The sequence below is a fragment of the Phaseolus vulgaris genome, chromosome 2 (assembly GCF_051622355.1).
Source record: "Phaseolus vulgaris cultivar YP4 chromosome 2, ASM5162235v1, whole genome shotgun sequence".
Lineage (NCBI taxonomy): Eukaryota > Viridiplantae > Streptophyta > Magnoliopsida > Fabales > Fabaceae > Phaseolus > Phaseolus vulgaris.
This window is the reverse complement of record NC_143499.1, coordinates 37,214,145-37,346,622: the sequence shown is the minus strand read 5'-3', so window position 1 is coordinate 37,346,622 and position 132,478 is coordinate 37,214,145. Positions and strand designations below refer to the sequence as shown.

The 132,478-nt window shown below is 35.0% G+C and overlaps 10 protein-coding genes and 2 pseudogenes across 12 annotated transcripts; 8 read left to right on the top strand and 4 right to left on the bottom strand.

Moving 5' to 3' along the window:
- Nucleotides 1-6,760: 6,760 nt before the first annotated feature.
- On the top strand, nt 6,761-11,155 carry LOC137811784 (putative WRKY transcription factor 14). The gene is made up of 3 exons (XM_068613615.2): nt 6,761-7,756; nt 8,426-8,566; nt 9,765-11,155. The coding sequence occupies exons 1-3, from the start codon at nt 7,137-7,139 to the stop codon at nt 10,309-10,311; spliced, it is 1,308 nt and encodes a 435-aa protein (XP_068469716.1). The 5' UTR covers nt 6,761-7,136; the 3' UTR covers nt 10,312-11,155.
- Nucleotides 11,156-21,800: 10,645 nt separating this feature from the next.
- On the bottom strand, nt 21,801-23,650 carry LOC150029148 (uncharacterized; annotated as a pseudogene).
- A 2,325-nt stretch (nt 23,651-25,975) lies between these two features.
- Nucleotides 25,976-27,256, top strand: LOC137811783 (polygalacturonase inhibitor 1). Its single transcript, XM_068613614.2, has one exon. It carries the CDS (start codon nt 26,104-26,106, stop codon nt 27,130-27,132), a length of 1,029 nt encoding a protein of 342 aa, XP_068469715.1. The 5' UTR covers nt 25,976-26,103; the 3' UTR covers nt 27,133-27,256.
- Nucleotides 27,257-43,902: 16,646 nt separating this feature from the next.
- LOC137811782 (polygalacturonase inhibitor 2) lies at nt 43,903-45,354 on the top strand. The gene has a single exon (XM_068613613.2). The coding sequence runs from the start codon at nt 44,125-44,127 to the stop codon at nt 45,124-45,126; it is 1,002 nt and encodes a 333-aa protein (XP_068469714.1). The 5' UTR covers nt 43,903-44,124; the 3' UTR covers nt 45,127-45,354.
- A 16,565-nt stretch (nt 45,355-61,919) lies between these two features.
- Nucleotides 61,920-63,210, top strand: LOC137811781 (polygalacturonase inhibitor 1). Its single transcript, XM_068613612.2, has one exon. The coding sequence runs from the start codon at nt 62,048-62,050 to the stop codon at nt 63,059-63,061; it is 1,014 nt and encodes a 337-aa protein (XP_068469713.1). The 5' UTR covers nt 61,920-62,047; the 3' UTR covers nt 63,062-63,210.
- A 7,616-nt stretch (nt 63,211-70,826) lies between these two features.
- Nucleotides 70,827-72,229, top strand: LOC137811780 (polygalacturonase inhibitor 1). Its single transcript, XM_068613611.1, has one exon. It carries the CDS (start codon nt 71,073-71,075, stop codon nt 72,078-72,080), a length of 1,008 nt encoding a protein of 335 aa, XP_068469712.1. The 5' UTR covers nt 70,827-71,072; the 3' UTR covers nt 72,081-72,229.
- A 2,485-nt stretch (nt 72,230-74,714) lies between these two features.
- On the bottom strand, nt 74,715-84,460 carry LOC137811779 (alpha amino-terminal protein methyltransferase). Of its 3 annotated transcripts, none has more exons than XR_016518690.1 (8): nt 84,083-84,439; nt 83,800-83,944; nt 82,982-83,517; nt 78,740-78,856; nt 77,761-77,862; nt 76,886-76,940; nt 75,340-75,437; nt 74,715-75,079 (listed from the first exon to the last, which is right to left on the bottom strand). XR_016518690.1 is itself a non-coding variant. In XM_068613610.2 (8 exons), the coding sequence occupies exons 1-8, from the start codon at nt 84,335-84,337 to the stop codon at nt 74,954-74,956; spliced, it is 957 nt and encodes a 318-aa protein (XP_068469711.1). In that variant the 5' UTR covers nt 84,338-84,460; the 3' UTR covers nt 74,715-74,953. The 3 variants fall into 3 exon arrangements, 1 of the variants encoding a protein (XP_068469711.1); XM_068613610.2 differs by having other exon boundaries at nt 83,459-83,517; nt 84,083-84,460; XR_016518691.1 differs by lacking the exons at nt 74,715-75,079; nt 75,340-75,437; nt 76,886-76,940; nt 77,761-77,862; nt 78,740-78,856 and adding an exon at nt 80,068-81,601.
- Nucleotides 84,461-100,154: 15,694 nt separating this feature from the next.
- LOC137809443 (Leucine-rich repeat protein kinase family protein) lies at nt 100,155-101,851 on the bottom strand. The gene is made up of 2 exons (XM_068610552.1): nt 100,609-101,851; nt 100,155-100,498 (listed from the first exon to the last, which is right to left on the bottom strand). Exons 1-2 carry the CDS (start codon nt 101,849-101,851, stop codon nt 100,155-100,157), a joined length of 1,587 nt encoding a protein of 528 aa, XP_068466653.1.
- Nucleotides 101,852-104,284: 2,433 nt separating this feature from the next.
- Nucleotides 104,285-105,338, bottom strand: LOC137809442 (tetrahydroberberine oxidase pseudogene; annotated as a pseudogene).
- A 1,182-nt stretch (nt 105,339-106,520) lies between these two features.
- On the top strand, nt 106,521-107,199 carry LOC137811778 (uncharacterized). Its single transcript, XM_090298715.1, has 2 exons — nt 106,521-106,753; nt 106,888-107,199. The coding sequence occupies exons 1-2, from the start codon at nt 106,591-106,593 to the stop codon at nt 107,079-107,081; spliced, it is 357 nt and encodes a 118-aa protein (XP_090154841.1). The 5' UTR covers nt 106,521-106,590; the 3' UTR covers nt 107,082-107,199.
- Nucleotides 107,200-109,494: 2,295 nt separating this feature from the next.
- LOC137811776 (uncharacterized) lies at nt 109,495-110,290 on the top strand. The gene is made up of 2 exons (XM_068613609.1): nt 109,495-109,731; nt 109,825-110,290. The coding sequence occupies exons 1-2, from the start codon at nt 109,569-109,571 to the stop codon at nt 110,016-110,018; spliced, it is 357 nt and encodes a 118-aa protein (XP_068469710.1). The 5' UTR covers nt 109,495-109,568; the 3' UTR covers nt 110,019-110,290.
- A 7,658-nt stretch (nt 110,291-117,948) lies between these two features.
- LOC137811775 (E3 ubiquitin-protein ligase SINA-like 7) lies at nt 117,949-119,838 on the top strand. Its single transcript, XM_068613608.2, has 2 exons — nt 117,949-118,396; nt 118,942-119,838. The coding sequence occupies exons 1-2, from the start codon at nt 118,091-118,093 to the stop codon at nt 119,584-119,586; spliced, it is 951 nt and encodes a 316-aa protein (XP_068469709.1). The 5' UTR covers nt 117,949-118,090; the 3' UTR covers nt 119,587-119,838.
- Nucleotides 119,839-132,478: the final 12,640 nt, after the last annotated feature.

The following is a 132,478-nucleotide window of genomic DNA, read 5'->3' as shown; positions in this document are numbered from 1 at the left end:
ATAAAAATATGTAGGTTGGTGATTCCATTGGTCCTTGTAGAAAATTAAACGTGAACCCAATTGAAGTATGAAGCATATGGAGAAGAAAACGTTTCAAAGCTTCATTCTAAAAAGTAAGAATCGTGGCTCTCAAATCCTCCATGTCTTCTCATGCATGTGTCAATTATTAACACATGATATTTCAGTAGTAGTTTAAAATTTTTATTCAAGTTTAATTTCTATTTATAAACAGTCACACATCATGATCCACATCACGAGTAGTTAGTGGAAGTTGTGCACGTTGTAGTAGTATTTATTAATGACTCGTTATTAATCAGGTTAGAAGTTTAATTATCCATAAACGTTTAAAAGCCAATCTTAAGCATTTCAAGCGTTCTTTGGCTCCTTCTCCTAATAAACCTGTCTAGTTAGATCTTTCATACTTGATAGTTGTGAACATGACCTCTGAAAATGATGAAAATAATGGCTGATTCCGAATTAAAGTGGCTTCTGAAATAGTTGATTTGCGTAGAAAGAACTTATGAACCACAAGAAAGAGCATTTGTCGGATGTGGGTTGTAGGTTTCAATTTGATTTTCAACGGAGTAAGTGGACTTGAATATTCCCAACCACGTACTCTTCTCTTGGATAATACAAATAAAAATTCGATAGTTTATCTCGATTAATATTTCTTTCATCATAATCATTAATGGAGGTATATACTTGTCGTTACAATATTGGTTCAGAAACCGTCATTCTTATACATAGTACACATAAGATAAGATAAGATAAGAGAGGAGTTGAGTTAAGTTCAGCTAAACAGATTTTCTAATAATTTAATTAGAATGACAGAGTTAAATTGATATGAGTTTTTATGGTTTTGCTATCAAACTAATTCGATTATAAATTTTTTATAATGATTTTTATGATTAAATTTTAAAGGCCCCAATGTCAATGTGTAATGTGATTACGAGTCTGCGCAGAAATTTTTTATGTGATTGTTGTTACTTGAAGTGTCTCTATAGCTGAGATATCAAATTGCATAGTGATGTCGAAAACGAAAGCTTTATATATATAAAAAAAAAATGAGAGGGTCCTTGTGCAAATCAAAGAGTGAGGGAGGGTTAGGATTTAAGGATATTAATGTTGATCAAGAGTAATCATGTGCTTTGAAGAATCCAAATCTAAGGTGTTTGATGAAAGGTTGGTGTTGTTGCAAGATCTGGGTAGATTAAAGTGTAATCCACTCTTTTGTTGAATCTAAAACTGATGTGAATTGAAACTTTTTTGAAAATAGATGTTTTTCCAATAAAGTGAAAAACGACCTGTTATTTTGTCGAATCAACCAGTTGTTTTGTTTTTAGAGGTTATTACGAAAGTGGACTTTAAGCCTAACTCAACCCCATAAAACCGGCTCAATGGGGTGAGGTTTGCACCCACTTATATACTATGAAAGGTTCTCATCTTTAGTCGATGTGGGATCTCCAACACACCCCCAGGCCCAACACAAACACTCGCTAGGATAGGCTCGAAATGGCTCTGATACCATATTACGAAAGTGGACTTTAAGCCTAACTCAACCCCATAAAACCGGCTCAATGGGGTGAGGTTTGCACCCACTTATATACTATGAAAGGCTTTCATCTCTAGTCGATGTGGGATCTCCAATAGAGGTTTTTAAAAAAGGTTGAAAACTGTTTGACTTGGTTGACTTAACTATCAAATGAAATCAATCGTTGTTTTGTGTTTTCAACTGATTGTTTCTTTGAAAATCCTAACAGAATTCAGTTTTGTTTGGTGAATCTGTCTTAAATGATTTCTAACTGAATAACACCTTCGTTAAATGTTTTTAACCAATCTTTGGAAGTATATATAGTTTGTTATATGTTTATGAAGAATAAGAAACCGTTTTGAGAAATTTAGTTTGACAAGTTTAATCTCAAGTTTTCAAGATTTACATCAAGCTTTGAATTTTCAAGTAAGAGTAAAATAGGATTGCAATTGTATTCTTTTGAGTTGTACTTTGATTGGATACGATTGGATACGGGTATGAGTTTGTGTACATGTAAAGAACAACGACAACCAGGTTTTACATACTATGAGTGGTGTATGGAATCTTTTACATGTTTAAAATTAGTAAAATGAAAATGACGAGTAAATAGATGGGTTCTAGTGACTTGGAGAGTTATGTGGGGGTAAACATTGCGCAAAACATGGTTTTGTTGAGGGTACTCTCTTTTGTGTTGTGGGTAAGATATGAGTGGGGAAGGCTTGTGTTGTGTGTTTTGTATGAATCTGGCTAAGGCAGATGAGGGTTCTATAATAGAGGTTTCTTTATGAAGACTTGGTGTAGAGGAAGGCTAGTCGACTGGAAGGTCCTAGCCAAGGATTGGTTGCAACAGTTCAGTTTGAGTAGCCTTAGCCAGTAGATATATGGAGGGGTTTGAAGTACACTCACGTAGGAGAGGAGAGCAAATGTGTAGTCACTCTGGTTTTGGATGGCAATGAATCATACGTGTGGAACCCAATGCACCAGATGGGTTGTGTTCAACTTGTTTACTCTGATATTTTGCGTATTGTTCTTTATAGCCTACACATTGTTTAAAGACATGGAGCTTTGGATTTGTTTAGTCCAGTGATATAAACAAGAGAAAGACTGAAGAAATCTTGGAGCTGGTTTAGGGAGGTTTTTACCTGTTCTCGCTGGAGAATGTCTCCTTCAATATTAAACTTTAACTGTCTATTTCTATCTAAGGGACATGCTTCTGTTTCTATGGATCATTCTCGGCTTCTCAACATTTTTTTACATTCATATTTTTCAACTATACCTGCTCTACTCCTACTTACTCTGTTCAAAAGGTTATTCTTTTAGAAAATACAATTCAGTTTATGGAACTAATTTTAAATTTTTGGAGTACTTTTATTTTTTTAGTTGCTTAAATAATTTAAATAGAAAATTATTGATTCTTTCTATTTCACATAATTGTCACATTTTTAAGGTTTTTTTTACCATGGGATTATTTTTTTTTGTTTTTACCAAAATGGGGTCCGTTTAAAAAAAATTACAAATTTAGGCAAGTCGTGCTAATTCGGCACGACTTCATATGCAGAAGTCGTCCCAATTAGGCACGACTTCTGCCATGTCATACTGAAGTCGTGTCAACTTGGCACGATTTCTGTCCTGTCACTTCATTCTCCACACCATCAGATTCCTTACACGTATAACTTTTTACCTTCTCCTTCAGGTGCTTTTTCCACTCCACCAAATATATTTGGAATTTCGGCATTCACCCCTCTTTCTGCATATAATCCAACATCATCCAAGCACTATCGACCGACAATGCCCTTACCAGCATTTCATAATGAAGCCAATAACAACGATGATGAACATGTCGTTGATGATCCTCTTCCACGAAGACCTCGACGACAAATACGAAGACCACATTGTGTCACGTCTTCCCATAAATAATTTACTTTTAGTTCAACTTAATAGTTTTATTTTATATCTTGTAATGAATCTTACTAATTTGTTTAGTTCTAATTAATCTCTTCTCATTATTACGTGTTCTGTAAAATCATTACTTCTCAAGCTATTTATTTTACAAATTCACAACAATAATTCTCTATTTATTTTCCAAATACAATAAATTTTCATTTATGCATTTATTTCCAAATTCAATAACAATTTTCTTCATTTTTTAATTAATCAAATAATTTTATTGTATTACATTACCGTCAAACATGATCCATACACGATTATCCAATTTTTTGTTCCTTAAAACTAACACTCTTAGAAAATTATGTATCAAATTAATTTTTAACATTACATAACTTACTACCCAATATATAAACAATAAAATTAAAAAAAAATTATGATGTAGCAGAAGTCGTGCCAAGTTGGCACGACTTCTGCCCTGACACAACTTCAATATGACGGGGCAGAAGTCGTGCCAAGTTGGCACGACTTCAGTATGACAGGATTGAAGTCGTGCCAAGTTAGCAGGACTTTAGTATGACATGGCAGAAGTCGTGCCTAATTTGGATGACTTCTGCATATGAAGTCGTACCGAATTGGCACGACTTGCTTAAATTTATAATTTTTTTAAACGGACCCCATTTTAATAAAAAAAAAAAAAACCTCATCATGATTAGAAAACCCATTTTTAACTTTCATATGAACTGAAAAATATATTTTATAAACATAATTATGGGAATCAAACGTCAATCTTAAATATATAAATTGTTTATCTGCAAAATTTAGGGAGTTCAAAGTGTCATATTTTTTAAAACAACTTAGTATAATAATAGCGGATTAGAATGAAAATATAATTATGTAAATAATGATATTCGGACCCATTATTGTTTCTTATTAAATTGATTTTCAGCGTCGAAATTATCACATTTTAAAAATGATTTATTTTTACAAATTTAAACCAAGATTATAATATTAAATATAGATGTTGCGACAATCAATATATTCTGTGGTACAAGATTTATGATGGTACTTACAACTATTTTATATTGATAATTATAACATTACTAATAATTATGACTTTGATTATGAATAGTATCTTTCATTGAGAGCGAAACACTTGTAGTTATAGATTAGTTAATTGTGGTATTGATAATAGACATGTTTCGTAATTTCATTTGGATGACTTCTGTTAAAAAAATCATAAAATAAAAATTAAATTTAGAGATAAAAGATAATTAGTTACTATATTTATTAAATTAGATATTAATTTAAAGATTAAAAAATTATTAATATTTAATATGGTTTCTATTATTAATAAAATATTATAAAATAGTTTCTAAATTGATATTTAAATTAGTTATCAAAGTTTTAGTTATTAATATTTTATATTCTAAACTAATCATTAATAAAGACTAATTTTGAACATAAATAATTAGTAGTTCTAATAGTTCTATATTTACTTGGCAATGATTATACAAATTTGATCAATATTCCTTGCAAGCAAACCATCCTCATAGTAGCTAATAATAAATTCAACATAGTAAATTAATCAGAAAACATGCATACATCCATTTAAGTTTTAACAAACAAAATAATTTTTAAAAAAATCAAAACCAGCAAAAAGAAAGTTATAAAATAAAAGGCAAAGTTTTAAAGAAAACACACAAATTTTGAATTGAGATGAACATGAGGAGAACACCAACACAAAATTCGAATGACTCAATTTAGCACCCAAACATACTCTCTTTTGCCTTCTACATAAAAAAAAATTGTCACTAACATTACCATATAATAAAAATTAAGAAATTTTGTTCTTTACATTTTCAATTCATAATATTAAGATAGAAAAACATCAATCATAAATTTTCATAACCACTTGAATATTGTACTTTTTTCACACACATAAAAAAATTAAGAAAAGAGGTGTGAATTCAAAATATATTAAAAACCTAAATTATTATTTAATGGATCTCATTTGATTCACTAAAGACTTTTTAACTTTTCACGTATTTTAATAATGTGAGCTAATCTCTTCATTGTAATAAGTATAGTCCATAAGAAAAGTAAGTAAATATTAGGATATTCTAAGTGTAAGTTATGAATTTTTATGTTCTGTAACATTCTACACTTTTCATTCTTAAATTAAATTATATTTTTGGTGAACTTGAACATCTTTATGTGGAGTGTAATCTTATGTAGAAAATATATTAAGTAAACTATTCTATTTAATAATGCATACATATACATATTAATAGGTGTTCAAATAAAAAACGGGGAGTCAAATTGAATGGTGCCAAACGTTTCTCCGATAAATGCGGCTACTTGTCGCCTCTTTTATTGTTTTGGAGAGAAAAATAGAAAGAAAGGAAAACTTAATTAATTATACTAACAAAACAGAATCCCACATTTTTTAACCTTTGATGACGGTGTTAGATAAATTATACTGCCATTGGTTCATCTAAGATTACACAACTTTTATCGATAATTAATGATAAATAAATTGTTAATTAATAATATATTGAATATGACATTTATTTAATTTAAAGAAATATTTTGTTAAGTAGTCGCTCCATTTATTTTATCTTTGGCAATTAAAAAATCGTTTTACTTGTCTTTTATAAATTTAATAATATATTTCCTATTTTTTATTATACTTTTATATGTTTTTGTCGGCAAAAAAATTATATTATATTTACAAAAGGTATACAATACCTTATAGAATTACATCAGTCTAATAACATCCATTTCTAACAAAACAGACATTAGTTTCAAGATTAATACCTAGCAAAATTTGCCAGATTACTTGAATGCTTGCAAAACATCACAGCCAGTGTGTGTGTGTCTATATATATATATACTAGTGATCACATTTTTCAGAATAAGACCCAGACCATCCTACCCTAACCCAAAATATATGCAGTATCCATATATATATTCGATAAAAAATATTTATCATATATATATAGAGAGAGAGACTAGATACTCTTATTCCTTACAATACCTTTTAAATAATTTATACATCCGTTTATTATTTTAGATAGAGAGAATTGGATAAAATAGAATAAAAGCTGTACAATTATTTTATTATAATTAAGAAAATTGATTGTATTTTTTCATTCTTGAACACGTATATAGAAAGGAAATGCAAGAGTAATAAATACAGAATTAATTAATTTGTGATAAGCGTGTGAAAAGTACAGCATAACCTAACTAAGTAACATGTATGGAAGAAATAATTTTTGTTATATCCCACCTCAACAGCATTCATTTTAATAGTCCTACAATTTGTTTTCTTCTTATTTAATTAAATAGTTGCGTATGAATGGGAGCGCTTGGAGAAGTTGTGTTAAAAGTCAGCTTCATCTGTGTTTTTCAATTCTCTTCTGTGTGTATTTGGAGAAAGGAACAGTCAGTTTTCAACCACTGAAACCTGTTCATTTGCTTTTTCTTGCCCCTCAGTAGCCAGAATAAATCCCATTACTCATCACACAGTTTTCACTCTCATTAGTCATAACCTCTTGATCCAAAAAACCTACAACCCCCACACTCACACAACACAATTCCTAGATTTGCATATATCTATTTGTAAACTCTTCAAACTAGAGGCTACAATCAATCCATGTTCCAAAACATGGCACTGCTAATTTCCTCCTACTTGGAGCCTTTTCACTAAGGAAAAAGCATGTGCAACATCCTTGGTCCAATTATGGACAACTATCAAGGTGATTTAAGCGACATAATTCGTGCTAGTGGTGCATCATATGGCAGTTGCAGCATGGGAACTTCATCATCTAAAGCTTGTGCTCCGTTTTCTCTCGATCACTTCTCTTCTGTTTTGGAAGGGTTTAATAGCAACTTTGGTGATCCGTTCTCAAACACGAGAGATCCCTTTCTACATGAGCTTGAATTGCCTGCAGCCTCTGCTGCCTACTTTAACAGCACAACAAGTTCTGCAGAAATTAGCAGTTCTGGGGCATTGGAAGAAGCAACTTGTTTCCGTGATGGGGTTGCTGGTAATAGTAATAGTTGTGTTTTGAAAGAAACGATTCTTGAGGATGATGACATGAGAAGGCCTTGTAATAGCATATTGGCAAACATGATTCAGATCTCTCCCCCCAATGATAAGTTACCCATCTTGTCAGTGGTGGATGCTTTGTCACGGACACTCAAGCCTTCTGGTGTGGGTTTAGGTGATAACATGACTAATGTGAAGAAGACCTTGGAAGATGATTGCTTGGTGGGCAACAGCAACAAAAAAGAAATGCAGATCTCATCTCCACAGAATCCAGGTCTTAAGAGAAGGTGAGCAATTGATCAGTTAAATAATAAATTACAATACTGTATTAAATGGAGATCTGGTTCCAAGAATTGAGTTTAATTACATTTGTCCATTACTTTTATGTTGGCATCTTAAATTTTCCAAACGGAATTAATCACAGTCATTTTTGGGAACTTAAATTTCAGTGAAACCATAGTGAGGTAATAAAGTAGGGTTTGGCATGAGTGAGGTAACTCTTTCTTTTGTCTTATTTTCCAAATATGTTTGGTTGACTGCATCTGACCATAAAACTAAGAGGATTATAATTAGTTTCATGTTGGAAACAGTTGATTGTGATTAAGACTAAACATGGTGCATGGATGCCTTTTACAGGGTTAATCCACCTGAAAAGTAGAGCTAGCTAGATAGGTGTCACCATAGCAGTCACATACTGAGCTTTCAAGAAAGCTTATCATAAACTACTTTTCTTCACACTTGAAATGTTCTGTTCCTTTGATCATCGGATAAAAATCATATCCCTTTTCTTGGCCTCAAATTTTCCACTATTTCAGTGGAATTAGCTCTAAATCATAAAGTTTAAAAATAGTTATACAATATATTACAAAAATGTTGTAAGTCTATGAAATAAGGTTTTTAAGTTGATGTTTAAGGAGAATGATGTAATTGATAATATGATAGTGCTGTATAATCAGGAAGAGCCCAGCAAAAAAGTCTATTTGTGTTCCTGCACCAGCTGCACCAAACAGCAGACAAAGTGGCGAGGTAGTCCCTTCTGATCTGTGGGCTTGGAGAAAATATGGTCAGAAACCCATTAAAGGCTCTCCATATCCAAGGTAAGTTGGAATAGTGTAATCTTTCTCGGAAAGAGAGATAAGGTATTTTATGCAAGATTTTGCCTAACTTCTTTAAACAAAGAAAGCACGTAAAGTGACCAAACTTTAGTACACAATTTAAGGTTTTGTATGCTTTGTTAATTAAAATTGGAGTTTTATTTTGTTAATCTGCCCAGTAAAGAAACACTGGTAAAGCTTTCATTTTTATTAATAAAAAATACTGTATAATAATTACTTAAAGTACCACACTTAAGTTTGTCCCATAATATTTTGTTTACTCTTATATTAAACTATTTGGTAAATTTAAACCCACATAATTTAAATTAATAAATGTAATTGTATTTCTTTCACTTCATATATTTTTTTTACTTTTAGAACTATTATGTTCAGAGAAAAAAATATACACAACCATTTAATCACAAACAAGATAGAAACTATTATGATAAGATATTATTGTTTTTAATAATTACATTCAAAGTATGATTGATTTTTTATTGGAAAGTATGATTTGTTACTGAACTGACATGGTCATCAATGCTTGATGATTAAATAATATATTTATAAGAGTAAAAAATTTATGTTATCAGTCTAATCTATTTTCAATAGTTTACTAATTAATAATTGTGGTATATATACTTTCAATATAATTATTATAAGTTCAATTGTATATGTTGAATGAATGACTACTTAAAAATGTTATTACATTTAATTAAATTCTCTATAAAATTAGCAAAATTATTTAACAAAACCATGGTAACCCCCACAAACAAATAGTAATGTTGCAGTAAGATCTAAAAATCAGGTGTTAATTTCTTTTTTATTTTACCTTTCCTACACCTCCAAAAGAAAAGTGACACTTCAACAGATAAAACTAACCTTATTCTTCAATCACTTGCCATATTAAGGAAGCAAAGGTGGTATAGTATCTCTTAATGTGTTTATTTTTTCAGTATTCTTACATAGTGTTTTGGTCAACGTTTTAAGTTTAAAAAACTAGGTAAAGTTATATCTCCCATTTCAAAAGTTTTCTTTGGCAAATATTTTATACTGGAAGAAATTTACTGTACTCACCTCAGGCAATTTATTTTTATGGTACGTAACAGTATGTGATTGGTGCAGGTGCAGTAATTCTTGGTTTTTTTCAATATCATTTGTGTTCTTATGTTTGTATCTCTCTCTCTCTTGTTACCACGTGTAGGGGTTACTATAGATGCAGCAGCTCAAAGGGTTGCCCTGCCAGAAAGCAAGTTGAGAGGAGCAGAACAGATCCAAACCTGTTGGTCATTACTTACACGTCAGAGCACAACCATCCATGGCCAACTCACAGAAATGCTCTCGCTGGTTCTTCTCGATCCCAACCTTCATCCAAGGGCAACAACATTGGTGCTTCAAAGAATTCAGAAACCAGCCACCAAAACGAGGAAGAGCAGCATGAGGACAGCAACAGTGACAGCAATAATGTAAATAATAGTGCATGTGTTCAGGAAGAGAAGCAGTTTGAGACGGATGATGGAGAATTCAGTGATATTGGACTCCCTTACAAGGCAATATCTAATGTGAAGAGCTACGAACAACTTGATCAGGGTTTGTTTGCAGAATTGGGAAAAATACAAAAAGCTCACTCACTAAACCTAATCTCTCCACCACAAGGTTTTGATGATCAGCAAAGGGAATCCAACGCTTTAGATTCATTCCATAGCTTTGACTGGAGCGGTGATAACAGCACCAAGTTCCACCTTATTTGAAGAATCTAATTGGAGAAGGTCATATATATATATAATATGTATATATACAAGACCTTGAATGGGAAGCATGCACCACCTTCCTCACAAAAACCTTTTAATAGGTGCAGATCATCATCGGATTTCAATTATGTCATGTGGGGGAGATTTGAGATCACAAAACCACTTTTCTCTTTTCTAGTTTTTTTTCCTTTTCTCTTTCTCTTTTTTCTCTGCCTGTCATTTCGCATAACAGTCAGGGAGGTAAATTAGTGGAAGAAAAATGGGATTCTATATGTGGGAGTGCTGCTCGATGGGAAGCACACAGAACGAGTCCCACGTTCCTTTTGGAATATTGGTGGATGGGACAGAAAGCTGAGCAACAGAAGATTTTAACAGTTAAAACAATTTCTAGAGACTTTATTCATCAAAATATCACTGAGTAGATTAATGATTAAAGGATGAGAGGCTAGTCCTTTCATCTTTTGCAAGTGGGAAAAATTATTTTAGGCCTCATCTTGGTCATGTGGGTTGTTCTTGAACTGATGACACGTAAAACTAAAATGGGTTTGGAGATTTGATCTTAACTTTCCTCTCAGAAATGAAAATTGATGTTAGCTAGAAAAGATTAACAAGGTAGAAAAAGTGGCCACCCTGCTACCCTTTCTCTCTTTAGAAGTATAGCACTAGGTGTCCATTTGAACAAAGTACATAGGACATGCATGAGGAGGTACATGCAAGCTTTGGTTCCTCAGTTTTCTGTTTACTATCCACACACTTGCTATTTTTCTTCTTCTTTTTTCTGAATGATTGCTTTTTAAGTTACTATTCAATAGTTTTAAAGTTTACTGCTATTGTTTTCCACAAAGATGATTCTATTGTGTTTTTATCTGTTTGTACTAGTAGTTTCTATGGCATACACCATTTTGCATGTGCATGCTCGTCAACTTGTCCTTGCAGCTTTACATTCATTAGTCCTGTGTGAATTGAATGCTATATTATATAAAACCATATTTTGAAGGAAGGAAAATATCAAGAGCTGAAATTAATATTTTGTAACACTTTTCAACAATTTTTGGCTTCTTTACATTATATGAATATGAGTTATGATAAAGGTTGAGTCTAGCATGAGTAGAGAAGAAAAAAAGGATAAAAAGAAGTGGAAAAAAAACTGATACCTATGATAACTGATTTTATCAAGTTGGTTAGGATTAAAGTGAGGATAGAAATTATCTGTGTCATTTTAGGAGTGATGACATAATTCATTACTCTCCACTCTTCTAATAGATATTTATCTTAAATAAGAAAAAAGTGGGGTATGATTGAAAACGAAAAGAGAGATAAAAGAAACGAAACAGATAAGACAGTAAGTGTAAGTGAATAATATTTCTGCTGCTTTGCAGGTTGCAACACTATATTCAAACAGTTACTTCCAACAATCTATGGTAAATAAACACCCACACACAATACTTTGAAATCTAGCCATCACTTAGCTCTAAATCCTTCCAAAGGCCCAATGAGTAAATGGGCTTATGTCCATAGCCTACTTGCCTTAGGTAACTTGGATGCTTGTATAATGCTCAATGTATAATTAATTTAAACATATTTTTAATCCTTGTATAATTTTAATCTCTAATTGGTTTGTCCAGGTTTAGTTATTTAATAATATATCCTAGCAAAGCAAATATTATTAATTTGAAACTACGGTTAGTACAAGGTTTAAATATTGGTTGAGTGGGACAAAGCAATAGGTAGCAAAAAAAAAACAACCAAACATATCACCAGTACAACATTGATCCAGCCCTACGTGCATCAACCTAATTTAGGTAAATTATCCTACAACTTGTATTCTTTTTAATTCCAATAATATTTTTCTAAATATAGTAAAGAGTGTAGTATTTTTTTTTTTCATTTTTAAGTGATAGTAGTTTTGCTTGTGAGTGAGTGGTGAAGGTTGTTGGTTGAGATAGGTTTTGTAGTGTTTTTATTAGTGACTATGCTTTTGTTCATTTATTTTTTTTTTCATTTTTTTAGAAGTCAAAAAATTCGAAAAAAAAATCAACGAGGTGCAACAATGAAGTACAAAACTTAAAAAAAATATATATTCACATTAGGAACGTCGAATACAATGAATCTTCTCATCAACCCTCTCACACGCTCAAATGGAACTGCTATTTCAAATTGCGGCAACAAAGGAATGGAGATGTTGCGACTGGAACGGAGGTATGCGGCTAGAAGGGAGATATGGGAGATGGATATGTAACTAAGGTTATTTAAAAAGGTGAGGTTATCACTGGTGCATAAATATTAAAAGACGATGACTATTTTTTATTTAAAACAGCGACTTTATAGTCACATTTGTTGTACACGTATTCGTAAATACAAGATATAAGAAGGCAACTATTTAGCCGCATTCTTAAATGTCATTTATAAATGCGGCTATGGTAAATAGCCATATTATTTAAACTTTAAAAAAAAATTAAAACTCTAAACCCTAAACCATAAGACAGCAACCACGGAGGCAGCAGTGGCGAAGCAGTGGTGACTTCGCCAATACAAGAAAACAAACAAATTTAATAAGATAAACAAAACAAATATATAAACCAATGGTGAAAAAGAAAGAGAGCTCGAAATGAACTTACAATGGCACGAGGAAGACAATGAAGGGTTGTAGAAGACGAGAGGAAGCACGAGAGCAAAAACCTAAGAGAAAACGAAGCGCCAGAGAACCCTTCATGCAAGAAAACAAACAAATAAATGAAACGAAAAAAAATTTATAAACCATTGGTGAAGAAAAAGAGAGTTAATCAAAAACGAATTTACAATAGCACGAAAACACAATGATAGGAACACCAGAGCAGACACAAAGAGAAAACGTGAAGTGTAAAAAAGAAAGAAACTATGAAAACGTAAGTGGCGTGCTTCAGAATTAGAGGGTAAAAAAATGATTTAAGAATGTGAGTATTACAAATAATCGTCTTCTTAAATCAAGTTAATTTAAAAAATGTCACCGCGTTTTGAAAAACTGCGTCTAACCTTAAAACCGCATTAAATAATGAGTCGTTGTTTTAAATTTTTATACTAGTGTATACTTCATTTAGGGTTATTTAAAAATTTTAAAAAATTAAAATCGACTTTTCACATTAATCGACTTTTCACAATTTAAACTTTTGTAAGTATCTTGTAAATATATTTTAGTAAAAAACATTCAATAAAAAAGTAACATTAACTTTTGTTAGTAACATATTTTTCAATAATTGAGACATTGTAAAACGTTACTAATATAAATGGTTTGTAATATTTACATACATTACAAAACTGTTTAGTTTAAAATAGGGTTAATTATCTTTTTCGTCCCTATATTTATAGCCAATAGTCAATTTGGTACATTGGTTTTTAAAAACTTCAATTTGGTTCCTAAGTTTTTTAAAATGTATTCAAAATGGTCCTTTCTATTAAATATCACCAAACGGGGTTAAGTGGTGCTTATGTGACAGACACGTGTAAGTTACGTGGATGGTGCTTACATTACTTTAGTGAATCCTGAATTAGGGTTTAGGTTATTCAAATTGGGGATTTCGAATTTCTGATTTAGGGTTTCTAATACGAGGATTGCTCCCCTGGTTGGATTCTGTGGTGCGCTTCCCTACTTCGATGGGACTTACTAATGTCTGGCTTGAATGTGATTCTGCCTTGGTTTGTTCTGCGTGTACTGCTAGGACTAATGTTCCGTGGATGCTTCAGAATCGATGTAATACTTGTCTTAATTTTTGTGGGACAATCAGGTTTAGGGTAACTCATATTTTTCGTGAAGGGAATGCGTGTGCTGATAAGTTGGCTAATTTAGGATTTATTCATAGAGAATCTTTTCATTGGTATAATAGACTCCCAGCTAGTCTGTTCTTAGAATTCTTTATGAATAGGTATAATCTACATATGTATCGTTTGTGTTAACATATGGGTTTTGGTCTAGTCCCCCCATATTTTTGTATTTTTTTTTTTTTTTTAATAATATTTTTTCATGTGATGGCAGATGATTGTTGTTACTTGAGGTGTCAGCTTAGTTGAGATGTCAAGTTGCATAGTGATGTCTAACATGAAAACTTTATAAAAAAAAAAGTCATAAAAAATATTAAAATAAGTCTTGTTCAACTTTTATGAAATAACTAAATAAATAAATCTATTAAAGATAATTAAATTAATATTTTTAAATTGTTGTAATTGAAGACAACCTAAATAAAACTTATAACATTTAGAATTGTAATTAAATGTGCAACTACTGTAACGTATATCTGAAAACATAATTATACAATTAAAAACATTAAAAATATAGTTTGATGTTGCCTAAAATTAAAAAAAAAAATATTACAAATTTTAACTAACAAAAGTATTTAATTTACTTCTACGTTTTATTAATTCTCTTCTCCAAATTATCTTCAACTTCATCTCGTGAACAGACAAAAGCAAAAAAAATATCAAGTGAAGACAATATGTATTATTTAGTTTCAATTTTAATATCTATATGATACTTGAGACTTTAAATAAAAAGAAATTTCATTTTCTTTCATTTAATTCAACTCAGGAAAGAACTTCAATTATGATGTTGGTATGTACAATTCAACTCATGAAACACCTTTTGAATTATGATGTTGGTATGTACAAGGTTAAAATGGTCATCGGAGTATGCACAATTGTGATGTTGGAATATTATCTAATTTTAAATGATTTAGTTATTTCTACAAATTCTAAAATTTTAATTTTGTTTTGATTTGTATCTAAATAATATATTTGATCATAAAATATTTTAATTTTTTTTTATAAATATAAATTATTCTCTTAAAATTTCCAATAAAAAAATTCTAAAATTATTGAAAAATATAGTAATATTGATACCAATGATAAAATAATATTTTTATTCACATCGAAAATAAACAAACACAGAAGGCATGAACTGAAAAATCTAGTTTATATATCTTCCAAAAATTATTTTTCCTTCGTTAACCGAGATAACTTTTATTTGAGCAAGAAATAACATTATTTAAAAAAATAGTTCTTATCAACATCCCTACAAAAACTCCAATTTCACATTAAATAAAGAGTAGTATACTCAATCATGTCTTAATTATAGTACTCCCAATCATGTCTTAATTATAGTACTCCCAATCATGTCTCAATACTAATTAATCATGTCTCAATACTAATTAAGTGTACAACATTTCAACCAAGGAAAAAGATATAAATAAAAAATAAAAGTTTTGATTTTTTTTAAGTGGAATGCGAAATTATTTAATTTTAAATAATTTATTTAATTTTATAAAATTTTAATTTTTTTCAAATTTTTTGTCCAGATAATATATATTTTATCATAATTTTTTTAAAAAAAAAATTATAAAAGTAACACTACAAAAAAATTATGTGTTAGAAAGTGGACTTTAAGCCTAACTTAACCCCATAAAACTGGTTTGCACCCACTTATATACGAAGTGGACTTTAAACCTAACTCAATCCCATAAAACCGACTCAATGGGGTGAGGTTTGCATCCACTTATATACAATGAAAGGCTCTAATCTCTAGTCGATGTGGGATCTCCAACATTATGAAATAGAAACCAATTTTTAGAGATCAAAATAATGAGTTGCAATAGTAACTAAATTAGAGACCATTTTAGAAACTAAAAAAAAGTTTGGTTTTCTAAATTAGTTTATATTATTGTTAAATAATTTTTAAATTAGTATCTAATGGTTTTAACTACCAATTATAATGTATTCTCTTAAAATTTTGTATTTTCTGATATTATTTGGATTCGGAAGTGAAATTGAAAAAGTTGATTTGAGATGATGGGAAGAAAAAATATAATAAAAAGTTAAATTTGATTGAAGTAAACTTTTCTAAATATTAAAATGTACAAGTAGTATTTTTAAATATTTTTTATAATTATAATTATTTTTTATATTCAAAATAATATTCATAATTTTTTTACTTGATTTTTTTTTAAAAATATTGTAAAGTAGTATTTTTAAATATTCTTCATACTTTTAATTATTTTATAAATTCAAAATAATATTATAAAAAAAATTACTTATCTTTTCGAAAACAAATTCGATACTATATGTGTTGACTTTTCCACATATTAAAACGTACAAGTAATATTTTTAAATCTTTAACTATTTTTTATAGTTATAATTATTTTTTAAATATTAAAACGTACAACTAGTATTTATTATACGTATCAACGTCAGTTTTACAAATTAAATTTAAATTGTTCTCAAACTAGTTTGAAGACTGGGAGAACTATTGTCTTCGAATGTCGCTCGGTCACTCCTCCTCCTATCTTTCTCGTGGAACGGCTCCTCAGGCTGGTGGGGTACCTGCAGATGGCACTCCAACGCTCAAGTCAGTGGGATATCGTATTCGGCTGGTTAGAATACTGTAGATAATGACGTACTTTCTTCCTTGGAATGCGTGATATTTATATTACCTTGATGAGCCCTTGCTGTTGGGTCGGATTAGGAGGTTGTTTAGCGATTAGGGTTGGATTAGGTTGTTTCCTAACCAAGGGTTAGCCTTTGCTAACCTGGTCAACCTTTGACTTGAGCACCTTATATCGGTCGGCCACATATGTCACGTGGTCGACCTCGTACCTTAAAGTAGGGTCTTGTTGCGTGGGTTGACCGGGTCTATGGACCGGTCGGTCATCCGTGTACAGTTGCCCCCCAAGCTCGAGAGGTGGTACAACCGAAGAGTCTGAAGAATGGGCCCCGGGCGGATTATGTAATGATGGGTGAAGTGATGTTTTGGGGGCGCCTGAGCGATTGACGTGACGCGCATTTATGAGGGGTTTTTCTGCGCGCCTAATGACGTGAACTGTTGGATCAAGCAAATCCAACGGTTGAGATTTTTGCGACGGTTGGAATTCTAAGGTCCTCCCGGGCTATTAATAGGGGCTAGGAACAGTGGTGCTTCACGTGTTATCTTTGTTTGAGCTTCGATACTCTGAAACGATCCGACCGATCCCCCGTTGCCTTCCTCGTTCGTCTAAAGGTTAGTCATGTCTACTCATTCACGTCCGGCTTCCTCCTCTAAATCTCCCCCTTCTTGTTCGTCGTCGTCGTCGTCCTCTTCCTCTTCTTCTTCTTCTTTGGTGAGGGTTGACACTAGCAACATGTCGGACCGGCCGCGTCTTCACGTAGGCCCCGACTGGGTTGATCCCCGAGTGTGTGAGGTGTCGTCTTCTTTCTACACCGACACCTCCGTTGCTGATTTCTTGAACGAGGTTCCTGTTTTGAAGGCTTCGGTCGAGGAATCTTTGTTGGCGTTCGGTCCCTGTTCTTTGGAAGACCGTGTGTATAGGGAGCGGTCATCTACCGAGCCCCCTTTCTTTTTTATGTATAGTTGCCTTTTTGAGGACCTTCATGTGTCCCTTCCCTTTGATGCCTTTACGGCCGGGGTCCTTAAGGAGCTTAACGTGGCTCCAACTCAGCTTCATCCCAACTCGTGGACGTCCATGCAAGCATTTCGCATTGTTTGTCGGACGTTCGGGTTGCGTCCTCTTCCTTCTTACTTTCTCCACTTCTATTCGTCGTACCCAGCTAAACTTATCAACCAAGGGTTCGGTCGGGTTGTGGCGATATGTTAATTTATAAAATCAACCAAGTCACTATGACGAACTTGATCGAATTAAAATGAAACAAGCCGTGTGACGAGTTCGACTCGAACAAGACCAACCGTCGCCTAAGTTTAACTAAGGCCGGTCGGTATTGTTTTAACTGTTTGTTGTTGAAGTCATGTGCCACTTAATTTAATTGAAGTAAAGACCCAGTGTGTGGGAGTGTGCCGGTTGGGGCTACGTTTTTGCCAAACCGTGTGTGCTTCGGGAGGGTATGCCGGTTAGGGCTACATCCTGGCCGAGCTAGATACGGGTTTCAGGAGGGTATACCGGTTAAGGCTACATCCTGACCGAACCGTGTGGGTTGCGGGAGGGTATGCCGGTTAGGGCTACATTCTGACTGAACCGTGTGTGTCATTCGTTGTATACACCATGTATGAAACGCCTCGTTAAAACCTCTTCGACCGATGGATAGGTCGGGCGAGGAAAGAGTGCATGTATTTTATTCATGCTTAGCTGAAATAAAACTTTAGGTGCGTGGCATTCCACATCCTAGGTACAATTTTTCCCGATAGATGCTCCAAGTGATAAGCCCCCCCTCTCCTACTTCTCGGATTCGGAATGGTCCTTCCCAGTTTGATGAGAACTTGTCGTCCGACTTCCTAGCGTTGTTGCGCATTCTCCAGACGAGGTCGCCTTGGTGGAAGCTTCTAAGCTGGACTTTCGAGTTGTACCTTCTTGACGCTCGAAGCTTGGATGCTGCCTCTCGTATTTTGCTTTTGTCTCGAAGCTCGTTCAAGAGGTCGAGGCCGACCGCCAGACTTTCCTTGTTGAGGGATATTTCGAAGAATTGGCGTCGGATGGATGGCTCCCCGACCTCCACCGGTATCATGGCCTCGGTACCGTATGTGAGGCTGTAGGGGGTTTCTTGTGTGGTGGATTGCGGGGTGCAACGGTATGCCCATAGGACCTCGGGCAGCTCCTCTGTCCATCTTCCCTTTGCAGTGCCGAGCCTCTTTCTTAGTTCGTTTAATAAGACCTTGTTGGCTGCTTCGACGGAGCTTGTGAGGGATTTGATATCGAGGTCGTTGTAGAAAGTCATGAGGCCTTGGTCGATGAACTGTCGGCCGTTATTGGAGACTATCGAGTGTGGTATGCCGAATCGGCACACTATGTTCTTCCACACGAAATTTTGGACATTTCGAGCAGTGATGGTGGCTAGGGGTTCGGCCTCTATCCACTTGGTGAAGTAGTCTACCGCGACTAGCAAGTGCTTCGTTTGGCCTTTGCCTGGTGAGAATGGGCCGATGATGTCCATCCCTCACATGGCGAACGACCAAGGTGATGTCATGCTATGCAGTTCTTCTGGTTTTCGATGGTGGAGGGGGCCAAACTCTTGGCATTTTTGGCATTTCTTGACATAGTCGGCGCTATCTCCATGAACGATCGGCCAATAGTACCCCGCACGGATGACCTTGGCCGCCATCGTTCGGGCCCCGAAGTGGCTCCCGCACACTCCCTCGTGGATTTCCTGTAGCACGTATTGTGATTGTTCTTTGGTGAGGCATTTTAGGAGTGGTGTTGAGTACCCTCTACGGTATAGGTCTTGGCCGATCATGGTATATCGTGCGCACTTCCGTCGGGTGCTTTTTTCTTCCCTCGGTTGGCATGTTCCGTGTTGTAGGTATTGGGTGATCGAAGTCCTCCATGTGTGAGTCTCGGTGACCGTCATGTATTCGGCATCACCGACGCTCGGTTGTGTTAATCGCATTTGGACGACCGATCGGTGATGGCCTTGTTTTTTAGAGGATGCCAGGCGTGAGAGTGCATCGGCACGCTCGTTTTCCTGTCGTGGTATGTGCTCGACCACGACCGTGTCGAACTTTGCTATCGCGTTGCAAACCGTGTGATAGTATCGCTGAAGGAGGGGCTCCTTGACTTCAAATTCTCCTTTAATTTGGCCGACGACCAGCTAGGAGTCGCTCTTACATGTGACCTCTCGCGCGCATAGGTCGTTTGCTAAGTTGAGGCCGGCCAGTATTGCCTCGTACTCTGCCTGATTGTTCGTTGCTTTGAAGGAGAACTGGAGGGCTTGCTTAATCAATAAGTCCCCAGGCCCCTCGAGGACGACCCTGGTGCCACAAGCTGTTTTATTAGATGAGCCGTCCACGTAGAGGACCCACTTGGCCGAGGTTTCTGGGTTTTTGGGGAGCTCGGCGACAAAATCCGCCAAGCATTGGGATTTGATGGCACCTCTTGGTTCGTACTTGATGTCAAACTCTGAAAGCTCGACCGACCAGCCTATCATCTGTCCTGCAAGGTTGGGTTTAGATAAAATTTTGTATATAGGATAGTTGGTCCTTACCCTGATTTCATGGTTCTGGAAGTATGGGCGCATCCTCCTTGCGGTCAGCACCAAGGCTAGTGCTACTTTCTCTATCATTTGGTACCTGGTTTCGGCTGCGTGAAGCGTCCGGTTGACAAAGTATACCGGGTATTCTTCGTGATCCACTTCTTGGACAAGGGCGGCGTTGACCACTTCCTCTGATATGGCCAAGTAGACTATGATGGGTAGGTCCAGACGTGGCTTTTTGATGACGGTCGGCGACGACAGGAATGTTTTGAGCTGGCCGAAGATTTGTTCACATTCCTCGTTCCAACTGAATTTTGAAGTTTTGCGGAGCATTGTGGCTATTGGCCTGATCTGCTCAGCGAGGCGGGGGACGAATCTGGAAAGTGCTGTTAGCCGGCCGAGTAGCTGCTGAATTTCTTTCAAGTTTTTCGGGCTTCTCATTTCCGTTATGGCCTTGCATTTGTCAGGGTTCGCTTTGATCCCTCTGTGGGTGAGCATGAAGCCAATGAATTTCCCACCTTCTACGCCGAACGCACACTTCTCAGGGTTGAGGCGCATGTTGATTCTTCTCAAAGCGTCAAAGACTTCTTATAGGTCTTTTATGTGTTGGCTGCACGAGTCGGATTTTACCACGATGTCATCTACGTACACCTCAACGCTTTTGCCGATCATCCCTTTGAAGATCTTGTCCATGAGCCTCTGGTAGGTGGCTCCGGCGTTCTTTAGGCCGAACGGCATTACCTTGTAGAAGTAGTTGGCGCCGTCCGTCGTAAAAGCTGTTTTGCCTCTATCACTATGGTGCATGCTTATCTAGTTGTAGCCAGAGTAGGCGTCCAGAAAGCTCAGTATCTTGTGACCGGCCGCTCCATTCACCAGCTGGTCGATGTTGGGAAGGGGGTATAAGTCTTTGTGGCACGCTTTGTTGAGGTCTTTATAGTCTACACACATCCGCCATTTGCCGCTTGACTTTTTGACCATCACAACGTTGGCCAGCCAAGTGGAGTATCGTGCTTCGGCGATAAAGCCGACTTTTAGGAGCTTCTCAGCCTCGCTTCTGGCCGCCAGTCGCTTGTCCTCTCCGTAGTTTCTTTTCTTTTGTGCTACCGAGCGCGCTTCTTTATACATTGAAAGGCGATGGGTGATGATGTCCGGGTGGACTCCCGGTATGTCGGCCGTTGTCCAGGCAAAGAGATCTACATTCCTCTTGAGGGTTCGGTGAATGAAATCCGCATCAGCGACGGCCATTGCCGTGCCGATGCTCGTGTATCGGTCCTCCCCATCGAGTTCGGCCCGGCGCAGCTCGTCCTTGGCTTCGAGTCCTTGCTCAAATTCTCTTGGATCCAGATCTGCCATGGTGATGGCTTTCTTTGGTTGCGGTGAGTACCGGTGGGGGCTTCTTCCACGGCCGACAATCTTTCGTCTGGTGAGCGGCTGCTGCTGGACTTCTGTTGTGTAGGTTCAACTCGTATGCTTTCGGCGTAGCATTCTCGGGCGACTTTTTGGTCTACGTGGATCGTCAAGATGTCGCCTGAGAGGGAAGGGAATTTCATTGCTCAGTGGGGCGTGGAGACGATCGCTCCGAGCTTGTTGAGGGATGACCTGCCGAGGAGGATGTTATAGGACGGGTTGGCGTTTATGACCAAGTATCTGATCTTGAGGGTTTTGCTAGCCCCTTCAAGGCCGAACGTTGTGTATAGCTCTATGTAACCCTTCGTTCATACGCGTTCCCCAGAAAAACCGACCACGTGGTCGTTGTAGGGCATCATTTCCTCCTCCGGGATTCTCATGGCTTTGAAGGTCTTCCAGTATAATATATCGACCGAACTTCCTTGGTCTACAAGGGTTTTCTTGATCGTGAAGTTGTCGATATTGACCGATATCACCATTGGGTCGTCCTGTGTTGGGTTTATCCCCTTGAAATCTTCATCTGTGAACGTAATCGGTGGCATCCTCGGCCGGGCGGAGACGAAGTTTACTTGGTGGACGGCCCGTAGGTGCTTCTTGCGTGCGTTGTTGGAACTGCCTCCGCCAGCGAACCCTCCTGCTATGGTGTTGATTACCTCTCGGCCCCTACGAGTGTCGGATTGCGGGGCGTCGTCCCTTCGGTCTCCGCGCCTATCACCCTCTCGTGGACCTGGGGGGGTTCAGTCTCTTCTCCTAAGCGTTTGCTCTTTGAATGGGGAGCGGCGCGCTTCTCGGGTTCCACGCACAAAGCGTCTGAGGTGCCCGACCTGAATGAGCTCTTCTATTTTGTCTTTCAGGGCTTGGCATTCTTTGGTGGAGTGGCCGGTATTCTTGTGGTACCGACACCTTTTGCTGCGGTCGGCATTTTCTGGACTCAAGGCCTTTCGGGGTGGTGGTATCAACTCGGCACTTAGGACCTCTTGCAAAATTTTGCTCCTATCCGCGTTCAGAGGCGTGTAGCGGGAGAAGCGGGCTCCTCGGTTGTCCCTTTTTGGTCTCGGCCAGTCCGTGACCTTCCTTGTCGTTCCCTGTCCTCCTTCTTTTCTCCACTTGCCTAGGCCCGGGCGTTGTTCCTGAATTCGCGAAGTTCCTCTAGCTGCATGAATTTCGGCGCTCGGCATCTGAGGTCATCGAGGTTGGTTGTAGGCTGCATACACAGGTTGTCGGCAAACGGGCCGGGTCTAAGGGAGGTCAGCATGTGGTGCATTGCCACCTCAAGGTTGAGGTTGCGAATGCTCATAGCGGTCTTCCTGAATCGATCGATGAACGTTCTGAGGGACTCTCTCTTCTCTTGGCAAATGCCGACCAGCGCTATGGATGTTAGATGGTGGGGGCGGCTTGTTGCAAACTGGACATCGAATTTTGCTATCAGGGTCTCGAAGCAATCTATCGAGTTCGCAGGGAGTTTGGTGAACCAACTCAGAGCGCCTCCCTTTAGGGAGGTGGGGAAGACTCGGCAAAAGACCGTGTCGTCCGTGGTGTACAGGCTCATGTGTGTTGTGTATGCGTCCACGTGCTTGTCGGGGTCGTTCGTCCCATCGTACCGGTCCCTGTTGAAGCCTTTCCATTTGTCCAGTAGGGGGGTATCCATGACGCGGTCAGTAAAGGGATGACGCCGGTCCGGGTCCGCCGTGCCAGTAGTGTTGGTTGTTTTGCTAGGATGGGACTCCCCATCCATCTCCAGAGTAAAGTCATTTTTCGTTTCTTTTTCAGCCTGGAGGCCGGCGCCGGTGGCATAGGACTTGCCGACCTGGTTGGTCATGGCGAGGGACGGCACCCCTTCGACCAGCTTCTTCATTCGTTTTTTTTCTTTTTGGAGGTTTTTGATTTCCTCCTCGTTCTTCTTAGCGGCCTCCTCATGCGCCTTCTTCATCTCTGCTAACTCCTTATGAAGGGCCATCATCATTGCCGTTTGGTCCGCCTCGGTCATGCTTGCCATGCTGCGGGTTGATACCATCTACTGCTGTGGTTTCTTCTGGCTCTCCTCGGCCCCACGGTGGGCGCCAATTGTTCTCGAACTAGTTTGGGGACTGGCAGAACTATTGTCTTCGGATGTCGCTCGGTCAGTCGTGTCTCACTCCTCCTCCTATCTTCCTCGCCGAACGACTCCTCAGGCTGGTGGGGTACCTGCAGATGGCACTCCAACGCTCAAGTCAGTGGGGTATCGTATTCGGCTGGTTAGAATACTGTAGATAATGACGTACCTTCTTCCTTGAAATGCGTGATATTTATATTACCTTGATGGGCCCTTGCTGTTGGGCCGGATTAGGGGGTTGTTTAACGATTAGGGTTGGATTAGGTTGTTTCCTAACCAAGGGTTAGCCTTTGCTAACCGCATCAACCTTTGACTTGAGCACCTTATATCGGTCGGCCACATATGTCACGTGGTCGACCTCGTACCTTAAAGTAGGGTCTTGTTGCGTGGGTTGACCGGGTCTATGGACCGGTCGGTCATCCCAGTACATAAATAAATTTTAATATCATAATAAACTCTACTTAGTATTATTATTTTAAAAATATTTATGTTTTTAAACGTAATTATCATTAAAATCATTATGCCATTAGATTGTGTCAAATAATATACTTATTCAACGAAAATAAATTACCTAATTATTATTATATATTTTTTATATATATAAAAATAAAAAATAAATAATTATTCATTCCGCCAAACCAAAAACAAATTGTATATATACATAAATCAAATCACAACACAAATAAAAATGAAAAACAAAATAAATAATTATTAAAAATGGAAGGATAATTGATTTTGCTGGGTGATAATCGATTATCCTTCATAATAAATGTGTAAAACTGCTTTTTCTTTATTCAAACATTGATTCTCCATAAATCTTAAGTGTTTCTCACATCACAACATCAATTCTGAATTTTCGTTTGTGTTTCTGAGTGAACCAGTTCACCGCATCCACGATCACCGACACCACTGACCAACGACGACCACCAACTGCATACCACACCGAGTCATACCCATTGACCACCACAAACGGACCACCACCGGGAGAGTCACACACCACCACGACCAACTTGCACCACACACTATCAACCTACAAGGACCTTTCACCAAGTCCAAACTCTTCCGAGCACATTCAGCTCCTTCCTCAACTCAATGCATTTAGAACACAGACCTTCCCTCACTCTCCTCCCACTATTTATTATTCCATTCATTCATATCAACCACCACTTTTATGATAGTCAAAGAGTTAGGAAATCTCTACTGTATGAGAATCTTCCTGTGCATGGAATATTAATATTGGTGAATGACATGTTTTATTTGAAAAAACAAATAATAAGATGGGAAAACCACTTTTTAGTTGTGATTTTATCTGCAAATCACTTCACAGCAAAACCAAATTGGCTATATTTGTACCTTTCTTCCCCACCTATTTCTCATGAATTGTAGAATACAAACACAAACATCATTTCTTTTTCTTTTTCTCATGAATTGTAGAATACAAACACAAACATCATTTATTTTTCTTTTTGTCAAATACTGGATAAAAAAAAGTAAGTAAAAAATTAGGATGGCAAAGTGGACATGCAAATTAACTCGCGACCCGTTAGTAAAAAACGCGAAGTGGACTCAGCTTTTCAACCTGCTGACCCGCTTTAACCCGTTCCGCATAACTCAGTCCGTTTTAGCCCGTTTTAAATTTAACAATTTTTAAAGAGGAAAAAATAAAAAACATTTTCATTGATTTTTTTAAAAAAAAAATGAATACAGACCCGTGCACAGACCTGCGAACAGAAAATCTAACCCACGTTGATTATGCAAGCGGCAAGCCTCGCTCGCTTTGCCATCCTACTTAATTTCACCAGTTTTCCCAAGTTTCACCTTGTCTGATGCACGCTGCATTCATTTCAGCTTCTATCATTACGTAACATTGGAGATGCTATCATTGACGCATGCAATAAGTCAATCTGTTCATTGAATAGGCATAAATATGTTCATTTCTTAGTTTTCATCTATACTATCTTTTGAATTCATTATATTTTCAAACGCTTTTAATTTAATTTCTCTTTACTTCTTCCAATTAACTACAAAATATGTCAACTTAGAAACATAAGAGTCAAACTTAGTTAAGATTAACTTATTTTTAAAACTAATTGTTTGCTTTTATTAATTTATTAAAAAGGATTTTGAAAAATAAATAAGTACTTTCTATTTGATTAATTATGCCGACACTTTATATATCAAAATTGTTCCTTCCTTGTTTTGGGTGGCGAAAATTGGTATAAAGTGTTATATTAGGAAAAGAAAAACCTCAATCCAATGACCTTCCTGAACACTTGCACTGGCTGAATTGACTCCTATAAGTCAAATATAGCAGCTTGAAGGATGTAATATAACATCTCACATTATCATCCATTTTTATGACTCAATTCAATATCCCAGTAACCATGTCTTCAAGCTTAAGCATAATTTTGGTCATTCTTGTATCTTTGAGAACTGCACTCTCAGAGCTATGCAACCCACAAGATAAGCAAGCCCTTCTCCAAATCAAGAAAGACCTTGGCAACCCAACCACTCTCTCTTCATGGCTTCCAACCACCGACTGTTGTAACAGAACCTGGCTAGGTGTTTTATGCGACACCGACACCCAAACATATCGCGTCAACAACCTCGACCTCTCCGGCCATAACCTCCCAAAACCCTACCCTATCCCTTCCTCCCTCGCCAACCTCCCCTACCTCAATTTTCTATACATTGGCGGCATCAATAACCTCGTCGGTCCAATCCCCCCCGCCATCGCTAAACTCACCCAACTCCACTATCTCTATATCACTCACACCAATGTCTCCGGCGCAATACCCGATTTCTTGTCACAGATCAAAACCCTCGTCACCCTCGACTTCTCCTACAACGCCCTCTCCGGCACCCTCCCTCCCTCCATCTCTTCTCTCCCCAACCTCGGAGGAATCACATTCGACGGCAACCGAATCTCCGGCGCCATCCCCGACTCCTACGGCTCGTTTTCGAAGCTGTTTACGGCGATGACCATCTCCCGCAACCGCCTCACCGGGAAGATTCCACCGACGTTTGCGAATCTGAACCTGGCGTTCGTTGACTTGTCTCGGAACATGCTGGAGGGTGACGCGTCGGTGTTGTTCGGGTCAGATAAGAACACGAAGAAGATACATCTGGCGAAGAACTCTCTTGCTTTTGATTTGGGGAAAGTGGGGTTGTCAAAGAACTTGAACGGGTTGGATCTGAGGAACAACCGTATCTATGGGACGCTACCTCAGGGACTAACGCAGCTAAAGTTTCTGCAAAGTTTAAATGTGAGCTTCAACAATCTGTGCGGTGAGATTCCTCAAGGTGGGAACTTGAAAAGGTTTGACGTTTCTTCTTATGCCAACAACAAGTGCTTGTGTGGTTCTCCTCTTCCTTCCTGCACTTAACCATTTCCAGATTCGGTAATTATGGATGCATCATGTTTGCCTTTCTATGAACATCAATAATGATACAAGTGTAAAAATAAAAATAAATTTATGATATAATAAACGTCTTGTATCATTATTTTTATCCTAAAGTGAATTATAATATTTGCTGATAAAAAAAAGCTCTCTCTCATAGGTAAGTATATTTTTTAATACATTTGTACTGAAATAACATATTCTCTGTATGTACGTCGTACTTATTTTATGCATTCATTTAATTATACTAAAATAGTTTTAAAAACAATTATTTAGTGAAAACAACTTAAAAAATTAACCTTGCGTTATGAGATAAATTAAAAATATCAAAACTTCATATAATTTGTAACAGGATTTTTAGAAAGTTTTCTCTCGCTCCAATAAATGTATGAAAAATGTTTTTCTTAACTTCCTTTATGCCACAAACACATACTTATACCGTTTTCGTGATATTAATTGACGCAGCAAACATGACATTTGGTGAGGATGTAACACTGACTTTATATTATAATATATGATCTGTAAAATTGGTTATCCGTGTGTCTTTAAGTAGTTACTTATGTGAGACACGCAAAACTGGTTACCCCTGTGTGTAAGTGGTTACTTATGTGACGCTTATGACCACCGACTCTTCATGAAAAAAATTCAATTTTTTTAATAAGAAGCATATATTACATCGGCTAGATGGCTTAACCGGTGTAATAACCCCTACCAGAACTGGTTACCTAGTCACAGGTTCCTCCACATATACTGACACACGCAAAACTGGTTACTCGGGTGTCTGTAAGTGGTTACTTATGTGACGTTTATGGCCACCCAGTATTCATGAAAAAAAATCATTTTTTTTAATAAAAATCATATACTACATCGATTAGATGACTTAACCAATGTAAAAATCATATATTACATCGGTTAGATGACTTAACCAATGTAAAAATCATATATTACATCAGTTAGATGACTTAACCGATGTAATAACTTTACTAGAACTGGCTACCCAGCCACAAGTTCCTCCACATATACTGGCACACGCAAAACTGGTTACCCGTGTGCTTCTAAGTGGTTACCTATGTGACGTTTATGACTTACCCACTCTTTATGAAAAAAATCATTTTTTTAATATGAGCCATATATTACATCAGTTAGATGACTTAACCAATGTAATATGGGTCATTTTGAGTAAAATAAAATAAAATAAAATATATATATATATATATATATATATATATTACACCGGTTGTTACTAAGAACCGATGTAGTATATTCTTTTTTTACTCTATTTTGAAGCTCGCGTTGCTCATTCGCACACAATCTCACTCTGTCACGTCATTGCCACGTTTGCAGCGTCAAATGTGTGTTACTGTCATGTATTGCACCGAACATTTTATTTTTAATATATTTGTAGATAAGAAAATAAAAACTCATAAAATAAATATTTATTTTATAGACAATGAATATATTTATATTATATATAATATTTAAATAATCACAATATCAAAGTACATATTTCATAGCAGAGGCAAACATTCCACTGATATCACTACGAGAAAAACATAAAATAGAAACCAATTTTAGAAAGAAAAAAAAATAGTTGATACACTAACTAAATTAGAAACCATTTTAGAAACTAAAAACAAAAATTGGTTTCTATTATTGTTAAATGATTTCTAAATTGGTATCTAATTAGCAACTAATGTTTTAAATACCAATTATTTAGTTTCTAAATTTGGTAGCAAAAACCTTAGTTGTTAATTAGATACCAATTTAGAAACCATTTAACAATAATAGAAACTAATTTAGAAACCAAAATTTTTTTAGTCTCTAAAATGGTCTATAATTTAGTCATTATAGCAACTAATTATTTTTTGTCACTAAAAATTAGTTTTTATTTCATGATTTTCTTGTAATTTATATACTCTAAATCTTATCTAGTTCTCTCACTCTCTTCTCCATGCATTCATTATTTATCTTATCTAACTCAAACAAATCTCATTTGAATCATATAACAAATTAAGATTTGAATTATATTAAGATTTGATGACTATTCAGACCAAATAGAATTATAGATCAAAATCTATATCTACAAATAATACAATATCTATTTCTATAAATAATACAAGGTTTTTTTGTCAAAAAATTAAAATATTTAATACCCAAAATAATAAAATGTGCACCAATCAACACATTACCTGTGGACCAATGAAAACATGCCACGTAACACTTTTTAAAGTTCCTATTCACTAAAAGAAAATCATGAAATAGAAACTAATTTTAGAGACAAAAAATACTTAGTTGCTATAGTGACTAAATTAGAAACCATTTTAAAGACTAAAAAAAATTTTGGTTTCTAAATTAGTTTTTATTATTGTTAAATGGTTTCTAAAATTAGTTTATATTTCATGATTTTCTTGTAGTAATTAGTTTAAAATTAGTTTATATTTTATTATTGTTTTGTTTATATTGATTTTGCATTAACCACTAGACCAGCCAAATTCTTTGGTCATATTATCATTTTTATTATACTTATTATTAATATAATTTATACATATTAATATAATTATTATTAATAATAATAAAATAAATTATACTCATATTATTAAATTATTATTAACATTATTATTAAATTATTATTAACATTATTATTAAATTATTATTAACATTATTATTAATATTATTATTAACATTATTATTAATATTACTAGCGGGAACACAGGCACTCATGTGCCTGTGTATCCGCATTTTTTATTTTTATATAATTATGTTTAATAGTAAAATTGAATAAACAATATTATTATTTACACATCACACTTATATTATTAGTAAAAGTGAAAAAAAAAATACAAAACAATATTAGTGTATAGTACTTGCTCTTATACCTTGAGAGCAAACATCATTTACCTTTCTCACTCTCTTTCCTTTAACATTACTTTGTTAATTTTATTACTTCCATTCTCATTGCTAACATGAATCAAAGTTTTATAATGGAGTTCCCTTAAACCAAAAGTTTAGTCTTCTCACATTCCCCATGTTTTCCAATGGAAAGATGCACACTCATCACCAGGTGATTACAAAATAATAATCTCAAAATATGTAGGAACACACAATTCTCCAAAGGAGACCAAAGGCATAACCCCTTTAATGATAAAAGAAATGCCCAAAAGAATCATGTTGATGCTTTGTTGAGTTTCTTTACACCACAGACTCCTAAAAGTATCGATCTTTTTGACCGTGTAACTCTTGCACCATGTGAAGGCAAATTGTGACGGTCCATTTTCAATGGCATCAATGACCCCAATTACCTTAATTAGAAGTTTTTTTGTCCTGACACCCGACCACCATGAAAAAACATAGTAATTGCTCTTTTTTGCTCTTCTTTTCTGCAAAATGGGAGCACTTCAATTCTGAAAACACAAACGTCCTCTTGTGGAGTAAAGTGTAACCATTCATTGGTTTATGGTTTTTCCACATTCCCATGAGTCTTTGACCTTGGTCTTTGTAACATGGATAGGAAAAGTTGACTATGAATTTTCAATTTCAGTTGGATGAATGACTTACCTTCTTTTGCATTTAGATGCTTCAGTGTCGTGCAAATCTTGTGCTTGTTCGTTTACTTTGTTTGATAGTTTGAGTTCTTTGACATTTTTATGAGGGATATGTTGGGAACATGAAATGATGGGATGAGGGTTTTTATGAACACGGGGTAGAAAAGTTTGAAAATCTCTTTCAATTCATTAAGCACGTTTTGGAAATTTATGAAAATCACAAAGTAAGTCATCTTGTTTAGCACAAAAACCTTGAGAAAGAATGAGATTTGGGTTGTTCATAGTGGTGGCTGGTGCAATGGTGCATCCCACAATAGCTTGCAAATCTCAAGCCATAACGCGGGCAAGTTCTTCATGCAAGTTCTTCCAATTGCAAATCGCATATATATAATAAAATTAAAAGAGATTAAGGAAGAAGAAAGATACAAAGAATAGAGAGAAAAGATAATGAGACCAAAAGATCAATTTGAGAGAGTTTCGATGAAACAAAAAATGGAGAATCGTTGTTAATGGAATGGATTTAGCAATTATTATAAGAAACAAAAAACAATAATTATACACATACTTACGAATTTGCGAGCGCCAACACTGTAGAAGCCATTGAAAAACATGGTTAATTTGATTTCGTAGTTCTTGAAATGAAACGACTTATGATATTTTGAATATGAAAATAGAAAAAAAAAAAGGTTTGATTGGTTTATAAACCCTTCAATTATTTAGTTTTAAATTTAAAAACATTTGAAAATTTTGAAATTTCAAAATTTGAAACTTTAAAGAAATTTTCAAATTTCAAAATTTTTGAAAATTTAAAATTTAAAATTTTGAAAATTTAAAATTTGAAGTGTTTCGGAAAAAGCTTTAGGTTCAAAAATTTTAAAATTTTTGAAAATTTAAAATTTAAAAGTTTTTAAAATTTAATTTTTTTTAAAATTTAAAAATTTAAGAATTTTAAACATTTAAAATTTTTGAAGTGTTTAAAAAAGATTTTAGGGTTTGAAAATTTTGAAAATTTAAAATTTAAAAATTTAAAAAGTTTAAAAAAAAAAGAAATGACGCAATGTAAATATTAATGAAATAAAATAAATATTAATATAAGAATAAAATAGAAAAAAAAATTGAAAGTTAAAGAGTCCCATTTATATATAGAAGATATAGATATATAAAGAAATTTTTCTCCTTAAATGTTTTTAAGTATATGTAATTTTTTTTCCTAATTTACTCTCATATCAATATTTTATTTTGTTTTTTTTTTAGTTAATAGAGTAGTTATTAGTTTCTTAAGATTTTAATAAAATATTTATAAAAAATAATTGATAGAGTAGTTACATAACAATTTTTTTGAATTCAAATAAACTAATTGATAGGGTAGTTACAAAATAACTTTTTCGAATTTAAACAAAATAATTAAAAAATACAGTTAATAAATAATTATGAAACATTTTTTAAAATTTAAATAAAATAATTAAGAGTAGTTGATGGAGGAGTTGAGAGATAAAACAATTTTTTGAATCAGGATTGATTTTATAACTTTTTTTTTTATTTTTTGATTTTATCTTTATATTAATAGTATTTCATTTTATTTAAATTTTAAAATTTAAATTTAAAATTTAAAATTCTGAATTTAAAATTTAAAATTTTATATTTCAAATTTCAAATATCAAATTTTAAATTTCAAAAATTCAATTTTCAAATTTCACAATTTTAAATTTTAGTATAGATGAAAAAAAAGCGTATATAAAAAATATCTTTTGAAAATATTTTGAAAATGTGAAAATAAATATATAAAATATCATAATATTTTTTTAAAAATTTTTTATCTAGAGGACAAAAAAATTAAAATATCTTTCTATCAAAGACTTGAATAAAATCAGAATTAAAAGCATAATTAGATAAAATAAAATAAACAGAAACAGAGAAAATGGAAAGAGAGAAACGAAAACTAACATTTTGTATTCAAATAAGAAGAATAACAATGGAGTTTTTCAGTGTTCAGTATATCCTGTTGGGAAAAAACGGGTAATTTTTCCACTAAAACAAAACCCTAACAGAGCTACCCGACAAATAATATTGAATAAATAAAGCGGAATAATAAAAGAGATAAAGAGGAAAAAAAATTGTTAACGGAGTTCGGCCTATTTAGCCTAATCTCCGAGCACAGCAAAAACAACTCACTTTTATTATTATGAGAGAAGATATTACAAATTGGGATATTTAACAGTGAAGGAGGAGAGTTTAATTTATAACCCTCAAACCTCCTCCCAAACAATGAACTCACCGATGTGGGACTTGGGATTAAGCCAAAATCAACAAATCTCCACCTTGGCTTAATTTCAAGTTCCACCTAATACAAATCTTCTCAAAACATAACAAAACAAACTTTGCAGTGCTTCAGATTTGCGCCTCCGGGCGCCAACTTCAAATGTGCAAAATATTAACCAAGTCTAAACAATGTTCAAACTTGGCTCTTGTAACCACCTTGCCTTGTAGCGAACATCTTTATTAGAAAATTCTTCTTTCTTTGCAAATACCCATTTGCACCCAATTGCCTTCTTACCTTTTGGTAATTGTGTCAACTTCCACGTCTTGTTCTTCTTCAAAGACTGCATCTCCTCTTCCATCGCACCTGCCCAATTACCACTCTCTGAACTCAGAATGACTTCTGGGTAAGTGGATGGAATGTCATCAACAACTGGAAGTGCATAGGCAACCATATCCATGAAACGAGCAGGCTTCTGAATATCTCGTCTCTGTCTTCTAACTGCAATTGGCGTTGATTGTTGTTGAGATTCTTGGGTAGGAACCTCTTCCTCATCTGACTCTTCTTCTGCCATAGGAGAGTCACTTGTGGTATTTCGTGTTGGGATCACCACTGTCGGCTCAAACTCCACCTGCTTCCGGACACACTCCACCTGTTGTGGAGTACTATCAGCTCCTTCTGGATTTACCTTCTTTAACATGGCAGATTCATGAAAGGTAACATCCCTCCTGATAATCGTCTTCTTTTTCTCTAGACACCACAAACGGTATCCCTTCACTCCAGGACTAAAGCCCATGAAAAGAGCCTTCTTTGCCCGTGGATCTAACTTTGATTCAATCACATGATAATATGCAATAGAACCAAAAACATGCAAAGAATCATAATCAGTTGCAGGTTTTCCAGACCATACCTCTAACAGGGTTTTGCCATCTATAGCAGATGATGACAAACGATTGACGAGATGTTGAGCGTATGTCACAGCCTCAGCCCAAAACTCTCTGCCTAACTCAGCATTAGACAACATACAACAAACTTTCTCCACAAGTGTCTTGTTCATACGCTCTGACACCCCATTCTGTTGTGGTGTTTTTCTAACAGTGAAGTGCCGAACTATGCCACAATCTTGGCATACATTCAGGAACAGATCACTCTTGTATTCTCCTCCATTGTCTATTTGGAGAACCTTAATCTTCCTTCCTGTCTGGTTTTCAACTTCAGCTTTCCACTTAAGGAAAATTTCAAACACATCATTTTTGTTCTTCATAGTAAACACCCAAACTCTCCTGGAAAAATCATCCACAAAAGTGACAAAATAATGTCTACCTCCGATTGACGGAGTCTTGGCAGGTCCCCACACATCTGAATGCACATAATCCAGAATACCCTTGGTATTGTGAATTGCAGTGCCAAACTTCACTCTTCGTTGTTTTCCCAGAACACAATGCTCACAAAATTCAAGTTTGCAAGCCTTCGTACCTTTCAACAATCCCTGCTTGGTAAGAATTTGCAAGGATTTTTCTCCAGCATGTCCCAACCTCATATGCCACAACTTCGCTGCCTCAGCATCCTTCTTAGAGCTAGAAGTTGCTGTCGCTACTGTCCCCACCACTGTACTACCTTGATAGTAATACAAATTGTTCTTCATCACGCCTTTCAACATCACTAGTGCTCCTAAAGTTGCTTTAAGAATTCCATCTCACATTGTCACGACTAGGCCTTTAGATTCTAAAGCCCCCAATGAGATGAGATTCTTCTTCAACTTTGGCACGTACCGTACATCCCGCAAAATTCTGGTGGATCCATCATGATTCCGCAGCTTGATTGAACCTATTCCGACTGTCTTACATGGATTATCATTACCCATGTAAACAACTCCGCCATCGAGTTCTTGAAATTCAAAGAACCAATCTCGAACGGGACACATATGATAAGTACAACCTGAATCCAATATCCACTCATCTGGATACGATGATGCTGAAAGCGAGACAATTAAAGAGATATCTGATTCCACATCACTTTTGCATTCTGCAACATTTACATCTTGCGGAACCTTCTCTTCCTTCTGCAGTTTTGGACAGTCTTTCTTCCAGTGTCCTTTCTCATGACAGAAAGCACACTCATCTTTGGCAACGACTCAACCTTTAGACTTAGACATCCCTCTTCTCTCCTTTGTTTGGCTTTGCTGACGACCTCTTATCACCAATGCTTCTTCTGATGTCGTTGATTTGGTTCTCATCTTATCCTGCTTTCTTAATTCATGACTATATAAAGCAGAACAAACAGCATCTAATGACACATTCTCCTTCCCGTGAAGGAGCGTAGTCTCCAAATGTTCAAATTCATCAGAAAGAGATGATAACAACATCAAAGCCAAATCCTCATCCTCAAACTTCACATCTAAATTCAACAGGTATGCTACTAATTGATTAAACATAGTGATGTGTGCATTCATAGTAGTACCTTGTTGGTAGTCAAATTGGAACAACCTTTTTTTCATCAAGAGCTTGTTCTGACCACTCTTCTTCAGAAACTTGTCCTCCAATGCCTTCCACAGTTTGTGTGCAGAAGTCTCGTTTTTTACAGCGTACTTCTGCTCTCTGGACAGGTAGGATCGAATAGTTCCGCATGCTAACCGGTTGATGATACTCCAGTCTTTCTCCTCTACCTCTTTTGGTTTCTCTCCTTCAATAGCAAAATCAAGACCCTGCTGAAAAAGAGAGTCCAAGACCTCTCCTTGCCACATGCTAAAATGTCCAGTGCCATCAAATATTTCCACCGCCAATTTCAAAGTGGACACTGGGAACCTCGACCATGATGACGAGGAGCCTGACACTCTGGATACATTCTTCGCTTCTTCTTCTTGATTTGCCATTACAAACTCAAAATATAATATTCAATATTACAAATAATTTCAAACAACCCAAGGCGAACCTTCGGCTCTTGATACCACTTGTTGGAAAAAACGGGTAATTTTCCCACTAAAACAAAACCCTAACAGAGCTACCCGACAAATAATATTGAATAAATAAAGCGGAATAATAAAAGAGATAAAGAGGAAAAAACACACCCGAAAATTGTTAACGGAGTTCGGCCTGTTTAGCCTAATCTCTGAGCACAGCAAAAACAACTCACTTTTATTATTATGAGAGAAGATATTACAAATTTGGATATTTAACAGTGAAGGAGAAGAGTTTAATTTATAACCCTCAAACCTCCTCCCAAACAATGAACTCACCGATGTGGGACTTGGGATTAAGCCAAAATCAACATATCCATCTCCCGAAACTTTCTAATGCGCATCCCCTTTTCTTCCTAATCCTTCCTTTCTCATATACTAACCCTTTTCACTTCCACATACGTAGTTTTATCGGGTACGTTTTTTTTTATCTTTCAATTTTTTATTCAATGAACAAAATCCTACGATTTTTATTTGTTTGTTTTTCTTTAATAGTTCTATTTGTTTGTGTTTTGTGTGAGCACAATAATTACAATATTGTCATCATACAATGCCAAAGACATGCATAAATGAATAAAAAATAAAAGTAAAATCAGACATTGCATTTTCATCTTCTACTTTATATTTGAAAACCATACTTACGGAATGGTTTCGTGGTTCTGGAACGGAAGTGCGACTTCTTCTAGTAATTTGAATATGAAAATAGAAAGTTTGATGGGATAAAAGTGAAAATGATATGGAGAAAGTTTGATGTGATAAAAGTGAAGATGAACAGAAGAAAAAGATGCAATTGGACAATGCTCCTGAACAAATCTCACTTTACAAATATTTAGTTTTAAATTTAAACTCTTTGAGATATAAAATTTAAACTCTTCACAAAATAACAAATAAGATAAGATATAAAGATAAAAATAAAATTTAAATAAAATAATATGGTAGTTAAGAGGGGAATCTCCTTTATATATAGGTATAGATTATTAATATTATTATTAACATTATTATTAATATTATTATTAACATTATAATTAATATTATAATTAAAATTATAATTAATATTATAATTAACATTATAATTAACATTATTATTAACATTATTATTAACATTATAAGTAACATTATTATTAATATTATTATTAATATTATTAATATTATTATACATATTATTAATATTATTAGTATTAATATAATATTTAATAAATTTAATATTATTATCATCAATTTAATAAATTTAATTTAACTAATTTATATCATAATTTCAAAAATAAAATAGTTATGACAATATATAAATAAAATAAATTTAAAATAAATAATATTTAAAATAAACAAATATTTTATATAACATTTAAATATATATTTTATTTTACTCAATTAATTTTAAATCAAACGCTTATTTAATTTAATAAATCTAATTTAATTAATTTATATTTAAAAGTGATAAATTAAATAATTTATTATAACAGTAAAGAAATAATTCTAAAATAAATATAATAAAGAATTAAATATTAAAATATTTATTATACATTAAAAATATTTAAATTTTAAAATTCTAAACATGCGTGGGCTATAGCGGACGCATATGCGTGGGTTCTGTGGGCAACGCAAAACGGGCGCATATGCGTGGGCCGCGGTCGACGCAAAACCGACGCCTATGCGTGGCCGCGGCCAACGCAAAAAAAAATTAAAAAAAAAAATTAAATCAATATATGCGTCCGTTTTGCGTCTAATGTAAATCTTGCGTGGACTTTTACTCATTTTGGCCGATGAGAGTAGCGTCCGCAAATGGCCCACGCAAAAATTTGGAAGCTAAATCAAACTTTTCTTGTAGTGATTTAATGTGTTTTTTATTCCTCATTATTTTGCTTATATTGATTATGCCTCGTGTTGTGCTCGGGTAAGGATTAGTACAGTACATATTAGAATTTTGGAAAAAACTTGAAGTCATTCTCGATGTTACTTCATTTCTATCTCAAACAATATTTGTTTTTTTTTTATCAGTAAAGAATGAATAAAATAAAATGAGACATTTTAGGGATGTTCAACCTTATAAAAAAATACCCAAAACAAGTTTCCTATCACCCGGATCCAACAAACATTAGATTACAAACCAACCATAATAAATTTGTTCTAGGTATAGGAACCCAACAAATACTATTAAATTGCGCCAACTATTATGTCATAAGTTTTGAATAAATGAATTGGCTAACTCTTCTTTCTTGTAGCACCTTTCATTGGTCATTTCATTGTTATTGGCTCCTTGAGTGTGAACTTGACTCCTTTACTTCCATATTAATTATTGTACCGTACTAATTAGAGCCATTGCATCATCATTTCGGAATTACAGATTGCTTCTTTCATCATCATTACATATGACTAATTTTAGTAGCATTAATAATGGAAATCTTAGAAGGTTGTAAAGTTCTTGAAAAATTTAAGGAATGTGAGACCATGCGAAAACAAGATAACAATGCCGGAAGTACTGGTTTCCATGGTTAAAGCTTGCAATATGTTATAAACATGAAAGGATAATAAGAATAAGTTGTAAAATGAAATAGAAAATGAATTGAGACTCACCAATGCATAAGAACATGTTTTCTTTGTCATGAATTTCAACGTATAAGTGCAAAAAGTTCATCAGTGTTTAGAAGTTCTTCAAGATAAAAATGAAGTTAAGAGTATAAAACTCTTATAAGACTCTTAAAGTTGAACATACAAGAAAAATTTCATATTCAATTTTCAAAAGTGATTTTAGAAAAGAGAGTGACTCTGTTATCATGTGTTTTAGAATCCTAAGTTTACTTATAAATCATATGGTTAACACTCTTAATCACGCCTTTAAGCACATGGGTTGTTTCTTGATTTAAGGAAGAGAGAAAACAAATTCGTTAGAGACATTCTTAAAACTATGAGTTATGTATGTGAAACTCTTTATGTGTGAGCATCTCAAATGTCTATTGTAAAATACTTTAAGAGAATCAAGAAATATTATATAATTATAAAACTAATTTCTCTATTACTTTTTCTAATCTTCCTAGCATTCTTTGGGAATCTCCCTTATAATATATTTCTTTATTCTTTTCTTTTGTACTTTGATCTATTATTGAAGTTTCTTTTTTCCTTCTATTATATTTTCTTCAATCATATTTACATTGCTTATTGATCTATTGAGTCATGGTCCTCCACATAACATCTTAAAATAAGTATGATTCTAGTTTTAAATAAAATATTAATTATACTTTTTTGTTCATAACCTATTTTAATAATATTAATGAAAGACTACAAAAAATTATGAATAAATTAATAATAAGGTTAATTTCATAAACTTGTTATATTTTTTTACTGGTATTTCTTAACTTAGAAAAAAAATATTATAAAAAGAGTAAAACTATGTTTTTTTAAATATTTTTACTTGACAGGTTGCATAATAATGTCTAAATGAAAGTTTTTATAATAAAAATATATTTAAAAAAATATTATAGACGAAATTGTTTTTTTATTATTATTATTGATTGAGAATTGTAAGTATGAATATAATATGATTAAAAAAAAGGAAAAGTATCGATCACTAAACTAATATGGTTAAAATAAATTTATCTGATTAGTACAGTAAAGATTATTTTTATTTTAAAAAATAACATAGAAATCTAATATATTATGTCAACGTCTTTACTTGGATTTTTGACAAATCCAAGATTTAAATGATAACTATTTATCCTTTTTTTTATCTTGTTTTACTAGGTTCTTGGAGTCTATTTTATACTATATAAGTTCCTTTTCAACTAGTAAACATCCTCCCCTCTCCTGTCATTTTGAAACTCTTTAAATATCTCTACATAAATTTCTTCCTCAAGTTTTTTTACATATAAATGATAAATTTTATATCCTTCATATGAGAGTAAGGTATTCAACATTGTAATTATATCAAAACGTTAAATTGGAGTAAAACTTTTTTTTTATATAAAAGTTTGTATGTTAGGCATCACTATGCAACTTGACATCTCAGCTAGGCTGACACCTTAAGTAACAACAATCATCTGCCATTACAGGGAAAAAAAATTATTAAAAAAAAGAAAAAAAAAAGAAAATACAAAAATATGGGGGGACTAGACCAAAACCCACATGTTAACAAAAACGATACATAGGTAGACTATACCTATTCATAAAGAATTTTGAGAACAGACTAGATGAAAGTCTATTATACCAATGAAATGATTCTCTATGAATGAACCCTAAATTAGTCAACTTATAAGCACATGCATTCCCCTCACGAAAAATATGAGTAACCCTAAACTTGATTGTCTCACAGAAATTAAGACAAGTATTTCATCGATTACGAAGCATCCACGGAACATTAGTCCTAATAGTAAACACAGCACAAACCAAGGCAGAATCACATTCAAGCCAAACATTAGTAAGTCTCATCTTTTGAGCTTCCTTCATAGCATGTATAATTCCATAAAACTCAACAACCAAAGTAGTCTGAACTTCAAGAAACGTTGAAAAAGCACCAATAAATTCTCCCATACTCCCACGAAAAATACCTCCACAAGTAAGAAGACCAGGATACCCCCTAGCAGCCTCATCAGTGTTAATTTTAACCCTGCCTGATGAAGAAAATTTACATCTAACAGGAAGAGGACGAAAAACTTTCCCACTATGAGTCTTAATACCAAAAAACTTAATCACGTTGAAATCCAACATATCATTCTTCATTGAAGCTTTAGACGAATTTCCCACTAGACAAGTTAAATCTTTAATTATCAAAATAGCCTTAGAAACCTCAATCTTATCCTGAAATCTAGCATAATTTCTCATATGCCATATCATCCATATAGAAAAGATTGTCAGAACAAGCTTAATCAATTTAACCAAAGGACTACCGTCACTCTTAATAAAAGAAAGAAGATCATCCTTACTAGAGAAATGAGAAATAAAAAAAATCTGTCGAACCTAATGGAGTAAATACTTTTTAAAAATACACAGGATATCTTTTTGCATCCTTGTATTTATTTATAGAATTGTGTAAATTAAGTTTGTTCTATGACTCATTTAACTCCTATAAGTTTCTTCTATTATAAGGTATCTGCACTAGTTTTCATGTGATATTTTTTTTTTCAATCATCTTTAGCTCTTCCTTTAGAGCATTTATCCACTTGTCATCTTTCTTACTTTATTCAAATTATGTGGGTTTTTTGAAAATTGCTTGCTTATGGGTTTCTCCCAACTTCATTGTTAATTTTTCATGAATTTTACATTTTTTTCACTAGAATTTTTCATTTTATGGTTGAAAATTTTTCTAAGCTTTGAAAGTGTTGTCGTGTCCAATTAAAACTTTAGGTTCAATCTTCTTGTCAAGTTTTTCCCTTTTAACCTTTGAAACATAACATAAATAAACATAACAAATTTTGTAAATTTAATCTATACCCAACTTCAAATGAAGTTTTTTTTCGAACCTGATTGACAACCAATTCAACAACAAAAGTACAATAATGCTCCATAACTTGTTTCACAAATCTTTCTCATATAGCATACACCTTTCATGATACTTCTATTTTTTTTTTCTCTCACCATTTTGTTGTAGACTGAAAATCATCGTAAGTTAATGTTTGGTTTCAACTTCTTTCCAAAATTTATCAAAAACATCATTTGTGTATTTCTTTTCACTCTTAGATCTTATTATTTACAACTTGTAACTACTTTGAGTCTCCACCAATGTTTTATCTTTCCAAAAATATACTAACAACCACAATATTTGATTTAAATAAATAAATCCGACAATATCTTGTATATTTGATTGTTGTCATTTTCATAATAAAAATAAAATGATTTTAATGTAGACTATCTTACATAGTGTTAGATGGTCTAACACTAAAGAGATGATAGTATGAATGAGGTCAGATGATCCCAAATCATCTCTCAACGAATCTAATAGTAAATCCAGTCAATCAATATTCAAAACTTATTTTGCAATCAATAAAGCTTAGAAATAATAGTAAAGATAGAAGAAGGTTGAGATCATTATATATGAAGTCAATCAATATATGATTTTAAAACAGTAAAGAAGGTAGGTTAACTCTCAAGATCATTCATTTGTGAATTCATTATTGATTATCTTAAGATTTTAGTTCTTTCAATTCTCAGACAAATGTCGAACTTAATCAAATAAGCGTTAATCAAATTTAATATAATCTTATCAATAGAACAAATGTTTACTAAGTTGTTCAGTATCTCACTCGTCTCCAAGTATTTACTCGTGAAATGTTTATCTTCTACCTCTTGAATTAAGCAAACAAGAGATTGATTATAATTTAGAAAACTAACCAAGAAATTCAATTAAAGAAAAAAATTTGAACTCTTAAGAAGCATTTAAAACAATTTCTTAACAAAACCAAAATTCAAAAATATCATATTTTTTAACACAAATCGCTACAGAGAATTTAAGAATAAAACTTTATTAAAAAAAACCTTAGATTTTTTTGCAAATCACAAAAGAATCAATCCAAAGGAGTTTAATCTTCCATGCGGAGGTGAAACGAAAAGATTACAAATAAGAAAATAAAAAACTAATAAAACACTAATGCTTTGTTTCTCAAACGGATGATATCTCATTGAAGCTTGCATCTTTTTATAGGTATCTCCAAGGATATTGAAATAATTTTTCGGTTCATATATTGTTAAAAGTTTCTCAATTTTCAACTCATCAGAATTCTTGGATTTTGTTTCCAATTTTATCTCAAACTCAGTTTCTTCATATTTTTGCAGAAGAGTTGCTTCCAAATTTGTTTTTAAAATATTATAGATTTTATTCTCTAATTCTTCTACTCAAATTTCATTTCTTGTTTTGATTTAGATAAACAACTTGAACTTTCGCTTGATTAGACCCACTCCTAGCGGCAAACATTTCCTTCAAATCGTCTACCAAAATGTTTACTCTAACTAAAACACATGAGTGGGATAAATAATAGTTAAAATCCAAATAAATCTAGTTACATGAATCCTATTTAAAACAATGAATTTATACATGATTTTAATCCAAGACAAATATGATTAAATGTTACAAGAGAGAGTAAAATTATGCTCATCAAATATTCTCACACTTATCATTTTGCACTCTTGGACAAAACACTTTATAAACTAACCATGGATAAAAAATACAATGCAAACGACAGAAAAATAAAATTACAGCTGATACTAAGAACGCTTAATAAAAATTATGATATAATTTCAAAAAATCAAAAGAATAAAAAAATTGTGAGTCGAAATTTCTATATTTTAACACAAGTAAGTAAAATCAAAGAGGAAATAAAAAATGACAAACTCTCTCCCCAACTCGTTTACGTTGGTATTTACACCTAAACGGCATTTCAACCAAATTTCACCTTGCCTGATGCACGCTGCATTCATTTCAGTTTCTATCATTACTTATTGTGTCATCTCAGACCTAACATTGGAGATGTTATCATTGACGCTCACAATGACGCATTCAATAAGTCAATCTGTTGACATTTAGAATTAAAATTAACAAGATGAAATGAATATTAATTAAATACATTGAATATACATAAATATTTCTATTTCTTAGTTTTCATCTATATTATGTTTTGAATTCATTATATTTTCAAACGCTATTAATTTCACTTTACTTCTTCGAATTAACTACAAAATATGTCTAAGTTAGAAACATAAGAGTTAAACTTAGTTAACATTAACTTAATTTTAAAAATAATTGTTTGCTTTTATTAATTTATTAAAAAGGATTTTGAAAAATAAATATGTACTTTCTATTTGGTTAATTATGCCGACACTTTATATATCAAGATTGGTCCTTCCTTGTTTAGGGTGACGAAAATTGTTATATTAGGAAAAAAAAGTAATTGGATAAATAAAAAAATTTATAAAATCATATAACCACCCCCAACTTCCAATTATTTTAATATTTTTTATATTATTTAATTAAAATTCACATTTTATTATATATATTTATTTTTAAATCCATCGGTATAAAAAGCTTTTGTATACAAATAGATTTTGTATACAAGGAGTTTTCAACCTATCAATTTAAAGAAAAAAACCTCAATCCAATGGTGCGTACATGCGTGAGCGTGACCTTCCTGAACACTTGCACTGGCTTTATTGACTCCTATAAGTCAAATATAGCAGCTTGAAGGATATAACATCTCACATTATCATCCATTTTTATCACTCAATTCAATATCCCAGCAACCATGTCCTCAAGCTTAAGCATAATTTTGGTCATTCTTGTATCTTTGAGCACTGCACACTCAGAGCTATGCAACCCACAAGACAAGCAAGCCCTTCTCCAAATCAAGAAAGACCTTGGCAACCCAACCACTCTCTCCTCATGGCTTCCAACCACCGACTGTTGCAACAGAACCTGGCTAGGTGTTTTATGCGACACCGACACCCAAACATATCGCGTCAACAACCTCGACCTCTCCGGCCTTAACCTCCCAAAACCCTACCCTATCCCTTCCTCCCTCGCCAACCTCCCCTACCTCAATTTTCTATACATTGGTGGCATCAATAACCTCGTCGGTCCAATCCCCCCCGCCATCGCTAAACTCACCCAACTCCACTATCTCTATATCACCCACACCAATGTCTCCGGCGCAATACCCGATTTCTTGTCACAGATCAAAACCCTCGTCACCCTCGACTTCTCCTACAACGCCCTCTCCGGCACCCTACCTCCCTCCATCTCTTCTCTCCCCAACCTCGTCGGAATCACATTCGACGGCAACCGAATCTCCGGCGCCATCCCCGACTCCTACGGCTCATTTTCGAAGCTGTTCACGTCGATGACCATCTCCCGCAACCGCCTCACCGGGAAGATTCCGCCGACGTTTGCGAATCTGAACCTGGCGTTCGTTGACTTGTCTCGAAACATGCTGGAGGGTGACGCGTCGGTGTTGTTCGGATCAGATAAGAACACGCAGAAGATACATCTGGCGAAGAACTCTCTTGCCTTTGATTTGGGGAAAGTGGGGTTGTCAAAGAACTTGAACGGGTTGGATCTGAGGAACAACCGTATCTATGGGACGCTACCGCAGGGACTGACGCAGCTAAAGTTTCTGCACAGTTTAAATGTGAGCTTCAACAATCTGTGCGGTGAGATTCCTCAAGGTGGGAACTTGCAAAGATTTGACGTTTCTGCTTATGCCAACAACAAGTGCTTGTGTGGTTCTCCTCTTCCTGCCTGCACTTAATCATTTCCAGATTCGGTAATTATGGATGCATCATGTTTGCCTTTCTATGAACATCAATAATGATACAAGTTTAAATAAAAATAAATTTATGAAATAATAAACGTCTTGTATCATTATTATTATCCTAAAGTGAATTATAATATTTGCTGATAAGAAAAAAAAAAGCTCTCTCTCATAGGTATGTATAATTTTTAATACATTTGTACTAAAATAACATATTCTCTGTAAGTACGTCGTACTTATTTTATGCATTCGTTTAATTATACTAAAATGGTTTTAAAAACAATTATTTAGTGAAAACAACTTAAAAAATTAACCTTGCGTTATGAGATAAATTAAAAATACCAAAACTTCATATAATTTGTAACAGGGTTTTTAGAAAGTTTTCTCTCGCTCCAATAAATGTATTGCACCGAACATTTTATTTTTAATATATTTGTAGATAAGAAAAAAACTCATAAAATAAATATTTATTTTTTAGACAATGAATATATTTATACTATATAATATTTAAATAAATACAAGATTAAAGTACAAATTTCATAGCAGAGTCAAACATTCCACCTATATATCACTCTCTTCTCCAAGCATTCATTATTTATCTTATGTACTCAAACAAATCTCATTTGAATCATATAAAAAATTAAGATTTGATGACTTTTCAGACCAAATAGAATTATAGATAAAAATCTATATCTATAAATAATACAAGTTTTTTTTTTCAAAAAAATTCAAATGTTTAATATCCAAATTAGCAAAATGTGCACCAATCAACACACAACACGTGGACCAATGAAAACATGTCACATAATAATGCTTTTTAAAGTTTTCATTTTTCTCTTTCACTCCGCTTTCCCCTCTCTTTGAAACTCACACTCTCAAACCCTAATACTCATGATTTTAATCAAAGAAAAATATGATTAAATGTTACAAGTGAGTAAAATTATGCTCATCAAATACCCTCACACTTGTCCTTTTGCACTCTTGGACAAAACACTCTATAGACTAACAATCGATCAAAGGAATACAGTGTTGTTGGAGATCCCACATCGACTAGAGATTAGAGTCTTTCATTGTATATAAGTAGGTGCAAACCTCAACCTCATGAGCCAGTTTTATTGGGTTGAATTAAGTTTAAAGTCCACTTCGTAATATGGTATCAAAACCATTTTGAGCCTATCCTAGCGAGTATTTGTTGGACTTATCCAGCCACCCGCTATCGAGCCGCTATCGGACCACCCATAATATATAGTCTCACGCACGAGTTGGCAGTCTCGACGTGAGGGGGGGGGTGTTGGAGATCCCACATCGACTAGAGATTAGAGTCTTTCATTGTATATAAGTGGGTGCAAACCTCAACCTCATGAGACGATTTTATGGGGTTGAGTTAGACTTAAAGTCCACTTCGTAATAAGTGCAAACAAAAAAAAAGAAAATTACAACATATTCTAAGAACGCATAATAACAATTATGATATAATTTCAAGAATTCAAAGAATCAAGAAAAATATGAATGGAAATTCCTATATTTTAACACAAACAGGTAACTAAAATCAAAGAGTGAATAAAAAATGACAAAACTTTCACTAGACACTCTCCAACTCTCAAGTGTTTAGGTTGGTATTTACACTAAGCAAACACTACCATATTAGCATGACTCCACTATTTACAACAATTGAAAAACATGCAATGAGATATCAAAATGAGTTCATAAGGGATGTAATGGGATCAAGATAAAGGTAGGTAAAATGGGAAAAAGAGACTTAAAACCATAGAAAAACAAAGAAAATAAATCCAAAAAATAAGTGTAAGCAATTTTACAATTCAACTTCTCTTTTTTATTTCAAGACATATTCTTTTATTGTTTTTTCATGGAGAAGACAGTCTACGCTTTTGTTATTTTCTTTTATTTTTGTTATTTTATTTCTTTCTTTTTCTATTATTCTTTAGTAATGAGTTGATATATGAGGAGCTAAGGTAAGAAAAATGAAGTACACCCCGCACACATATTCAAGAACCTATTCCCAAAATAATTTCAAATCTATTTTATCTTCTAAGGTATGAACAAACATGAATTTTCTATTTTAGAAGCACGGTGGCTGGTGTGGTGGAAGAAGTTGGTTGGTGCGGCACGCGAAGGAGGCTGGTGGCGAATGTGGAAGTTGAACGAATCTGCTTCGTATTGGCCATGGTGGCTGGTGTGGCGGAGGAGACTAACGGAGCAAGGAAGGGTCGTTGCGGGAGCTGGAACGGAGCTCGTGGTCGCGGTGGGACCTGCGACAGAGCTCGTGATCGCAGCAGAAGCTGTGGTCTGGAGGAGCGGAGACTGCTCGTGGCAGCGCGGTGGGAGGAGGTGTCGCAGCTAAGGGTGACTGTGGGTGAGGAGTGTGAGTGCAAATGAGTGAGGAGAGAATGTTGTGCGAAAATGAGAGAGTGAAAATGAGTGAGGGAAAGAGAAAGGTGTGCACGCGGGCTTTATTTTTTTTTTTTCTTGAACAACTAATCAACGATGATTCTGTACAAAACCGTCTTTATTTCCACACTATTCCACAATTAACGACAGTTCTTGCCTGAACCGTTGTTAAAAACACTGAAATTTGAAAAAAATTATGAAAATTGTCATCGCCTCTCTTATTACGGCTATTCTTTAAGAACACTTTATAGGGAGTAGTAAATTGCGTATTTTCTACTAATGAGGATCAAAAGGGTAACAAGTGGATTATCATGAGGGTTAACAAAGAATGTCTCAATCATATCAATTTATGTACGTAAAACACAATTGCAAAACAAAGAATCAAACTAAGTTCTGAAGTATAAGCAAACATGAGTGAAAATACAATAAAGAAAGTGTTCTCGAACTAGGTTGGGGATTGGGAGAACTATTGTCTTTGGATGTCACTCGGTCGGTCGTGCTTCACTTCCTCCTTCGGTCCTTCACGCTGAATGACTCCTCAAGCGAGTGGGGTACCTGCAAATGGCACTCCAACGCTCAAGTAAGTGGGGTATCGTATTCGGCTGGTTAGAATACTGTAGATAATGACGTACCTTAATCCTTGGAATGCGTGATATTTATATTACCTTGATGGGCCCTCGCTGTTGGGCCGGATTAGGGGGTTGTTTAGCGATTAGGGTTGGATTAAGTCGTTCCCTAACCGTGGGTTGACCTTTGCTAATTGGGTCAACGGTTTGACTAGAGCGCCTTATGTCGGTCGGCCACGTATGACACGTGGTCGACCTCGTACCTTAAAGTATGGTCTTGACGCATGGGTTGACCGGGTCAATAAACCGGTCGGTCATCCCGGTACAGTTGCCTCCCAGGCTCGAGAGGTGGTACAGCCGAAGAGTCTGAAGAGTCTGAAGAGTGGGTCTCGGGCGGACTGTGTAATGATGAATGAAGTGATGTTTGGGGGCGCCTGAGCGATTGACGTGACGCGCATTAATGAGGGGTTTTTCTGGGTGCGAAGCGATGCGAACCGTTGGATCAAACGAATCCAATGGTTGAGGTTCTTGCGACGTTTGGGATTCCGAGGTCCTCTCGGGCTATAAATAGGGGCTGGGAATAGTAGAGTTCCACGCGTTATCTTTGTTTGAGCTCCGACACCTCGAATCAATCCGACCGATCTCTGTTGCCTTCTTCGTCCGTCTCAAGGTTAGTTATGTCTGCTCTTTCCGAGTCCCCCCCTGCTTGCTCGTCGTTTTCTTCGTCTTCTTCGTCTTCTTCTTCTTCGTCTTCTTCTTCTTCTTCTTCTTCTTCGTCCGGTCAGGCTTCCCCGGTCGGGGACGTGGATTGTGTCCATTCCCCGACATTGGTGAGAGAAGACGTTGGTAACGCGTCGGACCAATCGGCCCCCTTCGAGGGGCCGGCCTGGGTTGATCCCCGGTTGTGTGAGGTGTCGTCTGCCTTTTACACCGATGTCTCCGTTGCTGAGTTTCTGGACGGGGTTTCTGTCTTGAAGGCTTCGGCTGAGGAATCCTTGTTGGCGTTCGGTCCTTGTTCTTTGGAGGATCGTGTGTACAGGGAGCGATCATCTACCGAGCCTCCCTTTTTCTTCATGTATGGTTGTCTTTTTGCGGACCTGCATGTGTCTCTCCCCTTTGATGCCTTTACGGCCGGGGTTTTGAAGGAGCTCAACGTGGCTCCGACTCAGCTTCATCCCAATTCGTGGGCGTCTATGCAAGCGTTCCACATTGTTTGCCGGACGTTTGGGTTGCGCCCTCTTCCCTCCTGTTTTCTTCACTTCTATTCGTCGTACCCGGCCAAGCTTGCCAGTTGGCAATCGCTGGTCAGCCGGGCGGGTAGCGTGTTGTTCAAGCCCTTCACAGCCTCTTATAAGAACTTCAAAGAGAAGTTCTTTAAAGTGTACGTGGAGCCGGCCGGAACACGTTATTTTTTTGAGGAAGTCGGCCAGTCTCGTTTCCCTCTTTTTTGGTCGAGGAGTCCGACGAAGATAACGGATTGGCCGAGGCCGGCACATCCGAGCGAGCATGAGCGGCTCGTTTTTGCTTTATTTGATAGTCTCCCCAGGAAGCTCCCCGCCCGACCGCTCATGTCGTTGTACAATGCGATCGATCGCGCGGAGGCTTTCGAGGGTATGCTCTTTTCATGCACTTAGTTTATTACATTTTGCGCTTTGCTCTGACCGACCATTTCTTGTTTGGTTTGTAGAAATCGCGAAGAGAGAAATCCCCCAAGCTGTTGGGATGTTGCACTCGTTCAAGAACAAGCTGAACGAGAAGAGGGGGGCCACCAGTGCCAAGCCCCGGGCGGAAGAGGGTGCTCGGGCGGGCCCTTCCAAGAAACGTGGCCGCGAGGGCGGCAATATCGCCCGAACCGTTCGGGCGGCGGGGCAGATGCCAACTCCTCCTCTAGCGCGGTCAGCTAGGCTAACTTCCCCCTACTGACGAGTTCAACCGTCCTATTCCTACGGGGGTGGCGGTGCCCTTGGCCTCTTCGGGCGGATCAACGCTTGCGTTGGTCGGAGACGACCCGTCATTCTCACGGGCTGTGAGCTTCAAGCTGCCCTCCAACATCGAGTGGGAGATCCGGTCGGTCCCCGATGACGACCTTCTTGACGGCAGCATCGAGATGATTTGTCGGGGTCTATTTTTGGCCCGTCGGGGGGCCGACGCTCGGAGAAGCCGGGTCGAGGACATATCGCGCCTCGAGCACGTTCTCCAGGAGGCCGGGCACAACCTAAAGTAGGCTGTGGAGGCCAACACGACTTATGAAAAGAAGTTGTGTGCGCAAGCGGCCGAGCTGGAGAAGGCCGACGCCAACAAAGTCGCGGAGGTTATTCTCCTTCGCAAGGCATTGGAGGCGGCCGACCGTCGGGCTACCTTGATGGAAGAGGAAGCTGCGGCCGAGCGCGAGGCCAAGAGGGCGGCGGAGGCTGAAGTTTTGAAGACCATGGAGGACACCATGGTGCTTATTGGTCAGAGCTTCGATCTTGCCGTTCGACAGGCCGAGGTGCTCTACGGCGGTCCACCTCCTTCTGGTCCATTTGACCAAGACATGGAAGTTGTGGATGGTCGTTTGGTCCCTGCAGCGGCCGGCCCTCCTGGTGAAGAAGTTGAAGCTGATCCCTCTAATGAGGTTTTGAATATTGTAGACTAGGCGGTCAGCTTTTAATTTTGGACCCCTGGGGCCGGGGTGGCCCCCACTTATTTTCAATTAATATAAGTTTTTTCTTTCAATTGTTTCTGCATTTTCTGGACGAACGAGCCTTTGCGAGTCGAGTGGGCTGGAATAATTAACCTTAAATTGCGGTAAAGTTAACTAAATAAAAAGGACTAAGTGACCGGTGGGTAGATGAAATCAAGTGAGTGACTTGTTCTAATTAAAATCAATCAAGTGAATGTAACGGACTTCGATCAGTCGGTCATTCTTTGGCGAATTCGATTTAGACGAGTTTTGCTGTTTAGGCGAGTTTTGGTTCTTGCCGAACGTTAGGTGTGTGCCCGGAGGGTATGCTGGTTAAGGCTGCATCCTGGCCGAAATGTGTACGGGTTCGGGAGGGTATGCCGGTTGAGGCTACATCCTGGCCAAACCGTGTGTGTTACGGGAGGGTATGCGGGTTAGGGCTACATCCTGGCCGAATCGTGTAGGTTTCGGAAGGGTATGCCGGTTAGGGCTACAGCCTGACTGAGATGGGTACGGGTTTCGGGAGGGTATGCCGGTTAAGACTACATCCTGGCCGAACCGTGTGGGTTTCGGGAGGGTATGCCGGTTAGGGCTACATCCTGGCCGAGCCGTTCATGTCATTTGTTATACACACTTATGTACGGAACGCCTCGTTAAAACCTCTCCGACCGATGGATCGGCCGGTCGAGGAAAGAGTGCGTATATTTTATTCATGTTTAGCTGAAATAAAATTTTAGGTGCGTGGCATTCCACGTCCTAGGTACAATTTTTCCCGATAGATGTTCCAAGTGATAAGCTCCCCCTTTTCCTACTTCTCGGATTCAGAATGGTCCTTCCCAATTTGATGAGAACTTGCCGTCCGACTTCCTAGCGTTGCTGCGCATTCTCCAGACGAGGTCGCCTTGTTGAAAGCTTCTAGGCTGGACCTTTGAGTTGTATCTCCTTGCCGCTCGGAGCTTGCATGCCGCTTCGCGTATCTTGCTTTTATCCCGGAGCTCGTTCAAGAGGTCGAGGCTGACCGCCAGACTTTCCTTGTTGAGGGATACGTCGAAGAGTTGGCGTCGGATGGATGGTTCCCCGACCTCTACTGGTATCATGGCCTCGGTGCCGTACGTGAGGCTATAGGGGGTTTCTTGTGTGGTGGATTGCGGAGTGCAGCGGTATGCCCACAAGACCTCGGGCAGCTCCTCCGTCCATCTTCCCTTGGCAGTGTCGAGCCTCTTCCTTAGTTCGTTCAATAAAACCTTGTTGGCCGCTTCGGCTTGTCCGTTCGTCTGTGGGTGCTCAACGGAGCTTGTGAGGGATTTGATACCGAAGTCGTTCTAGAAAGTCAGAAGGCCTTGGTCGATGAATTGTCGGCCGTTATCGGAGACTGTCGAGTGTGGTATGCCGAATCGGCACACTATGTTTTTTCACACGAAATTTTGGACGTTTCGGGCGGTGATTGTGGCTAGTGGTTCGGCCTCGATCCATTTGGTGAAGTAGTCTACCACGACAAGCAGGTGTTTCGTTTTGCCTTTGCCTGGTGAGAACGGGCCGATGATGTCCATCCCCCAAATGGCGAACGGCCAGGGTGATGTCATGCTGTGCAGTTCTTCTAGTTTTCGGTGGTGGAGGGGGCCAAACTCTTGGCATTTTTGGCATTTCTTAACGTAATCAGCGCTATCTCCATGGACGGTCGGCCAGTAGTATCCTGCGCGGACTATCTTGGCCGCCATCGTTCGTGCTCCGGAGTGGCTCCCGCACGCCCCTTCGTGGATTTCTTGTAGCACGTATTGGGATTGTTCCTTGGTGAGGCACTTTAGGAGTGGCGTTGAGTACCCCCTTCGATACAGGTCCTGGCCGATCATGGTGTACCGGGCGCACTACCGTCTGATGTTCTTCTCTTCCCCCAGTTGGCATGTTCCGTGCTCCAAGTACTGGGTGATCGGGGTCATCCATGTGTGGGTCTCGGTGATTGTCATGCATTCGGCGTCACCTACGCTCGGCTGTGCTAGTCGCACCTGGACGACCGATCTGTGGTGGCTTTGTTTTTTCGAAGATGCCAGGCGTGAGAGTGCATCGGCACACTCGTTTTCCTCCCGTGGTATGTGCTGGACCGCCACCGTGTCGAATTTGGCCATGACGTTACGGAAGGTGTGGTAATATCGTTGGAGGAGGGGCTCCTTGACCTCGAATTCTCCTTTGATTTGACCTTGACCAGTTGGGAATCGTTCTTGCATGCGACCTCCCACGCGCCCAGGTCATTTGCTAGGTTGAGGCCGGCCAGTATGGCCTCGTATTCCGCCTGGTTGTTCGTTACTTTGAAAGAGAACTGGAGGGCTTGTTCGATCAGTACGTCCCCAGGCCCCTCGAGGACGACCCCGGCTCCACAAACCGTTTTGTTGGACGAGCCGTCCACGTAGAGGACCCACCTGGCCGAGGTTTCTGTGTTTCTGGGGAGCTCGGCTGCGAAATCTGCCAAGCATTGGGATTTAATGGCACCCCTTGGTTCGTACTTGATGTCGAACTCTGAAAGTTCGACCGACCACCCTATCATCCGTCCTGCAAGGTCGGGTTTAGATAAAATTTTGTATATAGGATAATTGGTCCTTACCCTGATTTCGTGGTTCTGGAAGTACGGGTGCATTCTCCTCGCTGTCAGCACCAAGGCTAGTGCCACTTTCTCTATCATTTGGTACCTGGTCTCGGCTGCATGGAGCGTCCGGCTGACAAAGTACACCGGGTGCTCTTCGCGGTCCACTTCTTGGACGAGGGCGGCGCTGACCGCTTCCTCTAACACCGCTAGGTAGACCACTATAGGTAGGTCTAGACGGGGCTTTTTGATGACGACCGGGGAAGACAGGAATTCTTTGAGCTGGCCGAAGATTTGTTCGCACTCCTCGTTCCAACTGAACTTCGAGGTTTTGCGGAGCATGGTGGCTATCGGCCTGATCCGTTCAGCGAGGCGGGGTATGAATCTGGAAAGTGCTGTCAGCCGGCCGAGCAGCTGTTGAATTTCTTTCAAGTTTTTCGGGCTTCTCATTTTTGTTATGGCCTTGCACTTGTCGGGGTTCGCCTCGATCCCTCTGTGGGTCAGCATAAAGCCGAGGAACTTGCCACCTTCAACGCCGAACGCACACTTCTCGGGGTTAAGGCGCATGTTGACCCTTCTAAGGGCGTCGAAAACTTCTTGTAGGTCTTTGATGTGCTGGCCGCACGAGTCGGACTTCACCACAATGTCGTCCACGTACACCTCTACGCTTCTGCCGATCATCCCTTTGAAAATCTTGTCCATGAGCCTCTAGTAGGTAGCCCCGGCGTTCTTTAGGCCGAACGACATTACCTTGTAAAAGTAGTTTGCGACGTCCGTCGTGAAAGCCGTTTTACCTCTATCGCTATGATGCATGCTGATCTGGTTGTAACCGGAGTAGGCGTCTAAGAAACTCAATATTTTGTGACCGGTCGCTCCGTCTACGAGCCGATCAATGTTAGGAAGGGGATATGAGTCCTTGGGGCATGCCTTGTTGAGATCTTTATAATCTACGCACATCCGCCATTTGCCGCTTGACTTTTTGACCATCACGACGTTGGCCAGCCAAGTGGAGTATCGTGCCTCGGCTATAAAGCCGGCTTTTAGGAGCTTCTCGGCCTCACTTCGTGCGGCCAGTCGCTTTTCCTCCCCACGGTTTCTTTTCTTTTGTGCTACCGGGCGGACTTCTTTATACACCGAAAGGCGATGGGTGATGATGTCCGGATGGACGCCCGGTACGTCGGCAGTCGTCCAGGCAAAGAGGTCTATGTTCCTCTTGAGAGTTTGGTGAACGAAGTCCGCATCGGCGGTGGCCATTGTCGTGCCTATGCTCGTATACCGGTTCTCCCCGTCAAGTTCGGCTTGGCGTAGCTCGTCCTTGGCTTCGAGTCTTGGCTCGATTTCCCTGGGGTCCAGGTCTGCCATGGTGATGCCCTTCTTTGGTTGGGGTGAGTGCCGGCGGGGACTTCTCCCCCGGCCGGCGATCTTGCGCTTGGGTGAACGGCTGCCGCTGGGCCTCTGTTGTGTAGGCTCGACTCGTAGGCTTTCGGCGTAGCACTCTCGGTCGACCTTTTGATCTACGTGGATGGTCAGGATGTTGCCTGAGAGAGAAGGGAATTTCATTGCTAGGTGGGGCGTGGAGACGATCGCTCCCAGCTTGTTGAGGGACGACCTTCCAAGGAGGATGTTGTAGGACGTGTTGGCGTTTATAACCAGATATCTGATCTTGAGGGTTTTGCTGGCCCCTTCCATGTCGAACGTTGTGTACAACTCTATGTAGCCCCTCGTTCCTACGCGTTCCCCCGAGAAGCCGACCACGTGGTCGTTGTAGGGCATCATTTCCTCCTCCGGTATTCTCATAGCTTTGAAGGTCTTCCAGTATAATATGTCGATCGAGCTCCCTTGATCCACAAGGGTCTTTTTGATCGTAAATTTATCGATGTCGACCGATATCACCATGGGGTCGTCCTGGGTTGGGTCTATCCCCTTCAAATCTTCGTCTGTGAACGTGATTGGTGGCATCCTTGGCCGGGCGGAGACGAGGTTTACCTGGTACTGCCTCCGCCACCGAACCCTCCGGCTATGGTGTTAATCACCTCTCGGCCTCTGCGAGTGTCGGTTTGCGGGGGGTCGTCTCTTCGTCCCCGTCGGTCTCCCCGCCTGTCACCTTCTCGTGGGCTTGGGGGGGGGGGGGGTTCGGTCTCTTCTTCTAGGCGTTTGCTCCTTGCATGGGGAGCGGCGCATTTCCCGGGTCCCACGCACAAAGCGTCTAAGGTGCCCGGCTTGAATGAGTTCTTCGATTTTGTCTTTCAGGGCTTGGCACTCTTCGGTAGAGTGGCCGGTATTCTTATGATACCGACATCTTTTGCTGCGGTCGGTATTTTCTGGGCTCAAGGCCCTTCGGGGCGGTGGTATCAGCTCGGCGCTCAGAGGTGTGTAGCGGGAGAAGCAGGGGCCACGATTGTCCCTTTTCTGGTCCCGACCGGTTCGGGACCTTCCTTGCCGCTCTCTATCCTCCTTCTTTTCCCCGCTTGCCTCGGCTCGGGCGTTGTTTCTGAATTCACGAAGTTCCTCCAGCTGCATGAATTTTGCCGCTCAACGTCTAAGATCGTCGAGGTTGGTAGCCGGCTGCATGCACAGACTATCGGCAAATGGGCCTGGTCTGAGGGCGGTCAGCATGTGATGCATTGCCACCTCAGGACTGAGGTTGCGAATGCTCATAGCGGTCTTGCTGAACCGGTCAATGAACGTTCTGAGGGACTCCCCCTTCTCTTGACGAATGCCGACCAGGGTTATGGATGTTAGATGGTGGTGGCGGCTTGTTGCGAACTGGACGTCAAACTTCGCTATCAGGGTTTCGAAACAATCTATAGAGTGTGCCGGGAGCTTGGTGAATCAGCTCAGAGCGCTGCCCTTTAAAGAGGTTGGGAAGACTCGGCAAAACACTACGTCGTCTGTGGTGTACAGACTCATGTGGGTCGTGTATGCGTCCACGTGCTCATCTGGGTCGGTCGTCCCATCGTATCGATCCCTGTTGAAGCCTTTCCATTTTTCCGGCAGGGGGGTTTCCATGACACGGTCGGTGAAGGGATGGCGCCGGTCCGGACCCGCCGGAGTGGTAGTGTTGATTGTCTTGCTGGGATGGGATTCTCCATCCATTTCTAGAGTGAAGTCGTTTTTAGTGTCTTTCTCGGCCTGGAGGCCGGCCCCGGTGGCGTGAGACCTGCTGGCCTGATTGGTCATGGCGAGGGACGGCACCCCTTCGACCAGTTTTTTCATCCGCTTGTTCTCTTCTTGGAGGCTTTTGATTTCCTCCTCGTTCTTCTTAGCGGCTTCCTCGTGCGCCTTCCTCATCTCTGCTAGTTCCCTCTGAAGGGCCATCATCATTGCTGTTTGATCTGCTTCGGTCATGCTGCGGGTTGATACCATCTACTGTTGTGGTCTCTGCTGGCTCTCCTCTGCCCCACGGTGGGCGCCAATTGTTCTCGAACTAGGTTGGGGACTGGGAGAACTATTGTCTTCGGATGTCACTCGGTCGGTCGTGCTTCACTTCCTCCTTCGGTCCTTCACGCTGAATGACTCCTCAAGCGGGTGGGGTACCTGCAGATGGCACTCCAACGCTCAAGTCAGTGGGGTATCGTATTCGGCTGGTTAGAATACTGTAGATAATGACGTACCTTCCTCCTTGGAATGCGTGATATTTATATTACCTTGATGGGCCCTCACTGTTGGGCCGGATTAGGGGGTTGTTTAGCGATTAGGGTTGGATTAGGTCGTTCCCTAACCGTGGGTTGACCTTTGCTAATTGGGTCAACGGTTTGACTAGAGCACCTTATGTCGGTCGACCACGTATAACACGTGGTCGACCTCGTACCTTAAAGTATGGTTTTGACGCATGGGTTGACCGGGTCAATAGACCGATCGGTCATCCCGGTATAGAAAGCATTAGACATTTATCTTATCAGACAAACTATCAGATGATCTATCAATAAAGCTCAAAATCTTACCGGGGGAAGTTTTATCACAAAAGATTCAACCCATAATTTACATAACCAACTTATTTATCAATTTTTTAAAAACTCCAAATAACACAAATCAAGAAGCTAAAATTTATAGGAATTATGAAACATATCAACCATTAGACGATCATAAAACTATTTTTTTAACGGAATCAAACCAAACAAATCAAAAAAAGATAAGTCATAAATTAGTGTTCTCCTCCCCCACACTTAAATCCTACAGTGTCCTTAATGCAAAGGCAATCAAATAAACATGTATGATAAAAATAGGATAAAAAGAACTCCCTCGTCATGCTTGAGAAAAGGGAAGAACTGCAATTAATCTCACCAACTATCTCTTCTACAATATAAGCCAAGGTTTTTTTGTATATTGTGGCTCGAAGAAGATGTCTGCTGGAAAATATGGCCAAAGCCTTGGTGTAGACGGTGAAGATGAAGAGCATTTGTTGTGAGGAGTCTTTGTGCAATAAGGTGGGATTGATAGGGGTCAGGGTGCAAATGTATTGAGGATAAAAAGGGTTCCATGAATGGGTGGTGGTGTAAGAGGAATAGTTGGAAGGGAGAATCTTATACAGGGTAGACAATGGTGGGCAAACGAGTTGGTGTTGATGAAATCTGAGCATTTAATGTTAAGCTTAGGTGGCAATGAAGATGGTTCAGTTTGCGTATGATGATGGTGGAACAGTTTTTTAGACTTTCTAGCTACGCTATACGGTCTATGTGTGGTAGGTGGTGGAATGATAGGTAAGGTATTACCTTAGGAGCTATTGCTAACTGCGTAAGAGGACGTCTACGAAACATGTTATAGCATTCTACATCATTAGACGATAAAAGCTTGTCTATCTATCTGTATAGTCAGTTAGATAAGAAAAATTATTATCCTCAATGTTAATATGATACACAAAATGATCTTGGACACAATGTTTCATAGTGTCTAGGACCTCTTGATCATCAAGACAACTGCTAGACTTGATAACTAGAAGCTGATGATTTATGTCTAAATAATTATTGAGATTCAACTCTAATGAAAGTGGTTGCTATGTAAATGACAAATGAAAGCATAAAAATATGGATAGGTGTGTCAATAGTTATATAGTCTCCTCTTGTGATAAATGATCTATACCTAAAGAGAGTCTATACCTAGGAGAGGGCCTATACCTATAATTTGTGATGAAAAAAAAAATTGAACTGTATCTTTAGTATCACTAATAATAATAATAAATTTTCTTATGACAGTTTCATATTTTATCACAATTTTTTATAATAAATTTTTATTATTTTGTGACGAATTCTTTTTCTTTTTATCATAAAGTATATATTTTTAATTGAGCTTGTTGTAGTAGAGAAACTCATGCTGAAAATGGGAAAAAAAAGTTATTTTTTTATATTACGGGGATTGATACAAAATAAACTAAAATATATTTGTATTAATTATTTGAATATAGAATTACCAATAAATATTCTTTATTACTTTTTAATTAAGAAAATAATTTCACACATTGCAATAAACAGCACTTTCAATGATAAAATTTACACTTGCAAAACTTATTTTCCACGTGTAACATACCCAAATAATTTTTTTCTCCTTCATTTCCATGATAAACAAAACCCTTAGAAGTTTTAATTTCCGGTCTCTCTTTTCCTTCATCCTAATAATACCATTTATTAAATAAATAAGAGGTTATAGAGGATTACTATTTTTCCAGTTAAATAATAATATGTAAATATTTATAATTTTAAATAATCTTTTAAACGGTTGAAATGTTAACTACTAGGATTCATCAATAAAGTAAAACAATATTAAAAAGTTTAACTTTCCATAAACCTGGAGAAACTAAGATAAGGATGAATTGCATTTCACACACAAATGGCTTAGAACTGAAGCATATCAATTCACCCAATAATAATATGAGGAATTCAACAATACAAGCCCATTTTGAAATTTGCATTTGAAAAGATAAAAGGTACTAGGATGGAAGTATACCCAATAATATGAGGTACAAAAAACATAGGCGGCTTCTTCCTGCACCTCCATTCCTTCCTCCATACCTTCTTGTGCGTTTTTTATATTTCAAAAATATTTTTTTTTTAATATCTTCTTGTGCGTTTTTTATATTTCAAAAATATTTTTTTTTAATATTTCGGATTACATAATCCATAAGCTTTTTTTTATTAAATTTCGAATTACATAAAGTATTTTCTATACATAACATTAGTTTCCAGATTAATCTGAAAGAATTTTTTTTCAAATGTGATTAGCTTCCGGATTACATAATCTAAATTTTTTTTCTAAATATAAGATTGATTTCTAAAATATATCCAGATTACATAATTCATAGACTTATTTTAAATGCAAAAAAGAGTTTCGGATTTTATAAATCTCAAAAACACTTCTGAATCCATAAACAACTTTCGGATTATGTATGGAATTAAAAAAAAAAAATGATATTTTTACATTTAGTATTATGTTGGTGATAGTAGAAGAATTGAAAAAAAAAAAGAAAAAAAATGATATTTTTACATTTAGGCCCCGTTTGGATTGGGGTGGGAATTTGTGGGGAGGGAAGAGAGTAGATTAGAGAGGATTAGAGGAGATGTGTGAGATTGCTTAGATTGAGGGATGGTAGAGTGAATTTGTGAAGATTGTTTATTAAAATTTGTGAGTGATGTGATAGTTAGAAGATAATTTAGAAATTATTTTAAAAATATAAAATATAATTTACAAATTTATCCTTGTCAATAAAAAATATTTTAATAATGAGTTCTGATATATTTTTTTAAGTTGAGTTAATTATTTTTTTCAATATATAATATTCATAATTACTCTTATTTTGTAAAAAATAATAATTTTGTGTTAAATTCAAATAAATTTATAAATATTAAAAGTATAAATATAAATATAATAAAAGTATAAATATATTTATAAAAATTAAAAACAATAAATACATAAAAAAATAAACAACAGAGTACAAGTATAACAAAACAAATGTAAATACAATTATTAAGATTAAAAAAGTAAACATATAAAAAAAAATTAAACAATATCTTCTAAATGAAAAAGATATAAAAACATAATATATATATATATAAAAATAAATTAAAAACAATAAAACATAGAATGAAAAACTAAACAACAAATACAGAATAATAAAAGTATAAAAACAGTAAAAAATATAATAAGAAAATATAAATAAATTTATAAAAATTAATAACAATAAACACATCAACAAATGTAAATGTATTTATAACAATTTAAAATAGTATTAATAAAATTAAAAATAATAAATACATAAAACATATTAATAAAAAATGACATTAAACACATAATAATGTAAAAAATAAAAATATTAAAGTTATAAAATAAAAACTAAACGATTAACATAATAATAAAAACTGTAAAACCAACACATAATAATGAAATAATGAAGGAAAGTAAATACATTTAGAAAAATAAAAACTGTAAACAATAAACATATATAAAAGAATATAATTACATTTATTAGAAATAAAAAACAGTAAACATAATAAAAAAGTAGTAACCACATTTAATAAACAAAATTCTAAATAGAAAAAAAATATTAAAAATTTATGTGAAGGATGAAGGCACTGGAGAAGAGAAGAAGAATACGAACAGACTGGAGAACAAGAAAAAAAAAACTAGAGAAAAAAAGAAGAAAGTTTGTGATGAATAGAACCAACCAAAAGAACCACTCCTCAAAGATGCAATCTGGAAAAAAAAAAAAAACCAGAATTTTAAAAGTGAAGGAGAAAGTCATATATCTGCGTCCTGCTTGTCCAGGAAGGGGTCATGTAGATAATAAAACACATCAGAAAAACCTACCCAAAAATAGAAAAAGAGATGGAAAAAATATGTAAAAATTAAGAAAAGGACCTTTAGTTCAGATTTGTCTGTCCAATATTTAGCTCGGGAGGGAAAACGAATTTTAAATTTTCAAAAGGGCTGTGTTGTAAATAATATCTCCACGAAACCTTCATCAAGTTTTATTATATCCTACTTCTTTTAAATAAAAAAAATTAGAATGTCGTAGATATCTTGAGAGATCTCCAAAGATGAAAGTACCATAGCTGGCAAAATTCTTCTTAAGGTAGGCCAACTTACACTAATAATGTATATATGTTAATGACAGAGCATAACTATAAAAGTTTTTCAAGTTTGGCTAACAGTAAAAATAGTGAGCAAACCTATATGCTAATGTGAAGTAACCCCCGAAAAAGAGACAATTACACTAATCAATTGAGACAGGTAGTAATAGCTTGAATCATTGAGCAAATAAAAAATATGACAAATGTGACCAAAAAGAACAATTTCATTCATAGGTGAGAAGAAATCATCAATAATCAACATTACTCTATCCAGCATGCAAGTTTTTAATTCTACAATATTACGGAATGATTATGTTGAACCTTCCCTTATCCAAAATTACTTGTTTTAAATGAGCTAATGACTCTCATTCTGCAGTAAATAGTAACAAAATATTGATGAGTGAGATGACCAACGTACCATTGAAAAATCTGGTATCACATAAAATTATCCTGTGGTTATATGTAAAGAAAAAGAAAGACGTGTTCAATAACAAAACAACAGCACTGATGAATAAACCAAAAGGGGTGCTCAATAACTTTTTTCTTTTTCTCTTATCTTTCTTCCCTCCACACTTCTTCTATAAATGTCACAACTCATCCACACTTTTCACAGATCAAATCACATAGAATCGAAATCCCTAAGAGCATGGCACGCTTAAGCATCACCGTACTCGTCATCATGGTCCTGGTCTTGAGAACTGCACTCTCTGAACTATGCAACCCACAAGACAAGCAAGCCCTTCTCCAGATCAAGAAAGACCTCGGCAATCCAACCACCCTCTCCTCCTGGCTCCCAAACACCGACTGCTGCAAACCGGAATGGGAAGGTGTCTCATGCGACATCGACACCAAAACATACCGCGTCAACAGCCTCGACCTCAACGACCTTAGCCTCACCAAACCCTACCCTATCCCTTCCTCCGTCGCCAACCTCCCCTACCTCAGTTTTCTCTACATTTCTCGCATCAACAACCTCGTCGGTCCTATCCCCCCCTCCATCGCCAAACTCACCAAACTCCGTTTTCTCTACATCACCCACACCAACGTCTCTGGCCAGATACCCAATTTCTTGTCCCAAATGAAAACCCTTATAACCATTGACTTCTCCTACAACGCCCTCTCCGGCACACTACCTCCCTCCCTCTCTTCTCTCCCCAACCTCCTCGGAATCTCCCTCGACGGCAACCGAATCTCCGGCACCATCCCGGGGTCCTTCGGCTCCTTCCCGAAGCATTTCACGGTGCTGACACTCTCCCGCAACCGTCTCACCGGCAATATACCGGCGACGCTGGCTAAGCTGGAACTGGCGTTCGTGGACTTGTCTGAGAACATGCTGGAAGGAGATGCATCGGTGCTGTTTGGGGCAAATAAGGTAAATTTGCAGAAGATAAACCTGGCGAAGAACTTACTGGCTTTTGATTTGGGGAAAATAAGGTTGTCGAAGTCGAAGGACTTAGAGGGGTTGGATCTTAGGAACAACCGTATCTATGGGACGCTTCCCAAGGTTCTTACGTCTCTTAAGTATCTGAAGAGTTTGAATGTGAGCTACAATAATCTGTGTGGTCAGATTCCTCAAGGTGGAAAGTTGCAGAGATTTGATGAATCTTCCTATGCTCATAACAAGTGTCTGTGCGGTTCTCCACTTCCTTCTTGCACTTAATTACTCAGCATTCACAAAATAGGTAATACGCGTGTTTTCTCCTGCGTCTTACACGTGGTTTAATATCGTAATTAATCCACGTTTAACCTATGTTTTTAATGTTAATAAAAATACCTATTCTAATGTGATGCTATCAGTATTTTTATTCCTATCTTGCTTCCGCTTTTACTCACTTTCAGTATATTCTATGCTGCTGTTTTATTTTAATATTCATATTTAAAATTATATAATCAAGATCATAATCCAAGAAAATTTCTAATCCAATGTGTTAATATTTTAATGCTGTATGAGAGTTGTTAGAAATTGAAGAGTCATAAAATTTTAAGTAAACTCATATTGAAATATTATTTTCGTTCCTAAATAACTTATATATATATATAATTGTCATAATAGATTCTTAGTTATTATGTTTATATTATCGTTTATTCCAATTAATATTAGTAATTGTATCTAATTTAGTGGATTAGTTTCATTTGCAAAAAATATCTAATTAAAAAGAAGAAAAAATCAAAGTAATTATGTTTTAAGAAAAAATAAAATATTTAAAATAATAGAATAATATTGAAAAATATTAAAATGAAAATAGGTTATTTGCGCTTCATGAGGTAAGTTGTAAATCACTAACAAAAGAAACCATGAACTAAAATTACAACTTAAATTTTTAAATGGAATCATTCCATCATTGTCAATCCAAGTCTTAAGTTTCTTGATATTTTTTCAAATTTAGAAAATTGTTTATCAATCTTTTTTCACTAGAAAGAATCAGTTGGATGACAAAATAGTCCATCACATTTTCTATTATATGCATACCACTTAAGGTTTTTAGCGTCATCTGTATTTGCAAACAAACGTTTAAGTTTTGGAATTATTGTAAAATAACAAACAAACTTAAGAGAAGGACCTTCCTTTATGAATTCATCAATTTCATCATTCTAAACAACTTTAACCTTATAACGTGACAAATCACACCTGGGACATCTTAAATCTTCGTACTCATTTCTGTATAAAATACAATCATTAGGACATGAATGTATTTTTTATATTTCATACCCATCAGACAAATAATTTTTTTTTGGTCTCATAATTTCGATTGGGTAATGTATTTCCTTCTCGAAGCATGTTCTTCAACAATTAGAGCAATTCTGTAAAGCTTTTGTTGGTCCATCCATTCAATGCCTTCAAATTCATCAACCTTAACACTGTTGATAATCGTGTGAAGTTAATTGAATCAGGATACAAAGTAGTTTATGCATTATTAGACATATTTTCGAAAACTGCATTAGCAAAAGATTATGTTCCCACATCACGAATCATGTCTTTTAATCTATTGTCCACTGAGAAATCAACTTCTTCTGAAGCTTTGCGCACACTTGGCAAGTCTAACAATTCACCATGTCACGTTCATGTTGTATATTTTTTCAAAATTCCATCACACAAAAAATGTTCTCTAATTTTGAAAACACTCAATATCCTTCCATTCAAACAATTGACACAAGGACACTTTATTCTTACTCCATTATGATTATTAATGGCTTTATGTTGCACAAACTATAAGAATTTTTCAACCCCTTTTTCGTAAGCATCACTTATCCTTGGTGTATTAATCCAACTCTGATCCATAGAACTAGTAAACTAACAAAATCTAAATCAAAATTGTAAAGGGTCTGACACCCTCAAACTTAGAATCAACGTGTTCGATATATACAAATTTTGTAATTAAATCAAAATTGTTGAGGGTCGGATACCCCTGGATTCAAAATCAACGTCTTAAATAAATAACATATTATAATTAAATCAAATGTGCCGAGGGTCATACATCCCCGGACTCAAAATCAACATGTTCAACAAATATAAATCCTATAACTAAATTAAATGTATCGAGGGTCGGACACCCTCGAACTCAGAATCAACGTGTTGAATACATATATATGCTAATCATTACTAATAAGCACATACATGCAAATATTTATTATAAAATTAATTAAATAAATTAGAATACTAACTACTATAAATATAAATGCAAATATTTATTATAAATAAATTAAAATACTAACAAATATAAATATACATGCAAAATATTTATTATAAAAATAATTAAATAAATAATAAACTAACCTTTTTGCGTTTTGGCGTGCACGATACAGTGAAGTTAAGCAAAACGGAAGTCCGATGGTGACGGGAGGGGGATGCGGTGACGACTAGGAAAAGACGGTGGTTTGTGCGGTGGAGGAAGTTGGTTGGTGCGGCACGCGGAGAGGGCTAGCGGTGGATGCGAAAGTTGAATGGATCTGCTTCGTAGCGGTTGTGGTGGGTGGTGTGGCGGAGGAGGCTGATGGAACGGAGCTCGTGGTCGCGGCAAGAGCTGTGGTTTGGAGGAGTGGCGGTTGCTTGTGGCGGCGCGATCGGAGGAGGTGGCGCAGCTGGCGCTGATTGTGGGTGAGGAGAGAATGTTGTGCAAAAATGAGAGAGTGAAAATGAGTGAGGGAAAGAGAAAGGTGCGTGTACAGGCTTTGTTTTTTTTTCTTGAACAGCTAATCAACGACGAATATGTACAAAACCGTATTTATTTCCACACTATTACACAATTAACGATGATTCCTGCCTAAATCGTTATTAAAAACACTAAAAATTGAAAAAATTTACAAAAATTGTCACTGCCTTTCTTATTACGACTATTCTTTAATAATCGTCTTTATAGAGAGTCGTAAATTGTGTATTTTCTACCAGTAAGGAACAAAGGGGTAGCAAGTGGATTATCATGAGGGTTAACAAAGAATATCTCAATCATATCAATTTATGTACGTAAAACACAATTGCAAAACAAAGAATCAAACTAAGTTCTGAAGTATAAGCAAACATGTGAAAACACAATAAAGAGAGCATTAGACATTTAACAGACAGACATTTATCAAACAAAACATCAAATGATCTATCAATAAAGCTCAAAATCTCACTACAAGCAGTTTTATCACAAAAAATTCAACCCATAATTTACAAAACCAACTTATTTATCAATATTTTTAAAACTTCAAATAACACAAATAAAGAAACTAAAATTTATAAGAATAATGAAAGATATCAACCATTAGACGATCATAAAACTATTTTTTTAATGGAATCAAACCAAACAAATCAACAAAAGATAAGTCATAAACTAGTGTTCTCCTCCCACACCATTAAATCCTGCAGTGTCCTTAATGCAAAGGCAGTCAAATTAACATGTATGATAAAAGTAGGATAAAAAGAACTCCCTCTTCAAGCTAGAGAAAAGGGAAAAACTGCAATTAATCTCCCCCACTATCTCTTCTACAATATAAGCCAAGGTTCTTTGTATATTATGACTCAAAGAAAATGTTTGTTCGAAAATATGGCCAAAGCCTTGGTCTAGACGGTGAAGATGAAGAACATTTATAATGAAGAGTCTTTGTGCAGTAAGGTAGGATTGATAGGGGTTAGGGTGCAAATGTAGTCAGGATGAAAAGGGTTCCATGAATGGGTGGTGGTGTAAGAGGAATAGTTAGAAGGGAGAATCTTATATAGGGTAGACAGTGGTGGGCAAACAAGTTGGTGTTGATGAAATTTAAGCATTTAATGTTAAGCTTAGGTGGTAGTGAAGATGGTTCAGTTTGTGTATTTTTTAGACAATCTATATATGGTATATGGTTTGTGTGGTAGGTAGGGGTGACAAAGCGGGTCGGGTTGGCCCGCCCCGCATATAAAATGCGGGTTGATTTTCATGGATTGTCCCGCTTGCGGGCTGGCTCGCATAACTTCGCAGTGGTGATGTGGTGGATGAGATGGTGGTCTTCTCGGTGGAGGACAGTTGCAAAGATAGTGGTGTTCGTGGTGGAGGACGCTCGCAGAGATAATGGTGTTGGCAGTGGAGGGCGGTCTCAGTCTCGCGTGGTGGAGGGCGATCGCAAATCTCGTGCGGTGGAGAGGAATCACAGATCTCGCGTGCGGTGGAGGGCAATCTCAGATCTCGCGCGATGGATGACAATTGCAGATCTCTCGCGGTGGAGGGTAGTCGTAGTTCTCGTGCGTGGTGGAGGGCGGTCGCAAATCTTGCACGTGGTGGAGGAATCAACAACACATAGTTGTTTCTTGGCTAGTAGAGGGCGCGAGAACTGCGCGGTGGGGGGGGGGGGGCGGTTGCATCTGGGGTTTACTGCGGGTTGACAGGCCAACCCGTCCAGCCCCGTCGTAAGCCCACACAGGCCGCGGGTTATGCGGGGTGGGCTTTAATGGGTTAGCGTGTCAAATAAGAGAACCTGCCCTGCGTTATTTCTTGCAGGTTGCAGGCCTGCCTGCGTGACCCGCCCCATTTTGCCAGCCCTAGTGGTAGGTGGTGGAATGATAGGTAAGGTATTACCTTAGGAGAGATAATGCTAACTGCATAAGAGGACGTCTACGAAACCTGTTATAGCATTCTACATCATTAGACGATAAAAGCTTGTCTATCTATTTGTATAGTCAGGTAGATTAGAAAAATTATTATCCTCAATGTTAATATGATACACAAAATGATCTGGACAGGATGTTTCATAGTGTTTAGGGCCTCTTGATCCTTAAGTCGATTTCTAAACTTTATAACTAGAAGCTGATGATTTATGTCTAAATAATAATTAAGATTCAACTCTAATGAAAGTGGTTGCTATGTAAATGACAAATGAAAACATAAAAATATAGATAGGTGTGTCAATAGTTATGTAATCTCCTTTTTGAGAAATGATCTATAGCTAGAAGATATCTAGGTGAGGGTCTATACCTATAAGTGAAATGAAAATTAGAGATATGGCAGAATTAATCTTAACACATCACAATCACAATTCTTAGGCTTTGTTTGGATTAGAGAGTGTGAGAGAGTGGAAAGTTAAGGGTGTGGGGGAGTGGAAGTGTGAAGAAAGTGTGAAGAAAATTGAGGTTGTTTGGATTAAAGTATGTTAGAGTGAATGTGTGAGGAAAACTTATTGAAATGAGTGAATGATGTGATAGTTGTAGGAATATTATAAATTATTTTGAATAATAAAAGTTGTAAGATTACAAATTTACCCTTATATATAAAAGAAGAATAACTAATGATTAATTATTATTATTTGTATATTTTAGTTAATTAAAATAATTTAAAGTATCATTTATAAATAAAAAAATATATAAAAATCAAAGAAATAATGAATTATAATTTAAAATTGAAGTATAATTTTATTATTTAACATTTTATTGATTTATTTTTTTTTACTTAATTTATTTACATACTTTTAATATTTTTTATGCTTCTTTAAATTATGTTATGCTATACAAATATAAATATATAAAATTATTTTTAATAATGATTTCCCTTATTATCAATAAAAAATGAATATATTTAAAAAAAATAGATATTTAGAACATAACATAAATATTAACTAGTTGTCAAAATATATAATATAAAGTTATTACATTTGATTCGAAAAGAGATAAAAGACATGTTAATTTGTTTGTAATTTTGAAATTATGTAAAAATGAAGAACATAATAATGTTAATTAGAAAAATAAAAAATATCTCCACTAATAAAATTTTAATCCTTGTTAGAATTTAAATATTTAAATAAATTTTGTATTCTCATTAATAAATTAAAATCTAGATTATTATTATAAATATATAAATATATTTTTAGGTATATAAGTATTTTTATGTTATTAAAAATATATTTAATATTTTTTATTATTATGAATATATTAAATATTTCTTGAATATTTACAATTTATTTAGAATAAAATTAAGTGATTTTAATTTATATTTATTATCGTGATGTAAATATATTTGAAATAAAATATATTTAATATTTTATTATATGTGCAGTTATATTTTAAAAAAAATAGAATAAGGGTATATAAGTATTTTACATATTTATGAAGCACTTTCTCTCTTATCCTCTTGATTTCTCCGCTACTTTGTGAAGATGCATTTCAGCTCCTCTCCCACTCTTCCGCGCCCACTCACATTCTCTCATATGCAGATCCAAACAACGGAACCTATCCACTTTCTGTCTTCGCCAACAGTAGATTCCCCAACAGTACATCTGTTGAAACAAACACACCCGATGATTTTTTTACTGTATCTTTACTATCACTAATAATAATAATACATTTTCTTATCACAATTTCATATTTTATCACAATTTTTTATTATTGTGACGAATTCTTTTTTTTTTATCATAAAATATATATTTTTAATTGAGCTTGTTGTAGTAGAGAAACTCATGCTGAAAGTGGAAAAAAAAAGTTTTTTTTATATTACGGGGATTGATACAAAATAAACTAAAATATATTTGTATTAATTATTTGAATATAGAATTACCAATAAATATTCTTTATTACTTTTAATTAAGAAAATAATTTCACACATTGCGATAAACAGCACTTTTGCAATAAACAGCACTTTCGATAATAAAATTTATATTTGCAAAAATTATTTTCCACGTGTAACATACCCAAATAATTTTTGTCTCCTTCATTTCCATGATAACCAAAACCCTTAGAAGTTTTAACTTCCGGTCTCTCTTTCCCTTCATCCTAATAATACCATTTATTAAATAAATAAGATGTTATAGAGGATTACTATTTTTCCAGATAAATAATAATGTGTAAGTATTTATAATTTTAAATAATCTTTTAAACGGTTGAAATGTTAACTACTGGGATTCATGAATAAAGTAAAACAGCATTAAAAAGTTCAACTTTCCATAAACCCGGGAATCTAAGATAAGGATGAATTGCATTTCACACACAAATGGCTTAGAACTCAAGCATATCAATTCACCCAATAATAATATGAGGACTTCAACAATACAAGCCCATTTTGAAATTTGCACTTCAAAAGATAAAAAGTACTAGGATGGAAGTATACCCAGTAATATGAGGTACAAAAAACATATTGTTCTGACAAGCAAAATAAGTGTCTGAACGTACAGGGCATAAAAGGAATCCTATGGTAAAATGACAAAGGTAAGTACATAAATTAAGGACAAGAGCCTGTGAAAACATGTTTTAAAGGCAGAGCAATAACGTGGAGAAAGTCATATATCTGCATCCTCCTCGTCCAGGGCAAGAAGGGGGTCATGTAGATAATAAAAACCTGCCCAAAAATAGAAAAAGAGTTGAAAAAAATGTGAAAATTAAGAAAAGGACCTTTGATCCAATATTTAGCTCGGGGAGGGAAAACGAATTTTAAATTTTCAAAAGGCTGTGTTGTAAATAATATCTCCACGAAACCTTCATCAAGTTTTATTATATCCTACTTTTTTTAAATAAATAAAAAATAGAATGTTGTAAATATCTTGAAAGATCTCCAAAGATGAAAGTACCATAGCTGGCAAAATTCTTCTTAAGGTAGGCCAACTTACACTAATAATGTATATATGTTAATGACAGAGCATAACTATGAAAGCTATTCAAGTTTGGATAACAGTAAAAATAGTTGGCAAACCTGTATGCTAATGTGAAGTAACCCCAAAAAAGAGACAATTGCACTAATCAATTGAGACAGGTAGTAATAGCTTGAATCATCGAGCAAATAAAAAATATGACAAATGTGACAAAAAAGAACAATTTCATTCATAGGTGAGAAGAAATCATCAATAATCAACATTACTCTATCCAGCATGCAAGTTTTGAATTCTACAGTATTACTGAATAATTATGTGGAATCTTCCCTTATCCAAAATTACTTGTTTTAAATGAGCTAATGACTCCCATTCTGCAGTAAATAGTAACAAAATTTTGATGAGTAAGATGACCAACGTACCATTGAAAAATCTGGTATCACATAAAATTATCCTGTGGTGTAAAACCATGTGTAAAGAAAAGAAAGACGTGTTCAATAACATAGCAACAGCACTGCTGAATAAACCAAAAGTGGTGCTCAATAACTTTTTTCTTTTTCTCTGTATCTCTCTTCCCTCCACACTTCTTCTATATATGTCACAACCCATCACAGATCAAATAACATAGAATCGAAATCCCTAAGAGCATGGCACGCTTAAGCATCATCGTACTCGTCATCATGGTCCTGGTCTTGAGAACTGCACTCTCTGAACTATGCAACCCACAAGACAAGCAAGCCCTTCTCCAGATCAAGAAAGACCTCGGCAACCCAACCACCCTCTCCTCCTGGCTCCCAAACACCGACTGCTGCAAACCGGAATGGGAAGGTGTCTCATGCGACATCGACACCAAATCATACCGCGTCAACATCCTCGACCTCAACGGCCTTAGCCTCACCAAACCCTACCCTATCCCTTCCTCCGTCGGCAACCTCCCCTACCTCGGTTCACTCTACATCTCTCGCATGAACAACCTCGTCGGTCCTATCCCCCCCTCCATCGCCAAACTCACCAAACTCGGTTTTATCCGAATCTCCCACACCAACGTCTCTGGCCAGATACCCAATTTCTTGTCCCAAATGAAAAGCCTTATAACCATTGATTTCTCCTACAACGCCCTCTCCGGCACACTCCCTCCCTCCCTCTCTTCTCTCCCCAACCTCCTCGGAATCTCCCTCGACGGAAACCGCATCTCCGGCACCATCCCGGGGTCCTTCGGCTCCTTCCCTAAGCATTTCACGGTGCTGACACTCTCCCGCAACCGCCTCACCGGCAATATTCCGGCGACGCTGGCTAAGTTGGGACTGTCGTTCGTGGACTTGTCTGAGAACATGCTGGAAGGAGATGCATCGGTGCTTTTTGGGGCAAATAAAAATTTACGGAAGATAGACCTGGCGAAGAACTTACTTGCTTTTGATTTGGGAAAAATAAGTTTGAGGTCGAAGGACTTAGAGGGGTTGGATCTTAGGAAGAACCGTATCTATGGGACGCTTCCCAAGGTTCTTACGTCTCTTAAGTATCTGAGGACTTTGAATGTGAGCTACAATAATCTGTGTGGTCAGATTCCGCAAGGAGGGAAGTTGCAGAGATTTAGTGAATATTGTTATGCTCATAACAAGTGTCTGTGCGGTTCTCCACTTCCTCCTTGCACTTAATTACTCAGCATTCACCAAATAGGTATTACGTGTGTTTTCTCCTGCATCTTACACGTGGTTTTATATCGTAATTAATCCACGTTTAACCTATGTTTTTAATGTTAATAAAAATACCTATTCTAATGTGATGCTATCAGTATTTTTATTCATATCTTGCTTCCGCTTTTACTCACTTTCAGAATATTCTATGCTGCTGTTTTCTTTTAATATTCATATTTAAATTATATAATCAATATTATAATCCAAGAAAATTTCTAATACAATGTGTTAATATTTTAATGAGTTGTTAGAAATTGAAAAGAGTCATAAAATTTTAAGTAAACTCATATTGAAATAATATTTTCGTTCCTAAACAACTTATATATATATATATAATTGTCATAATGGATTCTTATTTATTATGTATATATTATCATTTATTCCAATTAATATTAGTAATTGTATCTGATTTAGTGGATTAGTTTCATTTGCAAAAAATATCTATTTTAAAAGAAGAAAAATCAAAGTAATTATTTTTTAAGAAAAAATAAAATATTTAAAATAATAGAATAATATTGAAAAATATTAAAATGTAAATAGGTTATTCCCGAGGAAGTATTAAATTGAAATCCCGTGAAGCAAAAAGACAAAAATGCAATCTCTGTAGAGAAGGCGAATAAAGCAACCAATAGGAAAGAGACGGAAGGCAATTGAGTCAGATGGCTTGTTTTCCAAGTAAATGACGCAACATAACAATGTATTTTTCTTTTAAATATGATATATATATATATATGCAAAAGTTTTAACTTATTAAAATGGTCCTTGTATAGGACTTTCACTTTTTTGAAAATTACTGTAGAGTAAAAATATGAGTGAATGTTTTTTTTTCTTTTGTTTATATTAAAGATAATAAGATTTAAACTTATGTAAACATTAAATTTAAATTTATTAAAGTTTTTTTAATTATGTTATTCTGTATTTTTAAATTCGGTATTAGTTTGATCACATTTACTTGATTGATTAAGATTTGATTAACATTGAAAAATATTTTTAAACTTGTAAGAAACATTTAATTAGAATTAATTTTAGGAATAAATGGATTCTAATTATAATCTTTGAAACTCTTGATTTATAATACTCATTTATTAGTTGTAATTTACAACCGATTGAAAACATCGTTAATAAATTTATATTCGCCTGTTTAATAATTAAAATTGAATAATTTTTATCTCTTTATATTTTAATATTTATTTTTATTTTATTCAAGAGTAAATTAAATTTTATATAAATTTACCATCAAACATTGTATTACGTATTTTATTAGTTCCTTACAATTTGGTGTTTGAACTTAAAAATCTATTTTACTACATTAGACTTGGTATACTTGCTAAAATTCTTAACATTCACTCTAGGTCCTTGAATTGTATATTGACTTCAAGTTAGTCTTATTTTAGTCTAAATTTAAAATTAATATCTCAAAGCATTTTCACGTTAGTATTAGATCGAATTTTTATCATTGAATAAAAAATTATAACTAATGATGGAACTTTCTTTGCTTAAGACCATCATTAACAGTAGAGTATATTTTTTAACTAATAAATAAGGTGTTCTCTTTAGATTGATTGTTCTTCCTGATCTTCCTTCTTGGTGTCCTTCTACTATTTTTCTTCTTTATGACCTGATATTAGTGTTCATAATCCTTCTTAAACCAAACATTGGCAGGGGACATTGAAGCCATTGCTAAAGTCATTTAAGGGCGTCAAGGCTAAGTATTTGATTGGTCAGTTTTGTTATAATGGACTAAGATCCAGCTCACTCACATCAAAGACACAAAGGAATAATGGAAGATACTTTTACATTTGCCCATTACCCAAGGTGTTCATCTTACTCACATAAAGTTAGTATTTTTATTCTGGTTTCAGGATGTTGAAAGAAACTATAAATATTTTGCTTGGGAATTATAATTGAAGTGCACTCGAGTGGAGTTCATGAAGGGATGAAATGTGGAAAATAATGTGGTTGTGAAGCTTCAGAAGTTGATAGAGGAGCTGATTTTTTTCTTAAATTAGGATGTTTTTTGTTGTTTATGATGAGTCTGATTCTTATTTATTTTGCAAGTTTGATGAGTTCTTTCCCTTTAATTGTGGACTGTTTATTGCAACAACTGGCCAACATAATCATTTATAAGTCCATATTGTTCTTCAAACTTTCCTCAACTTGTAGTCTTATCTCCTTTAGTGCCTTGAAGATCATGATGTCATCAACATGAATAACAAAAACTCATTTCATGAAATCAAAAGCTTGTGCATCTGTAAGTGATGGTTGTACAAGTAGTAGTTATGCCAAACCCATGTCCTCCCAGTCTGTTTATTTCTAAAATGAGGTTAGTACCAGAAGTTTTGATTTGAAAGGATTTCTTCTACTCATTTTATGAACATAATCTATCATCCACACTCTTTTTTATGTACAAATGGTGCCCTTGTCATTTTTTGTCCATTTAATCTCTTTAATGTTTTGGATATAATCTTTCAATATCTTATTGAAAATGGCCAGTGTATCAAACTCCATTCTCAACTCCAAGTACGAACTGAGTCAGAAACATGTAGGCATGCAATAAGAAACTCATGCTAAACCCCCAAACAAAATGCCATGAAGTGATAGCAAAGTCGTCTCTAATTGGTTAATAGTAGCATAATGTTAGGCGGATAAATATGGTAAAAACTCAAAAATTCACCTAGCCATAAAATTCGGATAACTGAGATAACAAAAAAATTGCATTCAGCATAAGAGCCTGTTACAGTGCCTTGACTCAACAAATGAATGCCTACTATACATACAACATGGACCACCTCTCAGTTGAAAGAAAAATGCTTCAGGGAGAATAAGGCGAATATTCACATAATGATTTTAGGTCTATTGGTTGATGTTTTGGATTTTGAACGGAGAGCCCTTTTAGGAGCGTCTGTAGTTAATGCATACATCTTCACAGCAAATAATTCTTCAGGGAATCCTTTCTGTTCCTGATAGAACAAAATAGCTCACTTAGAAAACATGGTAAAACTAAAAAACATGTAGAAAGAGACTCACAAGAAAAGTGACTGAACCTGATGGGACATAAAAGGAATCCTATGGTAAAACTTAAAAAGTAAATAAACAAGGACATCACGTGGAAAGCTCTTTCTACATGCTTTTAGCAGCAGAACAACAGTGTGAAACACAAATGATAAAATCTAACTTTTCAGGAAATAACACATTCTTTTTATTGGAAAATAACACTTACCTTTAATCTGTAAACATGTAATCCACATTGAGAAAATAGCTCTTTGAAGTACTTATCGGATCTTGTAACGCTTCGATCTTCATTGTCAAGCACAAATCCTGCACGGAACAAAGCATGAAAAAATCATATAGGAAACTTCCACTACAACGCAGGTATAAATTAATTGATGACAGTTACAAAACTGAAATTGTAACATTACATCATTCAAGATGATAAATAATGGAGTGGAGTGAAATAAATTTATTCCCAGTACCACCCTTCTAATTTTAGTTGCTTACCAAAAATGGCTAATGAATATTTCATCCCATTCTTTTAGACTTACCAATAGAATACAAAAAGTTTAATTGTAGAAATTATAGGGAATAGGTATGAAGGGAGGACAGGGAATACTCAATGATAAATTCATATTCATATTGGTATTAATGATGTGACATAGGAGATTAAATAACAAAAACAGAACATGAAAAATAAAGAAATGTGGAGACTATTCTTGGGAGATCATGTAAGATAGTGACAGAGAGTTGCTTCAGTGTGAATGGCATTCGAAGACAATTGATTACCCACCACCACTCCAAACACACTAAACAACATAAACTATCCACTATTGTGTTAAGACTAAACTCATTTTATGCTTAAAACAGCTAATGATCAAAAGCTTACTAAGAGCTTTAAAAACGTGTCCCCACATTTCAATTAAAACTTAACACGCTAAAACAATTTGTTCTCAATTTAAGAAGTTTATTTGTGGTACTGTTCTAACATCTTAACATTGACTTATAAACTTAAAATTGTTGCTCCATTATTTTAAATATCAGTCCTTTGTATCTATGCTCGGGACTCTCCCTGTTAGGGAAACCATAGGAAGCGAGGAGAAGGTGAATGTATGATCAAATACTAAAGGTTTGTTTTGGATAATCTATTCGATCAAAGCATTTCTAGGAAAGAAAATAAAATAAAACTTCTTCATAAACTAATATTAGCTTATAGACAAGTTAAAAAATAATCTTTTGGAGAAGTTAATATGATAAAATTTCTACAAATTAGCTCATAACATTGACTTATAAACTTAAAATTGTTGCTCCATTATTTTAAATATCAGTCCTTTGTATCTATGCTCGGGACTCTCCCTGTTAGGGAAACCATAGGAAGCGAGGAGAAGGTGAATGTATGATCAAATACTAAAGGTTTGTTTTGGATAATCTATTCGATCAAAGCATTTCTAGGAAAGAAAATAAAATAAAACTTCTTCATAAACTAATATTAGCTTATAGACAAGTTAAAAAATAATCTTTTGGAGAAGTTAATATGATAAAATTTCTACAAATTAGCTCATAATTAGCTTGTGGAGAAACTCAGTCAATTTTTCTTATCTTCTTTTTTCAAAATGCTTATGGAGAAGTTTATCCAAGACCCTAAATACAGTCAAGTTTGACATATAGGGGTCCTAGAAAAGGTTCCTGAGCCAGTTTTATTAGTTTAATAAAACCTAAGAAATAAATCATTCAGTATCATTAGAAAGACAAAAATGCAGCAAAGATGAAAGTACCAGATCTGGCAATATTCTCCTTCAGGACAAAAAATCCACCTGGTTTGAGGCCAACCTATAGCAATGTATAAGCAAATGCCATCAGACAGAGTACAAGTATGAAAGTGATAAAAGTTATGACTTCAATTCAAGTGAGGGACAACAGTAATGGCAGGCAAACACTGCATGTTTAGGCAAAAAATAGAAAGACAAATTAGTGACCCCACAAATTAGCAAATCACCAACAGTATAATAGCTTCAATCCAACAAAACCATCATATTACAAATAAAATGAAACTGTGTATATGATTATGTATAACCCACAAACCAACGAAAGCACAAACCATCAATCTTTAATAGTGATAAATAAATTATATACAAGCTTTCTGGTTATAAAATATTTCTGCATAACCAAATTGCAAATAGCAAGTATAGTTTCTTCCTATAACCAGATCCATTTAAATTTTGTGTAAGAGAAGATTATTTTTTAATACTATAGAAGCAGAAAAAAATATTCTTTTAGAATGATTATCTGTATACATTATACATTATTTTAGAAATGATGACTATTATTTTTACAATCTAATCTCATTCACTACAATTACACAAGACTTGTGCATTACTAGCAAAGCAAGCACCCAGGCAAATAACGTTGGTAAATCTATGACAAATGTGAACCAAAATGAACAATATCAATCATTGCTAAGTAGAAATAATTAATAAACTACATTACATTACTTTATCATCTTTTGCATTCTAAAGAATTGGTAGATAAAGATGAAGCCTCATGTAAATAGTTCCCTAATACAAAATTACTTGTTTTATTGTTTTCCCTTAACTCTCAATTACAAATGCCCAATCTACAGAGAATATTAAACAAAGAATAGACGGCTTACCTTTGCTCTCTTAAAAAATGAAACAAAATCTTCATCCGTAAGATGACCAATACACCATTGAATCCATATTACATCATATCTTCCAGCATCTGGTGTAAAATCCTAAAGCAAGGAAAGCAAGAGGTGCTCAATAACATTACTGAAGAATAGACAAAAAGGTAGTACTAAAATTATTAATGCCCAGCAAAAAATATCAAAAGTGTTAAGAGATATCAAATTAACTTGAATGCTTCGACTAAAGACTATCATGAGTATGGTCACAAAATACGTAGTTCCTAATTTATTTTAAGAATTAGTAAGCAGAGGAAGAGTAGGTAGAGAGAGCAACCATTGAATTTGTAGTATTATAAATACCATAGAAGGTCTCTTGGAGCATTTACAATAATATGTAGCTGCTTCAAGGCCTGCATCTTAACAAAGATAAATGCTAATTTCCATATATTTATTTACTGGTTAAATGTTTATGAAAAAAAAAATCTCACCAAATACTGCCTGTAAAACTTATATTTTCCGTGACAGACAGAAAATATGAAAAGAAATAACTAGTGTTTAAAAGACAAAAACATAAGAAGACCATTTAAAAGTTTGAACTATCGAAGTAACTTCCTAAAATTATAAGAAATACTAGTCTTCCGATTATTCAATAAAATATTTATGATAAATGCCAGTTTCCAGGTAGCTATTTACTTGTTAGATGTGAGAGCTCATAAAAGAAAAATATACAATATTGCTTGTGAAAACTTACAATGTCCCATAACAGCCAAATAATACGGAAAGCCATAATATAGATGTTCAATCATAGAAATTTAGTTCATATTAGCTATTTTTTCTATTTTACTCATGTGACCTGTTCAATCCACCGCTAGTTCCCACCACAAAGGCAGCTTTATCACACCAGGTTGCACATCACTGTAATATGGCTAGTATCTAATCTAATGAAATAAATATGCTGTCATTTTCATGGAGGTGAAGTACACACCTGAAGAGGAACACAGTAAAAATTAACAGCTTTGTGCACTGTATTTGTCTGACATTCCAGAGCCAAAGTTTCACGAGCAGTCTCTAAGAAATGTGATACTGGCTCCAGGAGATCAACCTGAAATTTATAACAAACAAGAAATATAAGATGTTAATTAACATAAAGTATCCCTAAAATATCAAAGCATGGTAGAATTCCAGATTGAATTAAAAGAATAAAGAAAATTATAGACAAATAGAAGAGATGCTAGGTCAAATCAATAATATACATACATATATACATACACACACACACACACACACACACATATATATATATATGAGAGGATAAAGGGCTTACAGCAAAAGCTTAAGGAAAGAGAGAAAAATCTCCCCTAGGACTCTAGGTTACAAATAGACACAACACAAAACAGCTTTTGCTCAAGATAATAAATTGAATCCAAGCTCCTCTCCAGGATTTTTGTCAAAAATTTTGCATGTTGATCATTGAAGCCAACAAACTCGGTGCAAATTTCCTTGAACAACAACTTTTCCCTAACAAAATAACAGTAAATTTCTCTGTGTTTTGTTCTCTCATGAAATAAAAGGTTGGAAGCAATGTGAAGAGTTGCATGATTATCATAATACATCCTAATTTGTTGAATTTAAAAAAACCTCAGTTCTTGGAGAAATTGCTTTATCCACACAAGGTCAGAAGTGATTGATGGAATTGCCCTATAAGCAAATACATTATGTTTCTTGCTTTTCCAAGAAATAGTATTCCCTCCAATGAAAAACAATATTTAGTAGTGGAACATCTATCTATAGAAGACCTTGCCCAATCAGCATCATAATATCTAGATATTTGGGTACTTCTTTTATCGTCATATAGTAGACCATATCTTGGAGACTTTTTGAGGTATTCTAGTTAACAATGCAAGGAGCCTGCATAAACTGATTGACCACACAGCCAACAAAAGATAGGTCAAGCTTAGTAATAGTGGGATAAATAAGTTTTCCCACAAGTCTTACATATCTCTCTAGATTTGAAATTAGTTTGTTCTACCATTAGTTTTTTATTTGAACCCATGGGACTATGCACAAGTCTACAATCAATTATTCCTGTTTCTTTCAACATATCTAACGCACATTTCCTTTGAGAAATCACAATACCTTCCCTTTTTTATGGAGCCAATTCAATGCGTAGGAAGTATTTAAGACACCTAAGATCTTTGGTAAGTATTTGCACAAATATTGCTTTAGCAGAGCAATTTTGGTAGCATCATTTGTTACGAACCAAGAAAAACACACCCAAAGATAAACCAAGAACACAAATTCTACTGAATAATCTTTGTATTATTGCTTCTGCACTTTACATTCAGAACATTCACAAAGAAAACGATTATTCCTTTTACATAGGACTTTTCCTGTCTACCAAACTGAATTCAAAAAATGTAACCCCCTTCACTAAACCGGTTGTTCTTTATTTAAAGACCACTAACTGCACTAACCGCACTATCCGCTACCTTACCCTTTATTCCTTACATTTTTCCTATAATATACCTTCCAAGTCCTATCCTGATTTTGTGTCCTAACATAACTCCCCTCAGACAAAACAACCTTGTCCTGAAGGTTAAATTCTGGAAACTGTTCCTGAATGGTCTTCACATCCTCCCATGTCGCTGTGTCCATATCCCCCTCATTTCACTTTATTAAGATTTGTGGGATGGATGCTCCTTCTCCTCTTCTTCCTCGTCTACATTGTCCTCCATCTGCCCACAACAACCCCTGATTCTCCTTCGTTGGGCCTCACTCATCCTCTGCACAAGTAATTACCCTCAAATTCTTCTTTGGACAACGATGCCTTGAACTGTACGCCCCTCCACAGTGGAAGCATCTTCCTTCTTCCCTTCGTCTCACATACTCCGGATAAGGGAGTGTCCTAGAACCCTTGTTCCTTGATCCTTCTCCTGGCCGAAACTCTCTGTTGGAGGAAGCAGTCTCCTTTATCGCATTGCTAGCCACGCTAGACGTCATCATCCCACTGTTTCCCCTATACACTTCAGTACGGCCTGTAATTCCCGAACATCGAAATGAAGCCATACTCTTGAACCCATTGTTGCCCCCCTTTTCTTCATTGAAAGCCTCTTCTACATCAAGGCAATCTCCCTTGCTCTCATCACCTCTTTTGGATCATGAGGTCTGATTTGATTCCGAATCTTGGTTTGTAATTCCGCAAAGAGTTACCCCAACAATTGCTCCTCCCCTGTCGGCGACGCCTGTGACACTAACCCCTTGAATTCTTGAAAGTATTCCTCCACTCTTCCATTCTGTTTGAGTTTGGCCAGCTTCTCAAACACAAAACACCTCTCTTTTCCACCAAACCTCCGGTTCAATGCCATGGAGAATTCTTCCCAAGAATGGTTCTTGGCGTCTTTCTCCAAAAAGTGAACCACGAATTGGCATTGCCCTCCATGCTGATGAAAGCCAATTGCAACCTTTCTCAGGATGAGACACTCTGTACCTCGAAGAACTTCTCGACTCGGGCTAACTCCACCCTCCTGGTCCAGGGTTTCAATTCCCCTTCCTCTTCCATATCCAATTTGTTCCTGTGTCTGGACTGGTCTTCCCTTCTTTCTTCCCCGTTCACTGAGCTTTCCCCTCTGTCGGACATTTTATCTCCCTTCTTAAATTCCTGCAGCAATTCCTTTATGTCAAGAATGCTCCCCTTTAGCCCGCTAATGTCTGTCTTTAGGCCGTTAATATCTGTCTTCATCTTCGCCATTAATCTCCCCTGTTCGTTGGTTACTTTCTCTAAAGCCATGGTCCTTTGTTCCATCCTCACTTCCTTTTTTTTTTATCCGGCAGGTCGGACCAATTTGTTCTGAACCAAGAAAAACACACCCAAAGATAAACCAAGAACACAAATTCTACTGAATAATCTTTGTATTATTGCTTATGCACTTTACATTCAAAACATTCACAAAGAAAACGATTATTCCTTTTACACAAGACTTTTCCTGTCTACCAAACTAAATTCAAAAAACGTAACCCCCTTCACTAAACCAGTTGGTCTTTATGTAAAGACCACTAACCACAATAACTGCACTAACCACACTAACCACACTAACCGCTACCTTACAAACCACTAACTGCTACTTTATAAATCACTAACCGCTACTTTATAAATCACTAACCGCTACTTTATAAATCGCTAACCGCTACCTTACCATTTATTCCTTACATTTTTCCTATAATATACCTCTCCAAGTCCTATCTTGATTTTGTGTCCTAACATCATTCCCTATAATAATTTTATCATCAACGTACATAATTAAATAAATACAATTTGAGAACATGAATGACAATTAAAAAACTGATTAATTTGCTTCATTGCTTTTTAGTCCAAAGATTTAAACAATACATAGAGATTGTTTGTGATCATCTCAATTTACACACCAACCTAGACTCTCTCTGCACAACAAAACTAGGAGATTGCTCCATGTAGATGTTTTCCTCCTAATTACCATGGAGGAAAACATTCTTAATATCCAATTAATGAATAGGCCAATGGCGAAAAGCTGCCATAGCAAAGAAGAGAGGAGAATAGTCATTTTTTTTTCTACAAGAGAAAAAGTATAACTATGATCCAAACCATATATTTGAGTATATTATTTCGCCACCAATACAGATTTAAGGAGATCAACCTCGCCATTTGGCCCAACTTTAATGGTGTACACAAATCTACAACTAATTATCTTTTGCTCAAGTGGCAGGGGAACTAAGTCCCATGTGTGATTATGTTCAAGAGGTTGTATTTCAACAATCATGGTTTGTTGCCATTCATTTATTGAAATGGTAATAGAGGACACAGAGTAAATAAATGAGAAGTACGAAGGGGATAACCATTGATAGCTTATAAACTTGTAAACAAGATGAGGATTACAAGTAGAATGGATACCTTTTCTAAGAGCAATGTGTCAATTAGAATCTTCATTATTAGTAGGCATGGTATTGAGTGACAATGGTGAAGGACTTGATGAAGAGGACTCAATATAATATTGGACCAATAACTCTAGTGGGTTTGAAGTAGAAAAGGAACCTATAGGCTTGGGTTGACTTAAGGTATCATGAGCAAGGAAGACAAGGGTTCAACCACCGAAATGGATAAGACCTATTAGACAGTACAGGAGTGACTTTGTGAAGAGAAGAAAGGAAGAAAGATGTTTCTTCAAAAAAGGTGAAACTTGCAAACAAATAGTACCTTTTTGTTTAGGAGAATAACAACGATATCCCTTTTGGAGGCGAGAAGATCCTAGGAAGACACATTTGATGGCTCTTGTTGAGTGTTTGTCCAAACCCGACACATGTCATGTAGAGAACGCACACAACCAAAGACAGAGGGAACAACATGAATCAGAGGTTCATTAGGAAACATAATGGACTAAGAAATTTTCTTATCAAGGGAAAAGAAGACATTCTATTGATAAGAAAAGAAGTCGTAAGAATAGCATCACCCAGGTGATGAACTAGTATATTAGCACCAAATAATGTGTGTGCAATTTCAACCAAGTGTATAACAACATATGCAGATTTATTTGTTAGTTATGAACTACAGAAGACTGACTCGAAAGAACATAACAACATATGCAGCAACAATTACTCAATATAAGCGTCGTTAGTTATGAACTATAGAAGACTGACTCGAAAGAAATAGACAAGGAAAGTAAATCTGACAAACCTCATTGAAGTATCTTATTAAAAGATTTTTGGTGACTCTGCCAATGCCAGAACCACAATCTGAAATTCAAAGTTTGCTGATTAGATCATCCATGCCCAAAAATAAATATTAAAAGCGATTATTGTATTACATTCAACAAAGGAAGATACCAAATAATGTCATAAATCCCAAAAGCACTCAGGAAATCAAACTAAAACACACTAGCCACCTATCCCAAGGAAAAAATCAAGTAAAACCTAAGCAACAGTCTCATTCGATTTAAAAATCTATGAAACAACATCACCAAGAATCCATTGGTTTTCACAAGTGGAGTTCAAGAACAAAGGGGCAAGAAAGAGTACCAAGAACAACAAGCGGTTGACGTGTGCCATCAGCAGGAAAACGTTCGGATAGGAGAATCTTCAAGAAATCCTCACTGCAACTTATGTCAGGCTCATTCACATTTGCAAACCCTCCCAATACCCCATCCATAGTTGGATTAACACCCTGCTCTCACAAACAATCAAAAAGAAAACTTTACAACAACATATTAATTGCAACAAACCCCAGAAGAAAATATCCAAAAAATATTTAATTTGTCCTGGAAAAAACAGAAATCCATATAAGAAACACAGACAAATATACCTCCCAGTAGGAGACGCCATCGCGATACCACTCGGTCTTCTTGCTAGGGTCACCCGCGTGTTCCCTCCACATTTCGTCGGCGGTCTTGAATTCACGGCCATGGGAATCTAAGCCAGTGGCGTCCATACAGTTGATTTTCCGGTTTGGGAAGAAAGAGAGAGAAGGAAAGTGCGAATGAGGAGCAGAAGCAGTGAATTCCTGAGTGCGTGTGCAACTGCTAAACAGAGAATAAGAAGGAACCCAATTACACAGCATAATCAAGACTCAAAAACAGGCCCAAATTTTCTTCTGTGTCGCACTGTTCTTCAGCATGGAAAATTAAATTAAATTAAAAATTAAAACAAAATTTAAGTATATGAAAGTGAATGATTTATCCTCTAATATAAAGACAAGTAGGGATGGTAAAGCGGGCCAGCCCGCCCCGCATTGGCCCGCCCCACGCTTGGCCCACAAAAATGCGGGACGGGTTGGCCGCCCCGCAAAGTTATTGCGGGCTAGAATTTTCTACCCGCCCCGCATAAGAGTTGGCCCGCGGGTTTGTGGGCCAGCCCGAGTTCTTTTTTTAAAAAAAAATTAAATATATTTTTTTTTTACATTTTGTTCTTAAAAAATTGTCAAATTAAACTTATATATTTGTTATTATCAAACCTAATTTTTTTTCCTTTCTTTTCAAATATAGTCAAACGTCAAAACATTAAACATTAAGATAAATATCAAATATCACTATTCTTCCACTTTCAAAACATTAAAAATACCTAATTCAAAACATTAAACATAAACATTAATTCAAAAACATTAAACTTATTGACATTCTTCCATTTCAATAACATTGGATGCCACCTTAGAAGAACTTTCATCCATTTTTTCATAATTATAATCTTCCCCGTCATCTGCATATATTAAAACAATGACAATTAATTAATTAATTTTTCATAAAAATAATACAATAAAAATAAGATAACTTTTGGCTCAATTGAAGGCTTGGTCATGGGTAACTTCTAAAATACCCTTTGCTTGCTTCTCCTTTTTTGATTGGTGTCTTGCTCCTTTATTGTGTTTGAAATCGATTTAATTGGCATGACCCAGTTTAGGGTGATAGGTATCTCTATTTCGATGGTTGTTGGTTTTTGTGGGCTGTTGGGTTGGTGGATAAGGGTTGTTGTTCTTTTTACCCCTTGTTATGGTTAGTGAGTTTGTATTGGGTTTGTTTTGAGTTTGTACGGGATTGTACGGGTTTGTACGGGTTTGAACGGGTTTTTAGTGGTAGATTTTTTTCTCTCTCATTTTGTTGGTTTGGGAGACCTGAGATTTGATTCATATTATATAGGTATGTATAAGGTTGAATCACCCCTTAAGTGGTTCCTGTTATTCAATCCTTATTGCTGATAAAAAAAAACAATAAAAGTAAGATAAAATAAAATAATCGAATTACCTTCAGAAAATCCATGCTTCCAACTAGAAGTACAAATGATTGCTTCCACGTTTTCAGGCAAAAGTCGATTCCTATACTTGTTAAGAATTCGAGAACCAATGCTAAATGCAGATTCTGATGCAACTGTGGTTATAGGGATGCTCAACAAATCTCTAGCCATTAAAGCAAGATCAGAAAACGTTGACTATTATTTTTCCACCAATCTAACACATCCATCTGCTCTGAATAGTCAAAATCCAAAGTTGGTTCATCCAAATAAGTGTCAAGTTGTGACCTTCCAGCTTTATTAGCTACTTGAAGCTTGCGCATTTTTAATTCCTATAATGATGTAATAAGTCAGTATAATGGATTGCTGTAAAAAAAAATTAGAAATGAATTAAAGTGCATTAATAAGTATTATTAAAGTAAATAACTTACATCAAAAAGACTTGGTTTAGACATAGATGATGAGAATGAAGATTGTCCTTGCCTTTGCTTTTGAACACTTGATGATGTTGTGAAACCTTTGGTAGAATATTCAGCAAAGAGTTTGTATAATTTTTCCTTGATCTTTTTCAATTTTAGTTCCCAAGTAAGTGAATCAATTTTTTCAAAGCAAAATTCCAATGTTTCTAACTTCATCCTTGGGTCTAAAATTGCACCAAATGCAAGTACAACGCTATATTCATCCCAATATTTCTCAAACTTTACTATCATCAATTTAGCCATGTTCTTAATTAGTACATCTTCATCCTTCACATTTTCCATCAATAAACGCTGAATTTTCCAAACTTGTAAAAAATACAAGTTGGAAGTAGGATAACTTGTAGCAGAAATCAAGTTAGTGATTTCATAAAAGGGTAACAAGAACTCACAAATTTTTCTAGCTCTCTCCCACTCTTCCTCTGTAAGGCAATATTTATAAGATTCATCAACCAAATGCAAGCTTCCAAAAACACGTTGATATTTAAGAGCACTATTAATCATCAAATAAGTGGAGTTCCATCTTGTAGGGACATCAAGACACAACCCAGATGATGCATCAATATCACTAAACCTTTCAAGGCATTGTTTAAATTTCACCATTCTACTTTCCGAACCCCTCACATACTTATGCTATTTCTAATTTGGTCCAAAGCATCACCAAGCACCTTTAATCCTTCTTGAACAATTAAATTCAATATGTGTGCACAACAACGAACATGAAAGAATTCACCACCACATATCAAACCATTTTGAAAAATAAGTTTCCTTTTTAAAGTATTTTGGAGAACATCATTAGCAGAAGCATTATCCAAAGTCAGAGAAAAAATCTTTTTCTCTAGTCCCCAATCTTGTAAAAATTCATTAATTTTCTTAGACAACTCAAAACCTGTGTGAGGGGGAGGCATATGACAAAAGTTTAGTAGCTTGGTATTTAACTTCCAATTCAGGTCAACAAAATGTGCAGTCAATGATATGAAACCCTCAGTATTAATAGATGTCCATAAATCAGAAGTTAAGCATATCCTACTAGGAATGGAAACAATCAATTCCTTAAGCATTATTTTTTCTTTCATATACATTCTCCCAATATCTGCCTTAACAGTGTTTCTAGAAATCATAATTGCATCAGGACACAAGTAGTTTATCCAAGTCCTAAGTTCGGGATACTCAACAAATTTGTAAGGCAAATTGTGGCTAATAACTAGATTAGACAACAATTCCCGATGTACAACTTGATCTATTTTTTTTGCCTTCAACTTTCCCTGCATATCCAAAATCATTTGACCCACATCTTCAGATTTTCTTTTAACACATTTCATAATATGACGATTTAAATGAGAAGTCCCATATTTTCTTCCGCAAGTTATATATATTTTGTTGCAACTATTGCACTTTGCCCTTTCTTTTCCATCCTTTCCCTCCTTAATCCTAGTAAAATACCTCCAACAATCAGATGTGCTAGTCTTATCCCTTTTCTTTTTTTCAGGTTCAACAGTTTCAGATTGTTTCTCAGTATTATCATCTTCAAAGTCACAAAGAGGCATGTTACATTCTTCATCCATTACAATCAATTTGCAAATTAAGATCCTGTTGGAAAATATAGAATCCCTAATTTATATGCAGATAAACCCAAATACCCAATTTATATCAAAATTTCAAACAAAATAAACACAAATCCCCAATTTACATAAAAAATTCAAAACAAATAAACACAAATCCCCAATTTATATCAAAATTTCAAACAAAATAAACACAAATCCCCAATTTACATAAAAAAATTCAAAACAAATAAACACAAATCCCCAATTTATATCAAAACTTCAAATCAAATAAACATAAATCTCCAATTTATATCAAAATTTCAAATCAAATAAACATAAATCCCCAATTTATATCAAAATTTCAAACAACATAGACATAAATCTCCAATTAATTTGTAGAAAAAAAAGTTGCCTTGTGTGGTGGAGAAGGAGTGGCGACAGTAGCTGCAACAATGGTGCAGTGCGGAAGTGATCGGAGGCGGCACGAGCGAGGAGAGGCGGTGCGATGGAGCAGCAGCGGCGTGAGCAAGCGGAGTCGCAGCGGTGTTGCCGAAAGCGTTTGTGTGTGGACCGTTTGGGAGCAACAACTGAGTCCCTGTGAGATGTGAGTGCGATTGTGTTGTGTTTCTTTCTTTGAAATTTTGTGAAAATCTAATTACGTTGCCCTGCAGCTACTAAGTGCCAATTTTTTTTTCTTGCGGGTTTACGGGCCAGCCTGCCCCGCCCCGCTACTGGCCCGCGCGGGTTGCGGGCTAATGCGGGGCGGGCTAATGCGGGTTAGCGGGTTGAAAAGGTCAGCCCGCCCCGCTTTGCCATCCCTAAAGACAAGTGAGTAAGAGATTTGTGCCTCTAAAAAAATGGTTGCTTCTTTTTAATATTTCGAATAAAAAAATAATTTTAAAATATAATTAAGAGTTTTAAATATTTATTTCGCATATCTATACCTCTATATATAAGTCCCTCTTAACTGTTTTTTTTTTGTTACAAATTATTTTTCAATTTTACCCTTTTATCAATATTTATTTTATTATTTTATTTTAGATATTTCAATCATTTCATGCTCTTTTTTCCAGCAGTTACTAAATGTTACTAAATATACAACCAAGATTTGGCTTTGAAAATTGTTTTTTCTTTTTCTTTTTAAAACTAATATTTTCTTTATTTTTGAAAATTAATATTTAGTAGTGAGTGTTCTGTCTGCACATAACATGTTCTTGGTTGATTCTCTTTTATTGTTTTATTATTTTATTTAATCATTTTGTAACTACTTTAACAATTGGAAAATGTTACTTAAATAAAAAAATAAGTCTTAATATTAAATTTGAAAAAAAAATGATTGGAAGACGTGTAGAGGTTTGTGTTTTTTTTTTTTGAAAAAGAAGTTATTAAAAAAACATTGTTGGTGAAAGATGGTTTCTTTGGCACGTGTGAGATGTTACCGGTGTAAACAAAGAAGGGTTAGTTGAATCTATATAAAGGGTTGGAAGAGAAAGAAAAAAAAAACAAAAGATTGAAAATATAAGGAACGAAGAAAGTCGTGGAGACCGTCAAGGAAACTTCAACAAACATTGGTTCATCTGTCTGGGTTGGAGAAGATCAAAGTCACTCTCCATGAGAAGTTTAGTCTCTTATGCATTTCTGTTCATTCTCAATGTTACATCTTCAATTAACAACCACAATTTTTCTTGATAGTGAGCATATGAGTGCACATGATGAAAGGAAAGAACATGATCTTCAATCATTGTTGTTGGTGCATTCGAGGATCCTGATTATAGTGGCTTTGGTCACATGCTCTGCTCACGTTACAGGTTTTGTGAGTGGAGGATGGATGTAGGTGTTTTGTAAGTGCAAACTTGTGTTTTTGGGTCTGTGTTTTTGTAGGTTAAGTTTTTTTGGTTGTTCAAGTTGTATAACCAGTTTGTGGTTTGTAAACGGGTTGAGATACCCTGAAGTATCCCTCTTAATTTAATTTATTCATTGCTGATAAAAAAAATGACAACCAGAAGAAATAAGAGAAGATAAATGAGACTAAGATGGAGAAGCGTCGGGCACATCAACATCAACACAATGTTGTCACCAAGCAATCTGTCGTTGTTGGACAAGCCCACACCCCATGTACCCCGTGAACATAACCAAACAATAACAATGACGGAGTCTGATAATGTGCATAATTATTTATCATGGTCTGAGTCTGGACATGGGAAACTTCCACCAATGGAAACTATCACTGTCGTGGATATAACTACCCAAACTAACATTGTGGGAGGAAGTGCTTTACGAGTGTTGTACTATTTGTCTATTAGGGTAGTTTACCTTACATTGTATACTTTTTTGTGTATCTCCTAATTCATAACATTTTAGTTATAAGACCAGTTGAAAGTGTAGTTGTCAATACTATTTTTCCCTTTTTTTTTCTTTTTTAATTTCATGAAAAGAAATCAGTAAATTATCTATTTCATAACATTTAATTTATTATTGAGTTATTTTATCATTATAAATTTATAGTTAATTTTAATAAATACAAATACATATATAATAATTATAAAAATAAAAAGAATTAGATGCTCAGACGCGGTTTCCGCTAGTTTTATTAAAAAAAATATAATTAAGGGAAAATAGAAAAATGATATTTGTATACCAAAACAGAAAATTTATTTATCAATACCTATATATAAATGGATTCTTCTTTTTAACTGCTCTCAATTCTTTTCCAATTTTATCCTTATATTAATATTTTGTTTTATTTCAGTATTATGGGCATTACGTTATTTTCTATTTTTTCTAAAACATTTAGTATACGTGTGATAAGTGCCTAATTTCAGTAATATTTCATATTAAAATATAGGCACTTATGAGGATTTATTGCTAATTTACATATAAAATAATCCTTAATTTATGAATTTATACATTTTTACGAGCTTTATTTGAATAAGAGCATTTTATTCCAAAATTTGGTGTTAATTGCAGATTTTTAGGGAAGATTGAAGATTTAGAATAAATGAGAATAATTTGAGCTAAAAAGTTAAAGCCGGAAGGTCCAAAATGAAAAAAGATGCAAAGAAAGATTGGGTTTTTTTTTTATGTTTTATCATTTAGCCCATTAGCGCGACACAGGAAGCAACCTAACAACCCTAGAAAACTAGGATAAATAGAGGGTTAGAGGCTCAACCCTAGTGTGTCAGATTGATAGGAAAACACCATAGAGTGAATTCTAACCCAATTGGGAGAATGGAAGGTGCTAGAAGCATGCGTGGCTAATTCTACCCTTTGGGATTTTGAGTAATATGCTCAAACTCTTATGTATTGAGGTGATATCTTATATATTAATATTCAGTTCTTGATTGATTATTGGTATTGTTGTTTTACTTTTAATTTTCCGTGACAAATTGATAATCTTAAATCTGACCGGGAGGTATTTTTAGGGTTTGGACCTAAACAACAATACTTAACATATTTGAGTGCTAGGAATAGACTTGAAATGTTAATTGTTATTAACGTCTGAGCTTCGTTCTAAGTTGTTCTTATAATAATGCGAGGGATCGATAGTTAGGGAACATTCTTAAGGATTTTATATGCGAGGAATCAATATAAATGATTTTTATACGGGCATCAATTTCAATTAAAGAACTTAATATTGACATGTTAATCAAAATACATGAGAGTGAGAGAGATGAAACCTAATCCCTATTTTTCCAATTGAAACAACTAATTCTTTGTCTGTTTTCTTAATGATCAGTGCCAACACAATCACTTCTAAACTCTTTTTATTGTTATGTTGTTATATTTAGCGATTATTGTACTTGATAATTCACTATTCCTTGTGGGATCGATATCCGTCCTTAGGGACAATTATTACTTCTGACAAACGCAGTGCACTTGCCGTAAAAAGTCATCAACGTGGAGGGACGATTTTGAACTGAAATTGAAGTTTTGAATTTTAAATTTTGAAGATTCATTCTTTCTCTTTATCATATGTAACATTTTCTTTTAACTATTGCTTCCCACTTCTTCATTAACCTCCACATATTCTTTAACTTCTCATTTTAACATTCTTGAGAGAAATTGTTTTTGAAGAATAAAAAGAAGACCAAAAGAAAGAGAAGCATCATTCTTTCTCTTTGTAGGAATGTTTTCTTTTAAACACAAAAACGATTCTTCTGTCAATGCTCAACCAATACTTGGAGAGGGACAAAAAATCAAGCCATGATGAAGATTAACGCCTTCTTCCACGTCTCACAGTTTCACCACCCCATTCGTGCTGCTACTAGCGATAATCGACCCGTTCGTAGGAAACGCCACCGCATTCACGTAGCCATCGTCTCCGGGTTGCAAAACTACTTCAACAACGCACTGCCCTCACCAACCTCGGAGATGATAGAGTCGTTGGAAAGTGTGACATGATAGATGTGCCCGGCAAAACGATGTGCCCGGAGAGGACATGATAGATGTGCCCGGCAAAACGATGCATGTTGAGGCCGTTGGCCATGGAGAGGGAAGGGGGTTTTGTTGATTGAGGTTAACGCGATAAATATAGTGTGTTCTACTTTTGGTGGTTTCTTATACTTTTGAAATTTATTGTTGTTTCTCTCTCCCTCTCTCTTTGGGCACTGTCCCAAGACTCTTGCTCTTGAATTAAGGATTTTTTATTATTTATTAGCTATTACTATAAAAGCCTCTGCTTTGCCATATGACCCTCAAACATTATTTCATAATTCAGATTTATGGAGTATTTGCTTTGTCTCCATGTAACTATATATAATTTTGATAACTTAAAATAGAGAATTACCCAAGGTTGGCCACGCTGAATTGAAAATTTTCTTGAGACTCTGTTTACTTCTTTTTTATAAAAAGCTTTCATGTTAGGTGTCACTATGCAACTTGACATCTTAGCTAGGTTGACACCTCACGTAAAAACTAAGGGTGGTCATGGATTGGATTTTTCAAAATCCAATCTAGATCTAATCCAAATCCAAATAAATGGATTGGATTTAAAATCCATATCCACATTAGCTAGATCAAATATATTTGGATTTTTTTAAAATCCATTTAAAGTGGATTAAATCTAGATTAAATCCACTTTTTTAATTAGATTAAATCCACTTTGTCAATTACATTAAATTCATTTTGATATGGACACATACTAACTTGGCTCGAACTGGGCCTAAGCCTACTCAACCTGGATGCGAACCAACTCGACTCTACATCGGCCAGACCTAGACGGCTCGACATCAGCCAGGGCCCGGACAACTAGACATCGACTCGGGCTTGGATGAATTGACATTGGTTCGGGCCCGAAAGAGTCGACATCAACTCGGGCACAAATGACTCGACATCGATCCGGGCCTGGATGACTAAACATCGGCCCGAGCTCGGACGACTCAACATAGGTCCGTGCCCGGACGACTTGAAATTGGATCGGGCCCAAACGACTCGACATCGGCTCGGGCCCGCTCTGCTAGACATCGGTCCGGGCCCGCTCGACTCGACATCGGCCCAAGCCTAGACGACTCGATCTGGGCCCGGATGACCCGAAATCGGTCGGGGTCTGGATGAGTAAACATCGGCTCGGGCTCGGACAACTCGACATCGGTTCGTGCCCGAACGACTCGACATCGGCCCGGGCCCACTCGACTCGACATCCGTCCGGGCCTGGACGACTCGACATCGATTTGAACCTGGACTACTCGAAATTGGCCCGGGCCCTAACAACTCAATATCAGCCCGGGCCTGCTCAACTCAACATAATCTCGGCCCGCTCTGAAAGACATCGGCCCGGGCCCGCTCGGCTCGACAACGGTCCCGACCTGCTTAGCTTGACATCGGCCTAAGCTTAAACAACTCGACATCGGCCCGGGCTCGCTTGACTCGACATCGGCCCAGGCCCGCTTGACTCGACATCGATTCGGGCCCGTTTTGCTCGAAATTGATCTGGGCCCGCTCGGCTCGACATCGGCCTGGGCGACTTGATATTGGCCTGGGCCCGGATGACTCGACATCATCTCGGCCTTGCTCGGCTGGACTTTGGCCCGGGCTTGCTCGGCTCAACCTGGGCCTGGCCCGCTCATCTCAACATGGGCTTGGGCCCGCTCGGCTTGACATCAGCCTGAGTCCGCTTGACTTAATATCAGCCTTGATCCGCTCGACATCGACCTGGACCTAGACCTGCTCGGCTCGACATTGACCTAGACCTGGACCTGCTCAACTCTAGATCAGCCTGGGCCCGCTTGGATCGACATTAGCCCTGGTCCGGTCTTCTGGATATCGGCTCGAGCTCGCTCGACTCAATATCGGACCTGAAAGACTCAGCTCGACATGGGCCTGGATCGGCTCGACTAGACATTGGCATGAGCCAACTCGGCTCAATATCAGCCCCGGCTGACTCGGGTCAACTCACTATCGACCACTCAGCTCGACTTGGCCCGGGGTTGACTTGGCTCGACTTTGGCCCAAAATGACTTGGCTCGACTTTGGCCCAAAATGACTTGGCTCGACTTTGGCCCAAAATGACTTGGCTCAACTTTGGCCCATACCGACTCGATTCAACTTGGGCCCGGACGACTTAGCTTGACATGGACTTGGAATGACTTTGCTCAATTTGGATCGGACCAAGTCAAAATGCAATTTGGATAATCCAAAAATGTATCCAATCTATATCTAATCCATATCCAATTAAATGGATTGGATTTAACATCCAAAAATATGGACTTGGATTTGAGATAAATCCATTTAAATGAATTAAAACTAATATGAATTTGGATAATTATGGATTGGATTTTGTAATTTGGATTTTTTGTCCACCCTTAGTAAAAACAATCATTTGTCATCACATGAAAAAAGTATTATTAAAAAAAAAACAAAATACAAAAAATTATGGGGAGACTAAACCAAAAGCCATATGTTAACAAAAATGATACATAGGTAGACTATACCTATTCATAAAGAATTCTAAGAACAGACTAGATGGAAGTTTGTTATACCAATGAAATGATTCTCTATAAATCCTAAATTAGCCAACTTAACAGCACACGCATTCCCTTCACGAAAAATATGAGTAACCCTAAACCTAATTTTTCCCACAATAATTAAGACAAGTATTCCATTGATTAAGAAGCATATGGAACATTAGTCCTAGTAGTAAACGTAGCACAAACCAAGGGAGAATCACATTCAACCCATACATTAGTAAGCCTTGTCTTTTGAGCTTCCTCCATAACATGTATAACTCCATAAAACTCAACAACCATAACAGTCTGAACTTCAAGAAATGCAGAGAAAACACCAATAAACTCCCTCATACTCCCACGAAAAATATTTCCACAAGTAGCAAGACCAGGATATCCCTTAGCAACCCCATCAGTGTTAATTTTAACCAGCTTGGTGAAGGAACTCTCATCTAACAGGAAAAGGACGAAAAACTTTACTAGTACGAGTATTAATACCAAAAGACTTAATCACGTTGAAATCCAACATATCATTCTTCATTGAAACTTTAGACGAATTTTCCATTAGACAAGTTAAATCTTTAATTACCCAAATAGCCCTAGAAACATCAATCTTATCCTAAAATCTAGCATAATTCCTCATATGTCATACCATTCAAATAGAAAAAGTTATCACAGCAAGCTTAATCAGTTTAACAGTTTTAATAAAAAAAAAAGATCATCCTTATTAGAGAAATGAGAAGTAAGAAAAATCTGTCGAACCCAACTCCAAATATGAAAAGTATCAGAACATTCAAAAAATAAATGTTAAATAGATTCCTTGTGCTTTTAACAAAGTGTACACATAGAACATATATGCAACCTTTATTCTGAATATGTTGATCTGTAGGAAGCCGTCCATGAAAAACTTTCCAGAGTACTAGAGTTTTGGAAGGAGGAATAGATGATGACGAAATGAATTTACCCTAACTATAGGGAACTCTTGGTTCCAAGAAAAAAATCCTAGTTGATTTAAGAGTAAAACGACCAGACTCATCTAAAATCCAATTAGGAATATCTTGTTCCTCCATAACCATGATATGATTAAAAAATGAGGCATCTACTGTAAATACAATGGAATATTCCAGTCACAATCTGTTCAAAACTGAGAGACTATATCCAGAATGCTAATCCCATCAGATAACCCTGCAATATTTGCTAAAGAAGTAGTAGAACACCATTTATCATTCCAAAAATTAATAAAAGTACTTGTACCAATAATCCAAGAAATATAATCAAGTATAGTGGAATAAAATTGTTTAATTCTAGGCCAAAGAGATGAGGATCTATAAACCATTCTAAAGTTGTATTTTGATTTAAGAACCCTGACTTTCAGGAGAAAAGACCAATGTTTGTTGCTATAAGCAAACTTCCAAGCAAGCTTAAGAAGATATGCATTATTTTCATGACGAAAATTAATAATCTTTAAACCTTTATTCTCAATAGGAGAACAAATCGTTTTCCAATTCACAGTAACTATGTCTTTTTTAGAATATCACCAGTCAAAATAAAATTTCGACACCATTCCTCAACTTTCTTAAGAAGTGAAACAGGTCATTTATACATATTAAAGCTATAAGTTAAAAATCTAGTAATCACCGTATTAACCAACTCACATGCTCCTCCATCTCATTAGGATCAACCCAAAATTTGGAGACGATCCGATTTCCAACAGTGAGATGGTCATAATTAAATTCAACAATGACAGCCGGAATAATTGACGCGCCAATAGGAGGATCGCCTCCCACATTTGTAGTTTCCAAACCATCAAGAGGGGAAAAGTGATTTTTCAGGACCAACGTATCATTATCGAGGAGTAATGCTTTAACATCCCTAATAGATTTAGCCTTCCTAGGGAAGGTATGACACGACGGATATGGTACAATCACAATAGCAGAGACCTCCACATGATGACCATCAATAGGAGTCTTAATTGGTGCCTTAGTATCCCTAGATGATTTAGCCCTCCGAGAAAAGGTAGGACACGACGGAGATGGTACAGCCACAGGAGCAAAGACCTCCACATGATGATCATCAATAAGAATCGTAACTGAATGTACTATAAGTTGTGACTATGAGCCCTTGGCTTGCATAACAACAGGTGAATTCCTTGCAACAATGTTGAAATCCACCTTTTCCAAATGAAGTACACCTTGGAACTTCTACATGAAATGGGAATGTTGGAATCTGCACTGGTTGCTACCCCTATGGTTCACTCTTCTCGCCTTTCAAATAATCAAGGATTCTTGCTCAATGAAGATGAGTTCTCTTCTTATCGCAGACTTAGTGGAAGGTTAATTTATCTCACCAACACAAAGCCCAATATTGTTTTTAGTGTCAATAACTTGAGTCAGTTTGTTTCAACACCAACAAAAGCACATCAATAAGCAGCTTTTCGCATTCAAAGGTACATTAAGAGTGTTTCTTATCTGGAATATTTAAGTTGTTAGTTTAACTAACCACCTAAAATTATAGCACAATAGTGTAGGAACTAATTGAAGTAAATAAGAGAAGGCAAAAGGTTGTAGCAACTGATAGAACGTAATTGCACAAAATGTTGCAAAACTGATCTTATTAATTTTGATTCACTCTATAAACTAGGAATACTAACAGACCTGTAAATTGACCATTAATGCAATATAACGGTAAAATAGTTTAAGGGTAATAAAATATGAATTAATAATAATAAAATCTGAATTAATAACCAACATCCTCCCTTAATTCTGATTTGAAACAACCTTCCCAATTTGAGTCATGATATTGTTTTTCTCAATCGCCATCAATTCTTCATTCATAGCCGCCTTTTGCCATTTGGAGTGTTGAATGGCATCGACAAGTCTCACAGGTTCTGATTCTGCAAGAAAAGCAAAGTGAATCAAATCTCCATTGTCATAAACTTCATCATCATCAAGATTTACTTCGCAATCTTGAAGATGTACAGGTTGTCGTTGTTGCCTTCTTGGTCGCTCCATCATAGCTGCAATTGGAGTTGCAACTTCAGGTTGAATTACAACTTCAGGTTGAACTGCAGGTGCTTCAAGAGTGACTTTATCTTCCACATCATCATTCAAAACGTAAATATATCGTTTTTTCGAATCCATTTCAGCTGTTGCATTCCATTGCCATTCCTCATCTTCGGCAAATGTAACATCACGACTAATAATCACCTTCTTTGTCATTGGATTGTACAATTTGTATCCCTCATGCTTATATCCAATGAAAATGGTCTTCACTGCCTTATCATCCAACTTTGATCTTGTTGCATTGGGAACACGAGCATAAGTAATTGACCCAAATACCTTCAAGTGCTGCATATTGGGTTTGAATCCACTCCATGCCTCAATCGAAGTTGTGTTAGGAACACTCCGAGTGAGTGATCTGTTTATCAAATATACCGCACATGTTACGGCCTCAGCCTAAAAATAATTTGGCATACCTTTCGCTTTAAGCATGCTCCTCACCATGTCCATGATTGTTCTATTCTTTCTCTCAGCAACTCCGTTGTGTTGAGGTGTGTAGGGGCAAGTTATGTTATGTTGCAACCCAAGTTCTTCACAGTGCCTCTTGAATTCATTAGACTTGTACTCACCTCCTCCATCACTACGTACCATCTTAATTTGTCTGTCACTCTCTCTTTCAACAAATGCTTTAAATATTTTAAAGCAGTGGAATACCTCATCCTTGCTTTCAATACATACATCCAGGTTTTCCTTGAATAATCATCAATAAAGGTTAAAAAATACTTATTACCTCCAGCTGATGATATGTTCATCAGGCCACAAACATCTGTATGAACAAGCTCCAAAGGAAATTTTGCACGCCAAGGCTCCTTAACAAATGGTGTCCTATGATTCTTTCCAAAAATGCAAGCCTCACACAATTGATCAGGGTGATGAATATGGGGTAAACCATTCACTAAATTTCTTTTGGAAAGATTTTCCAAACTCTGAAAATTTAAGTGCCCAAAGCGTAAATGTCATAACCACGATTCATTATTCAGTATTGCATTCAAACACTTGAAATCACCCATTTGAATATCTACTGGAAACATGCGGTTTTTTGATAAAAAGGTTTTAAGAATCAAATTACCTTTTTTATAAAAAATTGATAATTTATTTTCAACTATGTGCATCTCATAACCCTTCTCAGCCAGTTGTCCCATACTCAACAAATTACTTTTCATATCAGGTACACAGAAAACATCATAGATGTACCTGTGATCACCATTCTTCAATGTGATAAGAATTCGCCCTTTTCCAGTCACCGGAACGAACCTGCCATCACCGAATTTCACTTTTGTGCGAAATGAGTCATCCAAATCTGCAAACAACTCCTTCTGACCACATATATGATTTGTGCAACCTGTATCCAAATACCAGGTCTGATTGTTTGGGGTTTCATTTGATGTGGCTGCCATTAGTATTGTATGATCCTCTTCATTTTGTTCGTGATTACTATCTTCTTGAGACAATTGGAAACATGATTATCACCTTTTGATCTGCACTCATTTGCATAATGGCCACGTTTATGGCAATTATAACACTCAACATTTGATTTATTATAAATTCCTCCTCGTCCTCCGCGACCACGTTCTCCGCGCCAAGCGCCTCCATGATTCTGGCCACCACGACCTTTGCTGAAATAGCTACCATGTTTATGATAGGAGCTACCATTTGAGGCTTGTGCTTCTAAAGCCTGCTCAATTGGTTTTTCAATCTTATTGTCATTCATCCGCTACTCATGCGCTCGTAGAGAACCAGACAATAACCTTACTGTCATTTTAGAAATGTCATTGGCCTCTTCAATTGCGGCAACAACATGTTCAAATCTGGGAGTTAAAGATCTCAAAATCTTCTCCACCTTTGCCTGCTCCGAATGAGTTTCACCATTGGTCTTCATCTGATTTGTCAAGGCAAGAACTTTATTTATATAGACATCAATAGTCTCAGTGGTTTCCATCTGCAGCAATTCATATTAGCGTCTTAGGGTTTGAAGACGCACCCTTTTGATCTTATCATCACCTTGGTTGACAAAATTGTCCAAGCCTCACTGGCAGTTGTTGCTCCTTCTATCTGCTCAAACGTCTAGTCATTCGTACCTAGATGGATGAGATACAAAGTCTTATTGTCCTTCTTCTTCTAATCACGATGCGCTACTTGTTGCGCCTCAGTTACATTAGCAGCTAATGCAGACACTCCACTCTCAACGACATCCCATAACTTATGATAATCAAACAAAACTCTCATTTGCACACACCACCGATTGTAATTTTTTCCATCAAGGATAGAGACTAATAATTGGGTAGAGTTCATGATAACAGATTAGCTCTGATACTAGTTGTAGGAACTAATTGAAGTAAATAAGAGAAGGCAAAAGGTTGTAGCAACTGATAAAACGTAATTCAACAAAATGTGGCAAAACTGATCTTATTAATTTTAATTCACTATATAAACTAGGAATACTAACATGCCTGTAAGTTGACCATTAATGCAATATAACGGTAAAATAGTTTAAGAGTAATAAAATATGAATTAATAATAATAAAATATAAATTAATAACCAATAGAAGTACAAAAATCACTTTTAACAATGAATAGAGTATAATCAAGAATTATTTATGAAAAAAAAAATCCGCTTCATACTGATATGACTACTTAATTGGTTTGAAGAGGCATGTGTCCCTTAAATGTTCTATGGTTTGCAGATGGCAAAACAAGGCTAGTTTTGTAGGCTCTTGCTACAGAGTTAAGTATCATGCCCAAACTTGGCTTCTCACTAATTGATTCATCTATGCACATTAATCCTAGAGACAGTGCCTGCTTAACTTGCTCAAAATTTGTTTCAGTTACTTCCATTCTCTCATCAATCATCTGCTGCAAATCTCCATGATTAAGGTTTCTCATGTTCCTAATAAATCCAGCATCACCTCCATCAAGCTCCTCTTCAACCTTCTTATTTAGTATCATCTCCAGCAGAAATATTCCAAACCTATGTATCTCTACAAAATAAAAGAAAATACAGATTAACTTACAAGCCATAAAAATAGAAAAAGGAAAAGACATCACAAGGGAAGAAATATTGTTTAGGTTAATTGTGTGTTGCTCTTACTTCTTTGATTTCTGTTGTGATCTCCAACTTTGAACCTTGAAATCAATGGTTCCATTTTGTCAGACAACAAAATACTACTTGTGTCGAGTTCATAGTCAATTTCAGGCCATTCCTTCTGCATATAACGCATGCATTCTACAACCCCCATTAACACTTTCACTCTATGCTTCCATGGTGAACCTGACCCTGATAACCACATTTCAACATTTTCTTCTCTTGTCCATTCTGTTATAATGGCCCTGAATTTCCTGCTCTTACACCACCCCAAAACTCTGACAAGGTTTTTGTGGTGTAACTTAGACAGAACCTCGCATTCGTCAACAAATCTACGGTAACTATCCCTTGGTATATCATCCCAGTACATCTCAATTTTCACTTCAGTACCATCTCTCAAGATCCCTTTGTAGATGTGAACAACATCACTCATCCCCACCAAATACTTCTTTGAAAAACCATCCGTTGCTGCCTTTAGAATTGCTGGTGTAAACCTCCTACCTCTTTGAAGTTTACTTGGGAGAAAATCAGGCCTTTGGAAACAAAGCCATACCAAGCAAATTACCAGAAAAATGACAAGGATGGGAAAGCAAACTAACAGAACAACAGCCTTCACAGTAAACCTTTTTTGATCCAAGAGAGCACCAGAATGAAGAAAACTAGAAGAATTAAACCTTTTGAAGAATTGGGAATCAGACAGTTTACTCTCTGAAAAATAATTATAGGAGAGGTTGAGAAAAGTGAGGTTGGTGAAGGAAGAGAAACTTTGAATTGGAATGTCACCAGAAAATGCATTAATACTTAGATCAAGAGAGTGGATTTGGGTGCAAAAGAAAACATCGGTTGGAAAACCACCCTTGATAGAATTGTTGGACAAATCAATGGACATAATGGTGAAGGGGCAATACTTCCAAAAGAAATCAAAGGACAAATAAAGTGGTGCAATATTTGGACGGTTTCTAAGATCAACTTTGGGGAATGACTCTACACAATTGGGGTTCTTTGATTCATTGCAGAGATGGCTTGCAACAATAGTAAACTTGAATATTTCATCAAAGTCCATGATTGGAGACGAACTGCAGTACCTAAGAGATGGGTTCTTGAGACAGTTGGACAGAATTGTAGAGTTAAAGCCTGGGGGTTGATGTAAGTTTTTGAGGTCTTCTACCACTGTTGCACACAGTGTTGTGGGGAATAACGATAAAATCATGGGAAGAAACAGGTAGCAAGTTGAAAAAATGGTAGCCATGATTGTGAATGACTTCATTTTGAGGACATCTGAATTCGGGATGAGAGGAACTCAAAATTTGGATTTGCAGTTGGCAAAGGAAACCGCTGTTTTCCGTTATTTAAAAATCAACTCAAGGATAATAAAATAAAATACTAAATTAGCCAAATCAGATAGCGAAAAATTTGAACTTCCCTCTCATTTACTTTTACTTGTCTAAAGACAGAAGGTAATATCATGTTTAAACCACACATGTCAAATAGTCCAATTCAGAGTGTTTATAAAAGAAGTTTCTTCTTGCATACACGATCAATGGAACACACACATCTAACGTATGTAAACAAAAGTTTATAACTTTCACTTTCTAAGTGCTTCGTTAGTCTATACTTATATATAATTTATATATAATGGAAATTTCTCTATAACTATTTTATATATATATATATATGTTTTTTATATATATAACTATTTATATATATATAAAAAGGTTAATTTTAGTTTTAGTTATTTTGTAATTTTGTAAATATTAAAACAATTATTAGAATGAAGTTTTTTAACCTAAAACAGTTTTGAATTTAGTTTTTTGAAATATATCTTTATTTTTCCAGTTTTTAGTTTTTTTAGTTTGAATTTATATTTGAAATTTTTATTATCGTTTTTCTCTCCTCCCTCTTTATCACTTTATCTCCTATTCATATCACTTCCATTAGATAAAAAGATTCATTTTTCAATACAAGAGTAAGAAGAAGAGCACGCATCCCACGTTAGTCTTTGTAAGTGAGTTTTCTTTTCTTGTTTAATTGTTAATGTTACTGCACAGGTACAAAGTTATCTTAACACCATTGTTGATGTGTGGGCATCGACACGGGGAGGATGAATGTGTTCTGAATATGACTTTTCTGCGGAGAGATGAAAGGGGTAAGAAAATAAATATTTTCTTAAGGTTTTAGGTAGTTTCTCATCTTATTCTTTTTTTTTCTTTTTATTATTATATTTCTTTTTTTTAGTTTATGTTAGTAACAACAAATCAAAATTAGTGATTCACAAGACTGATGACTTAATTTCTTTAAGGTACAAAGTTAACTTGACATCATTGTTGATGTGGGCATGGGAGGATGAATGCGTTCTAAACATTCTTGCGAATAAGAGGAAAGAGATTGGAAAATAAATATTTTTTTAAGGTTTGTTATATAGTTTCTTATCTTATTATTCTTTTTTTTCTTTTCATTATTATATTTCTCTTTTTTTAGTTTTATGTTAGTAACAACAAATCAAAATTAGTGATTCACCAGAATGATGACGTAATTGCTCTAAGGTACAGAGTTATCTTGACATCATTGTTGATATAAGAATGCATTTTGAATACAACATTCTTGCGGAGAGGAGGAAAAAGAATTAGAAAATAAATATTTTCTTAAGGTGTGTTACAGAGTTTCTCATCTTATTTTTCTTCTTTTTTTCTTTTCATTATTATATTTCTCTTTTTTAGTTTTATGTTAGTAACAACCAATCAAAATTGGTTAGGTTTATTGTGTTATAAATTTAAATTTGTTTAATATATTTTTTACTACAACTTAATTATTAAAAAGTAGGTTGAAACTCATAAATGATGAGAGAAATGTTTCTATCTTATTTTTATTCAGTAATATTTGATATTTTAAAGATACGAATACACATAATAATATACAATATAATAATAATAAAAAAAATACGGATGCACATCTGTTTCACTCTGTAAATCTAAGCCTCTAAGTAACTAGCGGAACCGCTCATGCGCCTGTATATCCGATTTTTTATAATAATATTATATTAGTGTTAACTTAATCATTATTAACTTAAATAAGTAATAAAATAAAAAATTAATTTTTATTTAGTTTACACTAACTTAATAAATATAAATAATATTAGCATTAATTAAGCCTACACGAATCTTATTTATTTTATAGTTAATACAAATTTAACCCCAACATAAATATTTTTACTTATTAAGAATGTTAAAATAATTAGCATCAATTTAAAATTGTTAAACCTATTTCTAATATTAAGTGAACTCTGTTTATAACGGCTAAGCCAATATTAATTTATCATTGACTTATGTACTTTTATTTATTGTAAAGTTTACATGATTTCACTGACGTGCATGTTTCAAAAAATATAAATTAAATCAAATAATAATTTTACATTATCAACTTTTAAAAAATTAACTTTTTGTATCATGTTAGAGTAGTCATCCAACTATAATAAAATTGCATTTTTTTTTTCAATGCTACTCTAATAACATGGCATTTTTGTGAACACTATTATTTAGTATATGTAATTTTAAACATTTGAGTTACTCTCACAAACCTAAATTAAAAACATACAACATTTATTTTATTTGAATGGTAGATACTAGATGATTTTCATTACATTTATTTTATCTAAATTGTAGGTGCTAGATGGTTTAAAGATAATTTAATTTTCTTCAATGGACAACGAAGGAATGCTTTGTTCGTTTCTGAAAAAGTTCGTTTCAATGGACCTTAGTCTTCACTCTAGCCAATCTCTTGAAATTATTAATGAAATATTTCAAACCCTAAATTTTGGCTTGGGTATAACTAGTGTAGCCATTGTTATTTACCCCAATGTCAAGGTCTCTGTAATTCATACATGCAGCTCTGGGAGAATTTGAAACATAAGGTTCCATATATTTATACATTCTTCTAACAAAATTCATGTTTTTTTGTGCTATCTCATCCCCTTCCTCTTGCCATTTGGTGTTATAGTGAATATGAAATATGTATCTAGATCTGTGAGAAAACGGAATTTCAGATTCCGAAATCTCATACATTCTGCCCCCGTAAGGAGCCAATTGAAGCTGAGTATTTTCAACCTTAGCATCATAAAGCAAATGCCATAACCCTTGTAATCCTTCAACGGGAATGGGTTGGCTAACATAATCAGATTTTCCTTTGTATTTCCATAAATGAAGTTGAGTTCTGTTCAACATAACTTCAGGGGGTTCATTGCCTGAAGTTCCAATCAACACAGCATTGAAGAAGACAGCTGAGCCAATCCAACTCGTCTCTTTACAGTCTTTTCTGTCCAAACCCAACTCTGGGAAGCTCTTTTGCATCAATGGAATAAGCTCTTCTACACCTCCCAGAAACAAGGACACAAACCTCGCTTTTATTGTTACCTTTCCATGTTGACGTGAATTTACCCTTCCTATGTCCACCCTAATCATTATGCGCTCGTCCAATTTATTGGCCACAAGCTGCCACTTTTGAATGATCTCGCTTGCATTCTCTTCCAATGTCCTTGAAACATCGAACACTGTCACGGTTGATGGAACTGGAACCAGTTTTACCTTCCAAGCCACAATGACTCTAAAGCTTGCTCCACCACCTCCTCTAATGGCCCAAAACAGATCCTCACCCATGGCTTGTCTATCAAGAAGGTTATCATTCACATCGATTATGTGAGCATCTATGACATTATCTCCAACAAGAGTGAAAACCAGACTCATTTATAATCCAATTAGAAATATCATGTTCCTCTCTAACCATAATTTGACTAAAAAGATGAGGCATCTGTTGTAAAGACAATGAAATATTCCAATCATCACCTGTCCAAAACGGAGAGATTGTATCCAGAATACTAGCAACATTAGATAATTATGCAATATTTGTTAAAAAAGTAGTAACACACCATTTATCATTTCAGAAATTAATAAAAGAACATGTACCAACAGTTTAATAAAATATAGTATAATAAAACTGTTTAATTTCAGGTCATAAATCATTTGAACTAATATAAATGTATCCTAATTCATCATACTTAATTATGAAAACATAAAATTTCAGAAAAAATATTTAAAAATATTAAAATTAAAATATCATTTTTTTCAAATCTTTATAGAAATAACTACATAATCCTTAATTTTTTTACTTTAAATGAAAATATATAACAAAAAAGGTTAATTATTATTGAACCCATGAATAATTGTGTAAACCTTTTTTTAATTTTGAAAAATAAATATATAACTTAAAAATATTTTCACATGAATCTATTGATTTTTATAAAAAAATGAATATTTTAAAAATTATATTTATTTTGTATATATAATTAAAGATGATCATCTCTTCAATTGACTCTCAAACTCAAATTTAATTTTGAGTTTTTTTTCTGTATTTTTTCATAATAAATTATGATAATTACTTTCCACTTTTTTTCAATTGAGATAAGAGATTTTGTAATAAGTATACTCCAGATAAAGTTAAGAAGATATTAGTTTAACTTAGGAGGGTAGATAAGTAACATTATACTCACAATGAATGCAAACATTTAACTTCACATTTGGGGTATACTTTATAATTTATTTTGGATTTCATTCTTTACAATATATATATCTTCTCAAAGAAGTTTAAGGATGTTCACATTATAACCCCACTCATACAATAAATAATATTTACTTAAGGGTTTATTTTTTTTAATGACACATATCAGTCTTATAATTAATTATCATTATTATATATAATATTAAAATTAAACGTGAATTTTCAAATTTTAAAGTAAATAAAAATAAAAAAAATTACAAAAATAAAATTAAAACTTACACATTTTATAACCATTAAAATATTATATATGTATGGTAAAAAAAATTAATATGTTAATGGTGCAAGAAAGAAAAAACCGTAGTGGCTTTAAAACACACCGTCAAGACAATTTCAAAATTCAGATTGGAACAAGAGCCTTGGAGAGAGAAGAGAGCAGAGAGAATGGCATCAAATTCCCAAAACATGAAGAGTTTTTACCCAGAGAAGAAACCCACAACCGCAAAGAAATCTTCCAAGAAATCTCCCAGTAACGCCGCCACTTTGGGCTCCACTGCGGCGCAAACACCGGCCCTCGTCTCCGACGCCGGGAAACCCGACCTCAAAGGTCCCTTCTAATGCTTAGGGTTTTCTTTTCTCTCTTTTTTTTACTGCAATTTCATTTCTCTTTTTTTTTTTAACTGCAATTTCATTTCTCTTTTTTTTTAACTGCAATTTCATTTGTCTCTTTCTGTTATGTAGATGAATACGATGAGAAGGAGACGCTGTTGAGGCAATTCGACCTGAACATAGCGTATGGGCCTTGCGTCGGTATAACGCGGCTGGCACGGTGGGAGCGTGCTCAGAGGTTCGGTTTGAACCCTCCGCCGGAAATCCAGAGCCTCTTGAAGAGTGGAAACGTTCAGACGGAGTCCTTGTGGGGTGATCGCATTTAGGGGATGTTGCTTGCTTTCTTGCTTCGGTTGTTAGTTATGAAATCTTGTTTAACTGCCTCATCCCTCTTGTAATGTGTGTCCATGGAAATGTTTATAAATTGGTGTTTGTCTCGCTTCAGTGCCATATTTGTCTTTCTTTAATACTGCCATAGGTGAAACTCAAGATTAATGTTTCAAGTTATAGAGAGAAAATAAATGTCGGAAATTTTTGGTGTAATAGGTGATTTGATGAAGAAATTATCACTTGATGTAAATCAGATTACCCAGTAGATGTATAAGGAAAGATAGATACACAATCAATAGAAGGAAAGATAAATGAATGAATAATGTCAATTGGGTGTATACACTATATGAGCATTTAATGATTTGGGATATTTTTTTATCAACTCCTTATGTTTCTTTCGTTTAAAAGTAACTTTTTCTGTTTTTCTTTTCTTACATGACTTTCATGTGGTCCCTCATGGTTTTGTATTTTGTTTTTATTTTTAGTTTTTATTATGATATGGTTAATGATACGTAAATTTGGGTTTTCTTTTGAAGATATCAAAGTTTATAATGATCTATATAGTTTTAATTACACATACTATGAATAAATTTATTGTTTTAGTTGAGATCCATTTAATTGGTTAATTAGATCTTAAATATTATTTATGTTGATTATGAGTTTTTAAAGTAGATGGTGTGATAAATGATGTGAAGAAAGTTTTTACTTATGTGAATGAGTGGAATATGTAAAAAAAAGTTATTGAATCAAAACATAAAATGAATTTGAGAATAAAAGAATAAAATTAAAAATAAAATCCAATAATTTTGAAAAGTTGAAAACTACAAAGCAGGGTAACAAAATTTGAAAGAATATTTTTTCAAAATTCTTGAATGAAGTAGTAAAACCTATAAAAAGACACATAAACCTGTAAAAGATTTGAAGAATAAATCATCAAGTTTGACACATATCATCTCAAAAACAATACATTAAGGTTTCATTAATTTTCTTTATTCTCTTTCTTGTATTTTTTTCGTTTTGTCTCGTATGAATGAATAAACTCATTTGGCTTTATTATCTTATAATTTCACATTAAATTTTAAGATTATGTGTAATTAAAATTTTGTTAATTTTTTTCGAGTTTAATTATTGTTTTAAAAAATTTTAAATTTTTTGTTTTGAAAAATAGACATACATACTTAAATTTTTTGTGTACACAATTTTACTTTTAAAAGAATTATTTTTAAATTTAAATACCTACTCACAATACAAAAACCACTTAAACAATAGAAATTTATATATAATAATATTCATTTTTTTTTACAATTACCTTTAATGAAAATCCTTTATAATTTAATAATTATTTTATTTCAATAATAATAATAATTGTTTTTAAAAATGGTCATTATTTAAATTATTTATCCTTTGATAAATAAAAAATAATTTATTTATTTATTTAATAAAATAGATAATTTTTTTTTAAACTAATGTTACATAATTTTTCAATACTATTATTATAAAATTATAAGTATATATATATATATATTAAATTTTATTATTTTTTTATTTTTTTAATTAATTACTTATAAAAGTTAATAAAATTATATATTTTAATGAAATAAAAATGTGAATATAATGTGCTCTAAATGCATTTATTTTCACTAGTATAAACAAAATATATACGGTATTTTATTATTCTTTGTAGTTATCAATTTTTTTTTAGAAATCATATTCAAACTTTCTAAATTATTGAGTTTTTTCTACAACACAATCTTCTAAAATCAATTATCATTTATAATATAATAATAATTATATATATATGTATATATATATATATCTTTTATTTTCTTAAAAATATAATAGAATGAAGTGTTTTCTAATATCATAATAATATAAAGAATAATGTAGCCCTTTTATGTATCCAAAGTGGTTATATAAGAAATGTTTATTTGTACCTTTTTATTTCAAATGTTGTTGTGCAATACAAGTAACAAAGCATAAAATGTTGGTCAAGACTTGTTTATAATTTTACAATATTTTAATTTCAAAATACATCTTAATTATTAAAAATAATTATAAAGAAAAGTCAAAGTAAAAATGAAAAAAGTAACCAAACTAAAATTATTGCTTAAAATACTATTTTGTTGTTAAAAATATTAATTTTGTATTTTTAAGTAATATTTAAACCTTTTCTGAATATGAAGGATTGCAACTAAAACATATCTAAACATATTTTTAGTAAAAATTATTTGCTGAAAATGTTACTATAAACAAAAAATAAAACAGATATTTTTTTTTCAATTTTTGACTTCTAAATATCAAGTTATTAAAATGAAATATTAATTTCAGTTTAAGAATTATTGCAAAAAAATATCTAAGTAATTGAATATTTGTATAAAAGGAAAGAAGAGGCATTATAAAAGAAGTTCCTGCTTCCTGTTCAGACTTAAGACAGACATTTTCAAAATTCAAATTTGAAAAGTGCTTTAGAGAGAGAAGAGAAAATGGCGACCGTGTCTGGAAATATGAAGGGTTTTTACCGACAGAGGAAAACCACCGCCACGAAGAAATCTTCCAAAAAATCTCCGATTAACGCCGCCATTTTGGGATCCACTTCGGTCCAAACACTGGCCACCATCTCCCCCGGCGGAAAACCGGACCTCCAATGTCCATTCTAATTCCTAGGGCTTTTTTTTTTTTTTTTTTAATTCAAACACATTTATCTCTTTCTATGACTAAAAGGTGAAATTTTGTATGCAGATGAATGCAGTGAGAGCGAGGTGGTGTTGCGGCAATTCGATTTGAACATGGCGTATGGGCCCTGCCTTGGGATGGCGCGGCTTGCACGGTGGGAGCGTGCTCAGAGGCTTGGTTTGAACCCTCCGCTGGAAATCGAGAGTCTCTTGAAGAGTGGGAAAGTTCAGATGGAGTCCTTGTGGGGTGGTCGCATTTAAAATTTAAAATTCCTTTTTCCATGGAAAGAAAAAATAAATGACATCCAATAGCATTTTGTGTTTAGGTTTTGCTCAGGAAACTCAGCTTCTGGCTGTGTTCCTTGTTATGTTACTCTAAACTAAACATTATGACTGCAAAATGTTGTTGCTTTCTTGCTTCTTGTTGTGAGCCATATGAAGTCATCTTTTGCTCTGTTATCTGGTTAATCCCTGTTGTAATGTGTGTGAATGTGATTGTTTATAAATTGGTGTCTGTCTCTCTTTCGATGTCATATTTGGATTTGTTTGAAGTTGTCATAGTTTTAACCTCAGAATTAATGTTACAAGTTTTGATATTATATTTGATTTTATCTCAAAACTAATTGTGTCTTTGAAATTTGTCCATCAGAATTTTGCATAACGGTTAAAACCTTGAAACAGGTGAATTGGCATTAGATAAATGAATAATGGATAATATCAGATGAGCGTGTTGCAAAAGCATAATAGGCTCAGCATTGAGAAATTATGTAGCACGGGTGTTTTGTCTTTGATGTTTGATAAAATATTTTTTTCCAAAAAGATTATAAGTTTTACTGTCACATGAAATATTTGAAGAACACTATCTACCAGAAGAATAAAAGAGATGATGGGTATCATGCCTGGGTAGAGAGCAACAATATTTAGATATATGAAGAAGAATGATATGAGAAGAAGAATGGATTTTCATACATGAAGGATACATATTACACCTATATCATGTGACATCTCCCATAAGATAAGTCTACTCCTTAACCTAATGAAAGATGCACCAGAACACAGCAACTTACATGTAGAAGATGTTGTTGCACACATTTTCGAAAGAAATGTAGGTCCAACTCAAAATGGTTAGACTCGAGTGAATTACTAGATTAGCTGCCATTAGAACAGCTCCAAGGTTGTCTGCAAAAAATCATAGGAGTAGTAGTTGGAGGACGCAACTCAGTTCGAAGAGAGTGTATCCATGTTATCTTATCAAGGACGACAATGATACTCCTATACTCTGTTTGGTGCTACTTCGAGACACGACTTTTTGTTATGAGAAATCCATTAAACCAAATTTTTACCAAAATAAACACAATATCCCGTTGTGGCTCGTTTGTCGTCTAAATCGGATCCTCAATTCACAACGCTGAAGCCAATGAGAGGCAAGCTTGGACATGGTTTGAGGATGAGACCATGATGTATAGTTCGAGCTAACTAGCGCAAAATCCTTTTAATAGCCTCCTAATACTACTATAAAATTATTAAATAAAAACCAATTTTAGAGACAAAAATAATTAGTTGCTATATTGACTAAATTATATATTATTTTATAGACTAAAAATTATCGTATATTTCTCTGTCTTTGAAGAAGTCATTAGCGTGACATTCATATAAGAGGTTAACAAAGAGTAAAGAGTAATGTATTTCATTAGTCAGACTTTTGAAGATGCTTAATGTTGAAAGATTAAATCGAGGAGATAATCGAGGCAGGATACTTTTGAAGGGTTTTTAGATAAGAATGTCACTTTGTACCTCATTTACCGGGACGGAGAAAAGAGCAATCCATAAAGATTACGAAATACAAAAAACCCAAGTAGAAACTTGTTGAGATGATGATAACATGTCAAGGTCGACTCAATGTGCCTGCAGTGACCAAGAAGGACAGGCCAAAGAAGCTCCACTTAGGGAGTAATTAATATGACAATTGGAGGTTTGGTCAAGGGAGGGACGTCGGCCTCAACAAGAAAATGACACCTCTAGGTAGTAGAATTGGTAAACGAGATCGGTCCTCGATTTAACAAAGGGTGCCCCATATTACCTCTATTGATGTCGACCTCAAAGTCGTTGACCTTATGCAAGATGACCCCACGATCATAACTATTGAAATAGAAAATTTCGCAGTGATAAAAACCCTAGTTGACCAAGGGAACTCGATATACATATTGTATTGGAAAACCTTTAAAAAGCTCCAAATACCTGAAATAGAGATTCAACCCTATGATGATCAGATCATATGATTCTCTAGAGAGCGAGTTTATACTATAAGACATATAAACCTTTACAAAAAGTTTGGGGAAAGAGGGTTACAAAGTCGAACTATCAAGATACGATATCTCCTAGTCAACGTCAACATGTCTTACCTTCAACATCCTCTTGGGGAGGTTGTCCCTTAACCAGTTAGGGGCAATATTCTTTACCCCACATTTGATGATGAAGTTCTCCTTGATAGCAGGCGACACCATCACCATAAATGTAGACTAAAGGACGAAAAGAGAATGTTACGCGATTAGCTTGAAATTTGAACCACCACAACCTAGTCCAGATCATTTGACAGACCGAGATCAACTAAGTCCAAGATGGGACCATATTGATGCTTTAAACAACCTTAGTATGAGGATAAATGACATCTAAGTAGAATCTGGAGAGGATGTTACCCCTATTGCAACTATGGGATGGGAACCATTATACCCAAATTGTGACTTCAGTAAACACAAAAGACACTGATAAGATACATTGGGTCCTTACAAAAAACGTTGACTTGTTCCCCTAAACTACGATTGATATGTCGAGAACAACTATCAACATCATCCTGCATAAACTTTCAATCTACAAAGAAGCTAGACCGGTATCCCAGAAGAGAGGAAGTTAGGAAATGAGAAAAGAAACGCAACCAAAGTAGAAACCAAGAAACTAGTCGGAGTTGGATTAATTTGAGAAGCTCAATACACAATGTGACTCACAAATATGATAATGGTAAATAAACCAAACTGCAAGTGGAGAATGTGCATGGACTACGCTAACCTCAACAAATCATTTCCAAAAGACAATTATCTTTGTCGAGCATAGACCGGCTTGCCAATGGGTTGGGCGGACACAGGATGTTGAGCTTTCTTGAAGCATATTTTGGATATAACCAGATCTGCATGCACCCAAAAGATAAGGAGTAGACGACTTTTATAACAGATGATGCAAATTACTATTACGAGGTCATGTCTTTTGGCCTCAAGAACGCTTGAGCCACCTACTAGAGACTATTGGATAAGGTCTTCAAAGGCCTTATTGAGAGAAATATTGAAGTGTACATTGACGACATGGTTATTAAGTCTGAATCATGCAATCACATTTGGAGGATCTTAATGAAGTCTTTGTTGAGCTTAGGAAAAACAACATGAGGTTGAACCACGAGAAATGTGTCTTCGAGGTGAAAGATGAAAAGTTCCTTAACTTCAAACTCACTCATAAAGGTATAAAGTCAATCTTGACAAATGTCAAGCTCTCATCGCGATGAGAAGCCTAAAAAATTTGAAAAAGGTCCAAAGAGTTGTGGAAGGACTCACTGCACTATCTCAATTTTTGTCGAAACTTGTACAAAATCGATCGCTTAGCTGCTAAAGAAGGTCTATAGGTTGCATTGGAGTCCTTAGTGCAAAGACGTATTTGTGCAAGTAAAATAAAAATTAACCTTTCTCCCAATTATCCAAAAGTTGATCTGTCTAAATCATTTATCGTATATCTCTTTGCCTTTGAAGAAGCCATTAGCGCGACATTCATATAAGAGGTTAACAGAGAGTAAAGAGTAATGTATTTTATTAGTCAGACTCTACAAGAGGCTAAAAACTGATATCAGATGGTTGAGAAAGTTGCCATAGCTTTAATGACAATAACTTAAAGAATGAGACCATATTTTCAAAATTACCCAATGATTGTTATGATCAACTACCTGATCAATGAAGACCCTATCCAAACTCAATCTTGCCAGCCGAATGATCATTTGGTCGATTGAATTATCTAAATATTTGGCCGACTTCATAATTGAGTTGAGATTGAAACGAAAGTGAAAACAAGAACAAATGAGAATCAAATATAAGACCAAAATAAAACCACAACAACATTATATTATGATGATCAAGATTTATTTAAATCTTTATTTTGTTATTATTTTTTTATGAATATGATTGAGTAGTCATCCTAATTTTGTTGTATTTATGTAGCTAAATATATGATTGCTTAGAGAAATTGTATTTTTGAAAGATGTTAATGATATTTTGATTACTTATTGATGGATGACTTAGTTTCTTTTACTATAGCAAGATAAAGGCTTTGAGTTTATTTGTGTCTTTAAAGAGTGTTAAACTCCAAAGTTTGTAGTGAAAATAATTGATTGCACATAAATTAGACCTTCTATTTTTTTTTTCAAAGAAAAGTCCTTTTTTTTTTCAAAGAAAAAGTCCTTCTATTAGAAAAAAATCTATTTTTTAAGAGACTTTAAATTTAACTATTTATTATTTTAATATTTTGTTTGGTTGAGGATAGAGGTAAAAAGGGAAGAAAAGAAGGGAAACAAGCAAAAAAGTAAAGTTGTTTAGATATAGAAAAATTAAGTGAATTTTAATGAAAAAATTATGGTATATGTGATTGAAAAATATTTTATTTTTATTTTGATAATATTATATTTATTATTTATTTCATTATAATAAATAAAACATAAATATTAATTAATTTAAATATAATAATTAAATATTTTATTTTAATATTTTTATTTGAATTTACATGCTAGAATGAAAAGTAAACTAGTGATAATTTACATGTTTAACCCTATTTTTGATATGAATACTATTTAATGAAATTACTAATTGAGACCAAAATTAATATAATTTAGTTTTAGTCTTGAAAGGAAAAATGATACCAAAATTTTAATAACTAAAAGTGAATAATTGATACTTTAGAGATCAAAATTACACATTTAGTCCAAATATATATATATATATATATATATATATATATATTTACATATCTTAAAAATTTGTTTAGAGAACACCAACAATTAATAAATGTCATATGGTATTAGAAAAAATTAAATATGTTTTTCGTCTCTATACTATAACACAAATTGATTTTCGTTTCTGCATTAGTACAAATAACACATTTTACGTCAGTTTTATGAGACTTATTATAGCAGTTCTATTATCGATGTAAATGTCAACGATGTAGAAGGTCCATTACATCATTTTACATCGGTTCTATAACTGATATAATAAACTACTGTTTGTTTCATTTATTGACTTCTGCAGGACATATTACATTGGTTCTTATTTGGAACCGATGCAATATGTACCTTTTTACATGGGTTAAAATTTTAACCAATGTAATATGTAACATTTAAAAAAAAATTTATTTATTTATTTTTTTAACCTATAATTTTAAAAGACATACTAGATATGAATAAAAATAAGAAATCACAAGAAAAATTAAAAAAAAAATGAATTTTAATTCCAATATTCATCTCAAATATATATGTTCAATAAAACAAAAATGTTATCAAAATTCAAATACAAATTCTCTCCATCTAAACTTCCTAAACACCTAATATATTTATCTTAATCTAAATAGTATTTTTAAAATTGAAACACAACAAAAAAAAATCTTAAAAACTAATGTATTTAAAATTAAATTATAAGTATTTAGACATATACATTATCATCAAAATTATTAGCTATTAATATAACATAAATAATAAGAGTAAAACATATAAAACACTTACCCGAAATTGAAGCAACACAAATGCAAATCAGTGGAGACAACAAAAATTGAGGAATCAACCTAACTCGTTCTAGACTTCAAAGCACCTCTACGATGAAAGCAAACCCAATAACACAATCCAACACTAAAGATCTTTGCGATCCAAAAAGGAAAACACACAACCTAAAAAATGAGGCAATGGAGATAGTAATCAACAACAACAAAACAAAAAAAATGCAAGTTTCCCTTCAATCTAAAAAATCAAACCCATATAACAAAAAAATACAACACGACAATATAGACTATAGCGCGATGCGATGAGAGAGAACACTGAAAGAAGAAGACCAAATACCAACCAGTGGTGACGAAAATCTCACCGCCCACCACCACAACTAACGTCACCATTGCTGATGACTTTTTACGATAAGTGCATCGCGTTGTCATAAGTAATAATGTGTCCCTAAGGATGGAAATGATTAATAAGAAAACAGGCAAAGATTTCGTTGCTTCAAGTTGGAAAAATAGGGATTAGGTTTCATCTTTCTCACTCTTATGTATTTTGATTAGCATGATAACATTATGTTCTTTGATTGAAATTGATGCATGTATAAAATTCATTTATATCGATTCCTCACATATAAAATTATTACGAATGCTTCCTAAATATCGATTTCTCGTCAAGCGAGAAAGGCGTCGATTTTTGACACTGCCACTGGAGCATTCTCGCTCAAGCGAGAATGGGCTCAATCTACTGCTGAGTTGAGATTTTTATTATTTTTGTGCGTTCCTGGGCCTTCCAGCTTTCTCCTTGTAGCTTATATTATTCTTTTTTAGCCTAGTTGTCTCCATTCTCCCCTAGAAACCTGAAATTAACACCAAATTTGGGAATGAAATGCTCTTATTCAAATAAAGATCATAAAAAGGTATAATTTCATAAATTAGGGATTATTTTATATGTATTTTAGCATTTAATACTCATAAGTGCCTATATTTAATATGAAATATTACTGAAATTAGGCACTTATCAACTGCTACAAAGAACCCAACCCCAAAAATGAAAATGAAAAACACGACAGTTGTGAACTATGCACGACACAACAAGGGGGGAAAACGATGAATGTCTCCAACCACCCACTATCGCGGAAAACGTCACCAGAGATCCAAAGAACCAAACCAAAATTGGAAATGCAAAGAACTGTGAGTACGAGGCGCAACGAGGGAGAAGAGAAAGCAAACAAGCGTGCGAGAGGAAAATGACGTCAAAATGCGAAACCTAGAATTTTAAAATAGCACATATAACATCGGTTCCCTGATGCAACCGATGTTATATGTGCTTTTTGGTTGTGAGTACAACCGATGTAATATGTATAGAAAAAATTGCAAAAATATCACTGGTTAATGTGTAATGATGTGATTTTGAACATATTACATCAATTGTGAGTACAACATATGTAATATCTTTGTCAAAAATTGCAAAAATACCATCGCGTGATGCTTTACATCGGTTTTCGTGTAACTAATTTAATAACTTATTGTAATATCTGTATTTTATACTAGTGTTGGTCCAAAATTTAGACCATCCACGTGCTTGTAGTATGTAAATGATTGAAATAATTTTTTTTTATGTGAAATTGATTCAATTTGAGATTTCACTTTATCAACCCATTGGAAGTAGGTTTATTAGACATTTGTTTGGAATGAAAACAACAACGAATTTTTAAAAAAACTAACAATCTTTAAAAAAAATAACAATAATTTCACATAGAGAATGACTCATTCCAATTCTTTTTATACTATAGGTGCTTAATAATTTAAAATTTGAATCATACACAAAATTTAATTTTATGTTATAATCCAGGAACAAAAACATATTTCACACTATTAGAAATAATCACAATTTAAATTTTGTGTTATAAAACAAAAACATATTTAACACTGTCAGAAATAAACACAATGATCTTTAATTTTTAGAAACACTAATTTATTTTACAACAGTCGAAATGAAAAACACACTTATTTTAATTAACTTAAAAATATATTTAAACCCTTTTAATATGAGTTCAATCTTAAAATTTTCCTATTTTAAAATTTGCTTTAAATTTAATTTATAAGAATTTAAGAAGTGTCACCTTTTTATACTTCTTTTTGGAATTTTTAATGACATGCTTTAAATTTATTTAAAGAAAATTTATCAACTTATATTTTTTTGTGAATATATAAGGATATCTTTAAATTTATTTTAGAAATAAAAACAAAAAATTCATCGTATAGATAATGCATGCTTTTAATAATTTCAATTAATAATTACCATTATTTTGTACAATAATGGAGAGGAAATGATTCCCTGCTCAATAGTTCTATTAAATGCATATAGTTTGAATAAATCACAAACCGTTGATCTTCATCAAACGAACGCGATTGGTTGATGCATAAATTCCTGAAGTTTGCTACCTCAGGGAATCCGTGCTCGAACGACAACCATTTCCGTATAAGAAAGATGTTGAGAATTTGCAGAAGCAGAATCAGAATCAGAGAGCGAGAGAGAGAGAGAGATGGTGAAAATTTCAGTTGGTGGGTATGATGATGGAGAAGGACCCAGCAACCGCAACCAGAAGCGACGCAGGGAAGAGGAGGAAGAAGAAGAAGAACGAAACTCGCGACGAAGCTTCGAAATTGTAGACCGTTCAATTGAACTTCAAGAGCGTGAAGATCATCATCCTGCTCCACCCAATCGTGGTACCCCAAATGGGTCTGCAAGCAATGCCACCAGAGTTAGGTCCATTCCAATATTCGTTTCAGACCCTGATGTCCTCGATTGCTGCATTTGCTATGAACCCTTGAGTGCCCCTGTCTTCCAGGTTAATTTCCCTTCACGGCCCTCTTTTTCTTTTTTCTGATCTTGGCTTTTGCTCTGTCAATTTTACATCTTTTTTGGTTTTTCCTTTGGTGATTGTGTGTGGATTTTTTTTTTCTTTCGTCTATTTGGTAAACTGATTGTGGATGGAGTGAGGTGGTGTGGAAGGGGTGTTGCAGAGGCTTAAGATTGTTAGTTGGGATTCTCAGCGTTTTAGGGTTGTGGATAATTTTCTTGCAATTTTGAAATTTCTTGATCTTGGATTTATGGTTCAACATTTGGGTAGTGATTAGTTAAGCTACTCGTGAGTGGAGATGTTGTCAAGTACTAAACGGAATTGAGAAAGTGAGGGACTAAAAGGTTAGATTAGGGTAATGTAGCTGAAGAAGAAGTCCGAGGAAATTTGTAGCAATAATCTTGACTGGCTATGCTATTTTTCTTTAGCCAAGTTTTTTCCTTGCTCTATGTTGTTCCTTTTGTTTGCTGTCTGTTTTGTATGTAATGAAAAATCCAATTTGATGATTACTTTGTGGTTGAATGAAAATTCAGTGCGAGAATGGACATATTGCTTGCTCTAATTGCTGTGTCAGACTCAATAACAAGTGTCCCATGTGTTTGATGCCCATTGGGTATAACCGTTGTCGGGCTATTGAGAAGGTGTTGGAATCTATTAAAATGTCATGCCCGAATGCAAATTATGGCTGCACTGAGACATTTTGTTACAGCAAGAAAAACGACCACGAGAAGGAATGCATCTATCTACCATGTTTATGCCCACATACTGGTTGTGATTTTGTTGCCTCGTCCAAGGAGTTATTCCTCCACGTCAGCCACAGACATGTAGACTCTGGAACACAGTTTACATACGATAAATTTTTCACAGTCATCTTCAGTGCTGACCAGAAAACAATTGTTCTTCAAGAGAAAAATGATAGTAATCTATTTATTGTTCACAATAACCATGAGACTCTGGGACATAAAGTCCGCATTAGTTGCATTGGTCCCAAGTCTATGGGAGAGTTTCAGTATGAAGTTTTGGCTAGGTTTCGAGGAAGCACTCTAATACTGCAATCTTTTACCAAGATCATTCAAGGACAATACGCTGATGCTCCTTCAAATGCGTTCCTTTTGATTCCTTCTGGTTTTTTTGGCCCTCTACAACTGAAACTGGACATTCGCATTAAGTCACATTAAACCTTGGATGGAGATCGAAGGAGGCTGCATTTCGGTTTATATTTGTATGTGTTCTCTTTGTTTAGTGCTTAGCTAATCACATTCTATGTAGCACAGTTGACTTTAGTCAAAAAAGTTGTACTCATTAAGTCGGAAACTAAAGAACTTTTCTGTAGATGTATTTCAGGTAAATATGAATTATGCCTGAAATGTATTATTACATGGGAATTTTGTCCGTGTCTCTTAGAATATACAAAATGCGTTGACAAGTAACTTCTTTAGGTATTTTTATTCGCAATCCATATCCTCTGATAAAAGTCGTTGTACTCACGAATATCTTGAAAAGTCACATGATGGACCACTCACTTATACATATGTCTTCAAGAGAAGTATTTCCTAAAACAAAATGTTCTGTCAAATCCAGAAGTATTTCATAAAACAAAATGTTCTGTCACATCCGGACCCAAGAGAAAATGAATGGATTTTCTGCAGTTAAGAAGTTCACTACAATGGATATAATGAAAAATGGACTTTCTGCAGTTAAGAAATTCACTATAACGGATGTAATGAAAATCTTATCTACTCTCAGATTGGAAAGTTAGAGTTTATAAGTAATAACTCTTTAAAAGCAAGTTAAATATTTTAATTCTCCCGACCTTATGCTGTGGTCGAGTTTGGAATATTGGATTAGTGTAAAATTTGCAATTTTTTTTACAAATCATGATCTACGAGCTGCAATTTTCATTTTTATAATGAACATACAGAGTATAGTCACTGCATTGTGAGAATATTGCTTTAGGGAAAACATTTTTAATTTCTTTAGTCGCAACTCTGTGTGGTGCAGTGAGTTTTCCACTTGATGGTTTCGGCCAAGTTGTCTTCATCGAGTAGTGCCTTCTCCATTCTTCTGCATTCTCCTCCTATCGCAACATCCTATCGTAACACTTACCTTTCAGCTGCATTCTTCTCCTATCATAATACTTGCCTTTTAACCTTTGTGATTTGGAGATACAAAATAAAGAAAGACAATTTTAATCCCAATGTGCATAAATGATAGAAAGAAAAATTAATTTTCTTAGATAAGAAAAAAAGACAGAAAGAGAAATAAATGTGCATAAATGATAGAAAGAGAAATAAAATTTTACATGGATGAGAAAAAGGATATAAATGAAGGTTATGAAGTGTTTGATGTATAAGTGTTAATATGTGATTACTTTTGTCAATATTAATATTTAGTTCTGCACTATACTCTTTTCTGAGTTTGTCTATCTACCTTTTCCTTTTGGCCCCCCTTTTCGTACCTTCCTCCTCTTCCGGCTTTGTTCATTTGATCTTCAGCTATGGAGATGTGGGGGACTGAAAGCTCGGATGAAGAAGGTCCCAGATAATAAAATAATTTCTTTTTAAAATTGAGTAGTTAATGGACAAATTCCTTTCATGCCTCTCTTCTTCGTTATTATCTTCGTCTCGAGCAAAAGGAAGCTGAAAGAGCAAAGAAAGTTCTAATTTTCACATCTCATGAGACCCCAAAACTGTTTTCTTCCTGCTCCAAACAGGAGAACCTTTCTTGAAGCTAGCGTCAGATGAGAGGTGACATACTTTTGCTGCTACATAGCCTATCTTGGCTTATTATGATTTTCACGTAAATTGTGTCTTAGTTTGGGGTAGCAGTTCAACTCTTCTAAGAAACCTGTTTGAAATTGTTTTGTGTATTTGGATACCTTTTTGTTATGGTAAAGACATGATACAGTACTACAAATATTAACTATTACACAATCCATTTCATTATTAATGTAATCTAAGAGGAATAAAACATATCCTGCATACACATATAATAAAAAGGAGACAAACGAAAGATGTAATGAAACAACATGGGTTGCCAGAAAAACCACCCTATAAAGTGGCCAGAAAAACCTTCTTACGCTGATAATAAATACACATATAAAAACACTATTCCAACTACTAAGATAGGGTGAAGTCGGTAGGATGTCAAAACCAACAGCATCAGAACAGAGATAACCCATCCCCATGGTATTGATGATGACTCAGACTCCGCATCTCCATCATGCAAAGGTCTCACACTTGGTGCAGGAGGCACGAGGCGTGTTCCCTGGACAATGAGGGTCAACACGAGAGGTAAAAACAGCAGGAAGAAGTTGACGTTGGTGGTGGCTATCTGCATGACTAAATAGTTGTTGTTCAACTGTGATGATACCCACAGCAAGAACACCACTATGCCAACTATGGCTAGTAGTGGCGGAGGAGGAACAGATAACAAATTGTTCCCTCTCCACGCTGGCTTCGATTCTGGTTCACTTCTCTCATTCAGAGGGGAGGCCATTGCTCTGTCAACTTTTGTTGTGCAAGTTATGGAAAATGAATGGGATAAGCTTCACTTTTCTTCAGTGCAATAGTGATATATATTTACGATGAGTTTTCAAATATTTAAATTTAATTTAATATTTTTTTCATAACTAGAATAGTTCACCCAAGACCGATCAAATAATTCCAAAAACATGATGATGAAGGTGGTAGTTGTGACATGACAATAACTGATCCAGCAGAAGGCCTTTCATTTTGGAATTATGCCACGGAGTTGGGGGTGTGACGTGTTTGAAGGAGACTCAATCAGCGTAGTATAATCCTGGTTGTTTCATGCATGCATGGATGCATGCACAGCTTAATTAATATGAATAGTTTGAGTGTGATGTGTCTCATTGTAGTGCTGACACTTAGAGCTGTTAGGTTTTACTCACTACAGCTGGAGGGTTCGGGAAGCTACGATTAGAATTGGTTAATTTAAGTTCTGATATGTATCCTTGCCGTTTGTTTTGAACTTTTTAGCAGACCTGCTATTAGCAGATAATGCAGTTCTATTTGGCAAAGCTTCTGTTCTGTGGCAGAAGCTTATGAAATGTAGCTAAATCAGTATTCTAAAACCTTTGAACGTGCAGAAAAAGATTGACATGCACTACTTTTAGACAGATATATAAAAGAAAATAAAAATGTTTTTCTTGACACCCTTAGTATAAGGTGGAGAGCATGGTTTCAAAATATCATAACCTAAATATAGATTTTGTGCAAATATGAAACTACTTTTTTTTTTTGCATGACTGGTTTTGGTGGCCGTCAGATGTATGGTGATGATTTGTTGGGAATGGATGTTGTGAGTGACTTTTGTCGTCAACAGGTTTGTATATATCAACAATAATCGGTTTTTCCTAAATTATAATCGATTTTCATACTGTAATTATTTATGTAATGGAGTATAAGGTTGTCTGTTTTGAATTATAATGGATTATGGTTGTATTTGAATGAATCATAAATGATTATGTATGGATATTTGATATTTGTTGCGGCTATGTGTGATTGCAGTTGTTTGTACCTATGTCTGATGATATGATATTTAACTGTAACATGTGAAAAGTGAAAGAGAATTAATAATTCGATATTTCACATTTTTATATAATTACATTATAATTCTTAATATTATTATTTTAATATATTTTATATTATTTAATTTTAAATTTATTTTTTATTATATATATATATATATTTATTTTAAACTTATCACATTAAAAATATATGAATTTTAAAACTATTTTCACCTTTCCTTTCTTGTATGTTTGGATTACAAATTGTAATTTTATTTTTTATTAATTAATTTTTTTATCAATCACTTTTATCATATCAGATACAGATAATCTCAATTTTTAATGCTTTTGATTAGATGTTTATCAAATGAATTATGAATGGATCAAATTTTTATATAAATATTTTAGTATTTATAAATTGTGTATCTGATCCTCTATAATTTAAATTAAGATTTATTTATCCGTCTGGAAAAAGTGAGCTGAATTAAAATATACCCCAACGCATTAGCATTTATATGCAGTCCCGAACTTGAAAAGAAATTGGGATTTAGTGTGTTTTGGTGTAAATTACAAGGATCCTCTCAAGTTACACTGATTTTCCAATTTTCTTTAAAATTTTATACCATTTTTTATATTAAAAACATGACATTATCATTTTTTATATTATACATATATCTTTTTATCAGAAACAAAATAAAACATAAAGAACGCTAGAAGTGTTTCAGTATATACAAAAATAAAGTCATGTTCAAATTTGTATTATTTATATTATATTTTTAAAAATATAAATAATTAATAACTATTTGACCCTCCAACAAGATTTATGACAAAATAATCACCAAGAGAATATATTAAAATAGAAGAACATATCCCACATCATCATTCAAATGATAAGTTCTTAAATTTTTAAAAATATTTTACATCCCTCTTCTTTACATTGCATATACATAAGAGAGATTATTGTAATTTTTTAGTTTTTTTAGATAATATAAGTATAATTTTAAAAAAATCTAAAAAAAATCTTAATGTAATTTATTTTTAAAGAAGATAAAATTTTAGTTCCCAATAAAATTATTTACTTCCTTTCCTTTTTCCTTATATTCTAATCAAATAAATGAAAATAAATAATCACTAGTGCAAAATGTAGAAACAAATACTGTTTACTAAGTGCGACTTTACGATCAGACGTAACCTTTAAAACCTTTAAAACCGTGGTGGCACTTTTGAAATTAAGTTCATTTAGAAATGCGGCTATTTGTAATAGTCGCATTCTTAAATAATCTTTTACCTTAATTTTTGAAGCGCGCCACTTACACTTTCTTGTTTTCTTTATCCTCTTTGCGTTTCACGTTTGCATTGTTCCTGCTCGCATTTGCGCTTAGTGTTGTTCATCTCTTTTTCTGTAGCTTCATTGATTTTGTTTCGTACCTTTGTAAGTTTGTTCAAACTCTCTTTCTTCTTCACCAATGTATATAAATCTTTTTTGTTTATCTTAGTTTGTTTGGTTTCTTGCATTGATCGAAGTACTGTTGCATTGCTTTCGTCGTCTCTTCTGTGGTTTCAGGTTTGCTCTGTCGCTGCTTCTACGTCTGCCGCCGCATCCGCTGTTGTTGCTGACGCTCCCGTGCCACTCTTGACCAACGTTGCCTTCACACACAAGGTTGATGATGTTTTAAATTTTTTGAATATTTTTTATTGTTATGAATTTGTTTTTTTATGTATTATAATTTGTATTTTTTAAAATTTATTTTATTTAGTATTTATTATAATTTGTATTTATATTATGTTAGTTGTTAGTTTAGAATAGAATTATTGTGTTTCTATTGAGTTTGAGGGTGTTCAACCCTCGGCAATTGATACGCGTTGGTATTGAGTCCGGGGGTGTTTGACCCTTGGCAAACGCGTGAGATAGAAAACCGATTAGAAAACACCTGAATGACTATTTCAGAATATAATGGATCAAAATTGGATTAATTCTTTTCGCATAAGTGATGAGTACGAAAGAGGAGTAGAAGAATTTATACAATTTGCACAACGTAACACGATTAATAGTGGTCATGAGTGAACAAAGATCAGGTGTCCGTGCGTTAACTATTTAAATGGAAAGATACTGGATGTTAAGATAACGAGGGATCACTTGCTATGTGATGAGTTTCTTCGATCTTATAAAACTTAGACATGGCATGGTGAATTGTTAAATTTACCACGTGTTTGCGTAACTGAAGAATATATGGGGTCCACAATGGATGATGTAGTACATGATGATGTAGATGATGATCGATTAGAGGACATGATTCGTGATGTGGTTGCTTAGTCTTTTGCAGAAGCGCATGGATATGGAAGTATGTCAAGCGATGCAGAGACTCCATTGTATCATGGATCAACTAACTTCACACGGTTGCCGACAGTGTTAAGATTGATGAATTTGAAGGCAATAAATGGATGAACTGATAAAAGCTTCACGGAATTACTTCAGTTGTTGAAGGATATGCTTCCAGAGGAAAATAATCTACCTAATCGTAATTATGAGGCCAAAAAAATTCTTTGTCCAATGGGTATGGAGTATAGAAAGATTCATGCATGTCCTAATGATTGTATATTATACCGAAACGATTTTGAATTGTTGAAAAGTTGTCTGAGGTGTGGGTTATCACGTTATAAGATGAAACAAAAAGATGATGATACTATTTAAGATATAGTAAAGCATGAACCCCCAATGAAGGTTATGTGGTATCTTCCCATCATTTCAATGATGAAGTGTTTGTTTGCAAACCCAAACGATGCTAAAAATCTTAGATGGCATGCAGATGAGAGGAAATGTGATGGAATGTACCAACATCCGACTGATTCTATTCAGTGGAAGAAATTTGATGATGAGTTTCCAAAGTTTGGTAAAGAATCAAGAAATATATGACTTGGTTTAGCTACAAACAGAATGAATCTGTTTGGTAATATGAGTACAAATCACAGTTCATGGTCTGTTTTAAGAGATTGCAAGATTGCTTAAAGCTTTGCATTGGTTAAAAGTGAAATATGATCCGTTGTATTCATTTTTGTATCAGGTGTGATCCTTCCTATTCTTTGTTGTTCTTCAATTCATATTATAAAAGTGTAAGAAATTGGTGTCTACAGTCAGAGGGTGTTCTGACCTATAGTGGTTGTGTTTCAAAGAGGGTGAGTGTTCTTGAAGGGTTCAAAATCATCTCTTTGGTGCTTGTGTTGTGTAATCTGTATTTGATTGCTTAGTGAAATACCCAGGGGTTTCTGGGGACTGAATGTAGCTCAGGTTAATAGTGAACCAGTATAATCCTTGTGTATTAAATCTCTCTATCCCTCACTGTTTTTAAATCTGTTTGATCTACGATTTTCCAAAGTGTTGATAAAAAAATCGACTGATTCGTATAAACAATCGATTGATTTTCTGGAATCAACAGTTTTGTTGTTTGGATGATCTAATTGCTTCTTTTGTGATTCTGCATTAACACTCATTCTTGTCCAAAATTTTTGAAAATCTTTCATTAAACAATTCACCCACCCTCTTGTTTAAGGCCTTTAATTCTAACAAAGAATTCAACAAAATGCAGTTTTATAGAAGTTGCTTGAAGAATCCTCAATCCAAGGTGAGAAACTTCTTTTTGGGAGGCTTAAGGCTAAATGAGAGGCTTATGGTCTTCATTGTTACATGGATGTTGACTCCAAGAGGAAGCAACCACTCCATGTTGACCGAGGAAGATCTTGTCTTCATCTATTGCATAATGAACAAGATCAAGATCAACTGGATTCACATAATCAAAAAACATATGCAAAAGTCTATGAGGTTAAGTGACTATCACTATCCCTATGTTGTCCTTATTTCTAAATTTTTGAATTACTTTGAAGTTGATCTTGAAGAAGAGCCAACTGAAATGGTCAAGGGATCACATGAAATCAACAATGGCCCTCTAAGCAAAATGGGTTTCACAAAAATTAGGGGAAAATGGGTCAGCAAGGATGGAAATCAATATGGATCCTCAAGTGGAGCTCATGCTGAAGATGGCAATGAAGAGAAAACTGATATTGCTGCTGATGGTGATGGTGCTGAATTCCAGGCCAGAGAAGATTATGTTGGTCCAAGTGTTGGAATCATGGGAGATCGCATCACCTCTATGACACCATTTGAAAGATTGATATTAAGAAGAATGGACAACCTTGTTGATGAACAAAGAAGCCACCATAAGTTTTGTGTGGCACGTTTTCAGAGCATTGATGAAGAGATTGAAGCTCTTCAAAATTAGTTTTTTGAGCTTCAATTGGAAGAAATGATTGAAGTCTTCAATGCTTTATTTCCAAATTCTGTTTAATCTGTTGAACAATATTTTAAACTCTATTTTTTTAATCTGTTGTCTTACTCTATTTCCGAAGACAAATAGAGGGAGATATATATGGTTTTGTGTTGAACATTTGCTGCAACCATCTTGTTTATCATCTGATTTAGATTCTGCTAGTTTGCTGCTTTGTGCTGATGTTGCTCTGCTCTAATTCTGCACCTTCTTCATTGGTTTTCACATTGATTTTGCTGGTTTTGCTTAAAACCACATGATGAAAACTGGTTCTTTGGTACTATTTAAACCTGGGATATATTGCTACCTGGTATATGCACAATTGTTGTTTTGTAGGTTCGTTCAAATTTAAACTGAACAACACAAGCAACCAAGGATTTATCTTCATCAAATAGGGGGAGATTATTGAACAAAGACTTTGATGACTCCAAATCTTGAAGAGTTGTGTGAATTTCTGTTGCTGCTTGTTTAGTTGGGTACTTTTGTAGTGTTTGAATTTGTAATCCACTTTAAGAATTGATCCAATGCCATTTGATCTTGAAACCTTTTAAAATGATAAGTTTTCAAAGATAAGTGGAAAATCAACTAGTTGATTTATCGTTTCAATCGGTTTTTTACACTTAGAAGCTTTTGAAAGAGTTTGAAACAATTTGACTTTGGTTAACTTTGTTGTCAAACCAATTCAATTGGTTGTTTCGATAAATCTACAGTTTGATTTTTGAAATTTCTTAATAGAGTTTTGTCAAGTCTATTAATTTTTTTTTGGCTGGTTTTCAAACTACTTTGGCTTTTGTTTTTAACGATTTTAATGGCTACTTGGAGTCTATAAAAAAGGTTTTATACTCCTAGCTGAAAAAACATATCAAGAGATTCATATTGCATTATTGAAATAAGTTTTCCAAGATTGCTTAAGGCTTTGGACTTTTCTTCAAGAGGAATAAAACTGTTGTGTGTTAAGTCATTTTTCTATTCTGTGAATTGATCTAGGTGTACTTTTTCTCTTCTTTTAATCTTTGTAGTTTTGTAAGGTTGTGTGGTACAAATCAAGAGGGTATTCTGATCTGTGTAGTGTTTGCAAAGAGAAGGTTGTGTTCTTGAAGGGTTCAATAACATCTCTTTGTTGTGTGTGTTGTAAATCAAAGTAGTTTGATTTGTTAGTGAAATTCTCAGGTGTTTCTGGGGACTGGATGTAACTCTTAGTTAAGAGTGAACCAGTATAAACCTGTTGTGTTAATTTCTCTTCCTCTTATCTCATTTAAATTTGTTTAATTATCATTTTTTATACTGCTGATAAAAACAATCGGTTGAATCGAAGAAACAAGTTAAAAGCATATTTGATTTTGACTGATATTATTTTGTATCTTTGATTCTGCTTGTGACTTTCATTAAAGCTTCATAGTTTTCGAAAATCTTGCATAAACAATTCACCCCCTCCTTCTTGTTTTAGCCTTGAAATTCTAACAACATCTACCATAAATCATCCATATCAAAATCAACATATTCACATTTTATTTCAAACAATACTCATTACTCATAAACAATCAATCCTGTAAGCAAAATTTGGACTTGGTGACTATGTCACCCCCACATCCAGATCTTCTAGCCTATAGTTCTATTGAAAATTAAAGTTAGCTTCCCTTATCGGAACCTGAGCAAATACTCATTAAGAGTTTCAAATCTACCAAAAACTTAAAGGTAGGTTAACCTGCACCACATATCTTGATAAAAAATATAACTATATCACTAGGACTCTGAGCTAACAGGGATTAACCCTGAAGCTAAAAGGGTCACATGCAAAGTCTAGATAGAGACAAACCTAACAAGTTCAAAATTTGACTCAAGGAGAAGATAAAAAATGAACTTACTCTATTAGAGATTCTGATCAGACAATCTTGTAGTCTTTGCTGTCAGAAGTCTAATGGCGGACTCCGATCATCAAACTGATGAGCAAGGAGATCAGAGTCTTAGAAAGAAGGCAGAGGAAAGGAAAAAGGATTTTTTAGAGAGACGATGGTTCTTTTAAAATGAAATCTGAATAACTAAATTTCTATTTATATGCTCTTTTAACTTTAATAATAAAATATTCAGGTGTCATTTTAATTGTACAACTTCTACTCTAAGATATATGAAAATTTAAATAATTAAAAGAATTTAGAAAGTGCATATATTCTCTCTCTCTTTATATATATATATATATATATATATATATATTACTTGTTCATCTTCTGAGAGAGTAATTCTCTTTTTACCAAGTTTGATAGTTGAGTTTTATCTGTTGTTACTGTGGAGCCTCACCCAATCGAATAAAACTCCTTTACTCACATTTAATATAACAAATATTTTTTGATAAAAGGATGTCTAATTAAGTAGAATATTAAGACATACTTATGTTTATGTGTCACACATAAATAAAAAGGACAATATTTGATTTTGAGATAACAAAATGTCTGTATAAACAACATTTTTGGTAAAATTTACATCTCCTTTAAGGTGTCGTTCTTTAATAAGAATTTTTTGTTGAAGCCCGAAAAACACCTCTTGAAAATGCAACCATGACTAAAACCATGTCGTGAATGGTAAATTCCAACATTATGTATAGTTTGTCCCTATAATTTATTATAGTAATGACAAAATTTAATTTCACGAGAAATTGCTTCATAAGAAGAATAAATGGGAGACTTGCATTTTCTGTTGTTTTATGTTTAATTCTAGGTGAGAAAGATCTTTTTCCAGCATGATGACTTGTTAAGATTTCAACATCCAACATGTTCATGTAGAATCCACAACATAGTAATCTTGTCCCATTACATAACACAAATTTAGGGTCTATGTTTCACAAGAACATTAATGGTGTTCCTTTTTTAAGCTTTAAAATATGGGGTGGCAAACCATCTATAGCAATGGAGTACAAGTACTCTTGTTGGTATATTATGTGTGTCTCCTTCAACCTCATCAAAAGACAATAAATGGTGTTGTTTTCCCGGATAATTATCGATAATCATGTCATTAATTTTTTCAGCAACTTCATGTTTTGGAGTCAATACTCTCTAAACCATATAAGAAATTGCGATTGAGGAAATGTTTCTTGTATAAGTTTTTGTATTAAACTCACTCATTCCCATGGTATTGCTAGTTAATGGAGTATTTTCACCATTTTTTTATTAGCAATAAATAAATAAAATGAGGCACTTTAAGGGTGTCCCAACCCTTATACAAATAATTCCAACACAAGCTTCTTATCACCCAACCAACTGGGGATCTAACAGACATTACAACACATCAACAATATTATCATACGATAATAAGATACAAGAGCACATCAATATACAATTACATCAACCCTCCAAAGGAACACATTCTCAAGACAAGACACAAAAGTCCAACAACTAAACTCAGTCTTTGTCAGCAAACAGAAGTAAACCAAACACCCAAGCGCCAAACCCATCAAACCGACCCTGCGATGAGGATATAGAAGTCAAAAATCCTGCACAAAACACCCCACGTCTTCCAAATCTGGACAAATCGTTGAACAAAAATCATCAAACATCAACCTCTTAAATATCTCATATAACATAAAAGTTTCAAACACCAATCCGAGTAGGATAAATCAACCAATCTTTCCTTTACCATAACCCAAGACCAAAATTGGAGTATTTTCACCATTTCATCAAGAATTTTAGGTTCAATCCTGTCTCCGATGTGCTTGAGATATTCTACAAAATTGTGATCTTGTAATGATCGTATGTTTTGTTGTAAATGCAACACCTTTGTGTTACTTCATAAAGAAGATTTTACACATGCATAAATCATTTCTATCTTTGTACTTTTTTGAACGATTAACAATACCTGACAAAAATCAACTCCTACTATTATCACTTTTACCTCAAATGGAACATCACAACTAGAATCTCCTTTAATGATCGATCTTATGTCTTCAAAGCATATATGTTAGTCATGGGTGTTTCATCACAAATATTTGTTTTTGTTTCTCTTAGTAGCTTTGCAAGATCAGATTATTTGCTTATTGAATAAAAGAAACTAAAGAATGTCAAATTCGATCACTAGATAATAATGTTGATGCTATACTAAGAAGTTTGTTGCTAAAATAATTTTTCCTTTATGCAATTTATGCACAGTAAAATAATGTTTTACTAGTTTCTCTTTGTCCATCCACAAAAAATACTTAATAATATTAAAAACAGTCAAATGATCAATGTTTAACGCTAAAAAAAAATCATGGAATGTTATATATATTCAATCATATCTATTCAAAATCTACCACAACATAGCACAGTTACAAAACTGAAAAGTGTATCTGCATTACAATATTAAAAGTATTTAGTCTCGTACATGATCATGAGTAGCAATATGTACTAAAAAGTTAGTTTGAGTCCCAGAGTCTTCACTGTAAGTCTTCACATAAATAATATATATCATCCACATAAAATCATTTTTAAGATTACTAACTAAAATATATTTGCTTCATCTTAATTTGACCACAGATTAGCTTCCTGCTATGTGCATGTCACTTTATTTGTATAGTGTTTTCTAAGTTTTTTAATTGCTAGGTATGTTTTTTATATAATGAATGAACCCATTTAATTTATTCCTTTTTATCAATAAAAAAAATCTTAGCTTTTCCGCACGTCCTATTTTTTTTTTTTTGAAAAAAAGCATATTGTAAATCTTGTAATAAATTTATGCGACTGTCCTTTAATATTGTTCTAGAAACGAAAAGGTGATTAGTGGTGGTAAATTTTCATTCAACGTATTTATTAAATCCTAAATCACAAAAATATCTCATATGATTTTTTTCCAGCATTTTATTTATAATTTTTAAAATACTTATGAAGTGGGGTAATTCTCTATCTAGTACCATTTATATTTTTATTTTCCCCATCTAGCATCCTTTTGTTTATATATTTTCCTATCTAACATCTTTTTGTTTTTATTTCCCTATCTAACACCATTTTATTTTTTATTTTCCTATCTAACAACACTGTTCCGTCCGGTTGACCGGGGCGTCTTCGTGCGCGACCTCAACCGTTAGCTAGGGACTCCTTCCCACGGGTTACCTGTGGATTCCTGCAAAAAAGAGGACAAAAGGGCGCCCTAGCGGCCGTTTGCACTCCGACGCTCAAGTCAGCCAGCAAGAAACACCAAAACTGGGCACCTCCGTATCTGAGCACCGCGTATGGCACTCTGAAGGTGGTATAAAGA

Coding starts and splice junctions, on each gene's coding strand:
- LOC137811778 (XM_090298715.1), top strand. CDS start 106,591: ATGGCATCAAATTCCCAAAACATGAAGAGTTTTTACCCAGAGAAGAAA. Junction 106,754..106,887: donor CGGGAAACCCGACCTCAAAG/GTCCCTTCTAAT, acceptor TCTGTTATGTAG/ATGAATACGATGAGAAGGAG.
- LOC137811775 (XM_068613608.2), top strand. CDS start 118,091: ATGGTGAAAATTTCAGTTGGTGGGTATGATGATGGAGAAGGACCCAGC. Junction 118,397..118,941: donor TGAGTGCCCCTGTCTTCCAG/GTTAATTTCCCT, acceptor ATGAAAATTCAG/TGCGAGAATGGACATATTGC.
- LOC137811784 (XM_068613615.2), top strand. CDS start 7,137: ATGTGCAACATCCTTGGTCCAATTATGGACAACTATCAAGGTGATTTA. Junction 7,757..8,425: donor AATCCAGGTCTTAAGAGAAG/GTGAGCAATTGA, acceptor CTGTATAATCAG/GAAGAGCCCAGCAAAAAAGT. Junction 8,567..9,764: donor AAAGGCTCTCCATATCCAAG/GTAAGTTGGAAT, acceptor TACCACGTGTAG/GGGTTACTATAGATGCAGCA.
- LOC137811776 (XM_068613609.1), top strand. CDS start 109,569: ATGGCGACCGTGTCTGGAAATATGAAGGGTTTTTACCGACAGAGGAAA. Junction 109,732..109,824: donor CGGAAAACCGGACCTCCAAT/GTCCATTCTAAT, acceptor TTTTGTATGCAG/ATGAATGCAGTGAGAGCGAG.
- LOC137811779 (XM_068613610.2), bottom strand. CDS start 84,337: ATGCTGTGTAATTGGGTTCCTTCTTATTCTCTGTTTAGCAGTTGCACA. Junction 83,945..84,082: donor ATGGCGTCTCCTACTGGGAG/GTATATTTGTCT, acceptor TTGTGAGAGCAG/GGTGTTAATCCAACTATGGA. Junction 75,080..75,339: donor TACATGTTTACAGATTAAAG/GTAAGTGTTATT, acceptor TTGTTCTATCAG/GAACAGAAAGGATTCCCTGA.
- LOC137809443 (XM_068610552.1), bottom strand. CDS start 101,851: ATGGCTACCATTTTTTCAACTTGCTACCTGTTTCTTCCCATGATTTTA. Junction 100,499..100,608: donor TCACAACAGAAATCAAAGAA/GTAAGAGCAACA, acceptor TTTATTTTGTAG/AGATACATAGGTTTGGAATA.
- LOC137811781 (XM_068613612.2), top strand. CDS start 62,048: ATGGCACGCTTAAGCATCACCGTACTCGTCATCATGGTCCTGGTCTTG.
- LOC137811782 (XM_068613613.2), top strand. CDS start 44,125: ATGTCCTCAAGCTTAAGCATAATTTTGGTCATTCTTGTATCTTTGAGC.
- LOC137811780 (XM_068613611.1), top strand. CDS start 71,073: ATGGCACGCTTAAGCATCATCGTACTCGTCATCATGGTCCTGGTCTTG.
- LOC137811783 (XM_068613614.2), top strand. CDS start 26,104: ATGACTCAATTCAATATCCCAGTAACCATGTCTTCAAGCTTAAGCATA.